The sequence below is a fragment of the Schistocerca americana genome, chromosome 10 (genome assembly GCF_021461395.2).
Source record: "Schistocerca americana isolate TAMUIC-IGC-003095 chromosome 10, iqSchAmer2.1, whole genome shotgun sequence".
Taxonomy (NCBI): Eukaryota; Metazoa; Arthropoda; class Insecta; order Orthoptera; family Acrididae; genus Schistocerca; species Schistocerca americana.
In genome coordinates, this window is record NC_060128.1 from 49813679 (window position 1) to 49953388 (window position 139710).

General features: G+C 40.8%; 1 protein-coding gene and 2 long non-coding RNA genes across 4 annotated transcripts; 2 read left to right on the top strand and 1 right to left on the bottom strand.

Annotated features, from left to right (window-relative positions):
• Positions 1–33578: 33578 nt before the first annotated feature.
• On the bottom strand, positions 33579–115395 carry LOC124552739 (methylthioribose-1-phosphate isomerase). Of its 2 annotated transcripts, none has more exons than XM_047127084.1 (6): positions 115152–115395; positions 97664–97899; positions 91710–91924; positions 83035–83243; positions 73148–73304; positions 33579–39240 (listed from the first exon to the last, which is right to left on the bottom strand). In XM_047127084.1, exons 1-6 carry the CDS (start codon positions 115281–115283, stop codon positions 39083–39085), a joined length of 1107 nt encoding a protein of 368 aa, XP_046983040.1. In that variant the 5' UTR covers positions 115284–115395; the 3' UTR covers positions 33579–39082. The 2 variants fall into 2 exon arrangements, with proteins under 2 accessions (XP_046983040.1, XP_046983041.1); XM_047127085.1 differs by having other exon boundaries at positions 39112–39240; positions 73142–73304; positions 115152–115394.
• On the top strand, positions 96418–99573 carry LOC124552740. The gene is made up of 3 exons (XR_006967974.1): positions 96418–96462; positions 97683–97934; positions 99294–99573. It is a non-coding gene; the product is annotated as an uncharacterized LOC124552740 (long non-coding RNA).
• Positions 115337–115885, top strand: LOC124552741. The gene is made up of 2 exons (XR_006967975.1): positions 115337–115702; positions 115802–115885. It is a non-coding gene; the product is annotated as an uncharacterized LOC124552741 (long non-coding RNA).
• Positions 115886–139710: the final 23825 nt, after the last annotated feature.

Consider the following 139710-nt stretch of genomic DNA (forward strand, 5'->3'; position numbering starts at 1 on the left):
GTGACCACCAGCGAACTCAGTTCGTTACTGGATTTATCGTAGGCGAAGCTGCCTTATGGGGAACCGAAATGGTCGATTCTTGTAAAATTACAAAGTTTGAACAGATGTTTTTAGCTAAACTCTGGAGTTCTGGCGTGCAGTAGCGCCTGAGAAAAGAGGTTTACAACGCCGAAGTGTTTAACAGTAAGCGCGTGCGGCGCGGGACGATTCTTTTTTACCGCCCTGCCAGTGTCCAGCAATTTTCATCTGTCTAGCTAAAAGCTGTAGTAGAAAATACTAGACCACTACTGTCTACTGCAGGTCGCAACATATATAGAATTGTCCGGCAAACGGGATGTGGCCAGCCCTTTTTTACCGCCCTGCCAGTGTCCAGCAATTTTCATCTGTCTAGCTAAAAGCTGTAGTAGAAAATACTAGACCACTACTGTCTACTGCAGGTCGCAACATATATAGAATTGTCCGGCAAACGGGATGTGGCCAGCTACTGAAATAAAAGTTTTAACTTGGCAATGTAAATTTTCAGGTGTATTTTTACGATAAAGATCACAGTTAATACTGCCAAGTCCGTACTAAGTGGCTACACAATGTAAAGTTCACACGCACACCACAATCACACACGTAGCCAGTTTAAGGTATTTACACCCATTACCGAAGTTAAGAGTTCACCGGATCGTTTAGTTATGAAAATGCTCGCTCAAAAGTTGCGCACTCTGCTCTACACGTAATACCTTTTCCAGTCATCGATTGCACAACACGCCACGCGTTTTTAACTAACAATCATAACTATAATTTTGATATTCCGTCCAAAATTCCACACGACTTCCACTATACCGTTCACTTAAATACACTTTGTACTACTTCGCGAACTCGTAATTAGTATTTTTCCGCGATTATTTAGTACTTTCCTCGGAGCTGCTTTCAATGACATGTTACTAGTTTGAACCCTCAGCCCCGACTTCCCTAGATCACACCAAAGGCTTTGTTCCCAGCATAGATTGGCGCGATCCTGCATTTTTCTGATTGGCTGATATCACAAACAGCAAATCAGGTTGCAGTATTATCCCGCGCTAACCCGCGATTTACTTCAATGACCAATCATAGTAAAACATTTCTTTCTATGGCAATTGCTAAATAAATAAATTTAGAAAAGTATCAAATATAAAATTACTCCTTCCGAAATTACCGATTAATTTGTGTTCTACTCACGATTTATTAGTACCATAAACTGACTGCACATTTAATTATAGTAAATCCCCTGTATAGTTTAACTGGTACTTTGTGAATAAACAAAACAATTTTAATTTACTTCTCATCTTCTTCACTCATACAACACTCACATTGTTAATTACTACACATATAAAACAATTATAATTATGCAAATACATTAAATATTAATCAAACATAACTTTACAACATTATTTCGACTACGACTGCTAGCACTGCCCGTCAACTGCTGACCTCTGCCGCCTACTAGTACAACTACGTGCAGCTCTGTAACTCAGGTCCATGTCGGCTGGTGACATCTGTCGGTGACTCATTCCTATAACGATATCGTCCTTCCAAGTGACAGGAGCGATGCGAAGGCGCTACGCCACACGCGGTAGTCTGAGGAGATATTTTGAAAAGTGTTTAGCGAAAATCAAGTTCTGGGAATTGCCGATCACCGCCAAAGACGTTGTGATTATTCTAAAAACAAAGCTACCGATTGCGATCAGAGAAAAATTAGTAAACGTGTCTGAGGACGATACGGACACCTTCCTATCTGTGTTAGACTCATTAGATCTGATTTACGAGGACGCTAGAGTTGATGTTGGCAACGCCCACTTCAGTGCAGGCGGCCAGCACAATACAGAATACGCAGGCAACAATGGTGGCCGAGCGAAAGCGCGTCACAGCGACGGCCAGTACCAACTCCACAAGGGTTTCAAAAATAAACACACTACGTACTTAGTGTGACCATATGTCCCGATTAATAGGGATTGTCCCGTTTTTTGAGGCTCAAAAATCTGTCCCGACTTTTTTTTAAAAAACAAGCAATTTGTCCCGATTTTCAAGGATGATTTTCAGTTATTTAACAAGTGGTTAAAATATTTTCTGAGTGTCGATTTTATAAACTATCAATTGAAATTGCCATTCCGTACATTGGTACCCCCTAATAATGTACAGCTTAAGCACTATAATTGTTGCGTACTCTTATTGTCTTTGCTTTTGTTTGCCATTGTTGTCAGCACGCAGTATTAGAGTTGGGCAACAAGATTCTTTTTCCCGATTCTATTCCCACGATTCCATCTCACATTGCGAATCGATTGCTACGATTCGTTCACGATTCTTTCACGATTCATTCTAGTCTACGATGGCACGTTTCTTACGGAATGCAAAAAGTTGTACATCTTACTCACAGATGGCAGGACATGTCTGAAATTGTCAATGGGGTGAGAATCGAACTGTGTCATGATAAGATATGCCAGAAGTAGTTTTACGAGATGGCGTTATAAAAAATGTGAAATAGCGCTTTTATAATATAAAATTACGTTTTTACGAATGGAACTATGAAATATATATATATATTGTAAAACTGACATTTTACGAAAGAATGGAAGTATGTAGGTGAACTCAAAAGGCAAAAACCAGTGTAAATACAAAATTTCATCCAAATCGTTGGGGCCGATTTCGAGATACGCTAAATATAATACATAATTCAAGTGCTATTGCTCGTGTGTAAAGAAGGTGTGTGTGTTTTGCATTGCATCTGCAACAAATAAGAGGTACGTATTTATTCATCGTACTTGGATTTCTTAATTTTAATCGTGTGTATTGGGAGCTGTGTACTCGCGGTATATCGTTTGTGTCATCACTAGTTCGTGCATTACTAGCGCAAACTAAGCTGACGTCGGCGCGGTGGCTGATGGTAGCGATAGTAAATGGGAGATGCCTTTACGCCCGTTCCCGTCAGCCACCGCCAAGTGTCAGCTTGGTTTTGACGAGTGTCGAGTAATATTACGGCCCACGAACTTCGTTTGTTCGTTCCGAGCTTCCTTTGTTAACACGCATCCTCCACTTGACTGCCATCTGGCGGTCGTAATCATTCGGCACGACTCGCCATGATTCGGAAGTTGCCTTCGAAGAATAGCGTAAAAAGAATCGATGAATCGTTGGAACTTGAAATCGTCACGACTCGGAGACACGCAATCGTTCTTACGATTCTTTTGAACGACGATACGTCCGTATCGTGATTCGATTATTACGATTCTTCATTTAGAGTCGTTCAAATGAACGACTCATTCACGAATCGCCACAACTCTACTCAGTATCAGTTTCGTGAAAGGCTAGCACGTCGTGGCGATGCCGAAACGAAAGTCAAAGTTTGCGGAAGAGCTTCACAGGAAATTTCCTTGCTTCACTGCTACACGCAATGACTGTTCAGCAAAATGTAACGTATGTAACTGTGCTGTATCCGTGTCTCATGGTGGTGCTGCAGATCTCAAGCATCATATGGAATCAGGGAATCACAGGAAGAATCTTAGATCGGTAAGTTCCTCGCAAAAAATGACGAGATATTTTGTAACTTCAAATACACAGGAACAGAAAACTGTAGCTGCAGCAGAAGGAACCCTGTCATTCCATGTTGTTAAACACCACCAAAGGTATCCTTCGAATGACTGCAGTGTTCAACTAAACAAAAAAAAAATTTCCTGATTCTAAGATTGCAGAAAATGTTTCGTGTGGAAGAACAAAGTGTGAAGCAATTATCAACAATGTTATAGCTCTGCATTCCCAGAAACAGGTAATAGCTGCTGTAAACAGTGCAGAATACATTCCAATATCTACTGATGCTAAGGTGCGCGTCATATATCTTGGCGGCCGAGTTTAGGTTCGTTCTGCGCATTTGACGTCACAAATCACAGTCAGCCAATGAACAGAGGACGACGTTGTCAGATCTCGACTGCAGTGCAGAGCACGGACGAGTGTCTTCAATTTTAGAAACGTTCAGTCATAAATGAAGTAATTGAACAAAAGCAATGTCTTGATAGCAGACTTTCTTTTATAGAAAGTTTGGAAAAAGCATTCTTTACACCAATTGCTTCATATTCTATTAATTAATTAAACCAAACAAACAATAAGCCTCCTAATTCAGGCGATAGCAAGGAAAGGTGTTTGTATCAGTCTCACGAACCGCTTTTTCGCAATAAAGAACAGCGGTAATTGTTTATTTCCTATTGTACTTCGACGCAACGTGAGTAATTCATAGTCATCCCGTCAGTGTTTGTCGGTATTTTGCAAACTCTTAGAGTGCTCCAGGAGATAACAGAAATGAGTAGCTGCGTTGGCGTAATGATTAAGGTGTTGGGCTGCTAATCGGAAGATTATGAGTTCAAGGCTTGTTGCATACTAAATATTTTATTTATTTAAAAACAATAGCGAAGTGTCGTACTTAATGAATTTTATTCGTTTGAATGTAATGTTTTGAAATTTCCTGTGCTTCATTATAATCATAATAAGTTTTCAGTTTTCGTAATTTTCTCCTCCAATATTTCTTTTCACAGCAATTAAAAACAACGAAAAGGCACACATACAATATTCATGTTATCCGTTTTGTTTGTATATCGCCTCTTCCGCAGTCGCTGTTTTACTATTCATATTGAGATATATTCTTTTGTGGCAGTATTAAAAGTATTATTTAGAGCAGAATTTCGGCTCGTACGTTGCCGAGCTATTTGATTGTCTGACGGAATTCTTTGCTTCGCTGCTTTGGCAACATCATATTCAATGGTTTCGTCGACTGATCTATGTTTTGGCAAGTATTTGCTGTCCATTGTGACAAAAACAAAATGTTTGCGCACTGTGCCTCACTGGCAATATATTTTGGTTTTATGTTTTATTACGTCCAAAATTCAGTTTTGTGTACTTCGCCAACTTCGTTTTAATCAGAACGTTTTAGAAAAAAGCGAAATGACTCTGGTATAAAGAAAGTTTTGTTACAGTTGCTAAAGATAGAATATTTCCCAATTTATAAACACTGTTTATGTTATAAAGGGTGTTCATTTTATGGGGACATTGAAATCTCTTGAAAACGACACACAGAGCCAAAAGAAATCCTAATGAAAATTAGTTCCTCCCGGAAGGGGACATCCAATTATAACAAATTTGACTACAAATTCGTCGAATTTCGTATCATTGGATGTCTCCCTCTGAGACAAAAAAAAATTAGTTATAAATTTGTTTGATCCGATGTGTAGATTTGTGGATATTTCAATGTCTCCAATTAAAATGAACACTCTGTATAGTTGGAACCATGAACGACTGCGGTCGATTTAAGGCTCGTTCTACGCACCTGACGTCACGCATCCGCTGACAGCCAATGAGTGTTCAGTAGTTTTCTGAACGGTCTGCTGGGAATGTCTTGGCGAGTGCGAGTGTTAAATGTGATTGTAGTTACTCTTTGGTGAATTTTTATCGCATTTGTTGCAAGTTGTCATGGCTGATAATGGTGGTAAGCGACAAACTCTCCATAAACAGGCGAGGGACATAATTTACCGGATTCACGCTTTTTTCAAGCGCGAAGCAGAAAACGGTGGACCTATCACAGATGTCGCCAGATCTCAGGAACGCACTGCAGAAGCGACAGGCGTTAGCTTGAGAACCGTTCAGCGGATTGCCAATGAAGGAAAGTTATCTATGGAGACCTGTGGAAGCCCACTTTTCAGATCGCCAGGGAAATATCGCACTCGTGAGAGGACTGTAACTAATTTAGATAATTTCGGCAAAGATGTTCTAAGACGAGAAGTGCTCAACATGTACAACACAGGCGAATTTCCTACTGTAAAAAAAATCACTGTGAAAATGCGTGAAACCATAAATTTTAAAGGTAGCATGACTTCAATGAATAGAATACTTAAAAACATTGGATTCAAATATGTACATACAAATGACGGAAGAAAGTTTTTAATGGAACGTAGTGATATCACTGCTTCAAGGGCACAGTTTTTAAGACGTATTATTGAAGTAAGAAAATCTGGGAATAAGAACATTTTTTTCTTGGACGAAACATGGGTGAACCAAAATCACACAAGGAAAGCGTGTTGGAAAATGAGTGATGGTTCGGGTGGGTTTAAAGTACCAGTTGGTAAAGGTGGACGAATAATTGTGCTTCACGCTGGTTCTGCTTCTGGATTCATTCCAGAAAGCAAATTAGTGTTCCGGGCAAAAAAGAGAAATTCAGGGGATTATCATTCCGAAATGAACTCTGAGACATTTAAATTGTGGTTTAGGAATCAGTTTCTCCCTTACTTGCCTGCAAACTCGGTGATTGTAATGGACAATGCGAGTTATCACTCTGTTGTTGTTGACAAGACACCCACAACAAGTACAAAAAAAGCCGATATCATGTTATGGCTTGCAAGTAAAAATATTCCACATACTGCCAACCAAACTCGTGCTGAAATGTTGAATCTTGTAGTGCTTCATAAGCCTCGCACAAAAGTTTATGAAATCGATTGTATTGCACAGGAACATGGACACACAGTTTTGCGTTTGCCACCGTACCATTGCCAATACAATCCGATAGAGTTAATTTGGGCACAAGTGAAAGGGTATGTCGCAGAACGAAACGTGACATTTAAAATTGCCGATACAGAAAGGCTTCTGCACGAAGCACTTGACAGAATTACTTCTTCAGCATGGGCTGAATGTGTTCGGCATGCACAAAGGTTACAGGAGGAGGACATGGACAGGGAAATTGTAACTGACAATCTGCTTGAACCCATCGTCATAACTCTAAGACCTGATGATTCGGACTGCGACACTGACTACAGCGATGCAGAAGACTATCACAGCGATTGACAACAATGAAGGTTAAGGCACATACACAATAATACTCATGTTCTCTTTCTTGTTTTTGTTCCACAGTTGCAATTTTACCAATGGTATTGAAATATATTCCTCTTCTGCAACTGTAATAAGCGTCTTATTTAGACCAGACGCGTTTTTCTCTTTTGAAGCATCTTCATTGGACAGCATTTTGTCTCCTCCATTGCCAAGTCACCTTTCGTAGTTTTGTGCTGAGGTAACACAATATTCAACGTTTGTGTCGGCCGATCAGTGTTTTAGCAAATAAATGCTTTTTGTGTGTGCCACACACAAAAATTATATTTGACATAGCTCAGAGCACTGATACACAGTATATTCAAGTCCTAATGTTTTTGTAAGTCCACAGTTTTGTTTAACGTATTTTGTGTACTTCCTTTTGATTGATTGAAGTGCTTTAAAATAAAGTCAAACGCGCCCGGTGTAAATAAAACTTTTATTACAGTCGCGAAAGACGGAATATTTCTCAATATTACATATGACACCAATCTGGTACTTAAATTAAATGAGATGTTGTTATACAGTAAATTTTATATGAAATTTAGGTATCTTGTCCACATTTCATTCTCAACATTGTGGTAACTACAATCGAACATACGGAAAGTATACGCTATGAACTTTACCTCTGCAAACTCTTCAAAATTTCGTGCAATGGTTTACTACATTTAATGCTGCAATATAACTGCGTTGAAAATCGAAACAAAATTAAGTCATTTATGGGGGGAAGGTATCAGTCAAGAAGATGTGTCAAAATCAAATTTTTGGGCCAAATAGTTTTTGTGAAATCGAATGATAAGTGTGTCAAAGCAGTCGGAACACTATGTGTCTGCACAGGCGAGCAGTGCAGTGGTTACAAAATCGCGCACGGCGTGGAATGCGGGGGAGCACGTCTCTGTAGCAGCGAAAGGTTTAATGCGGCCGTGGTGGCTTTACTTCATAAACTGCGCGCTCCCCCCTAAACGTGAGTTTGAGAACTACACTGCTACGGCGCTGCTTCTCTTGGCGCGCACAACTGGCAACGCTGCAATCTCCCGCGTCTGGGCGGGCATGCGCGAGCCGCCAAGATAAATGAATTGAACTATAGCAACCATGGGCATCAGAAAATTTTTCCTGTGATAATTCAGTATTTTTCTGTAAGTGAGGGTGGACTGCAGACGAAACTGCTTGATCTTGATGAATTGCAGAACGAAAAGTCCGAAACAATTTCCAATTATCTTTCTCATGATGTACAGTCATTCAGTATCATCTCAAAGTGTGTTGCATTTGGTGCAGACAATACTAACTGTAATTTGGGGGGGGGGAGTTAATGAAGAAAGAGGGTAATAAAGTTTTCACACATCTGAAAGACAAATTAAAAAACTCTAACATTGTTGGCATAGGTTGTCCAGCACATGTTGTTCATAACGCACTTCAAAGTTCTTGTGATGTTTTACCTGTTGACATTGACTGCATTGTCATGAAGTTCTACAACCATTTTCATATTTTTTTCTATTCGTGTTGCAGAACTAACTGAATTCTGTGAATTTGTTGGTGTCACTTAAAAAAATTTACTTTCCTTTTCCAAAACAAGGTGGCTTTTATTGTTGCCAGCCATAGAAAGGATCTTGAAAATGTATGAGCCTTTGAAATCTTACTTTTTGTCACAGTCTAACTCAAAGTGCCCTGCAATCTTAAAGAGTTTTTTCAGTGATCCTATAAATGAATGTTATTCACTTTTTGTACATTCACAAATGAGCGTTTCCAACAATCCATTCTGAGCATTGAGAAACAGCATAATTCCATATGTGAAGTATTAGCAGTCTTAAATAAAGCTTTGACAAGTCTAAACTCAAGGAAACATGAACATTTTGTACCACTAAGTGTAAAGAAACTGCTGAATGATTGTGATGACCAGTCTGTTAAGAAATTTGACATAGCAGTATAAACGTTTTATGATGCTTCAGTAGACTATTTATCCTCATGGTTACACGGAATAGCTAAGTTTTCTGTATTGCTAAGCTTTCTGTATTGCTAAGTTTTCTGTATTCACATGGATGATGCTCACAGAACCACCAGAATTGTCAGTAGTTGAAAAGACTTTAATGTGGCTAAATTAAAAGGGCATTCTAATAAATGACAGCCTCTTATTTGATGAAATAGTTCTTATACAGTCATTTGTAAAACAACAAGTTGTAATGGTACTTGAATTACGTAACCATTATGGCACCTCACCTCAACCTCTCAATACCAGCAATATTCTACTGTGTTTCTGTAAAATAGTTAACATATTTATGTGACAACATTTAGATTTGATTTCATTAATGTAGAGGTACTTCGATACATCGATATGTATATATTGCAATGATATTATTCTTATGTGTATTTTTTCTTTTGTCACTATGATCTTTGACGTACTTGTAACTCTGATGTTTGGGCGCGTAAGCAGTCATTAGAGAGTCAAGTTTTGGTCGTCGTGTTAAAAAGACGCAAATTGTAGTCAGTTATGAAATGTGAACTTTAACAGCGAGGAAGGTATTTTCAAGTATGTTTTATATTGTGAAGTGATGTTTTGGAACGAGTTACGTGATATTGCAACAAAAGTAATAAAAAAGAAGTGTAACCTAAATTTGGAGTGGTGATTAGTTTTTTACATCACTATTGTGATGTATCTTCAAGAATGGTTTATGAAAAACATCTATAAAACTTTAGAATATTGCAGAATAACACCTAGGCCTCTTTGCATCCGAGCTTGGAATAATCACTACCTAGATTTTCGACGATTGAGCCATGAGTTCACAACGAGACCATCATGGGAAACACGAAAAGATGAGTGCCTAGTTTATTCATCATTTCAAGTAATGACTTTATTAACTGTGCTCTAATGACACCTGCCACATAATATAACTTTGTTGTTGCCCGAAAATGCAATATTTAGCAATGTGAGCAACACTACAATCATAATTAATTTTTGACCTTTGTTATGTAGGGTTGTTAGAAAGTGGAAACAGGCAGTAAACAATGGAATCAGTTGATGGCACATGAAAAATGGTGTAGGTTTTTCAGATCTTGCCAGTGTAATGAACAGTTCAGAGAATCGCTTAATATAGCGCAGTACTTCTTTTCACTCCCTGCCCACAATGCAAATGTTGAAAGAGTTTTCAGCTTACTATCCTCACAGTGGACTGATGAAAGGAATAGATTTATGGTGAGGAGCGTTAAGTGTATTTTACTGACCCGTTTAAACTTCAGTAAATACAGTTGCACTGACTTCCATTCGTACCTATTAGGAAAACCTGAGTTGCTGAATGAAATTTCATCTTCGAAGAAATATGATTGCAGTGTGGAACCTACAAAACCATAAATTCTCTGTGCTCACTAAGAACTTTTTTTGTAGTGATTGTTACTGTATGTCTTTCTACATTCTGTGTTATAAATGTTACATTTCTTAATAAGTAAATTTCTGAAAACTTGAAATGTACTTCTTTCCAGTCTTTCCATTCTTTGTTTGGTTTTGTACACACACACACACACACACACACACACACACACACACACACACACACACATACATACATACACAAATATCAGTGAAGGCTATATTTGCAGAGGAAGAAAAAATGTTAGCATTAAAAGTGATATTTAACGAGACATAAAAATTTTCCCACTTTTTGGCCAAGAAAATATATGAAAGTCCCACTTTTGTCCGAAGAAAATATGGTCACCCTATACGTACTCCAACAGTAAATACAAAAATAAGTACAATAACGGCCATAGACACAATCCAATATACAATTCGTCACCACATCAGTACAGAAATGCACATTATAATACACAGCCCCAGAAATATGGAAACACGCAACCGACCAACGATAATCATCAAAACGACAAGTCTTACGGTTCAAATCGTCAGTGGAAAGGAAATAAATGGCATAATCAAGGTGGAGACAACCGTACACCTTTCAAAAGCGGTTATAATCTCAAAAATTTTCGAAAAAGTAATGTACAGTCGTCTTTATAACCATCTTATCTCAAATAACATACTGTCAAAGTCACAGTTTGGATTTCTAAAAGGTTCTGATATTGAGAAGGCTATCTACACTTACAGTGAAAATGTACTTAATTCATTAGACAAAAAATTGCAGGCAACTGGTATATTTTGTGATCTGTCAAAGGCATTTGACTGTGTAAATCACAATATCCTTTTAAGTAAACTAGAATATTATAGTGTAACAGGAAATGCTGCAAAATGGTTCAAATCTTATATCTCTGGCAGGAAACAAAGGGTGTTATTAGGAAAGAGACATGTATCAAGCTATCAGGCATCATCCAACTGGGAACTAATTACATGTGGGGTCCCACAAGGTTCCATTTTGGGGCCCTTACTTTTTCTTGTGTATATCAATGACCTTTCATCAGTAACATTACCAGATGCCAAGTTTGTTTTGTTTGCTGATGATACAAACATTGCAATAAATAGCAAATCAAGTGTAGTCTTAGAAAGATCAGCCAATAAAATATTTGTAGACATTAATCACTGGTTCCTAGCCAATTCTTTGTCACTAAACTTTGAAAAAACACACTACATGCAGTTCAGAACTTGTAAGGGGTGTCCCAAGAGTATATGTCTAACATATGATGACAAGAAGATAGAAGAAGTGGACGGTGTTAAATTCTTGGGATTACAGCTTGATAATAAATTCAACTGGGAGGAGCACACCACAGAACTGCTGAAGCGTCTTAACAAATCTCTGTTTGCAATGCGAATTTTGTCAGACATAGGGGATATAAAAATGAAAAAGCTGGCATACTATGCTTACTTTCATTCCATAATGTCATATGGGATTATTTTCTGGGGTAATTCATCAAGCCAAGCTAAAGTTTTCCGGGCACAAAAACGTGCAGTAAGAATTATATGTGGTGTGAACTCAAGAACATCCTGCAGAAGCCTGTTTAGGGAACTAGGGATACTAACTACAGCTTCCCAATATATTTATTCCTTAATGAAATTTGTCATTAAAAATATATCACTTTTTCAAACCAACAGCTCAATTCATGGAATCAATACTAGAAATAAGAATAATCTTCACAAGGATTTAAAGTCACTTAGTCTTGTACAAAAAGGTGTGCATTATTCAGGAACACACATTTTCAATAACTTGCCAGCAGCCATAAAAAGCTTAACAACCAATGAAATTCAGTTTAAGAGAAGCCTAAAGGATTTATTGGTGGCCAACTCCTTCTACTCCATTGATGAATTTCTGAGGAAAACCAACTGATTTGTATATAAGTACAACATAACTTCTGCACAATTTCAGTGCAGTAATGTGTTCACTGAAAATTTGTGTGTGTGTGTGTGTGTGTGTGTGTGTGTGTGTGTGTGTGTGTGTGTGTGTGTAAGTATAATCTAACTTCTGCACCATTTCAGTGCAGTAATGTGTTCATTGTAAATAAGTATTACAGTAGTTGTATTACATGTTTCTTACCTTATAAATAAATATAAAACTTTTTTATTTTAAATTCAGTGCAATAGTATTTGTAAAATGACTCTTAGTGTTCATTAAAAAATGACGATCATTCCACTTGGGACCTGTGGAATGGTACATTAGCTTATTTGTTTTAGTTTAAATATTTGTCATGTATTGTTGTTTTTCTGACATGTTCCACATCCTGGAGGACCTCCTCACTACGGATCAATTGGAATGAAAGTAAATCTAATCTAATCTAAAAACAAGCCACAGCTAAATCCTTTTACGCCACAAAATATAGGCTTCACGCAGCAAACGAACTCTGAAGCCTAAACGCCCACATAATACGCAAATTTACGCGCAAGCAAATTCGCCAGGACAACAAGATCCATTTCCACCCGAGTTCGTAACACAAAACCAACACCAGTTCGAGACGGAAGAATCTTTAAGAAATATAAATCAGCAGGAAAGTAAGCGTCGAGCGGAAAATTAAAAGCAGCACCTTTGAGCCTCCTAGAGGATGCTGCAGGTATGAATGGAGGCACCCGGTCCATTACTCCACACTAAATTAAAGCAATTAGGTATGACAAAGAGACAAACTTACGGGATGATCTAGTAGCAGACATTGAGACGAAAGACAATGATGACGCATGGGACGAACAAGTTCAAGCTTCCATAAGAGTATCAATTGCCAACATACCAGTAACAGCCATCGTAGATACAGTAGCTAATATAAACGTCCTATCTTTATGTTTATTTAAGTAAATATCCTCTCTATGCAAAGTTTTATCACGCCCAATTCAAGGTTGCACCGTTTCGGGAGCAATTGGTCCACTAACACAATGTGTAAGTATTCCGACTCAGCTTCAAATCCAGATAGTCTATTTCAGTAGCATGCATTTTTATTATTGTTAAAAACCTATCAGTGCCATGTATCCTGAGCATGGAATTCTTGAGACAGACGAAAGTTAAAATTGACATCGAGTGTGGAATCTTTAATCTAATAGCAGGTCAGAAACAAGTAACAGTAAATTTGTTAAGAAGTAAGGTGAAGACAAGCTTTGGTGTGGTTCAAATAGCAGTACGACCATGGACTAAAAGACAACAGTACAGTCAGACAGGAGACATGACAGATCTTGAAAGTATTATTAACGATGAGTATAAAGACCTAATTCCTGGTCAGAATGAATTATACGTTAAAGCTAGTGAGTCCACTGAATTATCCAAACAACAGAAGACTGAGCTTTACAATTTGTTAACAGATTACGTTCAAGTATTTTCTAAGAAACCTGGACTAATAAAAGGCATTGAATATCGAATGGGTGTCCTCCCCCATTCAACCTACTGTAGAACAAGCTATTCCATTCCATATGGGGGACGCGAAGCTGTCAAGTGCGAGATCAGGAAAATGTTACGCTGGAATGTGATAGAAGCATCTCATTCACCTTATTCGAGTCCTTTATTGTCTGTACTAAAATCAGATGGTAGCGTACGGCTAGTTTTGGATGCAAGATTAATCAATAAAATTATAGTACCCATAAGAACGAGACCTGAGGCTCTTGGAGAGCATCTGCAGAAGTTTCATGGAGTTAAGTATTAGAAAAGCAGTTACTGGCAAGTGAAACTTGTCCAGGAGTCTAGGGAGTACACTGCGTTTAAATTTGCAGGTAGATCTTACCATTTCAAAGTTGTACCGTTTGGAACAAATGTGAGTTCCGGAATTTTTATTTCAGCCCTTGACTATGTGCTAGGTCCTGAACTTTTAGATGAGGTAACGGTCTATGTGGATGACGTTCTTGTAGCATCGAAAAATTGGGAAGATCATGTGGCCCTTCTGCAAAAGGTATGTCAACGATTCAGAGAGTATGGTGTTACAGCAAATCTTAAGAAATCCACGCCTGGAAAAAGTGAAATTAAATTTTTAGGACACATCATCACCCCTGAAGGAATTAAACCTGACCCGAAGAAATTGTCTGGTATAAAGAAACTTTCCAACCTCTGTTACAAAAAGGCAACTGAGAGGATTTATCAGTCTTACGTCATTCTTCAGACGTTTTGTTTTCAATCAAGTACTGAACAATTCCGCTCTTCACAACCTTTTGAAAAAGAATTCACATTCGAACTGGACGCTGGAATGCCAAGACGGATTTTAGAAAATTAAAGACAGTTTGGTTAACAGTAACATTCTCCATCATCCTCAGATGGATAAGGAATTTTGCATTAATGCAGACGCTTCCTTTGTCGGTATCGCAGCTTGTCTTTTCCAAATTCAATTAGTAGGTGGACACGAGCAAATCCAAGTGATTAGTTTTGCGAGTCGAGTGTTATCTGAGTGTGAAAAGTCTTATTCGGTTACGGAGTTAGAGGCACTCGCCGTTGTATGGACTTTTAGGCGATTTAACTATTATATCTATGGAAGAAAATTAAAGTCTATTCAGGCCATCAAGCCTTATCATTTCTCCTTTCATGTCAGTTGCAACATCCCAATCTTACTCGATGGTGCCTTTTCCTACAGGAATATGACTTTGACATTGTATATATAAAAGGTAAAGATAATCTTAAAGCAAACGCACTTTCTCGCTCACCTGAGGGCTTACCAGAAACCAGCGAATTGATGGAACAAATATCTAATTATACAATTTTGTTAATGAATGATCCAATTCACAGAAAGTATTTTATTCAGCTGTGTAGGCAGATTCATATTCTTCAAAATACAAATACAAAATGGGAAAATGTTCAACAAATTCTTCACGAAAATCCAGTCCACAGGTTGTCAAAGTTTTATAAAGTTCATAACCAAGAGCTATTTCATGAGATGTCAGAGTCATCAGAGAGGTGGTGTGTTTGCATCCCTCGAAATTTCATTGAACATCTTCTGTGGTACACTCACATTTCATGGGGTCACCACGGACCAGAGAAATGTAAAAGGAAAATATCGACTTACTGTTATGTTCCGAATATACATCAGAGAATCCATAAATTATTGAGAAACTGTGTCATCTGTCGAAAGGCAAAATCCTTAAATATTTCCACTTCAATCCCACTAAATCCAATAATTGCTGAACGGCCAAACCAGCTTCTTAGTATTGATTTGGCAGGTCCAGTACCCATCGGTAGGGGAGGCACTAAATACTGAGTAGCAATCCTGGACAATTTTTCTAAGCATATAAGACTGTACGAAGTGCAATCTTCTTGTGTAAATCCGATAATTCGTCGCATTGAAAATGATTATTTCCCACGATTTGGGGTTCCTGAGTCAATATTGTTCGATAATGCTTCAAATTTCACATCAGGCCCGTGGCGTGCATTTCTTGCTCGCCGTGGAATCAAACAAATTTTAATATCCCGGTTTCGGCTGCAATCGAATCCGACAGATTTATAAGGGTGTACATTCCGAACAAGCAATCTAAGTGGGTGGACTTCGTAACACCTTTCGAACAGATTCTAAACCACCTTCCTCATCTGTTGACCGGATTCACGCCACATGAGTCAATGTCAAGATCAAATGAAAGGAATGAGTGAATAGACCCCCTTCCAAAGTTACAAGACAACGAATTGGACCTAGACGCAAAAATCAGGCAAGCTCTCATATCATTGACAATGTATGCTAACCTCCAAAAAAAGGCCTTTGATAATAAGGTAAACAGAGTTATCGATTTCAAAGGGGGAGAAAAGGTATTAGTCAGGACTCACTTTAAACCATCTCTGTTATTAAAGAAGAATCGTAAGTGGCAACGCATTTATGAAGGTCCCTTTTGATAATGAGGAAACCACACATTGGTACCTATTTGTTATCTGCCCCTGCCACGAATAAAATCAAAGGATTGTTTCGCCATCATGATTTAAGGAAATTTTATAACGCCAGGAATTAAGTTAATTTAAGCTGTAAGAATTTTCTAGATCAGGATTAACCAGTGAGTGCCAACAATTGAACTGAACTGACTACGGATGTTAAGTGGTGCTAAAAGGAAAACTAATGTATTAAAACAATGTGCCTGGAAAATAAAATACAGAATAAGTTGTAGACAAGTATTTATATGAATAATCTTTATGTGAACACGAGGGCATGTCCTAGAGGCGATTTCTAATTTCAGTTATAAGTTAGTATGTAAGAAAAATGATGTAATCGAGAGGTATTAATTAGCCCCGAGGTACTAAAATGAGGAAAGAGGAAGGAGCGAATAATGCACATCTCTCATTACATAGTAAATATAAAAATGACAATTATATGCTCTTAGTATTAGTAACTGAAATTTAATCGAGGACAGATTAATGACCTGTTTTGAAAGAAAATACTTAACGTCCAGACAAAGGAGGAAAGTAATGTGAAAAGATTCGATTCCATGAGGTTATTCCCTAATTTCAAATGTGAAGTGAATAAGGCACCACCAGTTAGCGCAAAGCAGTCGGCAGATTTAACTTGTAAGTTCCAGCACAGTGCTGTGCCAGCGATAAAATAACATCTCTTTGAAGTAAACAGACACCTAGGGTTAAGCATGAACAGACTGATAACGCAGCGCAATTGCTCTAAAAAGACAGACGTTAACTATAAGTAAAAGTGTGATGGTTTAAAAAGGAAGTTAATTATATAACGCAAATTGAGTCCAGACTGTAAACAAGCTGAGTAACATGGTTTATTATGGCAACTTCACGGTACCATAGAGCATTAGCGATACTGCAAACTCACAAGCTAGCAGCAAATAGAATACGAATCTCGCCCAAGCTTCACAAATCGCCACAGCAGCAAACAACGCTTTTATACCCAATGCGTAATGCATAAACTTGACTTAGTCTAATAAATAAACAAAGAGCAGTAAGCAAGCTGCAGCAGGTTACGTATTAGATACACGTGCTTGAAGTGATAGATTTTAAGTGCGCACTGCAATATTTGTTTTCTCTGTGATTATGCGAATATTGAGTCCCTTTCCTAAGTGCAAATCCTTTAAGATCCTTGATCCTATCCACTCCCCAGGATCAACTTGCAAAGATGCACGTGTGCTTGGGAAGTGAGGCACTACGTATAAAAATGAGTAGGTTCGCGACGCGCTAATTGCTTTTGTACTAGGCAATGTAAATTAAACTTTCGACCTCGTTGAGGAGTAATTTAAATTCTGTCGACGATCAGTGAGTAGGCCCCCTTTGCCCACTATTCTTTTTCAACTGTATGTATTTCTACACGAAATCCAGAGCGGATTAGCTATTTTCAAAGCTGTTCTCGAATATTCCTTAAGGACAAGCACATATGAGAGAAAGTTTGACATAAATGAAGCGGCATACAAAATGAATAAGCAAGCGTGATAAAGATCACTATGAATGAAATTAATTTGTAAAGGAGATTGTGTAACACCTACAACGCCCCTCGGTGTTAATAAACCAAAATAGCTCACAAATTAGCTCCCATACCCTCGAAATATAAATTCAGAAAATGTCCCAAGCCCCTCCACAAGTAGTAATTTACGAAATAGAAATAAGAGACAAATAGAGGGAAATCTATAGTAGAAAAAAAATAGAAAAAGAAAAGAACTTTAATCATAAATTTTGGAAGCATTGGAGGGGGGAAAACCGATAGAAATGGTTAAATTATTAGTTATTCTTATATATGAGAAAATCAATATTATAGTCACAGAACGTAGGTCTTGAACATCAAAGATAGCGTTTACTAAAGTATAAATAGACACACAATTCAATTGTGGTACTCCAGTTCTATTCTCTAGTCTGTTCGAAGTCAGTTAGGACGTACAGCTTTAGGAAGCAACAATAGGAGCTTTATTAAACCAGGGCGCAAGATTAAATCGCAACGAGATTGTTTTTTGGGAAGCATTAATCTCAGATCAGAATTAGAACTTTTATCATATTAGAGGAACGGGGAGGTGATCAATAATCTCTCTGACTTTGACGTCACTTCGTGTGAAGATTTAAATATTTTACGTATTTAACGATTTTTGGACAGATTCGGACTTTGTACTGTGATAGTGGAAAAGCTTTACTGCACGCGTCTAGTAATCATAGTTCGTGACAGTTTATGGATATTAAACGGGAACAATATTTTTATCGAAAGTGACAGAACATTGTTTAGTATCTCTGACATTGACGGGATTCCAGATTAGATGCTTATTCAAGGAACCCCTTTGAATGCGATCGTGTGAATGAACTGATTTATTAATAATTGTTGTTAAATAAAATAACGTGTTAATTTGAAACTGACTATTCGTTTTGAACTTTACTTCGATTTAGGTTCATAAATAATTAGGTTACATGATTTTCACCAAGAATAAACTGCAGACTAGTAAACGAAACAAGTGAACGAGAATCTATTGAAAAAACTAGTAATAATTTACTTATGGTTTTTCCTTCAAAACTGGGAAGACAATACGTGTAGTGACTCACTGGGGTTAATTTAAGAACTAGCCGGGATAAAAGAAAACCCCTCAATACCAGTCAATGTATAGATAAATTAACATTCCTACTTTCATGCAAGATACGGAAGTCGGGATAGAAAAAAGGGGCGCTACAATTGGAATGAATTTAGTCAAAGAAAAAGGACTTTTAATAGCTTACATTTGACTGTAGGCATAAGTGGTAAAAGAAAAGGCTAATTAAGAAACAATTATTTTGATTCAAAGTGGTCAATTAGATTATTTCTCGATTTAAATGAACTCTTGTAAATATTAGTACGTAAATCAACTTGTAAACACAGTGTGATGTTATGAAGTGACAATTTCATCGAATACAATGTTCACGTAGACGCTCACCACAGTGCAAGTGAAGTTGTAAAGTTCGACGATTTTCAGTGACAGTATTCTTCTGCACCATATGTGTTGTGGCGTAGCAAGACAGCCACGCCACGGAAGTAGCCGAAAGGCACGCGTTTAGTTCACGCAGGCAAGAGAGATGTCTGTAACAGGATACGTAATGAATGCTATAAAGAAAAGTACGTAGCTTCTGGAATACTTAACTTTAATCCATCCTTGGTACATCGCTATTGACGATACAAGTGAGACTCCATAGATATATGCTATGTTACTAATGGCGCCTTGCTAGGTCGTAGCCATTGACTTAGCTGAAGGCTATTCTAACTATCTGCTCTGCAAATAAGCGAGGCTTCGTCAGTGTGCACCGCTAGCTACGTCGTCCGTACAACTGGGGCGAGTGCTAGTCCGTCTCTCGAGACCTGCCTTGTGGTGGCGCTCGGTCTGCGATCACTGACAGTGGCGACACGCGGGTCCGACATGTACTAATGGACCGCGGCCGATTTAAAACTACCACCTAGCAAGTGTGGTGGCTGGCGGTGACACCACAATATGTGTGAAAAATTCATTGATGTGTGCTCAGAAGACTTATTCTTCAAGCTTGCAGTGAAATTACGGAAGACACGTGCCATAGGGTAATCACTAACTTCAGTGTTCGTTTGAAGGAAGTTAGGAAACGAAATTGTGGACACATTGAGCATGTGCTGAGTTAGAACGAATCTCCATGGACGGCTCTTCATTGTAGTATATGTTCCTTTCAGTTTGTATGACAATAAAGTTTATATTCAAAAACAAAATGGTAACACATTTCGTGCGCCACCCTGTATGAAATGAGACGCTCCCTCTGGTCCTAATTCAAACACTGTTTTCTAACACGCTTTTGTACACTGCCACACATTTCCATTTCTGCCACGACTTCGAGGTCTGTGTCATATTCTAAACTGACATTAAGACGCTCTGATGAACGACCTCTCACAAAAAACTAGACATGACACAGCGTAAATCATATTCTTACAGTGGATAGCATAACACTAGATGATTTTCAAATAAAACACACTTACAACATAAGGAAACTAGAAGAGTTTGGCAGCGTTGTGGAGAGTTTCCAAACTACCGTCCGAAAGTGACTGATGACATCTACATTTAAACTCATATGTCACTGACGGAATAGATGATGGCTCCGCATTCCATTTAGAGATGTTCCTAATTTTGCACTCATGTACGCAATCGCTATTTGGCTGCTAGCAACCCCAAACGTTGTCAGCCATCCACAAAACTTCTTCCCCAACTCAAACACGCCATGTCACTCAATCATTACGTGGTAACTAGTGCACAGATGTGATGCAAAAGACAACGCGAATGTATTGTAATATTGTTGTGTACATAGTTCCGCGTAGTCAGCACGTACACAACTTTCCCACTAGAGCGCGCCCCACTAAGCACAACAGCGCAGGCACAGCGCTCGTCCGTCTCTGCACTACGAGATGGCGCTGCCTTAGAGATGCACCAAATTCTGCTTCCGCCGATCCGCGTATTAATATGTAACGCAGCCAATGAGATCGGTGCTAACGTAGAACCTTTTCTCCTCGTGGATCACACTCGCGCAGTGATACCTGAACCTTCGAGGTATTATAACGAGTGTACAGACCTCCGATTAGTCAGTCTGCATTAGTCAGTACAAGTCTGCAGTTGTCTGTAGTCAAGTTTCAGTCTGCGCCTAATAAGATTACCATATTCCTGTACATAGCCATGAAGATATATGAATAGACACTGTAGCATTGCTCTTGGGGGACGAAAATAAAAAGAATTGTTACTTTTTTTTTTAACGTTGACCATTAAATACCTGAATAAGAGCAGCATACTGATATATATAGTTGAGATCGTTTGGAAGAAACATTATCATTTTGTGCATTTTTATAGTCACGATGTAGTCATACCCGGATCAACACTAAGGGACCAGAAGATTTATAGACTTTAAAAGAAATGCAACACTACACAAAAAAGTTGGTTCAGAAATAATAGGAAAGCGATAATGTTCCTTCTGCCTCATGCTGCGTTCGGCCCATCAGCGTGATCGTAACTTCTGGTGATGAGGTAACACAAAAATAATTATCATTCATGTAAATAAGGAGATGGAATCATCAAGGTTAATTTACGAAAATAAGCACACTTATCTTTAACACACGTTTTTTTTAATGCTACGTACCTTTTCATATTAAATTACAATAGATGACCATTGTGGTTAAATACTTTATACATAACAGTCAAAATGTCCTCTTGATGCTGTCTGTTCGTAATCAGTTACAAGAAACTACATGTTTTTCCGATTCAAAAAATTAACATTTAGCATATTCACTCAATATTTTCACATAGAATATAAAATACAGTTGCGGAACGCAGCAAGCCCGCGTCCGCCTCTCATGGAATACAAACAGTAAAAGATGAGGCGCCAAAAGCCTCATTTGTCTTGAAACAACAGAATTCTTTTTTATACCATTAATCGATACATGTACATAGAGATTTACTGGCACCGCGCAAGAACGGCAAAGATAAAGAATAATACAGGGTGATTCAAAAAGAATACCACAACTTTAGGAATTTAAAACTCTGCAACGACAAAAGGCAGAGCTAAGCACTATCTGTCGGCGAATTAAGGGAGCTATAAAGTTTCATTTAGTTGTACATTTGTTCGCTTGAGGCGCTGTTGACTAGGCGTCAGCGTCAGTTGATGCTAAGATGGCGACCACTCAACAGAAAGCTTTTTGTGTTATTGAGTACGGCAGAAGTGAATCGACGACAGTTGTTCAGCGTGCATTTTGAACGAAGTATGGTGTTAAACCTCCTGATAGGTGGTGTATTAAATGTTGGTATAAACAGTTTACAGAGAATGGGTGTTTGTGCAAAGGGAAAAGTTCTGGACGGCCGAGAAGAAGCCCTGATATTGCCCCTGCGATTTTTTCTTATGGGGGTATGTTAAGGATATGGTGTTTCGGCCACCTCTCCCAGCCACCATTGATGATTTGAAACGAGAAATAACAGCAGCTATCCAAACTGTTACACCTGATATGCTACAGAGAGTGTGGAACGAGTTGGAGTATCGGGTTGATATTGCTCGTGTGTCTGGAGGGGGCCATATTGAACATCTATGAACTTGTTTTTGAGTGAAAAAAAAACCTTTTTAAATACTCTTTGTAATGATGTATAACAGAAGGTTATATTATGTTTCTTTCATTAAATACACATTTTTAAAGTTGTGGTATTCTTTCAGTCGTATCGATGGTTTCCACGGGATACAAATTCCAACTAGTCGCTCTATGTTCAAAATTATCTCGTAAGAACATCATAGCCTCGAAATACGGCCACTGTACTGGAGCCGTGTGAGCAGCACCGCCTGAGGCGTGTCTAGGAAGCGTGTTCAGCCTTTCTTTGAACTGCTGTCGAAGACTTTTCCATTTTTTCTTAACATCGCATACTGCTGAAATGTTGCTGTTGTTGTTGTGGTCTTCAGTCCTGAGACTGGTTTGATGCAGCCCTCCATGCTACTCTATACTGTGCAAGCTTCTTCATCTCCCAGTACCTACTGCAACCTACATCCTTCTGAATCTGCTTAGTGTATTCATCTCTTGGTCTCTCTATACGATTTTTACCCTCCACGCTGCCCTCCAATACTAAATTGGTGACCCCTCGATGCCTCAGAACATGTCCTACCAACCGGTCCCTTCTTCTAGTCAAGTTGTGCCACAAACTTCTCTTCTCCCCAATCCTATTCAGTACTTCCTCATTAGTTATGTGATCTACCCATTTAATCTTCAGCATTCTTCTGTAGCACCACATGTCGAAAGCTTCTATTCTCTTCTTGTCCAAACTATTTATCGTCCATGTTTCACTTCCATACATGGCTACACTCCATACTAATACTTTCAGAAACGACTTCCTGACACTTAAATCTATACTCCATGTTAACAAATTTCTCTTCTTCAGAAATGCTTTCCTTGCCATACTGTTGAAATAAGAGGGAAATTATCTTTGCAGAAACATTAAGGAATAACCAATTTCATTGAGTACACAATGTAGTTACATAATACTTTCCTGACGAAGCAACCGTTGATTGCGAAAGCTTGAAATTTTGTGTGTGTGTTTTTTTATTGTACCTATCTACCAGCGCTTTCCCGTTTGGTAAGTCATGGAATCTTTGTTTTTAATATATTTTTCCCATGTGGAATGTTTGTTTCTATTTTATTTATACCTATGTTTACTGCATCACAACTTTGACATTCAAGTTTATATATTCCTGATTGCAGGAATTTGTCCCTCGTGCTACTTGGTGGGCTTAGGTGTGATTGGAGGGTTTGCCCAGTCCTATATACTATTTGGAAGCCCTGTCTCTTTAGGATGTTTGCAACTCTGTGTGTTAATTTATGTGTGTAAGTCATGGTGTACAACCTGGTACTTGTCTGTGTGGTGTTGTCATTTTGTGTGTGGTGTTGTCATTTTATGTGTGATGTTGAGTGTGTGTGTAAGTTTGCTGCTTGTGAGTACTCTTGTATTTGGAAATGTTGTGTTTGTTTTGTATTTATGTTTTTTATTGAGCCTGTGTACTACACGTGTGTCATACCATTGTTCCTAGCTATTTGTATGATTGTATTCATTTCTTTTTCATAGTTTCTCTTGTTGAGTGGCATTCTGTTTAATGTATGTCACATATGTCTTTGTGCTGCAAGTTTCTGGTTGTGGGGATGGTTTGTTGTATTAGGTTTCCTGTGTTTATCACTGTTCTGTTGTTCTCCACTCTACAGCATTTTGTAATTAACTTTTGGAGGTGTTTCGCTATGTGGTATGTTGGGGCTTTCTTACAGTTGTTAACAGTTCTCATTGGCATTCCATCTTTATGTACCTTTGGTTGACTGAGGAGTGTTGGTGCTTGGGTTTTTTTCTGTGTTACGTAGTATTTCTGTTTGTTTGTGAGTGTGTGTTCAATGTTTTTCAGTGTTTGTTTCAGGTTTGCCTGGAATCATGTAATTGGATCTGACTTCAGTTTTTGTGTGGTGTTGGTATTTATATATTCCTTGGTTTTTGTGGTGTATTGCTCTTCACGTGAAGAAAAACAACACAATTGTGAAATAAAGATAAAACTGACATGAGAACTAGTAAAAATAAAAAAGAAATAAAAGAAATAAAAGGCATAATAAAACAAACACAGCAGACACACAATAAGAACAACCAAAAAAAAAAAATTGTTCAAATGGCTCTGAGCACTATGGGACTCAACTGCTGTGGTCATAAGTCCCCTAGAACTTAGAACTACTTAAACCTAACTAACCTAAGGACATCACACACATCCATGCCCGAGGCAGGATTCGAACCTGCGACCGTAGCGGTCGTGCGGTTCCAGACTGTAGCGCCTTTAACCGCTCGGCCACTCCGGCCGGCCAACAACCAAACAGAAGCAGCCACCATGAAAAGATTAAAACAAAAGTTAACTAACAACAAAATATTAATAACAAGAGCAGACATGGGGAAATTTAACAGTACTCATGGACAAAGAGCAAGACATCACAAAAACCAAGGAACACATAAATTCCAATAACAAACAAAAACTGAAATCAGATCCAACTACACGATTTCAGGCCGACATGAAACAAACACTGAAAAACATTGAACACACACTCAGAGACAAACAAAAATACTACATAACACAGAAAATTCCACAAGCACCAACACTCTGCAATCAACCAAAGGTACATAAAGATAGAATGTCAATGAGAGCTGTTAACGACTTCAAGAAAGCCCCAGCATACTGCGGTGGCCCGGTGTAAAGTTAAGCTCTCTCTATACAGCTTAAGCGTTTTTGTGGACTTACTTCAAGAATGCTGGTTCTGCTTTCTTGCAGCGCCAATGTCTTCTGCTAGCACTGGATGCTTCTCCGAAGGTTTCACTGCTAGGAAGGGGAAATTTTCACTCTCTCGCTCTCTCTCTTCTTATTTAAAAAATACGTTACTCTTGGAATATCATTCAACGCACCAGAACATATTTATTTCCACTTTGTACAAAAAAAAAACAACAACTAAACTTTATGATGAACCCCCCACATTACCGGGCACCCAGAATCAGTTAATTACACATTTTTCAACACAATTAATACATAAGATTTTATCGTGGCTGACTATCCATGTCCAAACCACGTACTCTCAACAGCAGCTCAACGTCTAATAAACAGTCACTATTTCGAGTCTCTCCATTTGTTTTTTAACAATACAATGCTACATTACTCTTTGGAGGCGGCCGTGGAGCTTCTGGGCCGTATTTGTTTGTTCTTGGCAGGTCGCACTGAACACTTGCCAGCGCCGACGAATTATCTCCCTTCCAGTTTCGCCTGCACAAACAATAAATGGGCGCAGTACCCCATGCTTATCCTTACGCCCTGCTTTAAAATAACGTGTGTTCAAAATGGCTGCAACAAAGTGTCTCCAAACTTTTGTAAAATTCTGGGGGCACTACATATCCCTCCCCTTAGCTCACTCACTCGTTATTTTGCACACGACATATATTTTAATAATTTTTTTCCTTAACACTTATCTTGTTACTTTGTACTACATAAAAACATTAGGTACAAAAACTCTCTTCAATCTCCGGTATTTCATTAAGCTGTTGGTAATATCTTTCATAGACATAGTAGTATGATAAACTAATAGTACAACAAGCATTAGCTATTTTCAATAGATTTATCTACTCTTACTTCCAGGATTGAGCCAAAACAAATCCCTCCCCTTAGCCAGTTTCAAAGTTCAGGGGTTATTCTGAGTAGAGTCTTTAATTTTTGTTTAACAATCTGTTGCAATGATAACCATCGGTTTTCCGGGTCTGAAAAAAAAAATTTGTTGTGCTGGGGGTTTTCTCTTTTTTCTATCTCCTTGCATAGGACTCGTCTTTTCTCATCATCATCATCATTTAAGACTAATTATGCCTTTCAGCGTTCAGTCTGGAGCATAGTCTCCCTTATAAAATTCCTCCATGATCCGCTATTCAGTACTAACATTGGTGCCTCTTCTGATGTTAAGCCTATTACTTCAAAATCATTCTTAACCGAATCCAGGTACCTTCTCCTTGGTCTGCCCCGACTCCTCCTACCCTCTACTGCTGAACCCATGAGTCTCTTGGGTAACCTTGCTTCTCCCATGCGTGTAACATGGCCCCACCATCTAAGCCTGTTCGCCCTGACTGCTACATCTATAGAGTTCATTCCCAGTTTTTCTTTGATTTCCTCGTTGTGGACACCCTCCTGCCATTGTTCCCATCTACTAGTACCTGCAATCATCCTAGCTACTTTCATATCCGTAACCTCAACCTTGTTGATAAGGTAACCTGAATCCACCCAGCTTTCGCTCCCATACAACAAAGTCGGTCGAAAGATTGAACGGTGCACAGATAACTTAGTCTTGGTACTGACTTCCTTCTTGAAGAGGAGGGTAGATCGTAGCTGAGCGCTCACTGCATTAGCTTCGCTACACCTCGCTTCCAGTTCTTTCACTATGTTGCCATCCTGTGAGAATATGCATCCTAAGTACTTGAAACCATCCACCTGTTCTAACTTTGTTCCTCCTATTTGGCACTCAGTCCATTTATATCTCTTTCCCACTGACATTACTTTCGTTTTGGAGATGCTAATCTTCATACCATAGTCCTTACATTTCTGATCTAGCTCTGAAATATTACTTTGCAAACTTTCAATCGAATCTGCCATCACAACTAAGTCATCCGCATATGCAAGAATGCTTTTTTGTGTTCACATATCTTAATCTCACCCAGCCAGTCTATCGTTTTCAATGTATGATCCATAAATAATATGAACAACAGTGGAGACAGGTTGCAGCCTTGTCTTACCCCTGAAAATACTCTGAACCATGAACTCAACTTACCGTCAACTCTAACTGCTGCCTGACTATCCATGTAAAGACCTTTAATTGCTTGCAAAAGTTTGCCTCCTATTCCATAATCTCGTAGAACAGACAATAACTTCCTCCTAGGAACCCGGTCACATGCCTTTTCTAGATCTATAAAGCATAGATACAATTCCCTGTTCCACTTATAACACTTCTCCATTATTTGCCGTAAGCTAAAGATCTGGTCCTGACAGCCTCTAAGAGTCCTAAACCCACACTGATCTTCATCCAATTGGTCCTCAACTAATACTTGCACTTTCCTGTCAACAATACCTGAGAAGATTTTACCCACAACGCTGATTAAAGAGATACCTCAGTAGTTGTTACAATCTTTTCTGTTTCCATGTTTAAAGATTGGGGTGATTACTGCTTTTGGCCAGTCGATGGAACCTGTCCCGACTCCCAGGCCATTTCAATTATCCTGTGTAGCCATTTAAGACCTGACATTCCACTGTATTTGATGAGTTCCGATTTAATTTCATCCACCCCAGCTGCTTTATTGCACTGCAATCTATTGACCATTTTCTCCACTTCCTCAAATGTGATCCTATTTCCATCATCACTCCTATCCCATTGTACCTCGAAATCTGAAACATTACTGATCGTATTTTCACCTACATTGAGCAACTCTTCAAAATATTCCGTCCATCTGACCAAGGAATCCACAGGATTCACCAGCAGTTTTCCTGACTTGTCCAAAATACTTGTCATTTCCTTCTTACTTCCCTTTCGAAGACTGGTAATTACACTCCAGAATGGTTTTCCAGCAGCTTGACCCAAAGTCTCCAACCTGTTTCCAAAGTCTTCCCAAGATTTCTTCTTGGATGCTGCAATTATCTGTTTGGCTTTGTTTCTTTCTTCAGCATAACTTTCTCTGTCTACCTGAGTTCTAGTATGTAGCCATTTTTGATACGCCTTCTTTTTCCTTTTACAGGCTGCCTTGACTGTGTCATTCCACCAAGCTGTTTGCTTCATCCTACCTTTAGACACTACTGTTCCAATACATTCTTTAGCCACTTCTAGTACTGTGTCCCTGTACCTTGTCCATTCCTTTTCCAATGACTGTAATTGACTACATTCAACTAACTGGTACCTTTCTGAGATCGCTGTTATGTACTTTTCTATTTAAAACATTTTAGAATTCAAATTTACCAGGAGAAACTTTCCACTACAATCTCAAGCCACTATACCACCCTTTCCCTTTGGGTTCCAATCTACGTAACAGTTGATACTATGAAAACATCATCTTCCTCATCCTTGGGTAGGTACGCCCCTTCCATTTATACTAAACTATGGTACAGGTCAATCCCCTTTTTGGTGACCCTGCCCGCTCAGTATAGGTCAGCCTCCTCTGGGTCTGCCTACCTGCCTCTCCTTTCCTCCTCCTGAGTCCTTCAGCCTACCTGCTTAAATTCTTCGCTTGTTCATTGCTTACAGCTCACTTATATAGCCCTAATAAAAAAAAAAAAAATGGTTCAAATGGCTCTGAGCACTATGGGATTTAACATCTGAGGTCATCAGTCCCCTACAACTTAGAACTAACTAACCTAAGGACATGACACACATCCACGCCCGAACCAGGATTCGAACCTGCGACCATACCGGTCACGCGGTTCAAGACTTTAGCGTCTAGAACCGCTAGGCCACCCTGGCCGGCTATAGCCTTAATAGCTAAATATGTTTCGTCCATGGCTGTAACTTCATTTCTTCGTGCTATTCAGTCTGCACAATCCTATTATTCATCAGAAACTTATTTGACTCGATACCTCTGGCTTAATATCTATTTCTTTTTATCTCCATTCATATTACTTTGTACTACTATAGCTATGAACAGAGGTGGATTTACACTTCGTCCCCCCTTGTCCCTTTAGCTTAAGCTTACCATACCATTTCACTTGAGATGTACAACCGTCATTACTTAGCACATGTACTTGAGCCCTTCCTGAGCACTACTTCCCCCCTTATCTGTGACAGTTGTTACATGTCCCTGTGTATTTCTTGTCTGCGTCTTTGTATTTAATTGTTCGAGTGTGGAAGTGTCATCGTGCATCCTGATTCTTTGGCCCACTAAGGGTCTTAGTTGAAGATTTATAGAAATAACGGAAAAGAGAAGGACTTCAGCAATAGAAGTATATGAATGTGGGCAGAGGGAAAGATAGATTGTTACTCTTAAGAGAAGTAAGAAAGGAAATAAAGGAATTGGTTGCTAAGATCGAAGAAAGAAAGAAGACAGCCCTAGAGACAGAAAACCCTTCCCATCCCCCTTCCCCAGTATTCCCACTTCGCTGGTACTTAAGTGAGAAGCCAGAGGAGTTATGATGTTCGGCATCTCCTGCAGAATGGACATTCTCACCGTCACCTTTGAACTCCCCGAAGAAAACATCTTAGCAACTCCTACGGAACGGCAAATGATGATGAACCAGTCACACTTGTTTGCGAGGGTTATATGAAGGGGGCGGTGTGTAGGTCGTGTCTGTGCCTTTGCTACCCACCCCTTTCAAAATTAGATATAAACCCTCCCCGATCACATCACACTTTACAAAAAATATAAAACACTCTATAAAAATAGAAATTATGTACACTATAATCAAATAGTTATTCAGTTAGTCACTTCATTCTATATTTCATACACATGTTCAGTTTATGTCATCTAGGTAACATTCTTCCTAAACAGTACCATCATATTATATCTCCTGTTAGAATGTTACCCTGTTAGTTTTATCTCATGCGTAGAGGTTACTGTTTATTGTGACTCCTTAAATTAGTCATAATTGTGAAGTCATAATTAGTCTCTTGTAATACTAATATGATAGGATAGATTGTTGTTGTTGTGGTCTTCAGTCTTGAGACTGGTTTGATACAGCTCTCCATCCTAATCTATCCTGTACAAGCTTTTTCATCTCCCAGTACCTACTGCAGCCTATATCCTTCTGAATCTGCTTAGTGTATTCATCTCTTGGTCTCCCTCTACGATTTTTACCCTCCACATTGCCCCCCAATGCTAAATTTGTGATCCATTGATGCCTCAGGACATGTCCTACCAACTGATCCCTTCTTCTAGTCAAGTTGTGCCACAAACTTCACTTCTCCCCAATCCTATTCAATACCTCATTAGTTACGTGATCTACCCACCTAATCTTCAACATTCTTCTGCAGCACCACATTTCAAAAGCTTCTATTCTCTTCTTGTCCAAACTATTTATTGTCCACGTTTCACTTCCATACGTGGTTACACTCCATACAAATACTTTCACAAACGACTTCCTCACACTTTCATCTATATTCGATGTTAACAAATTTCTCTTCTTCAGAAATGCTTTCCTTACCATTGCCAGTCTACATTTTATATCCTCTCTACTTCGACCATCATCAGTTATTTTGCTCCCCAAATAGCAAAACTCCTTTACTACCTTAAGTGTCTCATTTCCTAATCTAATTCCCTCAGCATCACCCGACTTAATTAGACTACATTCCATTATCCTTGTTTTGCTTTTGTTGATGTTCATCTTATATCCTCCTTTCAAGACACTGTCCCTTCCGTTCAACTGCTCTTCCAAGTCCTTTGCTGTCTATGACAGAATTACAATGTCATCGGCGAACCTCAAAGTTTTTATTTCTTCTCCCTCGATTTTAATACCTACTCCGAATTTTTCTTTTGTTTCCTTTACCGCTTGCTCAATATACAGATTGAATAACATCGGGGAGAGGCTACAACCCTGTCTCACTCCCTTCCCAACCACTGCTTCCCTTTCATGCCCCTCGACTCTTATAACTGCCATCTGGTTTCTGCACAAATTGTAAATAGCCTTTCGCTCCCTGTATTTCACCCCCGCCACCTTTAGAATTTGAAAGAGAGTATTCCAGTCAACATTGTCAAAAGCTTTTTCTAAGTCCACAAATGCTAGAAATGTAGGTTTGCCTTTCCTTGATCTATTTTCTAAGATACGTCTTAGGGTCAGTATTGCCTCACGTGTTCCAACATTTCTACGGAATTCAAACTGATCTTCCCCGAGGTTGGCTTCTACCAGTTTTTCCATTCGTCTGTAAATAATTCGCGTTAGTATTTTGCAGCTGTGACTTATTAAACTGATAGTTCGGTAATTTTCACATCTGTCAACACCTGCTTTCTTTGGGATTGGAATTATTATATTCTTCTTGAAGTCTGAGGGTATTTTGCCTGTCTCGTACATCTTGCTCACCAGATGGAAGACTTTTGTCAGGACTGGCTCTCCCAAGGCCGTCAGTAGTTCTAATGGAATGTTGTCTACTCCTGGGGCCTTGTTTCAACTCAGGTCTTTCAATGCTCTGTCAAACTCTTCACGCAGTATCGTATCTCCCATTTCATCTTCATCTACATCCTCTTCCATTTCCATAATATTGTCCTCAAGTACATCGCCCTTGTATAGACCCTCTATATACTCCTTCCACCTTTCTGCTTTCCCTTCTTTGCTTAGAACTGGGTTTCCATCTGAGCTCTTGATATTCATGCAAGTGGCTCTCTTTTCTCCAAAGGTCTCTTTAATTTTCCTGTAGGCTGTATCTATCTTACTCCTAGTGAGATAAGGCTCTACATCCTTACATTTGTCCTCTAGCCATCCCTGCTTAGCCATTTTGCACTTCCTGTCGATCTCATTTTTGAGACGTTTGTATTCCTTTTTGCCTGCTTCATTTACTGCATTTTTATATTTTCTCCTTTCATGAATTAAATTCAATATTTCTTCTGTTACCCAAGGATTTCTACTAGCCCTTGTCTTTTTACCTACTTGATCCTCTGCTGCCTTCACTACTTCATCCCTCACAGCTACCTATTCTTCTTCTACTGTATTTCTTTCCCCCAATCTTGTCAATTGTTCCCTTATGCTCTCCCTGAAACTCTGTACAACCTCTGGTTCTTTCAGTTTATCCAGGTCCCATCTCCTTAAATTCCTACCTTTTTGCAGTTTCTTCAGTTTTAATCTACAGTTCATAACCAATAGATTGTGGTCAGAGTCCACATCTGCCCCTGGAAATGTTCTACAATTTAAAACCTGGTTCCTAAATCTCTGTCTTACCATTATATAATCTATCTGATACCTTTTAGTATCTCCAGGATTCTTCCACGTATACAACCTTCTTTTATGATTCTTGAACCAAGTGTTAGCTATGATTAAGTTATGCTCTGTGCAAAATTCTACCAGACGGCTTCCTCTTTCATTTCTTAGCCCCAATCCATATTCACCTACTATGTTTCCTTCTCTCCCTTTTCCTACTCTCGAATTCCAGTCACCCATGACTATTAAATTTTCGTCTCCCTTCACTACCTGAATAATTTCTTTTATCTCATCATACATAGGATAGATTAAGGGCTATAAATTGATTACAGGATAGTCGAAGATTTGATGGGAGTTCAGTGTAGGAAAACTAATGTGGAAGTAACGCCGAACCCAACTCGGGAACTGGCGGACATCACTCCGCCCGTTGACACAGAACGTCAACATCCCTGGGGGTTTTGTACATATTGTTTTATACCCTTAACATTATACATTCCCTTTTCCTCTCCCGTCACTGGATCTACTAAATATAGGGTTTCTTGGTGTACTATTGCTTGAAGACGATAAGGTCCTACGTATTTCAGAAAAGATGTGTGTTTCTTTTTGGGAAACTGTGCCTTTCTCTAGTTTCTTCTGCATAAGCTTGAATTCTTTCCTCTAAGTTTCTAAGTCTTTCTTGGTGTTATCTAAATCTGAAGTTACTCTAGGCGAAGAGATATCAACACTTAGTTTCTCTTCAACCTTTTGTCCTATTAATTCTTCTACTTGTTCTTCTAAGCCATTCAAATTTATAAGCTCTGCAGTCATTAACTTTTCTTTGACGTTCTGTTCTACGGTTTGCACCCATGATTTGACCCTCGAAATTTGCGCCTGTACTAGGGGGAGCAACTTATCTTGTTTCTGGACATTGGTTTTTAGCGTAGTTAATTCTCATTCGACCACATCAAATGTAACATTACAAACATTTTTCAAAGAGTCGTATTTTTCGTTAAATTGTGTTTCCAAATTACTACATTTCCAGTGTACATCATATTCTAATTTTTGAACTAACCCTTTTAGATGAGCTTCATTTCTTTGTTCTAAATCCTTAAATAAAATAATTGTCTGTTCACTCAGGGAATCGGACAATTCTTATTTCCATTCTTGCATCTAATTAAGTTAGATTTGCAAAACACAAAACTAGAGGCTCAAGTTAATATTCTAAGTAGAGTTTAATTCTGCCTTCAGTTCGTCCTGTTTTGTGTTCTGCGATTCAAACTGCTCTTTGATAAACCTCATTAATTCGCCTAACTCTGGCCCCTGTTTTTCAATCCCCATCGCCCCAACAGGTTCTACTGATTGATGTTCTTTTTCCATTGTGTTTTGTCTCACCTTTGATCTCGCTTATTCACTCCTCCCCCCCCCCCCCCCCCCCCCCCCGCTTGCAGTGCAGATATTCACAATTTACAAAACCTAGGGCAATGCGATGCACACTGTGAGACATCCTACAGCAACCAGGTTTTAAACTTCTGGAATGAAATATGGATAAGGAAAAATAAACACAACAAATCATTAACTGGAGTCTAACTTTTAATAAAATAATTCGGTATATACAATGCCCAAAATAAGGTACATATCAAAATTTATGACCTTGCACTGCAACATTAGCTACCATACAAAGTAGATAGAACTGAGGAGGACAAATTATTTGTGCACACTGCATTTTCATTCCAGTTAAAATTAATAAATATGTATATATTTACATCCTATGAAATGTACCAGAATGGAACTTTGTCATATTCTGTCCTCTACTACTGCCCAAGACAGTCTCTCTTTCTTTTCCTCTGTAACTCAATTTGAGTCACAAATCACATTATGTACACATTAAGTCTCTAAATACGAAGTAACCTAGATACCACAACATGTTAATATCCCTTTTCTGGCTCCTTAATTACCATTTAGAGGTGGTCATTTACAACTACAACCAAATTAATACATAGAACTAAACATACCACACACAATATGTAAGAATAACCAAATAATTTCAGTATTGTATTTTCAGTAATAGGTATCAATTACAACTAATCACCTATGCAGACACATGTGTAATAAAATATCACTTTCTATACTAATATTTGAGAGAGAGAGAGAGAGAGAGAGAGAGAGAGAGAGAGAGAGAGAGAGAGAGAGAAAGAGGGTGGGGGTGGGGGGTGAGAGGTGGGAGAGAGGAGGCACGGAAGAAGGGGATAAGGAGAGAAAATGTAAAAAAACAAACACCTCTTAAAAATAATGGACATATGTTTATGCTCTCTCTCTCTCTCTCTCTCTCTCTCTCTCTCTCTCTCTCTCTCTTTCTCATATAGATCACTCTTTCTCCATCCAAAATGTAACAAGTTATTATTATATTTCTTGTCTGCATAGGTATGGATACAAAGCATAGTGCAAACAATATTTCAGGAACTATGCATTAACAAAACTAAAACCATGTATAATGCAAGAGCTATGATCAGAAAAACTAACGTTATTTTCTTTAAGTCACATTTTTCACAGATACCTACAGCAGAAACCCTGAGCTTGCTGCAGCACAAACAGCAAACCAAGTAGTGGAAAATTGAAGTATCAGTATCACCCACATAACACCAACAGAGAACAGAACTACAAATAGTTCATCGTCTTGCTTTAGATATTAATTTGCTAATTTACTTACTCCTAAGTAGTACTGGAGATACAAAAATTTTAAAAAGAAAACCCTCTTGTAATAATAATACAAATACTTTCTTCTTCTGATATACACTACATGAAATGGAAGAACTGAGTCCACATTTTAGAAATATTTATCAGCATGGTGATTACATTTATGAACAAGTCTCCTGTGAAAGAATTTACACCAAAAATCTCAGTCAGTCAGTCTTTTATTCAATACCACATCTTACTATCATTGAAGTATTTCTCCCTCCCAGTCATTAAATGAAGAGTGTATACAAGGTGACTAGCTTTATAAAGGAAAAATCACATCTGGAAGATGGCAATTGCAATGAAAGGTGTAATGGCAGTGGTAGTACAACCAACACATGAAGAGGATTGGGGGGAAGAAGAGCCACAATAAAGTAAAAAGGGCAGAGAGAAACACCACATAACACACGCTCCAAGTTTTCTGCAGACTTGTTATCTCCACATGTATCTGCAGGAACAGTACAATTAGCACAACCCTGCCCAAATGTGTAAACTTACACTTTCTCAACATGTATACATTCTGTGTCTTAGTATACAGCTATAAAATTGAATAATGGTTTAACTTACTGTGTGCTGCGATCAACATCTCATGAAGACAAAAATGGGATCTGAATATGGGACTAATTAAATAACTGGGATACACGTGTTTTAAAAAAATGGGAGACTGCCCCCTATGCAGTCAGAGAACAGAAAAATGTTTAATAGTTCCCTAATTTCACCCAGTGCCTTTTTACTCCTTGTGGCTGTTTCACACATTCCAAATGTCAGACGAAGTTTACTCAGTTATTTGTTCACAGAATGAAAATTATATAATGGCAGATATTGTCATCGAGCTTCAAAAACTGACCCAATTTTGTTATATATTATTGAAAGTATTATCAAAGGACATACATTAACAGCATGAACACAGACTGGAAAGTAAGTTTACATGGTCAAACATTGACAATGTCCGGAAACTGGGCTTTTTAAGGGACAATATGGCTTAATACAATTTACATACTTACTCTATTATACGTGTGGCTAAGCTAAAATGTAGCAAGGAAAGTGCCTACGACATAACAAAAAAATAGCTGAAGAAACGAATTTTTAAAAAGAAACACTTGTCCTCAAGCATTTGAAACATAGAACCACCTTCTAAATGATGTACTTGAAATAACCAAATAACATAAAATAATAGGGGATGAGGGGGGAGGGGGGGGGGGGGATGGGAGTGTGTTGGTGAGGGATGAAGACATTATACATTAAAATGGGTGATTACTTGCATCATAGCACTCCTGCTACATTTGATGGAATGATGCCATGATCTGGCCACAACCTCTGCTTAGCTTACATACAGACCCTTCATAAACCAGCTCTACAGTGGGTACTGCAGAGAACTGTATTTCTTGTAGCAAGCTGTTAGTTTCTTATTGCAATGCTCTCTAAATGCATCTGCTATACTATGACCTAATGTTTTGCTGGAAGCAGCCAGTCAACTGTGCCATTTTTCCATGAGTTTATCTTCTTCACATGTCTAGTAATTGTCTTTCTAATAATACAAATGTTCAATTTTTCAAAATAAAAAATAACAATGTACTAAGTGCTTCGTATACTCTTGAGATTTCACAAAGCCAGAAACTAGCCTCTGACAAGCTGCTCTGTCTACACAGCTCACGGCTGAGTTGTATGCCAGTGCTTAACTGCAGCATAAACTACTTATTGCTTAGAAATAAGGCACAGAACAAATCTCCAAACATTCTAAACTTCAATCATACAATATGTAACATGAGCTAGTTCACAATTAACCATCAATGAACCATGTAAACAATAAAGTATTTGCTGCCTACAAGAAAATATGTTTATTTTTAAAATCTCTTAGACACACAGTTTTAATAGGCAAGCCTTTTTTTTATTGCTTTTAATACCCCTACTTTGCAAACATATTTGTAAATCTGCCATAAAAAATACAAACACACAACTGACTCTGAGATGGCGTTTGTTACAGAAAAAGCACAGAAGGGCAAACCACAACTCATCCTCCAAAAAAGTAAAATGTTTTCTATATGGAATTATTTAGAAACTTCTATCATGCTCACAGAATCAATATGCCATCACACTATTCTTGGAAAGGCAGGATGCTATTTGTATTTCAAGAATAGTCATAAACAATACTCGAAATACGCTACACAAAGCTAACCATTGAAAAAAAAGAAAAAGCAGAAGGAAAGGGAAAAGGTCAGAAAGAAGCAATAAACTGTCCAAATGTGATTGCTGATGCCAAACACTCAAAGTGATATTACACAGTTATTCTACTTATGACCCGCTAAAAATCATCTACAAATGTTCTATACTGATGCAAGTATTACCATTAACTGTTAGCTCTTACTTTTATCACATAATGCGTACATTGCAGCATCAACATTCCAGCCAGAGGAATGAATTGTGCAAGGACAAAAATTATGCATAGTGACACTCATTTCATAAACATTATTTTACGACTGCTTGCTTACGAGGGGGGAGGGGCAATACATCACTTATACTACTGCTAAACATAAGTTGTTTAAATTCCACAAAATTTTTTTGATATTAGGACACACATCAACTTGCCCAGAAACTGATTTCTATCACAGGAGCAAGCACGTATGTATGTAATTAAGCATGCATGCATGCACTAGATACCATATACAATTGAAGCAATTTGTCTTCTCCGGTTGGTTGTTTAAACTACAAGTTTTTGAGATGAATGTATTTATTTACTTTACATTACATTTTATATATTCCCTTATTCAATACTCGCAGTGGACACAACTTTAGTCTGAAGAGTCCCTTCTCACGATTTTCTAAAGCCAAAAGTAAAATTCCATTAAAGTCAAATCCATTATTCATTTTTATGTATCACACACTACACACTCAGTAAGGATACGCTGCTTTCCAAAATTTGTTTGGCAGGGAGCAATTTTAATTCTGCAGGTTTCGTTCTTCTGTCATTTCTAAAACCTGGCACGTCTTCTGTTTTCTCCCTGTTCTCCTCTTGCCTCTTACAAATTCCTATGAACTGCAACCTCTTCCCCACCTCATTTCATTCGAACTGATTGTTACTCAGGTAGAGGGCACTTTCTATACTTTTTTACTTACCACTTCTGTGATGACCCAACGACCTCTCCCGAGGACACCGCATCTAAAATAGTTGACTTGTCAATTGCCACCTTCAATCTATCCCACTCCCAGCACATGAAGATGAGACTGCTCAGGATTTTCTATTTCTAAGTATTTGAGTTCACACAACCAAGATGAGTATAATCAAATTTAACAGTCCTTGTTCATGCTTAATCACTGCAGCTTGTGCTTTATTTCCTTTGAGTATACGGAATAGTATGTGACTATGTGACTAGACACGTAAATTTCACTTGTCTTTTGCAGCATTTTGTTCTGTTTTTAAAAAGTACAGATATTTCAGGGTTTCCATAAGAAGGCACTTTGTGTAGTTTTTCTTAATTAATAAACCTGACATATTATCGCTACAAGACAAAGTGTGTGCGAATCAGATAATTATGTTTTCACCAAATGAGAGGAGAAAGTTTCAGATAGAGAACAAAGTTAGACAATTTTAAAATCTCAAGAATCATCTCCCAAAAATTTAGTTACTGTAGTATGACAGACACACGCATCGCATCACATCACATCACAGTTCCTAAACTGCAAAGTGCTGTCAATATCTACAGAAACCTTGCTTCAAAAACTACTTGTTCCTAAAAATGTGTTAAACTCCATATATACATATCAATAAACTGTGTTAATAGCTATGCGGAAGAACCCTACTGGCACTTACATATGAGACTTTGGGTTCCCAGTACGATAACTCGACTCAATTCAACTGCGAATCATCCATTACCCATCAGTCACCATATCAAGATGAACTATATCAACACCTGAAACACATCTTTATGAACAAATAAGATCTTTGAAATATATTTTTTCATTGTGACCACAAATTAGCACAGCGAAAGTTGAATGCTCTCCCTTTTTTACACCATTCGACAAATGTCTACTTACTATACGATAAGGATCACCCTGGAAAAATTCTGCACCTAATACTGAATCAACAATCCATCAATCCCAGCTTAGCAACAGTAGTGTGCTGAGAAACTACAATAATATGGTTGTAAAAATAACAGAAAATAAAGGTAAGAGATAAAGGTAAAAGCATCTGAGCTGTGGTTTACAGCACTGCTTACAAAATGTGTTCACAATTTCATAAAATTGACATAACAAGGGTCCTCAGCAGAACAAGTAAATCGAGTACGGCAGACGAGCTGCGCCGACGAGTGTCCCACCCGGCGAGACCGCGGCAGGACCGAGCGGCGCTAGGACGGGATGTCACCGACGAGCATTCCGTTGGGCTGCCGATCCTCCACCAGCAGTTTCCGCAGCTGACCCGGCTCGACAACCCCGCGCTCCGTCACTATCGCAGTTACGAGTTCCGCAGGGGTCACATCGAATGCCGGATTCCAGCAAGCTATACCTGCCGACAGAAAACGGCTATGCATCTACTTCTGTTATGAATGGTACAGGAAGATTTTTAATAAAACTAGGTGAAATATTGTGGCAGCAATCAGTGACTTAATTTATTTAAAGCCCAGAATTTCTGTCACGGATTAGCACCGCCATTTGCGTAAGCATCTGTGATGCTCAGTTAACAGCTAGAAGTTGTGTAAGAACTATGCAGATGACAAGGAAGACCAACATATCTACATTAAAAGCAAAACGTGTTTGGAAATAATTAATGTGGTTGACAACACTGTGCAAGAACATACAGCACCCTCTGTGGGTGGCAGTTAGGTCATACTGTGCCATTAAATCGGTACCAGTTTGACCTCCCTGCAGTGCTAATACAAGTGTTGAGAGCATCTGAGTGAGATGCGCTGTCATCAAATTTTGCACAAAGCTCGGCAAAACCACTACCGTGATGTAATAAATGTCAGAAGGGACTTACTATAGAACAGTCACTATCCAGAGCACAAGTGCTCAGAGGATACAAGTCCTTTTTAGCAAGTAGTAGAAACCAAAGCTTGTGTGGGAAGACTTTCCACCTTGAGGACAGGTGACAATGTGGAAAGAGTTAAGTGTCACATGAGGTCAGATTGTTGAATGGCAACAACAGTTATTAGCAGCAGCAGCAGCAAAGGATGTAGTGAAACTGTTTCACTCCATGTTTATGTTGTAGGTGCCCCTTTGCAACTGGTTCATGGGTGTCATCTCAGCATACTGCACAAGAATTGTTTGTCATTGCAGATAGACTGTCCATGTCTGACCAGACTGTCTGAGGGGCAGGGAGCAGAGGGCAGGGGGCACGGACCCAGATGATCACTCCTGGTTGCTGGGCCATACGGTGGGTGACTAAGTCTCACTGCCGACGGGGGCATCACCTGATACGCCTTTTCTGGTCACTGTGTCATTCAAAGTGAGACCCATCACTGAAGACAACTCTACTCCAGTCAACGAGTTTCCGACGTGAAGACAAGTGACAGCATATCGGACTGCATATGTGCCAATCTAAACAGGTAACCTACATAAATTAGTATGTTATAAGCCCTAAATTAGTATGTTAGGAGCCCTCAATGATCATATACAGGACACTTGCTGACTGAAGTATAATTGTCTTCGGTGATGAGGCTTGCTTCAAACTGAGTCCCACTGACGAGTGAAGACCTGCCTGGGGATGACCAAAAGAGCAGTGGAATACCAACCTAGCTGTCACCCACCATACACCCTGACAACCAGAAGCGACGGTCTGGGCCCCTTCGGTCGTCATCCACGGCACCCTAATGGCATGGCATTAGGTCGACAACATTCTACACCCAATTTTGTTGCCCTTCATGGCAAGCCATTCTGAGCTTACATTTCAGCAGGATAATGCCTCCCTATATGTTGTGAGAATTTCTACTGCTTGTCTTCGTGCTTGCCAAATCCTATCTCGGTCAGCACGGTCCCATCTCTCTTCCCAATTCAGAATGTCTGGAGCGTTAATGGCAGGGTCCTCCAACCATCTCACGATTTTGACGATCTAATGTGCCAATTACACAGAATTTGGCACTAAATCCTAGAGGACAACATCCGACAAAACTATCAATCGGTGCCGAGCCGTATAACTCCTTGCATAAGGTCAAAGGTGGGCCAATACATTACTGGATTGCTCAATTTAAGAAACACTCTCTCTCTTGAATAAATCATCCAATTTTTCTGAAACTGTAATAATTTGTATTTTGTAACACGTACAGCACATCTACCTATTTCTGACCCATTTGGATAATTCCTTCACAATGTGTCTTTTTTGTCTTATGAGTGTATTCTCTTTGAAAGGTCTGGCAGTTACTATAACACAGGTGTTGTGTTTGTAAGTAGCATTGGAAATGTGGAGGTCAATATCCAGGAAGGTTGCATGCTGGGCTACAGAGGAGCCGCGGCAGTAGATGACAGGCCAGGTATTGAGGTCATGCTGAAATGAGGGTGGAGTGTCTTCATCCTCGGTCCATATCATTAAATGAAGGGGCTCAGGAACCAGACAAGGGTTTTGGAATATTGGGTGACTAGGAAGGGTTCCTCTAGACAGCCCAATAACAAGTTGGTGCCCAAGGTCATGCTGCAGATTCGTTCTCAAAACTTCAACAAAAGCCCGCACTGAGCATCTCTCCTGCAGAGTCTTCCACTGGAGTTTATCTATCATCTCCGTAACGCTTTCGCGATTGCTAAATGATCCTGTAACGAAGCGTGCTGTTCTCCGTTGGATCTTCTCTATCTCCTCCATCAACCCCATCTGGTACGGATCCCACACTGCTGAGCAGTATTCAAGCAGTGGGTGAACAAGTGCACTGTAACCTACTTCCTTTGTTTTCGGATTGCATTTCCTTAGGATTCTTCCAATGAATCTCAGTCTGGCATCTGCTTTACCGACGATCAACTTTATATGATCATTCCATTTTAAATCACTCCTAATGCGTACTCCCAGATAATTTATGGAATTAACTGCTTCTAGTTGCTGACCTGCTATATTGTAGCTAAATGATAAGGGATCTTTCTTTCTATGTATTCGCAGCACATTACACTTGTCTACATTGAGATTCAATTGCCATTCCCTGCACCGTGCGTCAATTCACTGCAGATCCTCCTGCATTTCAGTACAATTTTCCACTGTTACAACCTCTCGATGTACCACAGCATCATCCGCAAAAAGCCTCAGTGAACTTCCGATGTCATCCACAAGGACATTTATGTATATTGTGAATCCCTGCCTCTTCTCCTTCCCACCTGTCAACTGATCTTCCCAAGCACTACCTCCCACTCACTGCAACTTCCTTCCCCTCTCATGCCATCCAACACCACCCGTTGTCCCAGTTGAGCTGTAATGTCAGAGTGATATGTCTGTGTGGGTGTCTATGTATTTTATAGCTCTGAAGAAGGATTCACTCGAAAACTACCCACAATCTCAGTCTCGATCGTGTGTCTAATGACGACTCGGTGCCTCAACTGTATGGCAAGTTACCTTTAGTCCTTCAGTTTTTTTTTTTTTTGCCCAAAATTTTTATTACAGAACCTTTCAAACATACAAGAAAAGGCTGCCAAATGTTCTATCAGATAATGCATGCACTTTGATACTGTATCTTAACAGTCCACCACGTCAATTTCGTACATTAAATTATAAGTATCTGGCATTCCTATGATTACTGCAGTGCAGTGGCTGAGGCACTGTAATGACAATCAACAGCACAATCAACTGAGAACGAACTCACAAACTGCAATTATCGTTCCACAACAGGAATAGAATATGTCAGAACAAATTACAAGTTTGTTCTTAATTGAATGCGGATGTTGCTTGTCAACATGCAGTCTCAGACAGTACTCTCCATTATTTCATGCCACAGCAAGGCAACAATGAGAGAAAGCAGTGTCTCACCCCATGTGGGACACACGGTAAGATAATACAAGCACAAGGGAGAATAGACACCAGGGCAAATTGAGATTTGGGTCACTTCTGGCAGTGTGCTCAGATAGCTGAAGTGGTCAAGGCAATTGCTTGCACAAGCAGGAAATCCGTGTTCAAGTCCCGTTCCGGCACAAATTTTCAGTTGTATTGATATATTCTACAAACGATGCAGAACCATAATCGCAATTTGCGAGTTTATTCTTAATTCCTACGATTCTTCAGCGCTCATACTTTCCAAATCTCAGTCTCTGTGAGCTGTTTTTATCTGCTGGTTCAAAAATCATTCTAAGTAGTGTCACTGTACACGAAGCGTTGTGCCTGTTCTTTTGGACATGTAACTGATATGCCTAGATGGGCAATGAATCCACCTCCTTCAGGAATCTCAGAGTTGCGAGCAAAGAGAAATGGAGAGGGACTGCAGACAGGTGGCAGCCAGTGGGAATATCGGTCAGCTGTGAGGCGTACCGAGATAGTGCGTGCAGTTGCGATAACAATGTGTCTCGGATGGCGCAGTAGTTAACACACCCGCCTAGTAAGCGGGCATCTCGGGTTCAAAGCCTGGAGCGGTACCCATTTTCGCCCATTGTCACTGATTCTGCATTACTAATCCCTTTCCCTTCTTTCCTTTTCTAGCCCCTCCACACGTTTGTATATGGTGTAACTCTGCTACTGTGTATAATACCCTGAGTTTAGCCAATGAGCTGAAATGTATTCACACATCAGCAATCCAGAACAGCAACAAAGCCCGGAAACAATGCTTCCTTCACTGCGTAACTGCCAAACGGAATTATTGTAAAGGGGACATCTGTCAAAAATTGTTCTTTATTCTTTTTTCTTGCCTTTATCCTGTATCTTCAAGGGGTTGGCATGTTGAGTTTTGGATTTGGCAAAGTTGGTGCCATCCCTGACACCATGTACTGCTCTGGGGACAGAATGTGTGTACCTCAACTGTCTGTGACTAGTGTTATCCCACTTTACAATGTGCAAATGTTTTCTAAATGTTTGTAAACCGTGTAACTGAGGCCCAGGGCAATGAGGGAAATCACCTAAGGGTCAGATCTGTCCTGGCCGTAATACAGGCTGTCATCATTAATCCGCCGGGTGGATTCAATCTGGGGGCCAATGTGTCTCCTCAAATCCCAGAAGCAGCGTGCTAACATGCACGACAATCTGAGCAGGTACCAAAAGTAACTCATTACTTTTCTGCAACACATCTCACGTAAACTACTGTAGAGAGCATGGCCAAGTGTTTGTTGACCTTTACTACGAAGGACACAAACCTGGTCTGGACGGGATAGATTTAGAATTGAGATCACACATTTTTCACAAAGGACACTGATTTCTTCAAGATAATGTCATAGGAAGATGCTTTTAAATGGTACTGTCCATGCTTATATGGCACATTCCACAAGGGAACAGACCAACAAGTATGAGTGACATTTGGTAATTTACATATCTCCAGATCTGACTCCTTCCAACCACCAGTCACTTTTGTTTTATCAAGCTTAGGATGTGAGGGAAGAGAAAGACAACATAAATAGAAATTACAAAAAACACTAAGAAACACACACACACAAGTTTTTTTTAGGCACAATAGGCACAACAAGCCCTTGCATCATTATTAATCAGCATAGTAGTGTGTGGAACTAGTGATGTGGAATTCTGAGGACAGTGAAGCAGATGTAGGAACCTGGAAAATGAGCACCACCTTTCTTTAACATCTCTACACATTATCAATCTCTTCCTGTGAAGAGATCTGAAGATTCACTTATGCTGATGGCAGTGTTATCACAGGGCAAGAAGTTTCAGATAGGTGAAAAGCAACGGAAGACTTGAAATAAAAAAGGCTGTACGTGCCACGATAAGGAATTTTGAGATTTTTTGTGAAATAGGATCTACATACCGAGCCCAATAACATATAAAAGGCTCAAACTGCCACAAACAAAAATGTAATCAAGAGATGGAGTGTGGTTTAACAGCTACTGATGTTTACATATGGAAGGCTATGTTCCGTGTCCTTACTCCTTAGTGTTAGATAAAATAACAGAGGCAGCAGATGCTCGTAACAGTTTGGGTGGAAGGAAATGACAAATTAAAGGAGACGATACTGTAACAGCAATGAGGACAAAATCTGAAAATGGAGAGAATGAATATGTAAGTTCAAGTAATAAATATATTCCAGCAAAAGCTTGTCCAGCACAGGTTTCATCACTGAATGCTAACCTACGCTATAACTGTATTGAATATTCATTCCTGAATTACCAAATGTATTGTTCTAGAATTTGTAAAGGGCATGATATCGCAATCAAGGCAAATAAACCCACTTATCATCAGTAACGTAAATGCATCTGACTTCTTAAATGTTCAGCACAGCAGTGATTGTAATATACATACAGCAAATCTAAGCATTTCCAAAATACAGTGGCTACGGTTGAACAAACATACGTTCATGCGGTTAACACCATGAGAAGCTTAAATGGAACCCAGACCTGAGAAGGTATCCCTATTCTGAGAAAAGGCGCAAAGGTGCAACTACCTGCCCTGGACATTACAAGCAACATATTTGAAGAAGAGAAGATAAGATTTGATTGAAATGATACAGTACTGTCAAATAATGACCCCACACAGTTTTACACAAGCAGCATGAACTTTTACTATCTTTTTGCTGATAATTGAACCACAGTCACTCAAGCTTTTCACTGCTGCTTCTACTACACTTAACTTACAAATAAAACACATTAATAGTGCAATTATGACCATTAATTTACCTAGTATACTCAAAATTCATTTTCCCCAAACTCACGATTTTGGCACTTGGAGCCTTTTTTCCTTCAAGTCTTTGACTGTACACAGGCTCCAACTCCCTCTCTCTACATACTTATACATACATGTGGCTTTTATCTGAGAAAGAGATGCACAAATGAGACCTAACATCTGCCTGACCAAAAAACACTGCACAATTTTGAAGTACCTAAAACTTACACTATACTGCACGTTGACTTTTAAGCAGCACAATCTGAACATCCTCTTGAAGGTGAGTGCCAGAAAATAATAATGTGCATAAACTGACAGGAACAACTGGAGGAGACCAACCACAAAATGTAAGAACACGTGTACTCACTCTGTTCAGCACTACCGCTGAACCCACGTCTTGTTCAATACACATCCCACCATACCAACACAACAGTTCTGTGGTAGCTATCGACTAGATGTTGCATCGTTACATTGCAGTCTACAGACCACAAAATCTCCTGAGAAGCAATGCAGTCTCATTGGGTTCCCTACTCCTGATATACAGAATAACGAGTCAGTGACTATGAAGCCAACTGAATCTGTTCTACTACTACTAGTAGTATATGTGTATGTAGTAGTAGTAGTAGTAGTAGCAGCAGCTTTATTCATCCGTAGATCTCTTTTTACAAGGATATAGGACATACCAAAGTATTTACAAATTTAGATCAATTTAAAATAAGCTAATTCATATACACATATATTTACAGACTTCTAGTTAGAGACAATCATTAGATTTACTCCTGGTATACAATACTTTGTTTACAAATAACTTATTAAATAATGTAATACCACACTGTTCACTCATATCTCACTATCAGTCACTGCACACACTATACACACTGTTTCGTAACACACACACACACACACACACACACACACACACACACACACACACACACACACACACACGCTGGTGATCTATGGGCTATTTTTTGTACCGCATGTTCCCATTTGCTATCCTGCAAAATTGACTCAGCATCCCTCCACAATGAGTGAGGTGTTGAGCTCAGAAAGAGGAAGACGTGTTAGTATTGTGCTATGCATAGCTTGGAGGTAAGTATTTCTAGAAAGGAAAAAAGAAGGAAGAAAACAAAGTGAAGGTGTTATGTGGAATGCTGTATATTTTATAATCATCATCATCATCATCATCATCATTATAATAATTTTCAATTTTTCCAATTTAAAGAGAGAGTTTGCACTTTAATTCCTTTATGATGATTGTTTGTTTGTTTATGTTTTTTCTGAGCCCAAATTTTCTTCATGTGTTCACGGTGTTGTTTCTTTCGCTCCGCTGTCCATTTACAACCTGGTATCTTCTGTGTTGTGGTGTCAAATTTATGTTTTTTGATGATGTTCCTGAATTCAGTTCTATTTTCTGCATCGTTTACTGTTGTGTGTGCTTTTCTGAGGCCCTCTTCAACTTCTTTTACCCATTTTGTTTTTCCCCTTCCTGAGTTGATGACTTTAAGAATTCACTTTGAAATTCTGTTTTCATTCATCCTGTGGATATGTCCGTAGAACTGCATTCTTCTTTTCCTTATTGTATCCGTAATCTTGTCTGTGTATTTATATAATTCTGATGTTGGTCTCTTCTTCCAGATTCCTTGCTCTTGTCATTATTATTATTATTATTATTATTTATTTGTATAACATTTTTTATCAAATCCCTACTCTGTTTTAGCTAAGTAATCCTTCAATGTATAAAATGTATTGCATAACAGATAGTTTTTAGCTGCCTTTTTAAATAAGTGTATTTTGGCAATTTCTTTAATCTCTTTTGGTAATTTATTGTACAGTTTTATTCCTTGGTAGGAAATGCTGCTTTGAGTTTTATGTTTATTTTTTCTTGGTAAATGTAAGTTGAGTCTATCTCTTGTTGCATGGTCATGGACAGAGCTGTTGGTGCAGTAATTGCCAATGTTATTTTTGATGTGCGCAACTGACTGGCAAATGTATTCACTTGGAGCAGTTAAAATCCCCAGTGTTCTATCAGACCTTTACAATGAGCTCGATTAGTGTTTTTGGTTATTATTCTTATGGCTCTTTTCTGGAGTTTGAAAATTATATACACACACACACACACACACAAAAGATAATTGCTTTATGATAACAAAGAAACCCTCCATTTGGACTTACCTGCCAAAGTTCTTTCATTATTACTATTTCTTTACTTTCTCAGACGTTAAGTCTGGTTAAAAATGGAAAGTGACGCGGACCTTGATCAAGCATCACTTCCTTTTAACTGTATGGTATGTGTTATATTGCATTTAGGAACTTTCGGGTAACTGAACATGTATCAATAATTACAGATTTCTGTAGTTGTATATATAAGTTTGGATGTAGCTGTATTGCATTGATGTACTGGTGGATATTGTGTGGTATGACTCCTGTAGTTGATAGTATAATTGGTATAATGTCAACTTTATCCTGATGCCACATGTCCTTGACTTCCTCAGCCAGTTGGATGTATCTTTCAATTTTTTCTCCTGTTTTCTTCTGTATATTTGTTGTATTGGGTATGGATATTTCGATTAGTTGTGTTAATTTCTTCTTTTTATTGGTGAGTGTGATGTCAGGTTTGTTATGTGGTGGTGTTTTATCTGTTATAATGGTTCCGTTCCAGTATAATTTGAATTCATCATTCTCCAGTACACTTTGTGGTGCATACTTGTATGTGGGAACGTGTTGTTTTATAAGTTTATGTTGTAAGGCAAGCTGTTGATGTAATATTTTTGCTACACTGTCATGTCTTCTGGGGTATTCTGTATTTGCTAGTATTGTACATCTGCTTGTGATGTGATCTACTGTTTCTATTTGTTGTTTGCAAAGTCTGCATTTATCTGTTGTGGTATTGGTATCTTTAATAATATGCTTGCTGTAATATCTGGTGTTTATTGTTTGACCCTGTATTGCAATCATGAATCCTTCTTACTTTATTATTTGCTTTTACAGCCTTACTGGACCACTTTAGTCCATCATTTCCTGGTCCTCTTCTTCAGTAAGCACATGTTTTGTTCTTTCTTAACTGCCCAGTATCTTTTCACTCATTCTGATCTTTCTTGCCTTTCCTCATCTGTAAATATCCTTTTCAATATGAGTTGTTTGTCTACTTTTAGTTTAACCCTTTAATTGCTCTGGACGTGTTGACGCACACCTTTGTACCTGCCCGTGTGCTCTGAATGTGTTTATGCGCGCCACAAGTCCTCCTACCTGGTACTCTGAACGTGTGTACGCCTTAGTGACTCCTCTGTCCTCCTGACATGTTGAGACACGCTGCCGCTTCTTCCCCTGTGGCCTCTGTATGTTCGTGCCGAGTGCCTAGTAGCTGTTCAGCATTCCGCCGGCACAGTTGAAGCCTCGTGAATGTTTGCTGTTGTGTTCTTGTGTTGCAGTTTTCGTCTGTGGTTTTACTGACTGTTGACACCGTTAACGTTTTAAAAATAAAATGACACGCCATCATGGTTGTACAGACGAAGAAATCGTTTTAATTTTCACTAGAAGCGACAGTGAGAATAAAATTTTTGACAGTGATGGTAGCGATTATTCTTCAAATGAATCTTGAAGTAACAGTCGTGTGTTGTTTAGGGCAAGATGCAAGTGTTTTGTCATATTTCCTGATATTTTTAACGGAAGAGCTGATGAAATTTGTAGCAAATGAAACCAACAGATTTTTTTTTTCTAAACAAAGATGATGTGACTTACCAAACGAAAGCGCTGGCAGGTTGACAGACACACAAACACAAACATACACACTGGTTGTGTTTGTTTGTGTGTCTATCAACCTGCCAGCACTTTCGTTTGGCAAGTCACATCATCTTTCTTTTGAAACATTCCACGTGGGAAAAATATATCTAAAAACAAAGATGATGAGACTTACCAAACAAAAGCTCTGGCAGGTCGATAGACACACAAACAAACACACAAAATACACACAAAATTCAAGCTTTCCCAACAAACGGTTGCTTCATCAGGAAGTTTCTTTGCCTTTACAAATGTCTGCTTGTGTGTGTGTGTGTGTGTGTGTGTGTGTGTGTGTGTGTGTGTGTGTGTGTGTGTGTGCGCGCGCGCGCGAGCGCGAGCGCGAGCGCGAGTGTATACCCGTCCTTTTTTCCCCCCTAAGGTACGTCTTTCCGCTCCCGGGATTGGAATGACTCCTTACCCTCTCCCTTAAAACCCACATCCTTTCGTCTTTCCCTCTTTCCTGATGAAGCAACCGTTTGTTGCAAAAGCTTGAATTTTGTGTGTATGTTTGTGTTTGTTTGTGTATCAATCGACCTGCCACAGCTTTTGTTTGGTAAGTCTCATCATCTTTGTTTTTATATGAGAAAGAAAATATGCCAGGATCAGAGCATTCTCGTTTGTCCAGATGGAAAGAAACAGGTTTTGAGGAACTGTATTCCTCCGTCACTGTTTGTATGCTAATGGCTCGTGATTTTTGAATTTAGTGAGCAGCCCCTTCTGTTTAGCATGTCGTCTGTCTGCAAGTGCGGCCCACTTCAAACTTTCTATGATATTTGTAACGCTCTTGCTATTTGCTGCAGATGTAGAGCATATATCATTACCACCAACTTTCAAATCGCACAATGATCACCTTCCAGCTTTGTGACACGAGCCATGGCTAAATGCACCAGTCACGAATCTAAAGACAACGTATTTGTATACATGTAGCTGGTAGTTTTTTTGAAGTTTTCACCTCACTTATGAAACTGAAAACGACAGAAAAGATGGCCAGCTATACACGTGCAAAGACGCCGTATTTAGATGTCAACCTCCGCTAATGAAGAGAGGGAAAGCAGTGGTTTGCAAAGAATGTAAACATGAAGCAGGAGAACCTGTGAACAAAAGAGATGCTTTGTAGCCACGTACGGCCAATGTGGAACCGGCAGAGGACAACTGACTCCCTGCGAGAGGCCTGCACAGAAGACTTCCACACATTCATAGTCTCCTTGATGATGTGCAGTTTGTTGTGCGTGCTGTTATGCCATTCCGTCTCCCAAAGCCGGAAAACCCTGCGATGTAAGACAGAACACAGGTCAGCTTCGGAGATGCCTATCTCCGCACGCGGTTTCCACATCGCCTGTTTGGCCAGCCTGTCGGCAAGTTCGTTGCCAGGGATTCCGACGTGTCCTGGGGTCCACACAAACACCAAGGAATGGCAGGACTGTTCCACGGCACAGATGGACTCCTGAATGGACCCTACCAGAGGGTGGCATGGGTAGCACTGGTCGATAGCTTGCAGGCTGCTCAGTGAGTTAGTACACAGGAGAAATGACTCGCCAGCACATGAGTGGATGTACTCGAGAGCACGAGATATGGCCGCCAGCTCCGCAGTGAAAACACTGCAGCCAACTGGCAAAGAGTTCTGCTCAATACGTCCTCTGTGAACATATGCAAAGCCTACATGACCATCAGCCATTGAGCCGTCGGTGTAAATCGCTTCAGACCCCCGGAGCACGTCGAGAATCGAGAGGAAGCGACAGCGGGGAGCAGCGGGGTTAACAGAGTCCTTAGGGCCGTGCAAAAGGTCCAGACAAAGCTGCGGCCAAGGTGTACACTGTGGAGGTGTATGTGAACAGACCACAAATAGAGGTGGTAAAGGGAAGGACTCCAGTTCGGGGAGAAGAGACCGCACGCAAACCGCAATCTTTAGCCTCAACTTGAGATGCCGATGCGGGAGATGGACTGACGCGGGCGGGAAAAGGAGACGGTAATTCAGATGCTCAGGGGAACTATGAATGTGTGCTGCGTAACTGGCAAGCAGTCACGCACATCTGATCTGCAGTGGAGGGACACCAGCCTCCACCAGTACGCTGGTCACCAGACTCGTCCTAAAAGCTCCTGTCGCTCATCAAACCCCACAGTGCTGGACAGGGAAGAGTAAATGCAACGCTGAAGGCGCTGCCGAACCATAAACCACACTCCCATAGTCAATTTGGGATTGGACAAGGGCTCTGCAGCAGCGTACAGCGATCTGCACACCAACTGGTTGCTGCTCAGGCAACAGAGGGCATTGAGGTGCTGCCAGCACTACTGCTTAAGCTGACAAAGATGAGGGAGCCAAGTCAATCAAGCGTCGAATACCAGTCCTAGGAATTGATATGTCTCCACTACAGTGAGTGGATCGTCATTAAGGTAGAGTGCGGGTTCTGGTTGAACAGTACGCCGCCGACAGAAGTGCACGACACACGACTTTGCTGCTGAAAACTGGAAGCCGTGGGCTAGAGCCCGTGACTGCGCCTTGTGGATGGCTCCCTGGAGGCTCCGCTCAGCTACAACAGTACTGGAGCAGGAGTACGAAATGCAGAAGTCGTCTGTATACAGAGAAGGTGAGACGGATGACCCGACAACTGCTGCTAGACCGTTAATGACCACTAAAAATAGAGACACTCAATACAGAGCCCTGCGAGACTCCATTCTCCTAGATATGGATGGACCTATGGGCGCCACTAACTTAGACACGGACGGTACGGAGTGACAGGAAGTTTTGGATTTTTTAAAGAAAAAAAAAAAAAAAAAAAAAAAAAAAAAAAAAAAAAAAAAAAAAAAAAAAAAAAAATCGGGAGTGGTCCCCAGAGACCCCAATCATACAATGTGGCAAAAATATGATGTCACCAAAGTCATGTCATATGCTTTACGTAAGTCCAAGGAGTCGGCAATCAGGTGTTGCCGTCTGGGAAAGGATGTTCGGATCAGTGGTAGAGCGACCCTGACAGAAGCCGCCCTGACACGGAGTCAGCAAGCCACGTGACTCCAGGACCCAACCCAACTGCCGACATACCATTTGTTCCAGCAGCTTACAAAGAATGTTGGTGAGGCTGAAGGGGTGATAGCTATCCACATCAAGCGGGCTGTTACCGGGTTTGAGCACCGCAATGATGGTGCTCTCCTGCCACTGCGATGGAAAGACGCCATCACTCCAGAGCCGGTTGAAGATGACAAGAAGATGTCAATTGTAGTCAGACAAGAGATGTTTAAACATCTGGCTGTGGATGATATCAGGTCCAGGAGCTGTGTCAGGGCAACGTGCAAGGAAACTGAGGAGCTCCCACTCTGTAAACAGGGCGTTATAGGATTCACTGCAGCATGTAGTGAATGAGAGGACATTACCTTCCAGCTGCCGTTCGTGTGTGTGAAAGGCTGGGGGATAGTTCTCAGAAATAGAGGCTCGAGCAAAGTGCTCGGCAATCGCGTTTGCGTCGGTATGTAACTCGGCATTTACGGTAACACCGGGGACAGTTGTTCTCGCCTGGTACCCGAAAAGACGTTAAGACATTTGATCTTTGCCCAGACTTGGGAAGGTGGCATGTGGCACTCAATCTCCCAACACTCCTCCTTCCGTTGTTTGATAAGGTAGCGAACACGGGCACGGAGCTGTTTAAAGGCTGTGAGGTGCTCCAGGCAAGGGCGCCACTTATGCCGTTGCTTCGGCAACTTCCGGCGACCACCGAGGGACTGCCTTATGCCACGGGCACCCTAAAGAGTGAGGTATTGCTTTTTCTGCCACAGAAGCAATTGTGCTAGTCACCTGCGCAATCATCACATCGACGTTACAGTGTGAGGGAGATGCAGCAGTGACAGCAGAGGTGAAAGTTCCCCAGTCCACCTTGTTCAAAGCCCATCTGGGCAGGCGTCCGTGCGCCTGACGCTGGGGCAGTGACAGGAAGACGGGGAAGTGGTCGCTACCGCACAGGTCGTCATGTGCTCTTCAGTGGATAGATGGGAGAAGTCCTGGGCTGCAAATTGATAAATCAATGGCCGAGTAACTGCCACGAGCCACACTGAAATGTGTGTCGGTCCCAGTACTTAAGAGGCAGAGGTCGAATTGCAACAGTAAAGTTTTGACATCTCTGGCTTTGTCCGTAAGCATGGTGCCACCCCACAAAGGGTTATGGGCATTAAACTCTCCCAGAAGTAGGAAAGGTTTAGGGAGTTGATCAATCAGCACATCTAATACATTCAGGGGTACTGCACCATCTGGAGGGAGATATACTTTGCAGACAGTTATTTCCTGTGTCGTCCTTATTCTGACAGCCACAGCTTCAAGAGGGGTTTGAAGGGCACATGTTCACTACAGACTGAGTTTAGGACATCAACGCAAACTCCACCTCACACACCATTATAGTCACTATGGTTCCTGTAATATCCCTCATAGCTGCGGAGGGCAGGGGTCTGCATTGCTGGGAACCATGTTTCCTGGAGGGCAATGCAGATAGCAGGTGTAAAGCTCAACAGCTGCAATAGCTCAGCCAGGTGGTGGGAAAAGCCACCGCGATTCCACTTGAGAATGACATAGTGAGACTGGGAAGGCATGGAACATTCAATGAGGCAATTTACATCTCAGAATCACCTGCTGCCACCGATTTATTGCCTGAGCAGTCTATATGCATTGTGTCTGGGGGTCTGGCGAGATTTAGATCCTCAGTGGACGACAAAATCTCCACTCCATCCTCAGCCGAAGAGCTTGTAGGTAACAGTGGTGTGGGTGCCACTGCAATTTCCTTCGTCTTAGAGGTTTTCTTTTTGGATTTCTCTCACTGCTCCTTGGGTTTCCCTGGCTTGGAGGACTTCAGTGGCTCAGTCTCTGGGACTGAAGATGAGCATGAACCCCTAGGACCAGCTGCTTTCGGGCTCTTCAGTCACTGGCGGGTGTCATCTTTCCCACTGGAAGAAACCTGGGAAGGGAGTGACCCAAGAGACCTCTTCGTAGCGAGTGAAGCCAAAGAAGACTTACGCCTCTCCGGCTTAGGACTGGGGACGGACGTTTCCGATGGTTGGGGGGTGTTGCCCCCAAAGTAGGTGGTGCAGGAGCAACAGACAGCAAAGTGCCCCCCCCCCCCCCCTACCACCATCAAGGGGGCAGGTGTAGTCTTCCGGCCCTGAGAGGTGACCTGGGTTGGCAGAGCTGATGGTGCCAGAACTGTTGTAGTGGCGGCGTAAGACGATGTCATACACACAGGATGCAGGTTTTTCCTTTCTTTCTGGAGAATCCTGCGGTCAGGCGAGCAAGGCGAATGGTGCTTCCCGCAGTTGACACAGATGGGAGGCGGGGCACATGGAGTATTGGGACGCGATGGGCGTTGGCAATCTCAGCAAGTGACGCTGGAAGTACAGCGGGAAGACATATGGCTGAACTTCCAGCACTTAAAGCACCGCATTGGGGGAGGGATATAGGGCTTTACATCACACTGGTAGACCATCACCTTGACCTTCTCGGGCAATGTATCATCTTCAAATGCCAAGATGAAGGCACCGGTGGCAACCTGATTATCCTTCAGACACCAGCGGACACGCCGGACAAAATGTACACCTCGCCGCTCTGAATTAGCGCACAGTTCATCGTCGGGCTGCAAAAGAAGGTCTCTGTGAAATTGATACCATGGACCATATTTAAGCTCTTATGCGGCGTGATGGTTACAGAGAGATCTCCCAGCTCGTCAACAGCGAGTAACTCACGTGACTGAGCAGAGAATGCTGTTTTGATCAAGACTGACCCAGATCTCACTTTTGACAAGCCCTCCATCTCCCCGAACTTGTCCTCTAAATGCTCAACAAAAAACTGAGACTCCATCGTCGTAACAGATTCCCCATCAGCTCTCTAACATACAAGATACCGGGACAAATAATGTCCACTGCCATCCTTAGCCTGACATTCCTCCCATGGTGTAGCCACGGAGAGGAACGATTTGGAGTCGTACTTATGTGCGTTGAATTGAGCTCGTGATCTCTTAAGAGACTGCTGGTGTATCACCAACTGCAAGAGACCAAGGGCCCTCCCCAAGGGCGCCACCCAGACGCAGCAAAGGCCATCTGGCAGGATGGCCAGTGGCGCGACTCCCAATGCCCCAGGAGGATGGGCATCTACCACTTGGCATACGTTGGGAGTTAACGGTGCAGGCATCAGCACAGTGATCCCTGTGTGATCAGGGGGCTACAACCAACAGTGTTCATGGTGGCCCCACCACAACAGACTGGCTACCATGCTGGATATCAGGTGCAAAGAAGTCATCAGTCATCGTCGACACAGAAATCGACACTGCATAGTGCATGGTGGAAAACGCACCCAGGAAGGTATCCTCGCCCAAGAGATGGAGAATGGGCAGGACTGCAATGCAACAACAAGAAAGTGGGTTAAAGATCTCAATGCACCATGGACACGATGCACATCGTAAGGCGCCCTTCCCCAATTGGCTCGCTCTTCGGGAAAATTTTGAAGAATGGAGGTGAAACCCTACAGGGGACCATCACATAAATGCCGAAATGTGTGAAACTCCTTTTAGTCACCTCGTACGACAGGCAGGAATACCTTAGGCCTATTCTAACCCCCAGACCCGCAGGGGGGAAGGGCTGGGGATTTATAAGATTTCACAACTCTTGTAAAATCCTCAGCTATATTTGGTCTGGAAAGATTGTTTTGTAGTGTGGTGCTTCAGCAGGCCTCCTACAACATTACAAGGCCCCTTCCCCTGACCAGTAGCTCTGTATACCGAGTCAGTTGGCACAAGCGACTTACTCAATTCAACAGCTGGTAACAGTTTTTAAAATGACTAGGAGCACCATCAGAAATAATAATGATCTTCTCTGCCCCCGTTTGCAGTTGAAGAATTTTTCACATTGCTAGCAAAGCATGTGCTGATTCATGTCCTGTGTCATCACTTATAACTGCGACACTTGTGGTCTTGTTTTGGAAATATGTCACTCCAGTAAAAAATTCAAACCTGGCCATTACTCCAATGATGCCCTTGTACTTCTTGTAGGAGAATTACAGACCAGTTCTCATCAAAATCACAGTGAAGCACTAAACATAGTTTTTCAGCCTGTACACGCCCTTTCACTTCTACAATGTGGTTGTGTTGCAATTTCTTAAATGCTGCTTTCACTGACCATTTACCCAGTTGATCAATGAATCTGTCAAAGGCAGCAGTTTTCTTGATTAGTTTATTTTCCTCCCATGTCACATATGTAATTTGTGCAGAGTTATCTGCTACATCTTCCAGGCAAAGTGTCTTTACAGGCAGTCCTCCCTTTCCAGGGCAGTCACCACATTCTTGAAACAAACAAATCTCTCGCTTTACGGCACAGACTACTAATGACTTCAAACGCCCAACCGAGGTGTCATATGTCACGTGCTCCAGTAAGTTATTCAAAGTTAACGCACAAAGTTCAAAATTCGCACAGTACACACAAACAGACATCTCTAGGTGGTTGTGGAACTACCCACTTAGGTCATAGTGCATAAAATTTTGATCTTCCAATATGTGAAGTTGTATAGTTGCTCTTATAAATTGCAAAGGTTTCTTTAATACTGCCAGTCATGTGCCTCTTCACTTTCACAACTTTTTGACCTTCAACTGTTATAGTTAAAGTGTCTTTTTTGTTGGCACTCTGGCAAGAACAGTTCAATTTCCCTTCCAGATAAAATGACTGCACTATTTGAAGTTGAGCTGCTTCTACAGAATGACCATAATAGGGGTCTGGTCTTCCAAAGACTCCTTTTACAGACCTCATATTTCTTGTTTGTTTACCATGTGCTTTGATACTGATGGAACATGGTTCAAAATTGTTACCTTTGAAAATATTTCTGGAATAATAGTTAAAACTTGCACCTTTTCACTGTAGGATGCACAATATTCAACAGCTTACATGATAATTGTGAAAAATTCTTGGCAAGAGATGAAAGAGTGCTTTGGTTCATTTTCTTCTGAAGATGGAATTTCTACTTTGAAGAGTGTGGTCGGTTTTGCTGTAGTGTATTCATCCATAGCTTTAGTATTTTCTCTGCACTTTCTTGATGCACGAGAAGAAATGATTTGCATTAATTTGCCAGCCATTTTCTTTCCTATGTGCTCCACTTACTAATTCTGTCATCTGTGGTATTGCTATTTTTAATCATCATCGTAATAGAACAGCTGAGAAATTTTAGTCTTTGTTGTCACAAATATTTGGCCATTTCTTCGAAATATGTTGTGATTTCTGAGGTTGTGGTTATCATAGGACTTGAAAACGCAACTGTTTTTATTTGAATACATATCAGATTTCACTTCTATACTGACGTAAGAATGTTACAACGTCTCTTGCTTACAAAGACACTGTGTGCCTGCTGCTCTTTCATTGGTTGCGTAGCACCCTTTCACTCGGGTCACGTGTCACAGAGAGCGCCAACAACTCTGCAGCACGAAACGTGTAAGTGAGCCACTGGGTCCATATCGAGACATTTAGAGTCTTCTGCAGACATGACTACTATTGTTGAGTATTTGTCCAATTTTAAAGTCAATTCAGCTACTACTACAGGCAATCTGCAGTTTACATGTGGCAGATGTTCCTATAAAGCCAAAATATACAGTATAGATTCCAAACACTGGAAATATGACGATTTTTTGTCCACTTGCTACTCTCCACCTCCCACTCATAGTAGTTCTAAGCCAAGCTGGTGTCACTGTTCCCCCTCCAAACCTTCGGCAGTGCTGTGCCTGAGCAGCCTTGAAACAAAAATTTTAATATTCTAGTGTGCAAGCCACCTGTAGCAACAGCAACTAACGCATAAATAAAAAGTCACCAGTTTTCACTCGTTCTGTGAACTTGTGATGTCTGTTGATACTATCTCCACGACAGGTCTCAGTGCTGTAATTTATTCTCATGACAAGTAGTTTAATATGAGTTATCTCATTTCTTAGACATTTCGTTCTGTATTAATTTTCCTTATTGTTTCATCTGAGCGTCACCATCATGTTTATTATTCTGAATCCAGAATCAACTAATATTTTTTGCATGACAACATTCCTGCTTTGGAATGTTACCTTTACTAAAAAAGCAGCATTAATGTTTGTGCACTTTTATTGCAAATCTGTTCAAATACAACAAGAGTTTGTAAATGACAGAATTTAGTGCTATTTACTCCTGTGTTTCACAAAATGTCAATGGTTAAGCAGAGCAACAGATTGTTACAGAGGCTAGTTCACAATTTCTCACACATCCCTCACATTAGTGCTGCGCGAGTCATATGTCAAGTGAGCATTCAAGCAATGTCGATACTACTACTGAGCGCTTCAGGAAATCTTCAGCCTGTAAGAATGAGAGTGTCATTTGCCCAACACTGACCTTCGATTCTTCAAAATTAATCCTCATGTGACCTCATTGACAAAGTTTCATCTGTAAGACAACCCCTACACACTCTATTAGGCAACATAAAACTGTTAACTTCAGCAGCAACAGTTTAATCTGTGAATAGATGATGACCCTGTGTTTTCTGAACGACGAATTTGGAAAAAACCTCATCTCACAATTAGGTAAATACCGTATTAACTCGAATCTAAGCCACACTTTTTTTCCAGTTTTTGTAATCCAAAAAACCGCCTGCAGCTTAGAATCGAGTGCAAAGTAGGCGGAAGTTCTGAAAAATGTTGGTAGGTGCCGCCCCAACTAACTTCTGCCGTCTAATATATGTAGCGCTACACAGGCACGCTTTGCAGCCATAAAGATAAATACTAGCACCAAAACCTCTGCGTCAGTATAAAAAAAAAAAAAAAAAAAAAAAAAAAAAAAAAAAAAAAAAAAAAAAAAAAAAAAAAAAAAAAAAAAAAAGAGAAGAAGAAGAAGAAGAAGAAGAAGAAAGAAAGAAAGAAAGGTGGAAAACAAGCTTTTTTTTCTCTGCCCCGAGTTTTGACCACTGCATTTTCATACATTATACAACCAAGTAAATACGAATTCCGTATTGTTCATCTTCGAATGTAGCAGCGTCTCAATGTACTATGAAAATCCGACTGGCAAGACTGTTTGGGATGTTTGTCAATATGGCCAACTCTACGTTCTGAACTTTTCCCCTATCTGTGAGAAGACTTGGTTGTTAATAGGAACTTTTATGAATTGTGAATCACATGCAGTATTCTCTTCACCATAAGAGTACCGGTAATACGAATATACACATTTTGCTATGTATTCTTTCGTGTTTTTTGCTATCTCACTTAAATCCTGTCTGCCTAATAAACTACGAAACTAGTTGAGACAACACCAAACGCGGAACAATATACATATCATGTCATGTTTATATTCGTATTATTCTTATGCCTAATAGTGATACAGTCAGAAATGAAGCACGACAATTGACTAGATTTTTAAATCTAAGGTGACTAATTTCTGTGCAGAATGTAATGTACTAAAGAGGCGTCTGCAAAGATTTTCAAATGGAGAAAAATTTTTGCCAAACTCTCGTTCAGAACATCTATCATACGCAGTTTATTATTTGGTTCTTGTTGATCATGATCAAAGAAAGCAGCAGTGTAAGTAACAACAAATAGCAGTCTCTTGCCATTGTTTCGCTAATGAGACGATTCCTCTCTTGTTTTTTTATTAATTGTAAGCGCGGTAGGGTGCACAAAAGCAAGCCATGCCGCGAGCAGTGACAGGCCATAAACACGCACTATCACAATGCGACAAACAATGCATGACACAGTACAATAATGCATTTTCAGCTTAGAGTGTCGTAAACACATATAACAAAGAGAACGGCACTTATCAGATCAAAGAAAAGATCATAGCAATATAAGCAATGAATTCAAACCAGACGAAGCACGTGAAAAAGGAAGGGTACCCGTATAAATAAGGACGGAGCGCCTGACGTGTAGCAATGGCTACCTGGTAAAGCTTAACTGCTAAGCTTACGATTCGAACCAAACAACTGTAGCTGTATCAGCATTCATCCGACCTAAATTGTCTCATATTACAATGGACCAACTTTGTTTCAATTTGGAGGTGCGGCCTAAAACTTTTCTCTCCCCTTGAATTTAGAGTCTCAAATTTCAGGTGCGGCTTAGATTCGGGAAAATTTTTTTTCCTTGATTTCGAGTCTCATTTTTCAGGTGCGGCTTAGATTCGAGTGCGGCTCAGATTCGAGTAAATACGGTATGGTAGTTTTGCTGTATGAGGTGTAAAACACTGACAAGCAGGGCAACAGATATTTCCCCAATGATATTTATGTAAAAGAACTTGCATTTACACATTGTACGCACGAGTTGACATGAGATTCCCTACGCTCCCAAGCACCACCAAAGAAGTGCATCTGATCTAGAAAAAATCCCAAGCAATTCTAATCTTAAAACTAGGTAAAAAGGAGACAATCCTAAAAGCTATATCACTACTGTGACACTTATGCAAAGTTCTTGAAATAACGCTGCTACTCCTCAATCTTACAGAGATAATCTAGCCATCTCTGAACCGACAACAGGCCAGCTTGACGTACAATGAAAGTATTGAAATTAATGTGGCACATCGAGGATTGTTTCGAAAACTGACAACTCACAGGGGTCACCTTTCTCGACCTTTCAGCGGTAAAATACAGTCAACTACTAACTACTGTTACAAGGGGACAGTGCCTACACCTCGTCACCAATTTATCTACAATTTATGGTGCATGCACGGCTTGGCCACAGATGAGAATGATAACAATGGAAGCTCCCGACACTAAGCGTTTAGACAAAAAAAAATCATTTTCGGCGTGGGTCAGGCGAGGGATGAATGGAAAGTGTAATGAATGATAATCAGATGGTTGTGGCTTAAAGAGTCCCTATGGAGTAACTTTCTTTCCTTGTTTTATTTCCAATTTTATGTTACTTCCACTGCAAATAAATCAAAATAATGCTCAGTATATTGTATTTACAAGAGTTTCATGGAAGGCATGAAAAGGAAAAGCAAGGGAAAATTTGCAAACAGATTTTTAGGGAGGGATTGCAAGGTGTACAGGAGAACTTACGTACTTTCTTTACAAGAGCTGGGGTGATATTCACTGTAAAACAAGGGCACTGTAGCGAAGACGCAAAGATCTACCTATTGACTTTCGTGATCATTCAGTTCACAACATGTTGTGAGAATGAGACATTCAAAACAATAACATTCATGGTATACTTTCATAACATATACGTTACGATATGCATGCAGACACGGAAAGAATTAATTTCAAAAATTACCACACTGAAAATGTATTGTTTTTTTTTTGTGTGGTTTTCGGGCGCACAACTTCAATGGTCATTAGCGCCCTGACTACTCTAAGAATGCACCGCGAGGCACAAGTTGACAACAACAACTAAAAGGGAAAACACAATAAAAGACAGACTGACAGGCATAGGATTAAAAAACATCAAATGTCCTTAGCGAGGTGTGTCAAATTGATAAAACAAAGAACACGAGCAGCTGCTCGTGGGTCATCCGCTAAAATGGCATCGAAAGGACATTAAAATGTGTCTAACCGTCAGCAAGTGCCCACATGGGCAGAACGGCGCCGGCGCAGCCGTCAGCAGATGGCGATGGCTGAACCGGCAGTGTCCAATTCTTAACCTTGCTAAAACGACCTCCTCCCGCCGAGAAGGGCGTGAGGAGGACGTCCAAGCCACGGGAAGAGGTTTTAAGGCCCGAAGCTTGTTGTCGGTAAGTGCAGCCCAATCGGCATGCCACAGCGACACAACGCGCTGACAAATGACCCTGCTAAAATCGGACGAAGGGACACAACAAGAAGCTGTCCGAGGCTGGAGGACCGCAGCCTTGGCCGCGGCATCTGCAGCTTCGTTCCCAGGGATACCGACATGGCCAGGAACCCACATAAAGCTAACCGGCGTACCGACGTCCACCAGCTGCTGAAGAGAGCGTTGGATCCGGTGTACGAAAGGGTGAACCGGGTACGGATCACTGAGGCTCTGGATGGCGCTCAGGGAATCTGAGCAGATGACATAAGCAGAATGTCGGTGGCGGCAGATGTAAAGAACAGCCTGGTAGAGGGCAAAGAGCTCAGCTGTGAAGACCGAACAATGGCCATGGAGCCGGTATTGGAAACTTTGTGCCCCGACAATAAAGGAACACCCGACCCCGTCATTGGTCTTAGAGCCATCTGTATAAATGAAAGTCATGTTGTTGAACTTCGAACGAAGTTCCAAAAAACGGGAGTGGTAGACCGAACCGGGGGTGACCTCTTTTGGGAGCGAGCTGAGGTCGAGGTGAACGCGGACCTGAGCCTGGAGCCAAGGTGGCGTGCGGCTCTCGCCCACTCGAAAGGTTGCAGGGAGTGAAAAATGAAGGTGTTGAAGGAGGCGACGAAAACGAACTCCAGGGGGTAGCAAGGCAGAGACATACAACCCGTATTGAAGGTCAAGAGAGTCGTCAAAAAAGGAACGATAAGACGGATGGTCGGGCATTGACAGTAGCCGACAGGCATACCGACAAAGCAGTATATCGCGCCGGTAGGTGAGTGGCAATTCGCCAGCGTCAGCATGAAGACTCTCTACGGGACTGGTATAAAATGCTCCGATCGCAAGTCGTAAACCCCGATGTTGTATGGAGTTGAGGCGGCGTAAGATGGATGGCCGTGCAGAGGAGTATACGAAGCTCCCATAATCCAGCTTGGAGCGGACGATCGACCGATATAGACGAAGTAGGACGGTTCGATCCGCTCCCCACGACATACCACTGAGAACACGGAGGACATTTAAAGAACGGGTACAACGGGCGGCCAAATATGACACATGTGGAGACCAGCTAAGTTTCCTGTCAAAGGTAAGGCCTAAAAATTTGATTGTCTCCACGAGTGGGAGAGCAACGGGACCGAGTCGTAAGGACGGTGGGAGAAACTCTTTGTAGCGCCAGAAGTTAATACAGACCGTCTTCTCGGCAGAAAAACGGAAGCCATTGGCGACACTCCAGGAGTAAAGACGGTCAAGAGAACGCTGAAGACAGCGCTCCAGGACACGTGCACACTGCGCGCTGCAATAGATGGTAAAATCGTCCACGAAAAGGGAGCCTGATACATCAGCTGGGAGGCAATCCATTATTGGATTGATCGCGATGGCGAAGAGAGCGACGCTCAAAACTGAGCCCTGTGGCACCCCATTCTCCTGGCGAAAGGTGTCGGACAGGACAGAACCCACACGTACCCGAAACTGTCGATCCATTAAAAAGGAATGAATAAAAAGAGGGAGGCGACCGCGAAAGCCCCATGTATGCATGGTGCGGAGAATGCCCGCCCTCCAACAGGTGTCGTAAGCCTTCTCCAAATCAAAGAACACAGCCGCGGTCGGGCGCTTCCGCAAGAAGTTATTCATAATGAAGGTCGACAAGGTAACCAGATGGTCAACAGCAGAGCGGCGCCTTCGAAATCCACATTGTACATTGGTAAGTAGGCGTCGAGACTCGAGCAGCCAAACCAATCGAGAGTTAACCATTCGCTCCATCACTTTACAGACACAGCTGGTAAGCGAGATAGGTCGATAACTGGAAGGCAAGTGCTTGTCCTTCCCCGGCTTAGGAATCGGGACAACAATAGACTCGCGCCAGCATGCGGGAACATGTCCCTCAATCCAGATGCGATTGTATGTACGAAGAAGAAAACCTTTACCCGCAGGAGAAAGGTTCTTCAGCATCTGAATATGAATAGAATCAGGCCCTGGAGCGGAGGACCGTGATCGGCCAAGTGCGGTTTCGAGTTCCCGCATGGTGAATGGGGCATTATAACTTTCACAATTCGAGGAGCGGAAGTCAGGTGGCCTAGCCTCCTCTGCCTGTTTGCGGGGGAGGAAGGCAGGGTGGTAATGAGCGGAGCTCGAAACCTCGGCGAAAAAGCGGCCGAAGGCATTGGAGACAGCCTCAGGGGCCACAAGGACTTCATTCGCGACCTTCAAGCCAGAAACTGGGGAGTGGACCTTAGTGCCAGATAGCCGGCGCAGGCTACCCCAGACAACAGAAGAAGGGGTAGAACTGTTGAAGGTGCTTGTGAAAGCAGCCCAGCTGGCTTTCTTGCTTTCTTTAATAATACGACGACACTGAGCACGTAATCGTTTATAATTAATACAATTCGCCACTGTAGGGTGGCGCTTAAAGGTGCGTAAAGCACGTCGACGAGCACGTAAAGCATCTCTACATGCTGCGGTCCACCAGGGGACCGGTACGCGACGTGGAGAAGAAGTAGGGTGAGGGATGGAATATTCAGCAGCAGCGAGAATGACTTCCGTGAGGTGTGCGACCTGACGATCGCAGCTTGTGAAGGTTTGATCCTGAAAGGTAGCCCTGGAAGAGAAGAGCTCCCAGTCTGCCTTGGAGATGGTCCAACGAGAGGAGCACGGAGAGGGAGTATGCTGCAGGAGATGGATAACACACGGGAAATGGTCGCTCGAATATGTATCAGAAAGTGCATACCACTCAAACCGGCGTGCAAGTTGGGGAGTACATATAGAGAGGTCTAAATGGGAATAGGTGTGAGATGTGTCCGAAAGAAAAGTAGGGGCGCCAGTATTGAGGCAGACAAGATCGAGCTGGTTGAAAAGGTCTGCTAACAAGGAGCCCCTCGGGCAGGATGCTGGAGAGCCCCAAAGGGGATGGTGGGCATTGAAGTCTCCAGTTAACAAAAATGGTGCAGGTAGCTGAGCAATAAGTTGCATCACGTCTGCCCTGGTAACGGCAGATGACGATGGAGTGTAAACGGTACAAAAGGAAAACGTAAAAGTGGGGAGAGTAATGCGGATGGCAACTGCCTGCAGGCCGGTGTGCAACGTGATGGGATCGTAGTAAATATCATCCCGGACCAGCAACATAACCCCTCCATGAGCTGGGATACCTACCACAGGGGGTAGGTCAAAACGCACAGAGGTGTAGTGTGCCAAGGCAATTTGATCGCATGGGCGTAGCTTCGTTTCCTGGAGGGCTACGACAAGCGGACGGTGCAAGCGGAGCAGCAACTTCAAGTCCTCTCGGTTGGAGCGAATGCTGCGAATATTCCAGTGAATAAGTGCCATCGTAAGAAAAGAAAGATGAGAGAAGTGGTCACCTCGAAGGCCGCTTAGGGCCTGGCTTCGAGCGAGCACTGCCGCCGCTATCAGTAGGCGGACAGTCATCGTCCATTGGGTCTATAGGGTCATCGGCCATCTCGGGAGGATGGCCGGGAGGGGGAGCTTCCTCCGCCAGTGAACGGCCAGATGTACGGCGACCAGCGGTGCGGCCAGGCGAAACGGATGACGGCCTGGGGCGGCAGCCGCTGGGTGGCGCAAGAGAAGAAATGCGCCGTGGCGGGGAAGGAGAACTGTGCTTCCTATGCGCCTTTTTGGAAGGACGTGTAGTGGAAGTACCGGTCGAAGGCTGTGAGGTCGAGGTACGGAGGAAGTCTGCACGGGATGGTTCCTTCTTGAAGGCCCGTGCATCTGACTTCGGTGTCTTCGTTTTAGCAGAAGCTGAAGAAGGTGCTCGTGTCTGTGGGGTGATGGGAGGAAGAGGAGACGTCGACCGCGCGATCTTAGCACTGGCCGAACGGACGACCGTGGTGCTGAAGGTCAGATCGCATGTCTGGGTTGCTACCTCCCGGGTAGTCCGAGGAGAGGCGAGGACAGTACTGTATTTCCCCGCTGGGAGCAGCGTGGGCTTCCTACTAGCCAATAGCTTGCGAGCAGCCGAGGTGGACACTTTCTCTTTGACCCGAATTTCCTGGATACAGCGTTCTTCCTTATAGACAGGACAGTCGCGGGAGGATGCTGCATGGTCACCCTGACAGTTCACACAACGAGGAGATGGAGGTGGACAGTCACCCTCATGGGCATCCCTGCCACAGGTGACACATTTAGCCGCATTGGAACAAGACTGTCGAGTGTGATTGAAACGCTGACACTGGTAGCAGCGCGTAGGTGTCGGGATATAGGGGCGAACAGAAATAACCTCGTAGCCCGCCTTGATGCGCGATGGCAGCTTAACACTATCGAAGGTCAAGAAAATTGTCCGGGTCGGTACAAGGTCATTGTTGACCTTTTTCATGACCCTATGGACAGCCGTCACGCCCTGCTCAGCGAGGAATGATTGAAGCTCCTCGTCAGTCAATCCGTCGAGGGAGTCAGTATAGACCACACCACGAGACGAATTCAAAGTTCGGTGGGCCTCCACCCGGACAGGGAACGTGTACAGGAGGGTGGCCCGAAGCAGTTTTTGTGCCTGAAAGGCATTCTCAGTTTCCAGTAATAAGGTGCCGTTACGCAACCTGGTACAGGATTTGACAGATCCGGCTATGGCATCTACGCCCTTCTGAATAACGAAAGGGTTGACAGAGGAAAAATCCTTTCCGTCCTCAGTTCGAGAAACTACGAGGAACTGTGGGGCAGGCGGTAGTACTTTTGTCACTGTTGGCTGGTCACGTTTCCGTTTTTGGGTCGAAGTCGAAAGAGATGGAGTAGAATCCATTGCGGAGGAATCCCCCATGATTGCCAGCGTCTCCGATGGCGCGCTCCTTCCTTGTGGGGACCCTCTCAGAGGGCACTCCCGCCTTAGGTGAATGTTTACACCTCAGGTCACACCTCCCGAGAAACAGACGGAGGGACCAATCGGCATGGTCAGAAGGTATCAGCTCAGGCAATCACCCCTCCCCGGGCCTGGCCTTTACCAGGGGGTACGCGCGTGCCTTACATGTCTACCCAGGGCGGGGACTTACGCGTTACCCCGTCACCGGCTACGCGTGCGAACGCGTGGGTCGGCCTTCAGACACGCACAGGGAGGAAGGAAGAAGAGGAAAAAGAAGAGAGAGAGGGAGAAAGAGGACAGACTGTCTCAAACGCCGAGGCGGAGACCAGAGAAGGCAAGGAGAAGAAGGCAATGAGAAAGCAAGGGGAAGAAGGCAATAAGAAGGCAAGGAGAAGAAGGCAATGAGAAGGCAAGGAGAAAAAGGCAATGAGAAGGCAAGGAGAAAAAGGCAATGAGAAGGCAAGGAGAAAAAGGCAATGAGAAGGCAAGGAGAAAAAGGCAATGAGAAGGCAAGGAGAAAAAGGCAATGAGAAGGCAAGGAGAAAAAGGCAATGAGAAGGCAAGGAGAAGGCAAGGGAAAGAGTAAGGAAGACAGTGAGGTGGAGAAGAGCAAAGAAAGGAACCAACAAAAGGAAGGAAGAAACGAGAAGTGAAAAAACCAAAAGGACCACGATGATAGGTCGTGGAACCGTCCGTCTCCGGACGCAGGCGCGAACTACCCCCGTGAGGGGGATGGACTCCTTTTAGTCGCCTCTTACGACAGGCAGGAATACCGCGGGCCTATTCTAATCCCCGGACCCGCAGGGGGCTGAAAATGTATTGGTACGCCTTCACCCACCCCGAAAGTAAGACGTCCGAAAGATTGTCAAGCAAGAAACAAGCTGGAGCCAGTCAGTAATGAATCCAATAACTTATATATTCACTGGTGTTCATTAAGAAGTTTCAGCATCATAAGTTTATTTTTAGAATCTCTCACAATTAGTTGCAAGAGATGATCATAACTAGTGACCGTGGACAGTCATTCTAGTGAACAATCTAAAGCAGTAGCTCATAGAACTTATGTCCCATGAATAAACGTTGTTTCAAAACACCACCACACTGAGGGCTTCTTGAAATGCATCGGTATTGGCAGAATTTGTTGTAATAAAATGACAAAAATGTCATATTGGTGGTTGAAAATGCTCTTCAATTGAAGACCTTGTTGGTAAAAGAAGCGTCCCAAAAGAATTACCTCATAAATTTGCTTTTATATTTTATAGATGACAGAGATAAAGTTACCTTTCTTTCTTTGCAAATGTGTCAGTCTTTTATTCTAGTGGTAGTTTGTGTTACCAGATGATCAATGTGTCTTGAATATTCAGTCCAATTCATGTCTGTTAGAGAGAGAGAGAGAGAGAGAGAGAGAGAGAGAGATTTCTTATATGTACATAACATTGAATATCACACTTCCATTAAATTAATACAAGAGATAAAGCAAATGGATATAGCAAGACATGAAGCAGCTACTTCACACTTTTTAATTATACACTTTTAACCACTAGACCATGCTGAACTTTTGAAACTTTTGACTGTATCCTGTAACTTCGAAGTAACGTAGGCTTTAGCTGCCAATATTTCATTAATCTACTTTTATTATAAGAAATCATACCAAGAAAAGATTTTTGTAAATTTCCAATGTGTCTTTGCCTCAAAATGGTATACTTTCATAACATATACATTACGATACGCATGCAGACACGAAAGTTCTTTTAGTGACCAATATGGCATTGTTCATTATCTTATTATAACAAATTTTACCAACACAGATGTGTTATTAAGAGATACTACTCTAAGTGTTCTGAATCAGCATTTACACATAGGACTTAAGTTATTAAATAAACCCACCAAATAAAGGCTTCAACTAAACAGGACGAAATCCAATGTGACGTCTTCCTACCTCCGAACAATCACGAAAGTCAACAAACAGCTTCTGCCGTTTTTTATACAGCGTGTGGTGTCAACACGACATCTCATTACCTTCAGATGCTGCGAGTTTGTGTTACCCACACTCCTGGACGAACAGAAAGTGAAAAACTGCCGACACCTGCAGACTACCACCCTACTCTCGCTGTGTGAGCTGTGTCCAAACACCTACATAACGGAGGCCAGCACAAGCACATTACAGATAGCCAGATTTTGTTCCGAGATAATATGATTTAAAATAATGTACGGTTTTTAAATAAACCAACTAAGCTGCACAAAGAAGTTATTTTCATCAAACTCTAGTAACTATTAACAATGGTTTATTTAGTATCCCCACCGACAGAATCACAGCAGAGGCAGAGGAGCTGGGACTGGAGGCCCAGCAGGCAGAGCAGAAGCCCGTCACAGATGACACGCTGTACAGGCAGACCTGCTGGCGGAGGTGTTTACCTGCGGGTGTTAGTAGGCCAGGCAGGCCATTGCTCACTCAGAGAGAGTTTGGCTACTGCGGGCCTAACTTAGTGTACGTGCCGAGTGCTCAGTCATTAGCCGTCCGTGCCAGTCATGTGGGGGACTGATGACCTCAGAAGTTAAGTCTCGTAGTGCTCAGAGCCAGTCGTGCGCCGAGTTCTTCCAGTGCTCGTCTATATGTAGTTTGGACGCTCTCCTTCCCGTACGTTGACTCGCACAGAGAGTTCGCTCCCCCCCCCCCCCCCCCCCCCCTCACGGGGCTCTGATCTGTGGCTATTATTGAGCCACTATCAGCCCGTGTAAGTATCTGTGTCAACTGTGTAGTGAAGTGGCACTCACTTTTCAGGAGGTACAAAAAAACATTGCATTTCTTAAAATAATACTGAAATTCTGTTTTTCGCCAGTTTCCATTATGATAAATGCAGAGAAAAGAATGCCAAAGTACTGTAGACAATCGTGATATGTTTTCTTGATGTTGGCCAACTGTATCTGCTATATAGTACACATTCTGAAAGATTTCTTCTCATGGTAGGAGCGGTAGAAAACACCTTAGGCCATGCATTTTCGTATCACTTACAGACGTGTCGATTATTTTCTCTGTTTAAAACATCACTAACAACATAAAATGTTAAAAAAGCCCATATCTTTTGTACATGTGGGAGTTTCTCTGATACAATGGCTGCATAACGACACTGAAAATGCCAGAACATGTAGAGTTTCTCTATATGATAGGCCTACGCAATTTCATCTCAAATCGTACAGGTCATGTCAACTTGTGGTCATGAATTTCTCTGGAAGTAATGTATATTAGACTCCTATATCATAAGTGTTAAGAAATAAAGTATTGTCATTTTATCTTAATTTTTTAAAGTGGTAAGGCCCTATGAAAAATATATATTTTCGTGAATAGTTCTTAAACAGTAGAGAACAAAAAAAAATATATCTAATAAACCAAAAGTACTGGAGACTTGGCAGACGTCTTGCATTAAAGCTCCCTCTTAATGTGTTGAGGTAAAATCAGCCACATCAGAGAATATTGACACATTAACTCTTCACATCAACTTTGCTAAGAACTGGTCTGTTGCTTTGCAGAACAAAATTCAAAGTTACCTTTGGCACAAATCAAAGGTACTCAATATTCAATGAGTTGCTCACTTCCTTGGAACATCACACTGTTCTGCTAATGCCAGTGATGATCTCATTCACGACAGTGCACATGTGTGCTCTGTTATCAGCATGATAATTGGTAACATAGCATCTAGAGGCCATGCATTTCCTGAACATGTGTATGTAACTGATGGTGCAATATCTCATTTTAAAAACCTCTTTCAGCTTTATGAGCTTGGTCAACTCTGTAGTACAGGAATTAAGACAAAAAAATTTGCCATAAGGCCTGTGGTAGGAATTCAATCAAGTCATTACTGGGTTGCATCCCGGTGTGGCACATACATTGCAAGAATGAAATGCAGCCTGTTACTGTGTGTGAAATGCAGAGACCACGGCATACATTACAAGACTTTGTAGTGAGCCACTTCATTTCTTGTGTGTATGACGATCAGTGGTGGGTAGAACAGATACCGGTAATAAGGGTCTCTCATGAGCTGCAAGATGTAACTGTCTCCTTTATTACTCCTCATAATCCTACTAACACTTTCAAATGGCCCTCATCAAAAATCAGTGTGCAGTTCCCATTTCCCAAGAACTGCTCTTGTTGGATCATCCTCGTCCGTGTGCAAATTCAGCTCGGCTTCAATGAGAAGCAGATGAAAAAACCAAAATAACTCTTTTCAATAGTGCAGTGTTGACTGTTACATTTTAGGCAATTTTAATTCATGGAAAGTCTTGAAGGAGTAAAATCACGACAAAAGACAATAATAATTTGTGACTACCACCATAAAAAGAAAAATAGGTATAAATATTCTATATTTCATTTCTGTTATAAAATGTTTTTGAACAAAATTATGAATTTTCCCAATCACTTATAATGTTGTGAAGTAATTATTCTGATTCAGAAATACCAGTTTTGCATGACATTTACTTAAAATCAGTGATCAATTTAAATATTTAAGTGTCCATGATTTTCTGACCTTTCAACCTTGAAGGTATACCTAGGTCTACCTTAAAAGTTTCTCACATTTTGTTGAGACAAGTATTGCCCACTCTGATTGCACATTCCCTAAGCACAATGACCAACTACCACATCATGAAATTTTTAAACATTTAGGATGGGGGTTTGGAGAAAATAATTTCTAAATAACCAAAAAATTTCAGATTTTTTCATCTGTATGTACAAATATTTTTACAGTTTAAGAATTTTATGCATTAATGTCGTAACTGACAGTTAGCAGTTCTTCCACTTTGTCATTTCTCAGAACAGTTAAAATACTGTGACTGTTCATATTTTCGAGACAATTTTGAAATCCACAAAAAAGCTACAAATTTAAAAAAAAGAAAAAAAAAAGCTATGAAGGGGGTATGTATTAATCATGTTTCATAATATTGGGAACAAAGCATTCATTGAAAATAAATTGAGATCTCTACCACTTTTGGTTTCTTTATTACAATTTTTCCTTTCGTTACGACATTTTCACACACACACTCATTTAGAGAGGTCTGTAGCATTTTAACAAATCATCAGAAAATCTAAATATTGTAGTTCTGGAGAGCCATCTTGTGGAACTTCAAGATATATCTTTTTCAGCAAACTTTGAAATAGTGATGTGACACATTCACTCTTGACCTGTGTGATCCGAGATTGCCCAAAATGTTTTAAAAAAATCATAGGTAACGCAATTTCATCAAAAAAAGGGACATGCGGAGGTTTCTCAATATTCCCATTCATTTGTGGGGAGTACAGCTATGTAAACAACTACTCTGTGTACTCCATCATGAGGGAGAGGCTTCAGGGATGCGAAAGACAGGTTGTACACTACCTGGAAAAACTGCTTCTTGCAGGCTACTTTTCTAAAGTATGCTAAACAACAAATTGTGACTAGTGCTAATCTACTCACATTAATAATTATATGTATTTGTAAGAAAGCATTTACTTTGAAAATGAAACACCACTTCAAACGCTACTACACTAATCAACTTTTATCTGTATGTAACTTTCAGCAGATCACTATTTGCTGTCTGTACAGACTAACTGACAATTGTAGGTACAAACAAAAGGAAGGAGTGGAGAACAATGAAACAACTAAATAATCCTAATAAACTTGGGTCCAGAAACAAAATGCTACACATGGCCATCATTGGTGTGAAGGTAGGCTCTACTACACATCTGCACTAATGTCATGTGAAGTTAGACTTCAGCACACATCTGCATTGGTGTGTGTACATATTCAGAAATTCCAGGTGCATTCTGAATGCACCGACAGCATGCACAATGTGTTTCTGGATTTCATCGACACTATCAACTGGTCTGAAAAATACCAAGGATCTCAAATATCCCCACCACCCTCCACACACTTGTGCGCAAACACACACACACACACACACACACACACACAAACACACACACACACACACACATTCCAGTGGGTTCAAATAATTGGACACAGGAGGTAAGGTATTCATGAGTCACTGACGAACACGCTTCTTGTCAAAGATTAGTGCTACATATTCCCCAACAGCATCATGAAAGTGTCCCACGACACACGCATTCTTTCACCACAACTATCATCATCCAAATAGCCCATTAGTTTGTGTTGTAGGAAAGAGATATACATGTGACTACTAAGTCAGCCAAGAAGGAGATGTAGCCGTATCCAGGAAACTGTCACAGTTTCCGGACTTAAGCTTATTAGGATTATTTCCCATTTTCACTGTCATCAACTCATCTCTTTCACTTGTACCTATAATAGTCAAACCCATATATACCCAGACTCAAAATCTGTTCGATACTAAAACTAGAAGTAAAACCCAATAACTGCTCGAGATTGAAATATACAAAATACTTAAATATACTCACACTAACCTTGTGCCGCTATGCGAACATCTCCCATGTGTGTCATCTCCTTCTCTGGTCTTTCCTCTATAACAATTCGCTCACCACTAGGGATGCTGAAGTCGATGGACGTAAGAGGCGCTGCTACGAAAAACGGCACGCCGTGGTACTTTGCTACCACAGCTATCTGAAACAGTTTTGCAATGACCGTAGTGCTAAATAGTGCTGTAAAATATTATGCTTGTATTTTATACGTGGGAAATGGGATAGGGTGATAACGAAGAATAATTTACAAAAATGGCACAAAGGATTTAAGATTCGTATTTCCAGACTGGGTATTTGTTACTTATGGTCTTCAGTCTGAAGACTGGTTTGATGCAGTGCACTCACTCTCTCTCTCTCTCTCTCTCTCTCTCTCTCTCTCTCTCTCTCTCTCTCTCTCTTCCCCCTCCCCCCCCTTTATCTCCTTGTGTCGGCTATAATCTGCAATCAAATGCCAACCAGGACTGCTCATCCGTTGCTAACGTGGTATCCCATGTAGCAGCGAAAGTGTAGTTTCAGGTAACCAATGACAATGAGAGATAACAGTCTGCTTTTACCACTAAAACGCAAACTTTACTGCAGAAGACTGTTATCGAAACAAACATTACGAAATATTGCTAGTAGAGGTTAGCTGTGAACAAAGCGATCGTAATTTTAACAGATTGTCGATCGTCGTCTTCTCGGATACATTACACATCATGGGGATGTGGTTAGGTTAGGACACGACTTTAAATTCAGGGCTACAAGATCCGTTGCCTCCCACAGTTCAGTCACTGGTCAATTAAAATCAGATTGACAAATCATTTTTCATTCCTGTCATACACTGCGGCAACCACTTCCATCATTCTCCCACGTTACACATTAATAGCATTTGTAGCATTCGTACATCACCAATACTTGAGCGGTAGATGGCAGTGGATGTGGCAACGCTGTATCAGCAAGTGACAGACATCAAATATAAAGTAATTTTAATCTGACTATAGACTGACAAATCCCACGAATGTGTCTCGATTTTTCTTAACTGGCCACTATGACATGTGAAATTGCCCTTGCCTGGCTCCATATAGGGCATTTTCTAGATGTGGCGTATCCATACTTCAACACCACATTTTAAATGATTTGAGAGGGGGAGGGGGGGCGCATCTGCTATCTTTTAGAGACGTGTATGGGCTGCATTGAGTCCAGTTTTCTTTATAAACTGGTAGGCAAATAATTTTACAGCAATGGCTCATTCACTTATAGTCCAGTGATAAGCAACAATATACACCGACTTCAGCTGAAACGTTTTAACAACTGATTATCCCATATGACGTGTGTTTTGAAGCTGAATGTTGAAACTTTAGGGTGTACCTCTGTATACGCATTCTGAAAGAATGACTTTATGAAATGAGACAGAGAGAGTGATCTAGGTTTGTCATTTGGACAGCAAAATAAATGACAATGTCTGAAGTAAAGCATATAAAGTCTGTACAGTCAATAATAAAAGCATTTCTGAGAAAGTGAAATTTATTCAAAACAAATTCACTGAATATCTCGGCATCATCGGCTGTGTTAGGTACAGCTATACTGCCTACTAGTGACATCACAATTTGTGCCAGACTAGGACTCCGACCCAGATTTCCCACTTACCATGAACGGTCACCTCAACCACTTCGGTTATCGGTGCACGCCTCCTGGACAGACTCAAACTTCCACATGTCACACTGTCTAAATCCTTATACCATAGCCTCCTACATTTATCATTTAATGCTCACAGTTTTACTCTGCATTCCCGTACCAGTCAAAACGAGACTACGAGGAATTGTAAGGGGTTTGATTATCTGTTATCTGAAATTAGAGACACTGTACCCGAGATCATTCCCAACCCTACTTAAGTGTCGGCGAGTAATCCGACCGACCATCACAACATCCTTGTCCCTCCCTGTATCACTTCCAATCCCTACGGAAGACTCAGGTGCAAAACGTGCCCAATCCACCACGTCGCAGTTCCTATTCCAGTCCCGTCTCAGGCTCGCCCTACCCCATCAGATGCCGGGCCACCTGCGAAAGCAGCCATATCGAGTACCGGCTCTGCTGCAACCGTCGCTCAGCTTTCTGTATCGGTATGACTACCGACCGGCTGTCCGCCAGTACGGACAACCGCCGCCAAACGGTGGCGGAGAGCAAAGTGGACCACCCTGTGGCACAACACGAAGCCGTACGTAATGTGCTCGATATCAGTGGCTGCCTCACAGCCTGGGGCATCTGGAGCCTCCCCTCCACCACCAGCTTTTCTGAACTGTGCAATGGGAGTTCACATTCTCCGCTTCCAAAGTCATCCTGGCCTCAACTGACAGTAACCTACTGTCCCCACAGTTGTCACTGCCTCTGTCCCGTCACCACCTCCCTATTCACATCCTCACCCCCACTGTGTGCCACTCTCCTGTCTTTCCCCTTCCCTGCTCCTATCTCCTCTCCTTTCCTTTATGCCCCCCCGCCAATGCCTGCTTTCCCGCCCCAACAGCCTCCCGATGCTGCACAAGCCGTGTCCTGCCACCTCTAGTCCCTGCAGGCACCACCTTGCAGTGCCAATTCTTCTTCCCCCATCCGTATCCTGCTATCCCCTCCCCTTCCCCACTACACTCCAGATTGCTGCTCCCATTTGACGTGTTTCTGTAGAAGCCCGATCGGAGTGGCCGGAGATGGATGGCTCTGAGCACTATGGAACTTGACATCTATGGTCATCAGTCCCCTAGAACTTAGAACTACTTAAACCTAACTAACCTCAGGACAGCACACAACACCCAGTCATCACGAGGCAGAGAAAATCCCTGACCCCGCCGGGAATCGAACCCGGGAACCCGGGCGCGGGAAGCGAGAACGCTAATGCACGACCGCGCACTGCGGACATTCGGAGACGGAGATCCTGTGTGTGAAGCGTGCTTGCTCGTGTCAATGTGTGTGCATTTTTCTTTTCTGAAGGAAGCATTTCCCGTCTGCAACGCGTCTCTTTACGTTGAGCAGCAATCTGACCTTTTCGTAATACTGTCGATATTCCGACCTAGACTTTCCACTGTTTGTATAAAAACTTAAATCAGTTAAAATAAAACGTGGTGCCGAAGTACGCATACGCCACATCAGAAAAATGCCCTATGTAGAGCTGGGCATGTGAAATTTTTCATATCTTAATAAACACTTACGAAAAATCAATACACATTTAGAGGATTTGGCAAACTAGAATAAGCATCTGACAATGTAAAATGGAGCAAGATGTTCAAAATTCTCGGGAAAATAGGTTTAAGCCACAGGCAAAGACTTATAATATAGAGTACATACAAGAACCGAGAGAGGAAAAATAAGAATGGAACACCGTGAATGAAGTGCTTGGATTACAAAAAGTGTAAGAAATGAGTGTAGTCTTCCACCTTTACTGTGTTTGAGATGTGGTGCTATAGAAGGATGTTCTGAATTATGTGACCTCCCAAGATGAGAAACAAAATAGTTCTCCACAGAATTGGCACGCAGAGGAACATGTGGAAATCACTAACAAGAAGAAGGGATGGATGATAAGACATATATTAAGACACTAAGGCGTAACTTCAATAGTACTAGAGGGAGTTGCAGAGGATAAAAGATATAGAGGGTAAAAACAGTTGAGACAGACGGAGACCTGGATATATCCAATGTTGAGTGCAAGTGCTACTCCGGTTTGAGAAGTTTTGCACGGGAGAGGAATTCTTGGTGGGCCACACATGAAATTCATCAGAGCACTGCTGTTGGGTTTTTCTTTTTTTATTGGTGTCAGAGGAGGGAGAAGAAGGAAAGAAAGAAAGAAAAAGGCCAGGTGTAAGAAGGCCACAGCTGGGCAATGGATTCGCTGTGTCTTGTTGTCCTGCAATCTGGGGTATACTTCCCCACCCATATTCCCTGGATCTTTCTTATGGGTGAAAGAAACTGGAGCGGGGGTAGGGGGGAGGGGGGGGGGGGGTTGAACAGAAATACTGATAAACTGAAGTTGTGTGGGCAAGTAATGAACTGCATTTAGGCAACTTTAAAAAAAAAAAAAAAAATAGATAAAATAAATAAATAAATTCGTCGCCAAAGGATAGTATTCAAATTACAATCTATGAGTGTTTTCAAGTTACTCAAGCCTTTAAACTGTGCTCATTTTCTGTGATAAAAAGAAACTACATTGATATCAGTTAACGATTTCTCAGTACAAAAATACATAGTTTTCGTTTTCTGATCAAACTGTGCACTGTATCACCTACACCTGAAGAACAGATGGGATTAACCTCATTCTGATCATAGCTAAGGAGCTATTCTCATGCTGGAGAACCTCTGCGATACTGGTGCAAGTTTGGATAGGGAACAGCAGTGGGCTGAGGTGTGAGCTGGAATTTATATCAGTGATGGAGATTTACTAACTAGGGTATTCTGTGCAGCTGTGGTTGCCGCAGTACCAGTGCGGTGAAGCGGATGGATTATTTACCTAGTAAGCAGAAGATCCAGTTTTGAATCCCGCTGCTGGTTATAAATTTTAATTCACTGCTTCTGCCTACATCATTATTGTAAATCTATAAAAGTCTAGACATTTTTTTTTCCTTTTTTTTTTTTCTTCTTTTGATACAACAGCGAAGGAAGAAAATTCAGGAAACTTGATCAGATTTTTGATTACTATTAGGAGAACAAGGGCATAAGGGATAGAAAGAAGTGAGAGTACTAAGAGTGCATGAAACGTAAGTTTTCAAAATTCTGGATTAAGCAGAGACATAGTGTCATCTCCTCTCCCCCCATTGTAAGTAAATTTGCTGCCTCATTAGGGATTTCATTTCTGTTTATGTCTCTTGTGTTATCTGATTTTAACAGCCTTATTTTGCCACTTGCTTACCAACACAATGGGACTTCAGATACATGACTGTTGTAGTAATCATATAAAAGACTGTTTTAGCGTTTCAAAATTTGAGCTAGTTTTAGGTATGCTTATTATCACATAAAACTGGTGTGACAGTTTCACATGTTGAAGAAGTGACATTTTCAAATTTTGAAGAGCCCCTCTCAAACCAGCACATATCAGTGGCTGCTTATTGCAATTATTGATCTCTATCTCTCTCCCGCTGAAGACGCTTTTAAAAATTCAGCGAACTATAGAATCTACCTAATGGGGTTCTATTTCAGATTAGAAATTGTTAAACTCCAGCATTACGGAAGTTTTGTGCTACGATCTGTATTTACTCAATTATAAGATGAGGTTTGTTCCCAAATTCGTCATTAAAAAATACAGGGTCATCTTACATTTGCAGATTAAACTTTTAGTGCAGAGGTTAACATTTTTACATATAGTGGTCATATTACATTTACAAATGGAGTTTTGCCTCTTGAGGTCAGGTGCTGACTTATTTTGAAGAATTCGGAAAGGCAGGACTAGACAAATAAAACTCACGTTCGAAGAGGGTCAAGATTTCTCAAAATGTCGATCTGCTCGATACAACATCGATGTTGCACGAACAAACGTGATATTCGACTCGTGTGGTGCTAGTGCAAGATATACGTGAGAAACTATGAACTAGCAACAACAACAATCTATTGCTCTGCATAAAAAATGCACAAATTTGTGAAACACGGGAGGAAATAGCACTGTAGAAACTGTGGGAGGTCACGATCAGCTCGCACCTGACAGCTAGCGATCAGCTGATTGTGAAACGTCAGCTGGACAAGAAGCACTGGGCAATTATTTGCTATTTGCTGAGATGCAGACAATTCGTGCAATGAATTTTTCTTAGCTTCTTAGTTTTACTCTGTTGTTGACAGAGACTGTACGGTTAATACTGACTGCTTAATTGAATAATATTTTTTTTCCTTTTACTATGTCATATATACGCCACACTACAGGTCATCAGAAACAGTATCGAATTTAATTGTGCGCGCAGTCTTCTTCCATACACGGACACTATATCGGTTCGCTAGTGCGTCAGTTCAAACGTACGCAAGTGACACCGAATTTGCGCCGTTACACGGGCAGTCGACTCGATACAAATGGCCAAAGGCCAAGAATCCGACACCGAGCTTCGTGATTGTCCGGGTGATGCTGCATCATACTTACAGCTCAAGCACGAACTTCCAGCCTCAGATTTTTATCGTGACGTATCTCGGGGCAAAACCAGCCCGTTTGTGCCAGCATCGCTCCACAGACAAGTATTTGAAACTATGCATAGCCTGTGCCACCCTGGAGTTAAGGTGAAGGTGAAATCAGTCTGCAGCCTTTACATCTAACCTGGAGAGGAGATGAAATTCCGACAGTTGGTCCGCATGTGTACAGTGTCAGCGTATGCACACTCACCAGTACGCAGCTTCCCCAACACAACAGTAAGATTTACACACACACACACACACACACACACACACACACACACACACACACACTCACTCTCCCTCTGACACGGTCAGACCATTCCCCCCCCCCCCCCTCCCCCCCCCCCCCCCCCCTGAAGGGCAATGTTACTTACTAACAGTCGTGGACAGATTTACACATTGGCCAGAGGTGATTCCAGTTGATAAAATCTCCATCGTAACTCTAGTGGCCCTATCTATGTCACAGTGGGTTGAATGTTTTGGATGCTGCTCCACATAAATATGTACAATGGGCAACAAATCAAATCCCAAAATGAGCAACTTCTACGGGGCAGTTCATCATTCTATTGCGACTACCATCCTCCCAGTAATAGCAGGGTTGCACTGTTACATAAGGTGGCTGTAATCTGCCACGAACCCAACTGGACATCAGCCTCGATACTACTTCTGCCGGAGCTTCGGACAAAGTGCAAGCCAGACCTGAACACGTCACCGGCTCGTGCAGTGTACGGTGAAACCTTACGGCTACCGGGCGAGTTTGTCGATTCAAGTGCCGTACCAAAAGATAGAACAGACTCACTGCATTTCACTCGCAACCTAAGAGAGAGAATCCCACAAAGCCACCCAGGGGCAGCATCCCCACATAAGGAATTAAGCAGATGTACACATGTGGTGCTACGCAGGGACAGAGTGCAGCCAATATTAACACCTCTGTACGCAGGCCCACATCAAGTTGTCACCAGAGGTTAAAAAACATTCGAGATCACGGCCAGTGGGATATGAAACGCCGTCTCTACGAACCGTGTCGAGCCAGAACAACTTGCCGGTATCCACCCCTGCCCTACCGAGCTCCGTCCCTCGACTGTTGCAGTGCGGCCACCTACAGAGCCCCCGGTGACAACGCCTGCTCGGGAAACGCGTTCTGGTTGCAGTGGAGCACTTTCCAGTGAAGTATACGGACGACACAGAAGATGGTGCCCCATTCTCCAGTGGGTGGCTGCGTAGAGACTGCAGGAGGTCACAATCGGCTCACTCCTAACAGCTAGCCAATTGGAAAAAAATCAGATGCGAGGAGCACTGCCCGTTGACTGTTCTTTGCTGAGGTGCAGATGTTCTGCGAAGAGAACTTTTCTTCACTTCGTACTTTTTTAATTTTGCTCGGTTGTTGATAGAGACTGTTTGCTTAATACGGATTGTGCTTAATTGAAGATTCTTTTTCCCCCCCTTTCTTTCACTGTGTTGAATGTACGCCAATGTGTCTTTAGAAATAAAGTGTCGAGTTTAATTGTGCATGCAGTATTCTTCCATATATAGACACAATATCGATTCACTGGTCTCTCACTTCAAATTGACTCCAGTGACAGCACTAAATTCTATCATCTTACACACTCTTGTTATATTTGAACACTTTCGCAATAAAAGTTTTCATACATGTGTGGATATCGTGAACAAACATTAATGCTGCCAATTAAGTAAAGGTAACATTCAAATGTGGAAATGTTGTCCTTCAAAAAACACTATTTGATTCTGAACTCAGATTGATATTTTATTTGATTACGAGAAACTGGAAAGACTGTAATGAATTACTAAATGGATTGCAAACAAGAAATTCAATTGCTGTTTATGTATTAGAATACAGGGTAAAAATCTTACCAGTGTTTAATAAGCTCGAGAACAGGACGGTGACACTCAGATGAAACAAGAAGTAAAATTAATCCACACTGAAATGTCTAACAAATGATATAAACTGACTGTAACTGTTTTCACGAGAATAAATTACAGCGACAAGATCCGTTGTGGTAACAGTACCAATACATGTCACTAATCGCGGGATGGAGCAGAAATTCAAGAATTGCACTGAATCGTGATGCAAGCTTTTATTTATGGATTAAGTGCTGTTATTACATAGGACTTGCACCCTTAAAGACACTGCAGTCAGCGTTTCAAAGCTGCTTAGGCACAGAACTACAAGAAGTTTAGCTGAGAACTATAGTCTGATCTACAGACAATGGCGGTTCGCCTGTGTCGAGGCACGGATGGGGACTGCACTGTGATAATACCGAGCGACAGCTGCGGTAAGCGCATGCGCAAGCTTTCTGCTCGAAGAAAGCGTACATCCTGCACATTATGTCTCTCGCTCGCCTTTGAAGAACGGATCACTTAACACAACTCGCAACCAGTGGAATCGAAAGTCACTAAACAATTCGCTACGACCACATTTAATGCTCGCATTAGCTATACCATTCACAGCACAGCACTCAGAACATACTGAAAGCTCGTCAGCTGTCGGAGCATACGTGACGTAGGTGCGTAGAGCAAGCCTAAATTCGACTAACGTCGTTCGTGAGTCCAACTATACGATGAGTGCGGGGAAGGAAGTAGTGAGTGGACAGCAAATTACATACTACCAACCGTGGGAATCTATACTGCATACTTTGGCTTTTTAGGAACATCAAACCATGTTTAAAATGCAGTTTGTAGGAATCCATTCATTGTAGAAATAACACTAAAATTGGACAAATACTCAATAATAATATTCATTTCTGCAGGAGACTGTAAAAGTCTCAATACGGCCCAGTGGCGTACCTACGTGGTTAGTGCTGCACTGTCGTTCACACTCATCGCGACGTATGAAGAATGAAAGGAGGTGTGTCAGCTGCTGGCTCTAAGGTGCCAATGAGAGAGTGGCGGGGCAGATGGTATGTTCGGAAACAAGACACACTGTAGTATTCTCGCATCAGTAGAATGTAATCAGATACGCATTTCGATAAAAACAGTTGTGTTCTCTCGTCTCACGGTATCCGTAACCCCAGAAATGGCAACATATTCAAAAGAAACGATGCAAGATAGGAATGGATGGTGTTGTTCACGAGCCAACTGACGATGAGTAAGCGGAGACATATACATGGCTACATGCTTATTTTTGTGATTTTTGGCTTAAAGCATGCTGTACCCGTAAACCAGATTTTTGAACCTTCCCCACTCCCTGTAAATGTCACATAATGGTAGAGTGATCACAGTCGACCACATTTGCCAGTTCTAAAATACACTGCCGCGTATCACAGTGGATTAACGCATTTAAACTATCTCCATCAAATCTCGAAGGTCTTCCTGAACGTGGAGAGTCACTAAGGTTAAAACAATCATCCTTAAAATGAGAAAACCATTTTCTTGCCATGCTCTGTGCAACGGCATTATCCCCATACAATGATTCTGGCTGTCTCCACTGCTGTCACCCCTCTATTGAGCTCAAACAGAAGAATACGTAGGAATGTTCTGATTTCTAGTGTTCACAGTTCCACTACTATCTATCACCAAATGATAGAATGGCTATATGTAAACTCAAATAGCAATAGTCAATTACAAATAAAAAATGACAATCGATAAATAGGCCCATACCAACTGAGATACCAACACACAAAACACAAAACAAAACCATACAAACTAATGTACCAGCCTAATACTTGGTGCATTCAGTGAGTAACTTTTTTGTTGCTTGAACTGCCAATGAACACACAGTCCCCATAACCCACACTATCTCTCACCTGGTATGTACCAATTTTGTTGGCAGTGTCACCGTTGGCAGCCACACGGTCGGCGCCCACGACGACAGCCGAGATGGAACGCACCTTCATCAGAGCGGCAACCATGCTGTCACACACCAACGTCGCCGGGATCTGCTCATGTACGAGTTCATATGCGGTGAGGCGGGCACCCTGGTTGTATGGGCGAGTTTCGGTGCAGTATACGTGGTCTGTTGGGGAAACAAGAGAAACAATGTAAAATATATCCTCAGTCGATGTAGATCAACTGCATTTCTTGTTAGCCAACTCAGCTGACTGTTGAATATGATAAGCAGTTATTCAAAACTTGTATCTAAATTATGCTTTATACATATGGTTATAATAGAGGGAAACATTCCACGTAGGCAATATATATCTAAAAACAAAGACGATGTGACTTACCAAATGAAAGTGCTGGCAGGTCGACAGACACACACAAACACAAACATACACACAAAATTCAAGCTTTCGCAACAAACTGTTGCCTCATCAGGAAAGAGGGAAGGAGAGGGAAAGACGAAAGGATGTGGGTTTTAAGGGAGAGGGTAAGGAGTCATTCCAATACCGGGAGCGGAAAGACTTACCTTAGGGGGAAAAAAGGACGGGTATACACTCGCGCACACACACATATCCATCCACACATATACAGACACAAGCAGACATATTTAAATATGTCTGCACAAGCAGACATATTTAAATATGTCTGCTTGTGTCTGTATATGTGTGGATGGATATGTGTGTGTGCGCGAGTGTATACCCGTCCTTTTTTCCCCCTAAGGTAAGTCTTTCCACTCCCGGGATTGGAATGACTCCTTACCCTCTCCCTTAAAACCCACATCCTTTCGTCTTTCCCTCTCCTTCCCTCTTTCCTGATGAGGCAACAGTTTGTTGCGAAAGCTTGAATTTTGTGTGTATGTTTGTGTTTGTTTGTGTGTCTGTCGACCTGCCAGCACTTTCATTCGGTAAGTCATATCATCTTTGTTTTTAGATATTTATGCTTTACACATACGCCCATGTAACATTATTTTTGTTTTACATCCAACTATATAGTATTATTTTCTTTTTGCATCCAAGTGGGACTTTTAAGTTGAAGTTACACCGAACTGTGGGACAATCAAACCTCTCCTGATAACCCTAAAAATACAAGACACATACAGCACACTATTTTTCTGTCAATTTTCAAGTCTTCATAAACACATTTGAATGATAAATTAATAGCCCAACTGCCTTTCACGTAACTTATTCCTAGGCAATGTAGTCAATGAGATACAATATAATCTGAGCATAACTGTAATTTTAGCATAAAGTGCTGCAATTTCTATACATTTATTAAATGCTTCAAGCTGATGAAAGAACAGAGCACCACAATCTAGTGACTCCAACCAAACATTTTAATCTAGAAAACAGAGTACTGCACAAATAAACTTTGAATTACATTCCTTTCACCATAATTTTTGTATTCTAGTTATTCTTTATGCCATATCTTTATTTCCATACCTATTTATTTCTCAGATATCATGGAACTATATGACAATTACTCAGTTATGAAATGGGTCACTATCTGTAGCAGGACATAGATTACAAATCATAGAAAAAAAAAAAAAAAAATCAGAACTACAATGCAGCATCATGTCCTGAACTAAATAACTAGGAAGAACTGTTTTACAGAATCAGAGTAAAAAGTATGCCACATGTACACATTTTCAAACTTTGATCTGAAAATTTGTTATTTACTGCCCAGATTCTTCCATGACTTGGATTTGAAGCTTATTGAAAATGGAACCTGCAGAATAATATAAATGCACACCTTTTTATACAACAGTTAAGCAAGAGTTACCCAAGTACAAACCGTTTTTGTCATGTGTTCATCTCTTTAGGTGCTGCATGTAGTGAGAGGGTTAAGTTAGCAATTAGAGGGACTTTAAAATAGGTCCAGGTTAAGTTTGTGAACTGCCATTGCAAATATTTCTGAGTTGTCTAGCTAAGAATGTTTTTATGGAATACCATAACACCTCTGAAGAGGATAACACATACTCTCTTATCCTCACATTTTGCCTCCTCTTAGAGTGTCGTTACAATACCAAGGAGAAAAATTGCTTAAGAAGCCTATAAAATTATGAGACAAATTGGCTGACCAAGTGTACTTCGAAGGGAGAAATTATTAGTACTGCCAAGAGACACACAAAAAATTGTAAATATGTCATCTTATTGATTAATTATTCGACAAAAGCTACTTTATAGTAGTATTTCATTCCACCAGACTAGTTTCATGCATTGCACATCATAAGCAATATCTGTATTACACAAAACACACATACTTCTAACATTAAGTTGCTTACAGTGCATTTTGTTGTATTTTATGCACGTATGGTTTTTCAGATCTTTTTACAGGTGACGATATCTGGCATATCCCGATGACAATATTTTGTAACGTTCATGTAATCACATGATTACATGATTTACATATACATATATGTAACCAGCATATGGATTTTCTTTTTGTAAAATAGATGCAGTTGTCATTGCCAATTGGTGTACATGCAAAGATTACTTTCGGTACACATCATAGAATATATACAGTATAATGCTGCTTCTAACGTGTATTCTCTCTGTTAGCAGAAAAAAGAAATGTGTTTTCACTTAAGTATACTAGCAAAATGTTCAATTTTTTTTAAGTGAGCAGTTAGTTTTAATAATATCAGCATGGATGAAGATTTCTTGGGTCTCCAGCCAGGTGGTAGCATTGATATCTTCCCGAAACATCGCGAAAAGATATCAATGCTACCACCCGGGCGAAGATGGGTAGTATGACACTTCCCAAAACGTCGCGAGATATCAGCGCTACCACCCGGATAGAGACCCGAGAAATTTTCATCAATAGTTTACGCCGGGAAAGCCTACAGGCACATATGATGTCGGCATGTTTCGTTGTATATGCGAAAAATTTCTTTCTTTCTTCCAAAATATTTAGTGAGCTATCTTTTTTCAGCAATATGTAGGACTGACAGGCATTGTATTGTGTCAGTGGTTGGGTGGTTTGTTGTTCTAAGTGTGTACTGAACAAAGAGAGGTTCATGCCACTTACACAGATATGTTCTTCAAATTGTGATTTGAAATTTCATTCAGTTTTTCCTGTGTAAATTTTTACAGTTACTTATATGTTAAAATGCGATAACTGTGGGAAAATGTTCATAGGACAAAATTTCAAGACAAGATTTATAGAACATCTGGATGTAACTGACACGAGACTGTCTTCATTTAGTACAACTTCAAAATAACAAAATCATGCAACCAGTGCCAACACAGTGACTACCAGTCTTACATATTGCTGAAAAAGGCAACTTACTCAATATCTTGAAAGAAATAAAAATTTTCAAATATATAACGAAACATGCTGACATTATTATAAATGAACTGAAAAATCTAAAAATTCATCAAAAATTTTTCTAGTACACCTCAGCAAAAACACATTTCTTTTTTCTGCTAACAGAGACAATACATATCAGACCTAGTATTATATATGTTCTATGAAGTATACTGAAAGCAATCTTTGCATGTACACCAACTGGCAATGACAACTGCATATATTTCGTAAGAAATTCCATATTGTGATTACATAGGTCTATATACAGTCAAAGTAACAATATTATGAAAAGGATAGTTGCTTCTTACCATATAGCAGAGATAATGAGTTGCAGATAGGCGTAACAAAAAGACTGTCAGAAAGTGGGCTTTTGGCCAATAAGGCCTTTGATGAAAATAAACACCAAACACCTCGCACACACACACACACACACACACACACACACACACACACAAAACCACAGTCTCTGGCCACTTGGCCAGACTGGCTTCAGCAGCTAGAGACTGTGTGTGTGTGTGTGTGTGTGTTTTCGATGAAGGCCTTGTTGGCCAAAAGCTCACACTCTGACAATATTTTTGCTGTGCCTACGTGCGACTCAGCGTCTCCACTATGTGGTGAATGGCAACTACCCTTCTCGTAATATTGTTACGTTCCGCCCTGGATTTTCCATTGTTATATACAACCAAGTACCAGTATGATTACATGAACATCACGAAGGGGAATGAAATGAGCATATGGCATCATCGGCTGGGAGGCCTCATCCAGGGAAGTTCGACCACCAAGTACAAGTCACATTTCAGTTTACGCCACACTGGGCGACTGGCGCGCTGGTGGTGACGATGAAATGCTGACGAGAGCAACACAACACCCAGTCCCCGAGACAAGAAAATCTCCAACAAGGTCAGGAATCGAACCCGGGCCCGCTTGCACGGGAGGCAAGCACGTTACCACCCTGCTAAGCAGGTGGACATCATGAAGGAGAATATCACATATAAGGCAAATTTAATAACAAAGAACTTAAAAATGATATGCATAAATCACTAAAATCTGCACTGTAAGTACCTTGTAAGAAGTAAGACTGTATTGCCTTTGTGTAATACAGATAGTACTGATGATGGGCAATGTCCAAACGTAGTCCTGTGAAATAAAATACAATGGAGATTTTGTTGGACAGTTATATCTTATAATATGCCATTCTTACAATTTCTACAAGCTGTGGAGCTCCACATGCACAAGCCATATAGAATTACAAAAATTGTCTTAATTTTTGGGGCTGTTAGTTCCTTCCTCTGGGAAGAAAAAGAGGAACAGAATGGGGAAATAAACCAATTGAGAGTCAAAGATAAAGTAACCAGTGGAACAATGCTCCTATTGTAGCACAAAAGAGGCAAATATGCTCCTGTTTAAAAGACTGACTGGAAAGTGGGGTACCAGCTGCCTCTTTCTACATTCCTCCGAGCCCTTAAAATTTTTCCCAAATATCTTGGCGTGCGAACATATTTGTGCTCTTTCTAACATGCAACTCACTTCTCACTCACATGAGCTAAACTCCCCTAACCGTAACTCACTCACAACCACTAGTCCATTGTCTAAGTCGCTCATAACCATTCACTTCCACTCGCCCATTCTCTCTCAGTCAGTCAGCCGAACGCATTGTCACTACAACTTTGTGGCTCTCCAACTATCATTGTCACAGTCTCCTTCGTTCTGTTCTACTAGTACCGTTTCCTCTCACTGCCACTGACTCCCTTTTCCTTGTCATCATTCTCATATTCTCTGTCTCTCATTACCACTGGCTGTCACATGCTTCCACTTTCTCTGTCCCTTTATTCCTCTCCCACTGGCACTGTCTACCTCACTCTTTTCCTAACGCTGTCAGCTATGTTCCACTGCCACTGTTTCTCTTTCTTTCTCTCATACTGCCACTGCCTCCTTCGCTCTTTCTATACCACAACCACTGTCTACTACCTTCTGGTATTTGTTACTTTTTGATCTCTTTCCCACTGCCACTGTCTCCACCTCTTTGAGCATAAGAAGCACACACGTTTGCATGCCACAAGTTGGGAGAAATTTTTTTAGAGGTGCCGAGGAAGGTAGAATGAGGCAGCTGGTATCTCTTTTTCAGGCAGAGTCTTTTAAACAGGAGCATATTTGCCTTTTTGGTGCTCAGATAGGGGCACTTTTATGCTATCCCTTCTTTTCCCTGACACAGAAGCACATGTCACTCATATCTAAAGAACTTTATGGATCAGTAAAATTTTGATATTTTACCTACGTGAAATTCAAATAACACAGAACTAATTTTACACATCTGACCAGCAGACTTTACGTGCACAGAAGTTTTACATGTGCTTCAGTACAACAACATGGGGTTCCCAGAACCCTTATGATAACAACAGAGACATTTTACAAGATATTTATCCGATCTATATTACTTTATAAACTACATTTTTAGCCTAACGCCTTATTTTACATGTACAAGTAGGGTAACTTCGAGCTGCTTTATCTTGGAAACAGGAAGAGATACCAAGAAAATTTCTAAGATTGTTCAACGTTGGGCTCTTAGGAATATATTGCAAGGATTTTACTCATTTCCTGCGCATAGCTCTCTCGAAATCAGTGATCTGTTTTGGTACAAAAAAATAGTAACAAAAATTATTTTTTTGAGGGTTTCTAAGGAGCCGTTTGTGAGCTAATGGTGCCTCCTTAAGACCCTTAGACGCCAACTGCAGGCCACGTGGAAAAAGAACCAACTTTGACTTTTACTGTAGAATAGTGACACAAAGAGGATCCTTCTGCTGCACATACAAATGGTCTCTTGCCCAAGGGGTATCAAAAACACTTGATCCCCACCTTTCCATCAGCAACAGAACCCAAAGTACGAGCCCCAGATCTCCCCATTTTCATGTGCCGTTTTGGAACAATTTAGGTAGTACATCCTGTTGCATGCATATCAGTAATAATATGAAAATGAGAGATTTTCTGCTCTCCACAGGGGAGGAACACGTTGCAGACATGCACATTGAAAATAAGCCATCAGACCAAGTACATCAGAGCCCTGTCATATCTGGATGCTACGGCCTGGCTACCACCGTGCCTGAGGTGAGCAGAAATGTCACTGAGGTGGATAGTGGGGATATGGAAGAGGGATGGGGAGAGGGGAGTGACAGCACGATAGGAATGTGCGGAAATGCTAGTGCTGCCAGTGGGAATGGGGAGAGATGTGGTAGGTACCGGAAAGGCTACTGTGTGTGTGTGTGTGTGTGTGTGTGTGTGTGTGTGTGTGTGTGTGTGTGTGTGGCAGGGGGGGGGGGGGGGGGGGGAGGAGAGAAACAGTGGTAACAGAAAAGTGATAGACAGACGGATGATAGAGACTAGCTGAGACTGAGGTCAGGGGGGTTACAAGAACAAGGATACATTATTGCAGGGGAGTCCCAATCTACGCATTTCAGAAAAGCTCGGGTAAGTTGAAGAATCCAGATGGCATAGGCCCTACTAAAGTGAAGCACATCATAATGGGATGGCACACTCGGTAATTGGGAGGTCCAGTTGTCTCTTGCCCCTGCCACATCCTTGCACAATCCTACATGCAGTACTACCATCTTCCCCCACCCCTACCCCACTAACTCTCCCCCTTCTCAAGTTTCACCTCCTCTGTTTCCCCACTACCCACAACAGCACAGTTCACTGCCCCCCTCAGATGCAGTCGCATACGAGGCCCTGTGCCTGGAGATGATAGTGACTGTGTTTCTGCAAGTTGTACTCGTGTGAATGTGCGCAAGTTTTCTTCTTGTGATGAAGGACTTAAAATGAAAGCTGAATATTTTAGCAGCTTTTTCATTGCACCTGTGTGTGACTCAATAGTTCCTCTATGTGGTGAGCAGAAATCTGCTCTTCCCATATTACAGGCTGAGGAAAATTAGAAATTAAGTTCAGGGCATTCAAACCCACAGATGAAATAGGACAACCTGTTGAGTTGCTTATTCTTACCATGTTTTCATTTTACTAACAAGGGAACCTCCCCATCGCACCCCCCTCAGATTTAGTTATAAGTTGGCACAGTGGATAGGCCTTGATAAACTGAACACAGATCAATTGAAAAAACAGGAAGAAGTTGTGTGGAACTGTGAAAAAATAAGCAAAATATACAAACTGAGTAGTCCATGGGCCACATAAGCAACATCATGGAAAAAGTGTGCTTAGAAGCGCCGTGGTCCCCCGGTAGCGTGAGCAGCTGCTGCACGAGAGATCCTTGGTTCAAGTGTTCCCTCAACTGAAAATTTTACTTACTTTATTTTTGCATAGTTATTATCTGTCCGTTCGTTCATTGACATCTCTGTTCACTGTAATAAGTTTAGTGTCTGTGTTTTGCGACCGCACTGCAAAACCGTGCGATTAGTAGATGAAAGGACGTGCCTCTCCAATGGGAACAGAAAACATTTGATCGTAAGGTCATAGGTCAACCGATTCCTCCACAGGAAAACACATCTGATATATTCTATACGACACTGGTGACGGCATGTGCGTCACATGACAGGAATATGTTGTCGACCCACCTAACTTGTACACTTGGCGAATGGGTAAAAAGATTCTTCTACCTTGCCCGACTTAGGTTTTCTTGTGGATGTGATAATCACTCCCAAAAAAGTGATGAAAACATAAGAGTTTGTCACATAAACTGAAAATAAAAAATTAAAATTTACACTCGATGGAAGATTTTAATCTAGGACCTTTCACTCCACAGCTGCTCACGTTACCACGAGACCACGGCGCTCCTGCGTTCCTATTGTCCTTATTGTTGCTTATCTTCCTTTGAACTACTCAGTTTGTATATTTTGCTTATTTTTTCACAGTTCTACACAACTTCTTCCTGTTTTCTAAATTGATCTGTGTTCAGTTTTTCAAGGCCTATCCACTGTGCCAACTTATAACTAAATCTGAGGGGGGTGCGATGGGGAGGTTCCCTTGTAAGGACACATCTTCAAATCATTTCCATGAAGTTAAAAGAAATAGGACACTCAGAAATCAAAGAGAATGGTGTAGTGTTCAATTTATCAAAAAAATTTGGACTGGAAACACTACATATGTTGTGTTCAAGAGATCATTTCTTTTTATATTTGTATCTCATCCAGTGAACGAGTGCTCTAGTTGTGCCGCATCTCGTACACGCGAATACTATAGCAATCGTGCACTCAGTTTAAGAAAAAGAGCACAAATATAATGAAAGTGATTGTACGAACTATTCCACATCCTTCACAAATTCACACTTCTACTGGAGAGAGAGCTACCCTACCGAGCTTGCCTATGGCGTGCAGCGCCCGGATGATGCCAAGGGCCGTGCCGTAGCCCGCAGTGGCCAGCGAACCCGTGTTGCAGTGCGTCAGCACCCGCAGCTTGTCCGAGCTCCCGCACACCTGTGCCGAAACCACCGCCTGTGCTCCCAGCTCGCCGATGCGTCGGTTGTCCGAGATGTCGCGAGCCAGCATCGCCTCGATAGCGTCGACAAACCTGCAGTGGTTCACCCAAACCACTTTAAAAAGGAAAATACGGTTGCACAGCATAGTTAAAAATAATTGAGTCCACTGTCTCAATTTACAAATGGTGAAACTAAAGCCGCAAACAAACAAAACTAATAATTTTACGCACATTCTGCTCACTGTTGCCACAGTTGCCAACAGTTTAAGGTGTACACAAGTCGTCACCTCGGCTGCCGTTAGTGGTGCGTATGCGAGGAGGGGCGAAGAGCAGTCGTCAGGAGTGGAGTATTGCGTGATACTCCAACCGACGGTGTCATTCAACTGCGTCAGTCTGTATCTCGCTAGTTGGGGTGCGCATACAAAATTTAATGTCAATTTTGTGTTATTTTAGCTACAGTGAGGATACTTAGCTACGGTAGCACTCAGTACGGGTGACACAATATAAACATTATAAGTGTTACATTAAGAAGTGACAGCGACAGTACCGAGAATATAAACTTTTCTATGGAGAGTCAGAAGAAGAAACACTGGCCCCGTGTGGTGTTTAATGCAGCATTGCCATTACGACAATCGGCAGCAGTCCGAGTGTGTGGTACAGGACAGAGGCAGAGGCAGAGAGCACTGTAGTGATGGCACATAGTACTCAAAAATCCCTCTCCCCGCATCACACAGCCATCTTCTTAGTTGCACACCACTGTAACAGCAGTTGAGGTGGTGATTTTCATGTATCTTAAAAATAATAAACTTCTTACTACTATCCAAAACACACACACACACACACACACACACACCAGAATATGTAATTGTGGGTTACAAACCTGATACCTGGTTTCAAATGAAAAGGCGAGCAGCACGCAGGAAGAAATAGCATCATCCATCCGCTGTAGCTTAGGAACAGAAATTTATGATGCTACAAAGAGCATGCACAGATTTATGTATGAAGGTGATGCACAAGGTCACAGTGTTATTGTTTTGCATATTGGTGTTCTGGCTGCTGTAGGTTTATTTGTCGATTGTCGTTATTTATTTTTAGTTCACTATTGCTATTCAGAGTTTCCATATTGTCATTTGGAGATAGTGAGCGGAACAGTGGACACCAGAAAATGGAGTGCCAAGTGGAGAAACCTTAACATTTTTGACACAGTCTTCTGTTTTGAGTTCAACAAAGGGGTGACAGATGTGGAGGCAGCCAACAAAATTTGCATCTCATATGGAGATAATGCAACTGGACAGCACACAGCAAGAAAATGGTTTCCTCATTTTAAGGAGAATTATTTTGATGTTAGTGACTCTCCACATTCAGGAAGACCTTCACGGTTTGATAAAGATCGTTTAAACACATCAATCTGCAATGACCCACATCAGTGTATTCGAGAACTGGCAAATGTGGCGAACTGTAATCATTCCACCACAGTGTGACATTTGTGTGCAGTGGGGAAGGATAAAAAATTGGGGTGCTCTACGCGAAATCACAAAAATCAGCACGTGACCGTACATGGATCTCTGCTTGCTCATCATTAATTGGCTCGTGAACAATACTGACCCTTCCTATCTCGTATTGTTACTGGCGATGAGAAATGGTCCGTTTATGTCAATATAAGGAAAGGGGAAAGGAAAGGAATGGCTGATCCCAAACAAAGCAGCAACTCCCCTTATAAGGAACTAGGTGCATCCACAAAAGATAATGTTTGCATCTGGTGGAACAGTGACAGTGTGGTGTACTACGAAGTGTTTCCCAAGGTGTAACCATTATTGCTGAAATTTATTGTTAACACCTGCGATGTCTTGCAGATGCAGTCCGAGGACAAAGACCGGGAAGCCCGTGCGAAGTGGCGCTATTCCGCAGTAACACCACACTCGCTTTCTGATAGACTGACAAAACACATTATAAAGGAGTCGGGCCGGGAAGTCATTGCGCACCCACTTTACTCCCTGACCTCACGCCCTCATAATTTCATCTTCTCTGCTCTCTATTAAACAACCTGCGAGGAACTTCCTTTCCGCACGAAAATGCTCTCCAAACACGGCTCGATGAGTTCTTCGACTCGAAACCACTCGATTTCTACAATCGCTCAATCAAAAAGTTACCCCAGCGTTGGGATATTATTGATAAATAAAGTCTCTGTTATGTGCATCTGGCGTTTTAATTAAACTTACAGCAAAATGCTATAAACTTATGCACCTAACCCACATACATGTGGGACAAACTGGGTGAGAATTATCCACAGTTTTATAGTAAGTACTGAATGACGAATTTTTAGTAGGATACGGAATGAATGCTATAAAGAAAAGTACGTAGCTGCTGGAATACTTAACTTTAATCCATCATTTGTATACATCGTTCTTGACAGTACGGTATAAAAAATATCAACTGTTAATGGCGCCTTGCTAGGTAGTAGCCATTGACTTAGCTGAAGGCTATTCTAACTATCTTCTCTGCAAATAAGCTAGGCTTCGTCAGTGTTGCATCGCTAGCTAAGTCGTCCGTACAACTGGGGCGAGTGCTAGTAAGTCTCTCTAGACCTGCCGTGTGGCGGCGCTCGGTCTGCTATCACTGATAGTGGCGACACGCGGGTCTGACGTATACTAGCGGATCGCGGCCGATTTAAAAGCTACCACCTAGCAAGTGTGGTGTCTGGCGGTGACACCACACAGAGACCCCGCCGTACATCTTGAGGACGACACGGCGGTCGATCGAGCTGGTGTAACGGTACTTAGACTATCGCGTCTCCGCCAATACAAAGATATGATTTACGATCGCGCATCCACAAGAGCGCTGCACTAGCGACCGATTTTTTCAATAATTTTTGTTGTTTTTTTTTTTTACTTTTGCGTAGGTGTTTGTTTTTAACAACTAACTGATTACTCTCTCTCCCTTGTCTTCATACGAAAGACGTGTATTTTTCGGCGCTGTGTTAAATATGTTTTTTAAGTGGAAATTAAAACTATATTATGAAACCAAGTTATTTCAATAGTGATTCGAAATAGTTATCGCCAAATTTATAAATTAATCCTGACAGTGACAACTTAAAGAAATTTTCAACAGACGGAGAACAATGAAAACAGGTCACCCTACAAGAAAATTAAGAAGACAGCCACGAAGACTATATTATAATTAATACTACGTTTCTAACAAAATTATAAGGTAAATTTCAATAAATTTCTGATGCTATTTCCGTACAGTCGCTTTTTGTAGTGTTGCCGACCCGGTCTGCCATGCACAGTCAAATTACAGCACTATCTCAATTAGTAATACGAAGCCCGCCTTATCCGTAACGTATTCCATCAAAATTCAAAACCCAATCAGATTTTCTATTATATATTTTCACGGCAGAACCCCGAGAGGGGGGGAAAAAAAAAAAATACGCTACACTGGAAAGGCCCGTCGGCAGCTAGAACAGTGCTTTCTCTTTCTTTTTTCTCTAGATAGGAAGCACTACAAATAACCGAGCATAAAAGACACAATTTTTTTTTTTTTTTTTTTTTTTTTAAAAAATTGAACCTTCCAGAGAATGTGGACTCTGGTACCCCAAGTTGCACACATATTCAACAATGCTTTGCATTTTTAGTGTGAAACACTGCACTATCCTGCAAAAATGGGAGGGAGGCTGGAGTCCCCAGGAACGTTCAACAAGGGAAAACTTCTTAGCCTTTTAATTAGCAACAGGCACTGAACTAGTAACAAAATTCTCGTGTGTGTGTGTGTGTGTGTGTGTGTGTGTGTGTGTGTGTGTGTGTGAGAGAGAGAGAGGGAGAGAGAGAGAGAGAGAGAGAGAGAGAGAGAGAGAGACCTACTAACCATTTAACTAAAATATCAAAAACTGTTCAAAGTATTCAAAATTGTCTAATGTGGCACAAGAATGAACAGAGAGATTTAAAGTAGCATTCGCCTAAAATATGTGAGGTTTCTTATTTTCTCAATTGTGAGCATGGAGGAAAATGTACACTTTTTTCAAGAAATGTTATCAATTTCATTCAAGATAACACCTGCTGCGGTTATCAGTAAGAGGATTATACTACATCAAGGTAACTCACCACGATAAAAGAAATGGACGTCGGGAGGACAACGTATTACGTGACGACAAAATTTTTGCACGACACTGTACGATGCAACAACTACCTGTCTAGTAGGACAGTTAAAAGCATTGTGTTCTGCTGCTGCCTTTACTTAATAATTGCTGATTACATCTTATAAAGCCAGCTGAACATCTGCACTGACACTCAAAATTCTCTTGGCTAATCAGGTGTGCAGTACACTAAAAATGTTGAAATAGATATTGCACACACTGCACCCTGTCTATTAACAAGTCATTCAGTTGCATACAAGCTCAATGAGAAACTCTAATTTTGTAAAAAAAACTTTACTTTTTCATATTGCAACTTAATGGTGGCCGTAATGAGGGGGCTAATCGTGGTGCACCGGAAGCAGAATAGGGCAGCCATGAAATCTTTCATTTGTGTGGACAACTGACTGCTCTTTGGCACAAGTCCCACAAGGTGCCATATGCCAACCAAAACTTTCTACTTTAAGATCAGTAGTGTATCACATGACAGACAACATGTAAAAAGGTAAAGTAAGGCACTGAACATTTTTGTTCCAAGAACATAGTTACCCATTATGTAGCAATAACCCACACAATTTTTAATGCCTCAGTAGAGGAACTCAACACTGAAATAATCTATGTCAAATGCATACTTATTTACCTGAACATTGACATTTAAACAAAAGAGAACCATTACCTGCCACAACAGAAGCTCTTTTCATGCGCAAAAAGATACTTTCCTTTATGAATCAGGCCCTTACCTTCTTTGAAAAAAATCTAAGATGAAAACAGGCCTTATCATAATCATGACTTCTGTTTTACATGTGAATCACATTTAATTTTTGTTCATCACATCTCAAACCACAGATGTCTTCTCTCCCTCTTTTTCCCAGTAACTACACGAACGCCAATGAGGTGGTGGGGCAAACTGTATGCAGCAGCACGGAACTCATACCATCTGCTGCTTTGAATTCTTTACACGTATTTTCATACAGCAAAACAAATGATCTGACCAATACTTTGAAGAAAGAAAGTGTGCAGGTAAAGGGGGGGGGGGATTAAGGATGTGGGAAGGAAAGATATGTATAAAGACATCATGAGGAAAAGGAAACTTTAATACATCTTGTGATTAGGTATCTTTATAAGTAAAGCTTCTAAGAGGAAACAATTCACAGTCAGATATTCTGCAGACTTTCAATATGACTAATTCAAATTCAGAAACATAAAAAGCCATTTCAATGGCAATGGACAAATTTGAGTACAGGCCAACAGATTTTTCTCCGAGTGGTTTTAAAATTTCAATATTCGATTTTCCTCAACTCATAAATTAAACCAGTGATCTGGCTTCTTTTAATAAAGAGGACGGAGGAAACACTGATGATACATTATTATCTTCAATTATTCAATTACAGATACACCAGTGATATAGACCAAGCATTAGGTTTCCTTGTAGCAGCCTATTCTTCAACAGTTCACTTCACAATCGGGTTTACTTTACAAAATTAGCACCAGCACAGCCCAATGACTAGAGTGTCAAGTGCTACACTGGTGGTGATGTTGAGGGGTAGCGAGACAAAGGAAGAAACTGCTAAAGTTATACTCAGTGACCATCTGTATCGAACTTACAGAACATTAGAATTTCTGAACCACCAGCACATACAATAAACAACAACAGACACACTACAGCTGCAGCAGCACGCCTACTGCGTGACTTTTCACTAGAGTACCTCGCTTTCATCTCCTCAGGCCCGATGCTGTCGTCTGCACCCAGGCTGTTTATGAGCGCTATTAGCTCCTCGGCAGCGAGCTTCATGTTGACGGCCGTGGGCCGCGCCGAGACCAAGTAGTTGAGCTTCCCCTCCACTTCCTGACGAAGAACCTTCTTGTCGTCGAAGGTCTCACCCAGCAGCTCGACGGCCAGGCTGAGGCAGCCCACGATCGCTATAGCCGGTGCTCCCCGCACCTACACCCACACCATTTATGTTCAGACCACACGAGGTAGAGAGAGACACTGTGTGTGTGTGTGTGTGTGTGTGTGTGTGTGTGTGTGTGTGCGCACATGTTAACAGTACATGTAAGAGGCACCAACCATATAAAAAAGGAGAAAGAAAGAAAGGTAAGGTTAAATTCAATACATCCCACCATCCGTTTCTTACATCAATATTCCTCCCTAAGGGTAAGACTGACTTTTTGAAACCGCCTAAACAGTTGTTTAAGATAGGGTGCCAGGTATGAAACCTCCTCCTACATCTTTTGTGCACAGTGCGAGAAGAATTTATGCTTTAAATATTTGTACAACTATCATTACCCAATGACTGTATCTAAATATAATTTTTTACACCATGGCTTAGCCAATAAAAACAGATATCATCATCTTTTCTTTTTATAATCACTGTATTAATATTTTTAAGATTTAAGTATTAAAATAGATAAATAAAAATAATTAAAATTGCATGGATGAACATTAAAAATAAGAAGAAGAAGAAGAAGAAGAAAGAGAGGAAGTACAGAAAAAATGAAAACAAATTTAAAAAGTTAATAGAATGATTAAAATGATAGAAATAAATAAAATTATATTTAATTAACTGAACAAAAATAATGATCAGTTATTTTCATCAGGGTAAAAAATACAAACATGTAATACCACATCAATACAATGCACAAAAGCATATTTTCAACCCGACCATCTCAGATTTCTTTCCTATTAGTGCATTCAATGATCAACTTAAGAGACAGAAAACTACTAATTAGCAGAGGCACACGACACTTGTGAAGAAAAGGTAAGAGATGGGAAACTACTAATTTTTAGAGATGTATGACAATTATGAAGAAAGTTACAAGTCTTTAAATTTACATACATCTGTCTCAACATAAAGGACAATTATTCTGGTTCTAATTGAGGTACAACAATGAAATTTGTATCACTGAAAAGAGTAAAGGTTTACACTAATGTCCAACATGTCGAGTTTCTATGAATTTTTATAATGAATGCTTGACCTTGAATTTCTCAAATCACTCCATGTTCAATTTGTGTTGCCCAATGTAGTGTTATCAACATGGTATATAGCAAGATGGTACACTAACAGTTTCATGCCAAAAAATTTACTTTATCAGTATTAGTACATTATCAAAATTCAAAGGTAGTACATAAACATGAAAAGCAAATTTTTAAAAAGTGTAGCCTAGTCCGTAAGTAACGTCGTAGAAAAATACAGTTTATATTATTTAGTAGTATTATGAGCCATTTACAATGCAGCTTGTATGAAAAGGTAATAAAATGTTGTAAAATCTTGTCTCGCAAGTCTCCAGCTTACTAAACAAGCAGAATATGTCTTTTTTATATACCTTTGTTCTTAGGTATTATACAATGGAGCTTCTGTGTACCTGGAATTGTTCTTGTATTCCTGAAACATTGCTTCAGTTTGACAATGATGGGAAGCCAATGCATTGTTGAAGACACATGAAGGAACATTTTCTTTGCACCAATGACATTTTAAGAAATTGATGAAACTGCACTGGAAAGAATCCGCACACACTGTATGATCCAGAAGGCATTCAGATATTTTCGCGCAGGACCGATGGTGTATTTCAATAGAATTTGTGTCTCTGTAGTAAGCAATAAATGCATTAATTGTAACCTGTGAATTATTCTGACAAAATCCTCGTACTTCATCCTGAATTGTGAAGGAATAATTCTCCGCAAAATCAAAACAACAATCCTTATCCTTTTGTGATTTTCAGGAACTGTGACTGCTGCTTGGTGATAAACCAGTGTGATAAGAGCTGTTTTAAGCTTTATGGAAACACCTCAATGATATCATCTATTGATTTTGTTACAGTCTTTAGAACTATCCTGTCTGTTATTAACAAACACTTATATGTAATTTCTTCAAAGCGATTCGAACCATACAGTCAAACAGATTATCAGTCTTTTAAGACTTTGTGGGTGTGCACCTAAGAAACAAGCTGGAAGTGGAGGATTGCATGTAACAAACGCTACACTGTGTTTCAATATTATGAGAAGGAAAGTTGCTACTCAACATATAGCAGAGATGCTGAGTCGCAGAGAGGCACAACAAAAAGATTTTCGCACTTAAAGCTTTTGGCCAATGGCCTTTGTCAACAATCCATCTTGGATTTTCCATTGTTCGATTTTTGTTTGTATGATAGTAAAGTGTGTGCTTCACACTAGTTCTTTCAGTTTACACCCTCCAAATATTAACTTAAAGTTCTGGTGTGAAACACAAAAACAGCATGAGTCCCGCTGACATCGGCAAGAATACAGTGCTTTGGTCACAACTCACAAAATTTTGAGAATCCAATATTTACACCTGAGTCTGTCATTTTAGAAATAGTGTAACACCACAAATGCATGTTTTTCAAGAAGAAAAACAACTATTTTTAAAAGATGTTCAGCACACCTCAGAAGTTGCTTCACCCTTTTTAACGAGTATAGTTAGGTGAGTAATTTAACACACAATATAATCTCCAGATCCTATCAAACCAAGTCAAAACAGTGATCAATGTGATTCGGAGTGCCTGTGAAAATTTATCATTGAAACATGCTATTGTAATCAACTTATTAATAATCTTACTTTCAAAAGTTATGAAATACAGACACACTGATTTACACAGAAAACTTACGCATATCTACTCACCAAGCGGCAGCAGAACACATACATAAAACAAGGTTGTAATCTCGTCTGATACAGTCCCCAAGAACCAGTGTTCCTTTTCCTTCATCCCTCTTCTTCCCTTTCAACCCTTCTGCTGAAGAAGGAGCCACTGGCCGTGAAAGTTTGTCTAATTACAACCTTCCTTTACATGTGTGTTCTGCCACCGCTTAGTAAATAGGTTTTTTTATCTAACTAATTAAATTATTTTGTTGAAAATTGATTGTTTTCGTTGTTATAAACTTAGAGAACTGTATGATATTAGTAATACATTGCTTTAACATAAGCATTACTCTGAGGCATCTAATTTTTTTTTAATTATGCAAGAAAAAAAATTTGTAATGTTATGACCTGGCAACGGAAATGTAAGGCTGGAAACAATTACTTCAAATTATCAATGATTGTTCAAAATTTCAAGGTAAAATTGTTGATATTTTACAGGAAAATACTGCAAGATGATCTTCATGACAGCACGTTTTGCTTCAGAGGTTGACAGCTCTCTGTTGTATGCCCTTATTTGCAGTAAATACACATTTCGCTTCCAAGTACACCACAGGATGACTGTATGTTCCACAACTCTGTTGATGAATGGTGACGCAACTAATGCCTTTGGATGCCGAGATGAGTACTTGAAATGCTTATTTGTAACAATACGAGAGAAAGAAAGTTGCTACTCACCATATAGCGGAGATACTAAGCCGCGATAGGCACAATAAAAAGATTCACACGCTCATATCTTTCGGCCATTAAGCCTTTGTCAGCAGCAGACACACACACACACACACACACACACACACACACACACACACACACACACACACACTCTCACGCAAACTCAACTTGCACACTCGTCTGCAGTCTCAGAGAGCTGAAACTACACTGCGAGCAGCAGCACCAGTGCATGATGGGAGTGGTGACTGGGTGGGGATACGGAGGAGGCTGGGGTGGGGAGGGGGAGGGGTAGTATGGTGGGAGTGGTGAACAGTGAAGTGTTGCAGTTTAGACGGAGGGCAGGAGAGAAGGTGTGGAGGGGGGACGGGGTAAGTTGCGGAAAGGAGAGAAATAAAACGAAATTAGAAGACTGGGTGTGGTGGTGAAATGGCGGCTGTATAGTGCTGGAATGGGAACAGGTAGGGGGCTGGATGTGTGAGGACAGTGACTTGTACAAAAACAAATCTCCCGTGCCTTAGCTTTCCAGTCTCCCATCACCTCCCATAGTCCAACAGTCCGGCCACAGAGGAGCATTATCCTCGTAACTCAGTACCATCCAGGAATGGAGCAACTGAACTACATTCTCCGCCAGGGTCACAATTACCTCTCGTCGTGCCCTGAAATGAGAAATGTCCTGCCCACTATCCTTCCCATCCCTCCTACCGTGGTATTCCGTCGTCCACCGAATCTAGACAGTATACTTGTCCATCCTTACACAACCCCTGCTCCCAATCCCTTACCTCATGGCTCATACCCCTGTAATAGACCTAGATGCAAGACCTGTCCCATACATCGTCCGACCACCACCTACTCCAGTCTTGTCACTAGTGTCACCTATCCCATCAAAGGCAGGGCCACCTGTGAAACCAGTCATGTGATTTACAAGCTATGCTGCAAACACTGTTCTGCAGTCTATGTAAGCATGACAACCAACAAGCTGTCTGTTCGCACGAACAGCCACCGACAAACTGTGGCCGAGAAACGAGTGGACCACCCTGTTGCTGAACACGCTGCCAAACGTGATATCCCTCATCTCAGTGACTGCTTCACAGCCTGTGCCATACGGATCCTTCCCACCGACAGCAGCTTTTCTGAATTGCACATGTGGGGACTTTCCCTGCAATACGTCCTACGTTCCCTTAATCCTCCTGGCCTCAACCTTCGTTAGTCACTGTCCTCTCACATCCAGCCCCCTCCCTGTTCCCATCCCAGCACTACACAGCCGTCATTTCACCACCACACCCAGTCTTTTAATTTCGTTTTATTTCTCTCCTATCTGCTACTTACTCCCTCCCCCCTCTGCACCTTCTATCCTGCCCTCCATCTAAACTGCAACACTTCACTGTTCACCACCCCCACCATACTACCCCTCCCTGCCCTCCTTACCCCCACCCAATCGCCACTCCCATCATACACTGGTGCTGCTGTTCGCAGTGTAGTTTCAGCTCTCTGAGACTGCAGATGTGTGTGCAAGTTGCGTTTGCGCGAGTGTGTGTGTGTGTGTGTGTGTGTGTGTGTGTGTGTGTGTGTGTGTGTGTGTTTGTGTGTCTACTCCTGACAAAGGCTTAATGGCTGAAAGCTATGAGTGTGTGAATCTTCTTATTGTGCCTATCACGACTCAGCTTCTCTGCTATATGGTGAGTAGCAACTCTGCTTCTCTTGTATTCTTACATTCCATCCTGGATTCTCCATTGTTTGAAATGCTTATTTGTCTTTCAAAAGATGTTCACTTTCCAGTGAATTTACTACTTTCTGATATATAGAGGAGGCCACCAGTCCTTGGAGTCAGTTACACTTTCAAAGACCAAAGACCACCTTAGTAACCATGAACTTCCCAGGGAGCCTTCACTTTACTATTTTGCCATGAACTTCTTTTGAAAAATAAATTTGATCATGCTTTGACAAAAGCCCCTTCATCACACCAAAATTATGGACACTGGGGAGAGCAAAATATGCACTCCGGGAGTAGAAGTGCTGAATCTTATCAAAACCTCTGTTTTTACAAGGGCCATTAAAAACCTTATTATGGTGTGATTTTGGTTTGACCACTAAAGCGGTGTAGTTCCTTTACATCCTTCAGACTGCAGGTTCTTTATTACACTGGGTTTCATCATAGAGGTAAAAATAACCACCTGATTTTTCATCATGAATTTCAAAAACATCAACGGTCAACTGATACAGATAAAAACAACAACTGCACCACAATATTAAGCAGTGAAATATTGTGTGTGTTATAACAATCCGATTCTCCCTTTCTTTGCACAGATTCATTGAAGCTTGAAGAGTACTGTCAACATTTTTAGCTCTTCTTTTGTGGATCATTAATTCTGCTTCAGCAACATCTTTGCTTCTCATTACGAAATTGGGACTTCAATTTCTATTCTAAAACTTCACATGTACAGTAGGTGTCTACTTGAGCCCTCCCAAAATTGAAAATTGAAGTGAAAATGTTTTTTGAAGTATTTAGCATAGTACTCATACGTAATGTCTACATCAGGTTCCTCCCCCCCCCCCCCCCCCCCCCCCCTCTTAACATCTGAAACATGATTTCCACATTTAACTTTGCAACAAGGCAATGTTTCACCCTGGAAGAATAATAAGCCAGTTTTCCTGGAAAATACTCAATGTGTTGATGAATGAGCATCCCACTTTCGGCTGGCTTTGAATTTGCTGTGGTTTTCTTCCCCCTCTTAAATCTACTGGAGACTTACTGGCTATCAACAATTCTCTTAGACGATGGAGTCTACTGACGTCCTTAAGACTGTGGAAAGCTATAAACGAATTCTGCAGACCACTTTCCTTTTATCACTGTGTATAATGAAATACTTAAAGCTGTGACTACGCTTAATGGATAACAAAACAATTTTTAGATCGACGAGGTCTTGGTACATTGTTACAGTTGATGAAACCTTGTAATTATACATATCTTGTTCCTCGAGACCTTGTAAGTATATATCTTGTTCTTCCTTGATCTTGAAATTATTAAATCTAACATGTGTCTGCTGGTGATATATCAACATTAGCAAAACATGCTTTCTTACAATTACATTTCTCACCTGTTTTTCTTTCCGGAACTGTTTTTTCTGCATTAGTTTCTGTATTCACTTCTTTGAACAACTGCATCTTAATTACAGCACTCTTATATTCAGCTTTATTCCTCACACCTCTCTTACGTTTTGTAGAATTTTCCATTACCAAAGAACTTTAAAATAAAACTGCTATCAACTTGCACCTTATAATCACACGAGATAACCAAGACCAAGAATGTTCTCTCCCATATAAAAGATAACCAACTCTTTAACAATGACAAATCTTCTTATACTAGAATAAAACGATCATACACTGCTGCCAACAGAATCAACAGTGCTGCCACATTATGATTAGAAACACCAGAACTCCAGGAGTTACATTGTTTCTAAAACTAACACAGACTTACCAGACACAAAAATATACACAGAAGCAACGTTGGTTCTACATCTACATCTACATACATACTCCGCAATCCACCATACAGTGCGTGGAGGAGGATACCTCGTACCACAGCTAGCATCTTCTTTCCCTGTTCCACTCCCAAACAGAATGAGGGAAAAATGACTGCCTATATGCCTCTGTACGAGCCCTAATCTCTCTTATCTTCACGGTCTTTCCACAAAACATAAGTTGGCGGCAGTAAAATTGTTCTCCAGACAGCCTCAAATGCTGGTTCTCTAAATTTCCTCAGTAGCGATTCACGAAAAGGACATCTCCTTTCCTCCAGAGACTCCCACCCGAGTTCCTGAAGCATTTCCGTAACACTCGCATGATGATCAAACCTACCAGTAACAAATCTAGCAGCCCGCCTCTGAATTGCTTCTATGTCCTCCCTCAATCCGACCTGATAGGGATCCCAAACGTTTGAGCAGTACTCAAGAATAGGTCGTATTAGTGTTTTATAAGCGGTCTCCTTTACAGATGAACCACATCTTCCCAAAATTCTACCAATGAACCGAAGATGACTATTACATATTTGTAAAAATGAAGTCCTAACAAAATGTGTTTAATTTTCAGAAAGGCTTCTCAACAGAAAATGCCAAAGATGCCTTCATTGATCAAGTATTAAATGTTCTGAGTAACCGAACGTCAACCACTTGGATATTTTGTGATCTCACAAAAGGCTTTTGCCTGTGTGAATCATGAAATTCTTCTAGATAAGATTAAGTATTGTGGTGCGAGTGGGGAAGTACACAAATGATTTAATTCATAGCTACCTGGAAGAATGCAGAGGGTTGAAATTCACCATTAAGAGAAAAAGTATTCACTGCACAAATCCGAATAATAGCTGGCGCTCACCCAAGATCACCCTGCAGACATTTGTTTAACGAACTCGGGATATTCACAACACTTTCACAGTACATATATCCACTTATGACATTTGTTATTAAAAACCCATCCCAGTTCAAAAATAATAGTGAAGTGCATAGCGACAACACTAAAAGAAAGCTTGATCTTCACTACTCCGGGTCAAATATTACTTTGGCACAGAAAAGGGTGAATTATGGAGCCACAAAAATATCTGATCATTTGCCAAATAGCATTAAAAGTCTGACAGACAGCCAACCAACTTTTAAAAACAAATTCAAAGAATTTCTGAATGACTGTTCCTTCTAGTCAACAGATGAATTTTTAGATATGAAGTAGTAACTAAAAATAAATAAATAAATACAAAATTAATTAACTATATTGTGTAAAGAAAACTCATGTTACACTGGCACATACCACATCATTATGAAATGTCATATTCATGATCTATGGAACAATTATTAATATAATGTAACAAGCCCCTACACGAAGGAGGCCCAACCACGGCCTTTCAAGCTACAGTGGTCGAATATCCCATTTCTAGAGGATTTGCACACAGTCACTATCCTCCACACCTGGTCTGCGTACGCGTGCGCCCCCCCCCCCCCCCCCCGCACACACACACACACACACACACACACACACACACACACACACACACACACACACACACACAAGTCATATCCTGTCATATCCTCTCAGCCACAACCAATCCACAAGGAAAAAGAAAAAAAATCAAACTCTGCCTCTGCTAAAGATTTCACTACTTTCTATCAAATCCTACCACGACAAATATTCTTCTCCAAATGAATGGATAAGTGGGAAAACTATTCTTGTGAAGATGGTTCACACTTTTCTTCATATTAATCTGTGGTTTAGATTTTCCACAATTTTTCTTCTCTGAGCATTCAGACTTTCTCTCTACACCTTTTCTGCATGCCATCCACTTACAAACGGCACTCTAGCTGCTGTAACAGATGGAATAGTTTGGGTTGTCATATGACATATGTCTTCCTACCTTGAAGAGCTTGTTTAATGTCACAGTCAAATACAGAATGTCAAAACACATTTAACAGCACAGTTCCATTCCTCCTGAAATGTGTTAGGTATGAGCGACACACTCGTACTTCGTGGTGCTCACGTGGTCTCCTAGGGCATCTGACACCAATCCTATTGATCACTTCTGGGTCCTGACAAATGAAAAGTGTCCGTGGGCAGCAGCTGGGGCAGCCATGGGCAAGGCAAGGCCGGCTCATTATCCTTTCGATATCTCATCAGGTCTGCACATGGAAGTATCACTGCCATCATCCAGATTAAAGGGAATGTTATACACTGCTATGTACACTTCAGCATCCCTCTACACTTTGTACAATTGGGGAAACAAATAGTTGCCTTACAGTATAGCTGCTCTTGAGCTGACAAAAAGCAGTGTTGTCAATATTGCACTGCATTTGTTCAGCTGTAAAGGGGACAACGTTACACACCAGAGTGATTAGTGGCACATGTCCACATACAGGAAGGTAATAGCAGATATAGTGATTTCATTCAGAGATCACTTTGGTAAAGCCCCACCTCATTATAGCACAGCTCCTTGATAGGGAATAAAGCACATTTCTTTCAGGCAGGGTGAATGACAGAATGCATACTGGATGGAAGAAAATTTATAAAGAAACACGTGGTACCATCACTTTGACTGAGCTGCCATGAAATTCATTCATAAAAGAGCAGATGAACTTTAAGCACTGCAGCCAACAATGCATAAATACACCAAAGAAAGATTTTAAAATGAAAGGAGTTGGACTGATATTTGTGAATGAATTATCTGACAGTGAAACAGAGCATTAAGTTGCAGCCTGCATTGGTTTCTTGGCACAATTTCCAAATGGTGTGTCTCACTCTTGGGTGTTATTTTATGACGAATGTATGAAATATTGCTGTTGACATAGAAATGTTGGTTTCTGGTCAAAGTAAAAAACCTTATGTGCAAACAGCTGGAAAGGAACCAACTGTAAATTACGATATAGGCTAGGCGGTCAGCAGAATACCTCTTTTGACTGTATTTTTTTAAGGGTGTGCACAAAGAAATTCTTAACTGGGCACGCTGCAAACATGGTTAATACCCCAGCCTGAAGGCAAGGGAGTTGTGGATCATGTGGGGTTAGAGCTGAGTGAGTCTCCAGCACACTTTGATATTCTCGACGAGTAATATTGAGGCGGTTGAACTACTACGGTTCAGCAACATCTCCAGTCATAATGAAATGGGCACAACAAAAGCTGGACCGCATTATGGGTAATAATCAAGTCCCATATGGCTCAATGTCAATTCAAGATTAATAACAAAGTGCGCCAACACTGAATACTTTATACATAGGGTGACAACTATTGATCTGTATGGGGAAAAAAGAACGTAAATTAGTTACTATCAGTTTAATAAGTCACGGATGCAAAATAATAACGTAAATTCTTACAGACGAATGGAAAAACTGGTAGAAGCCGACCTTGGGGAAGATCAGTTTGGATTCCGTAGAAATATTGGAACACGTGAGGCCATACTGACCCTACAGCTTATCTTAGATGCTAGATTAAGGAAGGCAAACCTACGTTTCTAGCATTTGTAGACTTAGAGAAAGCTTTTGACAATGTTGGCTGGAATACTCTCTTTGATACTCTGAAGGTGGCAGGGGTAAAATACAGGGAGCGAAAGGCTATTTACAATTTGTACAGAAACCAGATGGCAGTTATAAGAGTCGAGGGGCACGAAGGGAAGCAGTGGTTGGGAAGGGAGTGAGACAGGGTTGTAGCCTCTCCCCCGATGTTATTCCAATCTGTATATTGAGCAAGCAGTGAAGGAAACAAAAAGAAAAGTTCGGAGTAGGTATTAAAATCCATGGAGAAGAAATAACAACTTTGAGATTCGCCGATGACATTGTAATTCTGTCAGAGACAGCAAAGGACTTGGAAGAGCAGTTCAAAGGAATGGACAGTGTCTTGAAAGGAGGATATCAGATGAACATCGACAAAAGCAAAACGAGGATAATGGAATGTAGTCTAATTAAGTCGGGTGATGCTGAGGGAATCAGATTAGGAAATGACACACTTAAAGTAGTAAAGGAGTCTTGCTATTTGGGGAGCAAAATAACTGATGATGGTCGAAGTAGAGAGGATATAAAATGTAGACTGGCAGTGGCAAGGAAAGCGTTTCTGAAGAAGAGTAATGTGTTAACATCGAGTATTGATTTAAGAGTCAGGAAGTCATTTCTGAAAGGATTGTTACGGAGTGTAGCTATGTATGGAAGTGAAACATGGACAATAACTAGTTTGGACAAGAAGAGAATAGAAGCTTTCGAAATGTGGTGTTACAGAAGAATGCTGAAGATTAGATGGGGGGTAGATCATATAACTAGGGAGAAGAGAAGTTTGTGGCACAACTTGACCAGAAGAAGGGGTCGGTTGGTAGGACATGTTCTGAGGCATGAACGGATCACCAATTTAGTACTGGAGGGCAGCATGGAGGGTAAAAATCGTAGAGGGAGGCCAAGAGATGAATACACTAAACAGATTCAGTTTGATGAAGGTTGCAGTAGGTACTGGGAGATGAAGAAGCTTGCACAGGATAGAGTAGCATGGAGAGCTGCATCAAACCAGTCTCTGGACTGAAGACCACAACAACAACAAATTAGTTACAACTACAGCATGCACACACTTCATTCAACACATGATCATCACTACAGATATTCAGATTTAGGTTATGACATGTTCGATATGCCTACCGTCACTGGTGATGACGTGGCACAGATGAATAGCAAAATTCTGCACAACCGTCTACGTATCTGAACACTGCTGCTGTCGATGACCTCCTGAGTGGCTGTTTTTCAGCTCAGCTATTGTTTTGGGGTTATTGCTGTACACCTTGTGTTTAATACAGCCCCACAAAAAGGAATCGCATGTGTTCAGATCCGAAGAATATGTCAGCCAATCGAGGCCCACGCCACTGACCTCCCAGTATCCCAGAGCCACGATGCTCCTCCGTGGCATCAAACACTCTCCTGCTTCGATGTGGTCAAGCTCTGCCTTGCACGATCCACATCTTGGCAAAATCAGGGTCAATTTGGATAATGAGGATGAAATCATCTTCCAAAGCCATTCCGTAGTCACCATACCGATGAGGAATACTGCACCGATTATTTCGTAATTGGACATTGCACACCACACAGTCACCTGCTGAAGGTGAAGAGACTATTTCATCGTGAAATGCGGATTCTCAGTCCCCAAAATGGGAAATACGGAAGCGTCCGATCCCACCCATATGCTTTGACCCATGACGTCACAAATATGGCGGAAACGACCATAAACCACGATTCCAATATGGCGCATATAAAGTCGTTATGTACACATTATGAGGACGAAAATACATCGAAAAACAAACACACACACACACACACACACACACACACACACACACACACACACACACACACGTTCCACAAAAAGCCTAATGACACTAACGGGACAAGTGCAGGAAATAGGGTGTTTTTAGGTGGGGACAAACTAAATATAAACAAATGATATGAATATAATAGAGGGAAACATTCCACACGGGAAAAATATATCTAAAAACACAGATGATGTGACCTACCAAACGAAAGTGCTGGCAGGTCGATAGACACACAAACAAACACAAACACACACACAAAATTCAAGCTTTCGCAACATACGGTTGCTTCATCAGGAAAGAGGGAAGGAGAGGGAAAGACGAAAGGATGTGGGTTTTAAGGGAGAGGGTAAGGAGTCATTCCAATCCCGGGAGCAGAAAGACTTACTTTAGAGGGAAAAAAGGACGGGTATACACTCGCGCACACACACACACATATATCCATCCGCACATATACAGACACAAGCAGACATTTTCTGCTTGTGTCTGTGTATGTGCGCGAGTGTATACCCTTTTTTCCCCCTAAGGTAAGTCTTTCCGCTCCCGGGATTGGAATGACTCCTAACCCTCTCCCTTAAAACCCACATCCTTTCGTCTTTCCCTCTCCTTCCTTCTTTCCTGATGAGGCAACAGTTTGTTGCGAAAGCTTGAATTTCATGTGTATGCTTGTGTTTGTTTGTGTGTCTATCGACCTGCCAGCACTTTCGTTCGGTAAGTCACATCATCTGTGTTTTTAGATATAAATATGAAACAAATTTAGACACCCACCCCCATACAAAACCACGCAAAACGACAAAAAAACTGACATCACAAAACTCCCCAAATACCACTAAACACAATATCATCTGGAATCGGACACTTCCCTTGACCTATATAGCTCAACAGCAGCTCCCGATCCCATAAATTAGGACCTAACACTTCCCTTGTCCTATATAGCTCAAAAACATCTCCGATGCCAATACCAACATTCAGAGCCACACATTGGGATCGAACACTTCCCTTGACCTGTCATCCTTACGACATCTCCACATACAGCCGTCCATGGTCCGAGACGCCGGAACTTTAAGTAAGCCTCATTTCTTCACGACATACTGAACACTTCACGACTTCATCCAAAACTTCGAATAGTTGAAGAAATTTTATTAGAGACAATGCACTGTCCCCCATCATAGCCGACAACCGAAAACTGTTGACACTGCCAGTCATAGCCATACCTACCAAAGACATAAAAGAAAAGCAATTTACCAAATTTCACACACGACGCCACACTCGCAAAATAAACCAAAAACATGACCTAGCACACCATCAGAGAGCACCACCAATCGCATCAAAACGACACCTACAAACACGCCACTCTCACAAACTAAATTCCGCGCCGTCGTGATGTCACACACCACGACAGCCTTAAGTCATGGGTCAAAGCCGACGGGTGGGATCGGACGCTTTGGTCGACCCCCAAAATGTGGCAATTTTGCTTATTGATGAACCCATCCAAATGAAAGTGGGCTTCATTGCTAAACCAAGCAGCAATGCGCATACTAATTCCCATCGTGCCCTGCGGCCAACTGTGCAGTTTGAACACCCTGACAAAAACCGTTCAGAAGTTAGATGATTTTATTTCATACAGTTCAATAATTGTCACGCTGTATAAAAAACTGTATATTTAATGGATCTGTATGTACACAATCATACATTACACAGAGCTCTATTAGACATGTCTCCATGTCCTTGACATCTTGTGGAGCATGTCAAAAGTTATGCTTCAAACACACATTCAACCCTCAAACTGCCATTCACAGGCCTATCTGGGTGTACATAAGTTTCAGTTGCACTCCCGTAAGTATATGATAAATGAATTATGTCCCTTTGCTATGCTAGGGTATGTGTGAGTATGTGAACAGTTCACAATTGACATTATCTTTCGCTGAACAACAATTTCACCCTATGAATAACTGTGTGTTAAAACATTTATCTATCACTGAAATGCAGCCTTGTTTCCACCGAGTACTAGTTCATGCTGGGCTGTTAGGATATGAGACCACCTCATCCCAAAGTAAGAGTCCAGTATTGTATACCCTGTGCACCAAGCCCAGAGAGTATGAAAATAATTGATGATGTCACCAGTGCAGTCTTGTTTCTCAAGTCGTCCAAGCATTTACCTGAAAATTCTTTTGTGGTGGTGGTGGTGTGGGGGAAAGAGGGGGGGGGGGGGGGAGGGGAACTTAAATGAGGCTGTATAGCTTGAGGTCTTAACACCATTCCCCACTTCACAATTCTGGCAGTCAAATTATACTCAAATAGACCCGAAGTTCTAAATGAGCACTATTTGAATTGAAGATTGTGGCCATTTATATGTACCCCTTCACAGCCACTAATTCCAGAAAATTTTGGATACACTAATTTAAACAAGAATATCCATCAGTAACTTCATGTGTATCCTCATTGAGCAACCAAATTATTACATTATACAAACAATATATGTGCTCAGGCAACACATACGGAAAATTGTCTCTGCCGATTCTGTGCAAAAGACATTGAGACAAACACTAAAATAGTTTCTATACACAAAGTGGGAGCATTAGGCGATGGTTGACTAGAACAGTGGAAATGAATACAGTACAAGATGAATGGGTGGCTTTAAGACATAACACAGTGAATGCAGCTGAGGATGAAACAGGTAAAAAGACAAGGGCTAGTGGAAATCCTTGGATAACCCAAGGGGTATTGAATTTAACTGATGAAAGGAGGAAAATTAAAAATGCAGCAAATGAAGCAGGTGAAAGCGAATACAAATGTTTAAAAAATGAGGTAGGCAGGAAGTGTGGAATGCTAAACAGGAATGGCTAGAGAGGAAAAATGTGAGGCTTTAAGGGGAAAGATTGATACCACCTACAGCAAAATTCAATAGGTCTTTTGGGGAGAGAAGTAGCTGTATGAATGTCAAGAGCTCGGATGGTAAACCAATCTCAAGCAAAGAAGGGAAAGCTGAAAAGTAGATGGAGTATACTGAGTGCATATACAAGGGAGATGAACTCAAAATCTGTGTTACAGAAAGGGAAGTGGACATGATGACAATCAGATGGGGCATAAGATATTGCAAGAGATTCTGATGAAGCTTTGAAAGGTCTTAAGACAAAAAAAGACCTGCCCCGGGAGTAGACCATATTCTGAGAGAATTACTTATTACCTTGGGAGATCCAGCCATCCATCTGGTGTGCATGATGTACAAGACAGGCAAAATACCCTCAGACTTCACAAAGAATGTAGCAACTCCATTTCCAAAGAAATCAGTTGACGACAGGTGTGAAAATTACCAAACTATCAGTTTCATAAGCCACGACTGCAAAATACTGACACAGATTCTTTACAGGAGAATGGGAAAACTGGTAGAAGCTGACCTCAGGGAAGATCAGTTTGGATTCCAAAGAAATGTAGGAACACACGAGGTAATATTAAGCTTTCCACTTATCATAGAAGATAGGTCAAGGAAAGGCCAACACATATATTTATAGTATTTGTAGACTTAGAGAAAACTTTCCACAATGTTGACTGGAATACTCTCTTTGAAATTCTGAAGGTAGCATGGGTAAAATACAGGGAGTGAAGGGCTATTTACAACTTGTAGAGACACCAGACGACAGTTATAACAGTTGAGAAGCATGAAAGACAAGCAGTAGTTGAAAAGGTAGTGACATATGGTTATAGCCTATACCCCATGTTACTCATTATGTACATTGAACAAGCAGTACAGGAAACCAAAGAAAAATTTGGAGGAGTTACATCTCAGGGAGAAGAAATAAAAACATTTAGGTTTGCCAATGACATTGCAGAAGAGAAGTTGAACAGAATGGAAACTGTCTTGAAAGGAGGGCGTAAGACGAACAACAACAAAAGCAAAACAAGGATAACGGATTGTAGTCGAATTCAATGAGGTGATGCTAAGAGAATCAGGTTAGACAATGGAGCACATAAAGTAGCAAATGAGTTTTGCTATGTGGGCAGGAAAATAACTGATGACGGCCGAAGTAGAGAGGATACAAAATATAGAAAGAAATTTACTAACATCAAATGTAGATTTAAGTGTTAGGAAGTCTTTTCTGAAGGTATTTATCTGAAATGTAGCTATGTGTGGAAGTGAAACACAGACAATAAACAGTTTCGATAAAAGAGAATAGAAGCTTACGAAATGTGGTGCTACAGAAGAATGCCACAGATCAGATGGGACAATCACGTAACCAATGTGGAAGTAAACAGAACTGGGGAGACAAGATATTTGTGACGTAACTTGACCAAAAGAAGGGACTTGTTGATAGAACACGTTCTGGGACATCCGTAGCTCACCAACTTAGTACTCGAGAGAGAGAGAGAGAGAGAGAGAGAGAGAGAGAGAGAGAGAGAGAGAGGGGGGGGGGGGGGGGGGAGGTTAATATCGTAGAGGCAGACCAAGAGATGAATACCGCAAGCAGAATCAGAAAGCTGTAGGCTGCAGTAATGATTCGGAAATGAAGAGGCTCGCACAGGATAGTGTAGCATGGAGATCTGCATCAGACCGGTCCTCGGACTGAAGGCCATAAAAACAACAAAACAAAAATATTACAGATATCGTTATTATTATTAAAAATATTGTTTTGTGAACATTGACTTCGCATAGAACATCGTATGCTATTTCTTTAAATTATGAAGGCTGAAGCTATCATATCGCCATCGCTCATTATCGTTAACTGAAGCAATGACAACACCTAAAAAATTAAGCTGTTTAGACAGCTATGGCGTACAAATGATGTGCGAGTCTACTAAATCGTGAGTAAATGCATGGAACACTTCCCGGCATCATTCAACTCGCGTCTAAATCTCAAATTTAGACTGCCTGTACCCTACAGTTATTTAATGAAGTCAGTCATTTTAATGTTGCAAAAACTGCAGTGACGTCTATAAAACTACTTTTGAAGCGAATTTTCACCCTGCAATTATATAGAAAGCACTGTCATCAATTCTTACTCTACCTTATCTGACGATGGTTCAGTTTACTAATCTCGCCTTACCGGGCTGAGACAACTTTACCTGCATCTTATTGATCGCCCGCCAACCATCTTCCACACCACAGAGCATCACATATTTGGATTCCCGTGGTAGCAACAACTGATCGAGTATTTCCAGTTTTCCCGCATTATATCGTATAGATTCTAACGCCATTTCCACCCTCCCCAATAACAGAAGTAATACTGACAAAACAGTTAAATACGGCACTGATTCGAAGAAAGGAATTAGTACCGCGTGTTGTACAATGCTGCCAACAGGTATTCAAAAATAGACGATCGACGTGTATCCGCAAGTACCGTTGTATCTCCAATACAGCAACCGCACCTTTATTTTTAAATACCCTTGATATTTAAATCGAAAATATAAGCTAATTCGAAAAAGCCACAGCCCAACTGATAAAAATCTATTCTAGACGTGTGACTTATCAGATGGGTGGAGTCGTTTTGTAAGTACGGGACAAGTCAACTGTGAGTACGCTAAGTTCATAATTTCCGAGAAAAAGAAGATACTACTGAGGGCGTTGTGGAACTGCTGTTTATGTTTCTTAGAATAGTTAGACCATACGTATACACGTAAGTTCTAGATAATTCTGCGACACGTTAGATAAACCAGTATTCGTTCTGAAAGATCTGCTGTTTGTTACCTACTACCAATTTGATACTGTGTTTTAGGATAACTGTTTATGGGACTGAGACCCAATGAGAAAACAATGTTTGTAAATATGCAGCGGGAATAAAAGTAATTTACACCATCGATCTGTTAGTATTATTTTTATACAACAAGAAAATAAAATTTTTAAGACCTTTGAATTATGTCGTCATTCATCTCTCGGTTATACTGGCAAAAGTTGTATGTGGTAACATTATTCCGTGTCTATCAATGTAACAGATGCTGTTTGTTATTGCAGGCAAATTGAAATGACAACTGTATTTCCTTAATTTACAATCTAAATATCTTGTGAATATAATAAATAAATCATTGCATTATTTGACATACTGAATTTGTCTGGGTCTATATATCATATGGCTTATTTTGACTGTAGTTGGATGTCAACAACTGTGCAGTACTGGTACATTACAGGGATGTGTAACAGACTGAAAATAAGAGGGCACTTATAACTAATGTTCAGTACGGCTGCTGATGTATGTTGTATTTATACTTCAGGTTTTATTTTGACCTGATGTTCTGGCTGAACATGTTTTATGGAAGAATACACATTGCCATTCAAACAAATTCTGAGTTAAATTTAAATATCTTAAGCATGAATAGAATCAAACAGTAAAGAGATAATTTGTTATAATACAAGTTAGGTTTCTCTTATTTCGTTGTCTTCTTTTTAATGTACACCCTGACTTGTTCCATTCCCAGAAGATTCTTCTTGATGGAAGCTACGGGACATAATGGATGGATAAAGTGCCAACATTGACTGTCAGTTTCTGTTAGGATCTTCTTTCTTATGTAGCGAGTCTTGGTCTTATGCACTTCTGCTTCAGACGTGTTGGTTAATTCTTGAACTTTAAAGCTTCAGCAAGGCCCATATGTTCAGAAAATGTCTTCTTCAGTTTTATACACCACCTACTAAAGGTGACAAATAACAGCTATTTTGCGTGTGTGTGTGTGTGTGTGTGTGTGTGTGTGTGTGTGTGTGTGTGTGTGTGTTTGAGAGAGAGAGAGAGAGAGAGAGAGAGAGAGAGAGAGAGAGAGAGAGGGGGGGGGGGGGGGCTGGGGGAGAGATTATGTCAGTACATAATAGTACTAAACTGTTCTTATTACTCTGCATCTGCATACACAACTCCACAAGCCACCATAAGCGACATTTCAGCGGGTACCCTGTACTACTACAAGTCATTTTCTTACTTGTTCAACTTGCAAGTGAAGTGAGAGGAAAGTTAGGTCTATAAGCCTTAATCTCTCTTTATTATTTTGGTCCCTACACAGTATGTACATAAGCAGCAGTAGAATCTTACTGCAGTCAGCCACAAATGATGGTCCTCTAAACTTTCTCTGCAGGGTTTCACAAAAAGCATGTCTACTTCTCTCCAGGAATTCCATTTTCAGTTCACAGACCATTAATGTCTTGTGACTTAAAATATGAAATGGATGTTTGTGTTTATCTCTAATAGGTCACAATGGCAAAATGAACATTGGAATCTAAATCTAAACTGCTTGATTTTCAAGTGCACAGCATAAATATCTGTTCAATGCATCATTAAAACTCTGAATTCTCCTCCATAAGCATTGGCGGTTGAGAGATAGCAATCGATTGTTACAGTCACAAATAAAATTTATGCACTCACAACTTAGATCATACGACTCATTAAAAATATATATTTGTGATTATATATCAACACAAATATTCATATAAACAAAGCAAATTAATTTTTGGTAACAAAAAGTGGATCTGAAATTGGCCTCTAATTTTTCTTCACCACTGTTGTTAAAATAGAGTTAATTTCCATTTCAAGCTTATCACAATTTGTGCTATTTTTTTTCCTCCTTCGTAAGTATACCTTTAGTGGGCTCAGTATCAGCTATGAGAGCAAGGGACAGATACAGTTCATATTATGAATCTTCTGCATAAGGTGTAGAATAATCTTCAAATGCAGCAACTCTAAGTGATTTTTTTTTCTGTCATTTTGTTCTACAGCCTGTTATCTACAGATCTTACACTTTTCTGTTCCTAAGGTTAATCATACAGTAACAAAATGGTTAAAAAATGTGCTGACTGCATTCAGTTTCACAGCCATGTGTCCTTTAAAAAGTCATCCATTCAGTCAGTCATTATGTTCTATGAACTCAACAAAGGAGAACCTTGAGGAATGTGAAATGAGTGGAATATGCATTAATGAAAACTGTGCAAATCAAAGAAACTGAATATTTACATGCCATTACAAATACGCCCTCACTGTAGTGCTTGATGCTATCTGTGCATACACCAGATAAATATAACTTAGTAGATTAAATAGAAAGCTGATGCTTTAAAGAAGAAGGAAAAAGCTACTTTTTCATTATATTAAATAGCTGCTGTTTTATCTTCTACTAAATGGTTGCTATTATTTACTTGATTACAATGTTTTTTTTATGGATATATTATCTCCAAGTGAAAATTCAGAGTCAAGTTTACAACACAACTCGTGGCTCCACAGTGAACCCTTAATGTGAAACACAGCTATCACAGATTTTCAGTCTTCAAATCTTGATGGATAATTTGTAGGAGGAGAGGCAAATGAAATATGTTTTTCATTTCTTTTGAATTGGTAGAAGTTTCTAATGGTTTAGATGTACATTACGTGGGAGCTAGTTGGGGTGGGGTTGGGTTGTTTGGGGGAGGAGACCAGACAGCGAGGTCATTGGTCTCATCGGATTAGGGAAGGACGGGGAAGGAAGTCGGCCATGCCCTTTCAAAGGAACCATCCCGGCATTTGCCTGGAGCAATTTAGGGAAATCACGGAAAACCTAAATCAGGATGGCCAGACCTGGGACTGGTCCTCCCGAATGAGAGTCCAGTGTGGAGCTTGTTGAATACACTTGCAGCATAGCACCATAACTACCCTCAACCTTAGAAACCACATATACAAAACGCATAAAACAGAAACTTGTGTGGGGCAGAGTTCCATCGACATGATAACTTCGTGAAGGATCACAAAGTTGTGTTTTTTCCACATATAATAAAAAAAAAAAGGTTCCCTACAACTTCAAATAAAATATCAGTATTAAAGTGGTTGATGCTAGTCAGACTGGAGATTGGTAATTGTCTGTGCTGAACCAGTATCTATTGGAAGATTAAGGCAAGATATAGCATTACTCCAATGTAGCGAATACAGATAACTACGAGTGCATGTCTTATTTGTAAGCTGCTAAAGGAACTTTAAAAATAAAATAAAAAGTTTTTTATAAAAATAAAATAAAAAGTTTTTTATATGATAAATGAAAATCAGAGGGCTTAGTGGTTGGATATCTTGTCTTGCAATCCATAGATGTCGACCTTATAATAAGCTAGTGCATTTAGCTTTAATCAGCTTCTTTCTATGGCTTTTAAAGTTATTCGAAATACAGTTGAATCAGATTCACCTTTGAAGTTCTTTTACTGTACACTAAAATGGGTATGTTATTGTTACTCTCTCTCTCTCTCTCTCTCTCTCTCTCTCTCTCTCTACACACACGCACACAAATTAATACTCACTCAAATACTTATTTGCATCCAACATTTTTATCAAAACTCTTAGCAGAACAGGAAACTACCTGTGGTTTGCATTGAGAAACCACTGGAGCTATTCAGGTTCTAAGCCCAACTACACAAGACACCTCAATACCTACAAGCATCTGGCATGAAAATAATGCAGTGCTCAGGTTATTATTATCACGTAAATGGTTAAACACTGCCAAGTCCCTAAATAGACCAACACAAGAAGGGGTCCAGATTTGGCCATACTGTGCTAGCACTTCTGGGCACAAAGTGATGCACTGTAAAACTAAACCAGGAAACAGATTACAATGTAAGCCACAAATTCATATAAAAATATACTTTAGAAAAAAACACCTATAAAATAGAATTCAACTGGTAACATCAAAAACCATATGCAATGCACAACTGGCATTGAATTAAGAAAATAACAACATTCAATGACTCAGAGCCACTATTGGAGCAGTGTAAACTTACCAGCTCAGTTACTCAATATTCAAAACTTGCTTACTATAAGCATATACCTCTGAATAGTATTCACTGTTACTATGTAACCATTTCATTGTCCTTGTAGGCCACCTTTGGTGTGCCTGGAATTTTATTTTATACAGTTTTTATTATTCTACTCATCAAATTCTGTTTTTGACTTCATCGTGTCGTACCAAAACAATACAAGTGAGGTTTTGCAATATGAGTATTCCAGTGGATAAGTAGCAGTATGCTGCCAGATATGTTTGAAGTGTTCATATATGCACTTATTGATGATATCAAGCTGATCCTATACAGAAAGAAGAATACCAGACAGTTTTTCTCAAGGAGGATAGTTTATCGGTGGTACATACCAATTGGCCACGAGGAGAACTTCTGTTGCTTTATTGTAGTGAAATGATTCCAAGAGATTCGGAGAAGTAATTTCAGTCGAGAGAGATTTCTGAGCACAGATTATCCTCGAACATTAATTGGCTCTGAGCACTATGGGACTTAACATCTGAGTTCATCAGTCCCCTAGAACTTAGAACTACTTAAACCTAACTAACCTAAGGATATCACACACATCCATGCCCGAGGCAGGATTAGAACCTGCGGCCGTAGCAGTCCCACGGTTCCGGACTGCAGCGCCTAGAACCGCAAGACCATCGCGGCCAGCGAACATTAATTACTGAAGAGAATGTTGCTACAGCATGAAGGCTAATAGTGTCATACTGCAAGACAGAGGAATCTTACTGCAAGACAGAGGAATGTTACTGCATTACATTCTCATAAAATGAGAAAAGCTTCTGTGTGATACAGGAGGAAATGATACTTAATGTATTGTAGTGCAAAGAAATGACAAAAACACTGAGATACGTATTTCACTTCATGAACACCACTTTTACAACTGACAAAAATTAGCTAGAGCCACTTGGAAAGCTCTAGTCTAGATGACTAGAAAATTTTAAGAAAAGTGAACAGTAGTGTCATCTCACCTTATTTACTGTCACCATAGTGCACATCAGAAGACAGCACAATTTTCAGACATATTCCTCTCCTAGCTGCCAGCAACCTGTTAGATTTAATCTTCCTCCCAACACCTTGCAATGAGTGATACCCTCTACCTCAAACTGTGACATGGTCACACTTCAGTAGTGATGCAATTTTATTCATTGTTGCTGTAACCACACTTTGTAATGTTTGATAACATGGAAGCTATCTGCCATCATGCGTAAACAAGTTCCCAGAGCAATTGCAATTGGCAGTCTCCTTCCACTGGTTCAATGAAATCGGGCAAATTTTCTTTACGATAAAAGTCAGTACAGACACCTAACGTTAGAAAAATGAGTTTCGTACTAAGAAAGCAGCTGAACCACCTGGCAAACCTACCAACACTGTCCGTATATACTGGAAAGGACTACATAATTGTAATTTTGGAGGCCGTGATTGATGTAATTTTTTCTTCTATTACCTAATGAAAATCCCATGCTTCACTTATACTATTACTGGTTTCTCTTGTAATCAACAGTCACCCTCAGACCTAGTGTTACCAAGCTTCTTAAGCACTCCATTGGCTATTAAGATGACTTGATTACAGCTGAAACTGCTAATAGAATGGCTGAACCTTTAATCAATATGTGGTTATATAAAGGATTTGCACACAAGTCTTCACATTGGGGAGCTTTGCAGTCAGTTGATGGCATGCAATCTATCACAAGAATGGAAGACTTCCAGGTTAGTACTATGTCAATGGAGACTCGGTGTTGGTAGTTATGTTGCTCAGTCATGAGCATCCACATAGTAAGCAGGTGAAAAACAAGCAAAAAAACTCTATAGCACCTTATTACAGTGTAACTGGAAATCGTTCATTTTTTAAATACCCAGGGTAACACTACTATGTGATACAAAATGGAACAAGACTGTGAAACTAGTAGTACGGTAAATAGAGAACTTAGATTTGTTGTGAGGATTCTGAGTAACTGCAGTGCATCTGTTAATGAAACAACACACAATACTGTTCTAGTATATGGCTTTAGTATCCGAGATCTTTATCAATGGGCCAAACAGAAGATGTTGAGGGAATTCAGACATGCCCTTCTAGGATTGTAGCACATCGTACAAATATGTAACAGAAATGAGAGTAATTGGAATGTAGGCAATACTGTAGTTGCAAAACAATGAGAACCTGTATTTGAAGTAGACAGTGTAACCATTCAACTGCCTGTCATGTAGCTCACACATACTCCCTGTATGAATGGAACAGGACAAAGCACACACTAGCATGCACTGTACAGTAGTTGGAGAGTGTCAGTGGTACACGTATCTGTGAACAAGCATGACTGTACCAGTTTGATGGAGGCAGACAGCACATTTATCTTCCTCAGTGAAGATGCAGATGAGTATGGCCGAAACAAATGTCTACTCTTTCTCATCTGCAAGTGGGCGCTTAACATCAACAATGTTGGACTGGACGTTAACTTGGCCAGAAATTTTTTATGAGAATCTAGAACAAATGGTGAACATTATTTTGTCAATCCATAGTGACAATGTGTCCATTCACATGGTGGAAATAATGCAAGAATTTCTTGAGGAATTCACCTTTCAACCCAGAAACTGTTTTATCAAATTTTCTTCCCTGCTAAAATTTGGAGTTACACACGTTTATTTTTTACAAACCAATAAAATACTTTTCTAGTTGGCAAGTCGGGGAATGCTTATCAGCAGCCCCTGGCTACTGAAGGCTAGGAGGGAAATAAATCACTCCCACAGACCAAAAAAGCCAGAGAGGAAACTTGCACAGTAAATCTAGCTGTGATCGGTCTGCCATTATATGGTTGGAAGCATGGAACAAGCTTTGGAAGTAATGGGAAACAACCCTTCTATTCCAAAGGGCTAAGATTTGGTACACTGAATATATAGACACTGACAGGGAAGACGTAGCAAGTGGTGGACATGATGAATACATCTACATGTATACTCCACAAGCCACATCGTTGTGTGTGGCAGAGAATACTTTGTGTACCATGCCGTTTTTATATAGGAGAAAACAATATATTGGTTGCCTCTTCCAGGAATGTATGCTTTCTGGACTTCTAACGGTAAACCATACCGTGATGCAAAATGCATCTCTTGCAGCATCTTCCACTGCAGTTGACTGAGCATCTCCATGACACTTTTGCACTTACTAAATGGACTTTTAACAAAATGTCCTACTTTTCGTGGGATCTCCTATCATTCAGATCTGTTAGAGATCGCAGACTGACTGGCAATATTCGAGTGTTGGTCGAACTAGTGTTTCGGAAGCTACCTCCTTTGTTAAGGTACTACATTTGCTGAAGAGACTGGATATTCTAGGATTGTCAGAAACCTGATGGAAAGGTTAGAGGCCAAAAATGAGTTCCATTCATCTGTAAAGAATTCGCGTTAGTATTTTGCAGCTGTGACTTATTAAACTGATAGTTTGGTATTTTTCACATCTGTCAACACTTGCTTTCTTTGGGATTGGAATTATTAAATTCTTCTTGAAGTCTGGGTATTTTGCCTGTCTCATACATCTTGCTCACCAGATGGTAGAGTTTTGTCATGACTGGCTCTCCCAAAGCCGTCAGTAGTTCTAATGGAATATTGTCTACTCCTGGGGCCTTGTTTCTACTCAGGTCTTTCGGTACTCTGTCAAACTCTTCATGCAGTATCGTATCTCCAATTTCATCTTCATCTACATCCTCTTCCATTTCCATAATATTGTCCTCAAGTACATTGCCCTTGTATAGACCCTCTACATACTCCTTCCACCTTTCTGCTTTCCCTTCTTTGCTTAGAACTGGGTTTCCACCTGAGCTCTTGATATTCATACAAGTGGTTCTCTTTTCTCCAAAGGTTTCTTTAATTTTCCTGTAGGCAGTTCAACCTGGTTATTGCTACAGTTTACCGATCACCATCCGGGAATTTTGAACTTTTCTTAAACAAAATGGAGTTATTGCTAAATAAAGTAAATAAAATGGATTGTGATTTTTTTAATCTGTGGTGACTTCAATATGATTTCCTCACAAATAGTGGAAATAGGGAGACCATTTTCAACCTTGCAACATCCGACAATTTAAAGGCTGAAGTAAAAGCAGCTACCCGAGTAACAGAAACTTGCCAAACAGCTCTTGATCAGTTTCTAGTCAAGAAGAGTTTACACAACACCTCACTAAAAATTTTCAATGCAGGTTTTAGTGACCATCTTGCTCAAATATTAAGCATAAAAGTACAAGGCAGTATTATTAACAACATGTCTTTCAGAACAGCATATCGAAGTTATAATCAGCATAATGTAAACTACTTCAACAACTTATTACTGAAAGAAAAATGGCCAGGAGTGTAGAAAATGAACGATATGAATGAAAAATTCAACACTTTCATTGATACATTAACCCATTTCTTTGAACTTGCATTTCCACTGAAAACATTAACCATACGGGGGAATTCAAGAACAAACAGCTGGATCACAAAGGGAATAAGGGTTTCATGCCAGAAGAAAAGACGGTTTCATGAAATATGTAACTCAAAAAATTCCTCACCTGAAGTATGTGCATACTATAAAAAATACTCCAAAATATTAAGAAAAGTAATAAAAGCAGCAAAAATAATGCATAATGATGAAATCATTTATAATTCAGCTAACAAATCAAAGGCTGTCTGGAGCGTTATAAAAAAAGAATGTGGAGAATACAGACAATCTTGCAAAAATATAACACTATCACATAAAAATAAAAAAGTAACAAACCCCTTAGAAGTAGCCAACACATTTAACACCTTTTTCACAGGTGTTGCTAATAATATGTTACAATCAAAATTTAAGAGCACCCAGGCAAACGAGTATAAAATAAGTGTATGTAGAGGATCAATGTACATCAGTTCTGTTTCACAAGATGAAGTAGCTAAAGCAATAAAAGGACTAAAAAATTCCAAATCGGCAGGTATTGATGGTATACCTGCAACAATGTTAAAGAAGAGCGCATCAAACCTAACTGAAGTACTCACACACTTATGTGACTGCTCACTTCAGGCAGGCACTTTCCCAGATGTGTTGAAAACATCAAAAGTTATCCCTGTATATAAAAAGGGGGATAAAGACAATGTAACTAACTACAGACCCATCACAATTTCCTCCAGCATCTCTAAAGTACTGGAAAAAGTTATATATGACAAACTTATGAAATTTATAAATAAAAACAGCATCCTATGTAATGAATAACGTGGATTCAGAAATAAGAGGTCAACGACAACTGCATCAATTCCATCCTAAACCTGATGGACAAAAAACAGGAAACAATGGGAGTATTTATTGACTTGTCAAAAGCTTTTGACATGGTGGACCATAAAATTCTGCTATCAAAGCTTGAAAGATATGGTATTCGAGGTCTGTCCAATAAGTGGATCAGTTCCTTCCTGACTAATCGTAAGCAGGCAGTGCGCATCAAGCACACAAATATCGAACTAAAAAATGTATCTAATCACTTATCTGACTATAAACAAATTAAACGCGGTGTACCCCAATGATCAGTAATGGGGTTCCTTCTGTACATAAATGATCTAAGCTTAAATGTTGATGCACACAAAATAATCATATTTGCAGATGACACCATGATTCTACTAAAAGGTGACGACGATGAACAGTTACAGCAGACAGTAAACACGGTCACGAAACAACTTAGCAGCTAGGCACAGAGTAATCAGCTTGTAATGAACAGTAAGAAAACCATTGCTCGAAAATTCCACAATGTTCCTAACGAGGACACGTTTATCCCATCAGTCTCTATCAATGACGGACCTGTTGGTAACAATACTGAAACCAAATTCTTAGTACTTTGGCTTCAGAGTAACATCAGATGGAATAAGCATATTGAATATCTCAATGCAGAACTTAGCAAAACATGTTACCTTCTTTGTTCATTAAAAATGTAGTGAGAAAACAGTATTGAATGCATATCATGCGTACTTTCATTCTCGTCTTAGATATGGGGTCACCTTCTGGGGAAACTCTAAAACAGCTAATAGCACTTTTAAACTACAAAAAAGGGCCATTAGAATCTTGTTTGGGTGCAACCCTAGAGACTCTTGTAAACCCCTGTTTAAGAAATCTGCTATTACCATGTGTATACATTATGGAAACCCTTCTGTTCTTTAAATTAAATGTAATAGGTAAGGAATGGATACTGCAAAAAAAAAAAAAAAAACTGTGATGTACATGATCACTTTACCAGACAAAACAGAACCTTACATACAACTCACATCAGCACAGCACTGTGCCAAAAAGGTACTTTTCACATGGGAGTTACGCTTTATAACAAACTTCCTGAAAACATGAAAGCTATCACAAAGGTCAACACATTTGGAAAATCTCTAAAGTCATATTTACAGCATCACTGCTTTTACTCCATTGGAGAATATTTAAATTTATGAAATGTGTTATATAAATACTTACGTGTAAAGCGTATTATTGTAACCTTAAATATGTATGCCTTGAAATGACTTTCAGCCTGTATATTTATAACTTGACTTGTCCAATGTCTTATGCATAAGCTGCTATGTAGACAACAGGACCAATAAAAAATACAATACAATGCCCCTAGTGGGATAAGCTTCTACATCCTTACATTTGGCCTCTAGCCATCCCTGCTTAGCCATTTTGCACTTCCTGTCGATCTCATTTTTGAGACGTTTGTATTCCTTTTTGCCTGCTTCGTTTACTGCATTTTTATATTTTCTCCTTTCATCAATTAAATTCAATATTTCTTCTGTTACCCAAGGATTTCTACTAGCCCTCATCTTTTTACCTACTTGATCCTCTGCTGCCTTCACTACTTCATCCCTCAAAGCCACCCATTCTTCTTCTACTGTATTTCTTTCCCCCATTCCTGTCAATTGTTCCCTTGTGCTCTCCCTGAAACTCTGTACAACCTCCGGTTTAGTCAGTTTATCCAGCTCCAATCTCCTTAAATTCCCACCTTTTTGCAGTTTCTTCAGTTTTTTGTTTTTCCTGCCACTGAACTTCACTAATTCACACTATATGTAACTTTAACCTATCCATTTCCCTTTTTAAATTTTCCAACCTACCTGCCCGATTAAGGGATCTGACAATTCACACTCCGATCTGTAGAACGCCAGTTTTCTTCCTCCTGATAACGACGTCCTCTTGAGTAGTCCCACCCGGAGATCCGAATGGGGAACTATACTCCTGGAAATTGAAATAAGAACACCGTGAATTCATTGTCCCAGGAAGGGGAAACTTTATTGACACATTCCTGGGGCCAGATACATCACATGATCACACTGACAGAACCACAGGCACATAGACACAGGCAACAGAGCATGCACAATGTCGGCACTAGTACAGTGTATATCCACCTTTCGCAGCAATGCAGGCTGCTATTCTCCCATGGAGACGACCGTAGAGATGCTGGATGTAGAACTGTGGAACGGCTTGCCATGCCATTTCCACCTGGCGCCTCAGTTGGACCAGCGTTCGTGCTGGACGTGCAGACCGCGTGAGACGACGCTTCATCCAGTCCCAAACATGCTCAATGGGGGACAGATCCGGAGATCTTGCTGGCCAGGGTAGTTGACTTACACCTTCTAGAGCACGTTGGGTGGCACGGGATACATGCGGACGTGCATTGTCCTGTTGGAACAGCAAGTTCCCTTGCCGGTCTAGGAATGGTAGAAATGGGTTCGATGACGGTTTGGGTGTACCATGCACTATTCAGTGTCCCCTCGACGATCACCAGTGGTGTACGGCCAGTGTAGGAGATCGCTCCCCACACCATGATGCCGGGTGTTGGCCCTGTGTGCCTCGGTCGTATGCAGTCCTGATTGTGGCGCTCACCTGCACAGCGCCAAACACGCATACGACCATCATTGGCACCAAGGCAGAAGCGGCTCTCATCGCTGAAGACGACACGTCTCCATTCGTCCCTCCATTCACGCCTGTCGTGACACCACTGGAGGCGGGCTGCACGATGTTGGGGCGTGAGCGGAAGACGGCCTAACGGTGTGCGGGACCGTAGCCCAGCTTCATGGAGACGGTTGCGAATGGTCCTCGCCGATACCCCAGGAGCAACAGTGTCCCTAATTTGCTGGGAAGTGGCGGTGCGGTCCCCTACGGCACTGCGTAGGATCCTACGGTCTTGGCGTGCATCCGTGCGTCGCTGCGGTCCGGTCCCAGGTCGACGGGCACGGGCACCTTCCGCCGACCACTGGCGACAACATCGATGTACTGTGGAGACCTCACGCCCCACGTGTTGAGCAATTCGGCGGTACGTCCACCCGGCCTCCCACATGCCCACTATATGCCCTCGCTCAAAGTCCGTCAACTGCACATACGGTTCACGTCCACGCTGTCGCGGCATGCTACCAGTGTTAAAGACTGCGATGGAGCTCCGTATGCCACGGCAAACTGGCTGACACTGACGGCGGCGGTGCACAAATGCTGCGCAGCTAGCGCCATTCGACGGCCAACACCGGGGTTCCTGGTGTGTCCGCTGTGCCGTGGGTGTGATCATTGCTTGTACAGCCCTCTCGCAGTGTCCGGAGCAAGTATGGTGGGTCTGACACACCGGTGTCAATGTGTTCTTTTTTCCATTTCCAGGAGTGTATTTTACCTCTGGAATATTTTATCCAAGAGGACGCCATCATCATTTAACCATACAGTGAAGCTGCATGCCCTCGGGAAAAATTACGGCTGCAGTTTCCCCTTGCTTTCAGCCGTTCGCAGTACCAGCACAGCAAGGCCGTTGTGGTTAGTGTTACAAGGCCAGATGAGTCAATCATCCAGACTGTTGCCCCTGCAACTACTGAAAAGGCTGGTGCCCCTCTTCAGGAACCACACGTTTGTCTGGCCTCTCAACAGATACCCCTCCGTTGTGGCTACCTGTAGTGCTGAGGCACACAAGCCTCCCCACCAACGGCAAGGTCCATGGATGGTTCATGGGAGGATTAAATTTATAACAGTCTTTAAAAAAGTTACAGAAATAAAGTATGAGCTACACAACTCGCTTTTAGCCTATAAAAATAAGTTACCATGACCAGAACACCACACACACAGTGTGCTATTTGGTCGCATTATGATAACAGTGACATTGCTCTGTGCCCAGTTTTCATATGACACAGCACATGTTTTTCCTCAGTGTAGGTGAAATAAAGAAGACTACAACAGCTTAGTTTGCATTGGACAAAATTTGTACATTTTCGTCTGAGGTATAGATTAAAGTGTGGAACTTATTGGGAACGGGATGAGGAGTTCCGCCTTATGCAACACACCTTTTTTCTTTTGTTTCACCCATACATGTTTCAGCACTTTTGTGCTATCATCAGTGGGTTCTATTTTTATTTTTAACTTACATTATATTATTGTCCTCTTGTTTTGGTAGCTGTTATGCTACACAATATACAACATGTCATAGTTTTGAAGTTGTGGTACGTTTTCCTGTTTTGTTGGCAAAGTAAATGGGCTTACTTCTTTGCCTGTGTTCGTGTGGTAATGCAGTTTTTCGATTACTCAAAACTCCGCCTACGTTTTGAGTAATCAAAAAACACGTAATGGCAGAGAAAACTACGCCTACGTTTTGAGTAATCAAAAAACTGCATTACCACACGAACACAGGCAAAGAAGTAAGCCCATTTACTTTGCCAACAAAACAGGAAAACGTACCACAACTTCAAAACTATGACATGTTGTATATTGTGTAGCATAACAGCTACCAAAACAAGAGGACAATAATATAATGTAAGTTAAAAATAAAAATAGAACCCACTGATGATAGCACAAAAGTGCTGAAACATGTATGGGTGAAACAAAAGAAAAAAGGTGTCTTGCATAAGGCGGAACTCCTCATCCCATTTTCTTAGCAAGCACGGAGACAAGAAGAAGAACTGCACCACAAGATGATTATTGTGGAACTTATTTATGACATCACTCTTCCTCCAATGAATACATTCACAATTGTTACACTTCTTTGTATAATTTTTGTTCTGCAGCCTCCACTTTCTCACAAAACACAGCTTCGTTGAAGGCTATCTGATCCCAAAAATGTATCATTTTTGCCCTGTGAGTACTACTGTAAAACACTCAACTTCTGTACTAAGTCACGACTAGCCTTGCACTCCTGCATACTTCAGTAAGAGAGAACAAGTAGCAAGCAACTGCAGCCACCATTCACAAACTCATCATAGTGGCAGTACTGCAGCAGGAAGGAAGGAAGGACATATACGAGGTGCGGCTAGAAAAAAACCGGACTGATGCTGGAAAAAACATTTATTTACAATTATTTACAATTTCATGTTATCTCCTTCAATGTATTCTCCCCCTCGGTCTCTACACCGCTCCATACGAATTTTCCACTGTTCATAGCAATGCTGCAGATCATTTTCGGTAAGTCCATACATTACTTCCGTCGCTTTTTCTTTTACTGCTTCAACAGTCTCAAATCTAGTTCCTTTCAAAGCTGACTTGACTTTAGGGAAAAGAAAAAAGCCACAGGGGGCCAAATCAGGTGAGTAGGGTGGATGATCTAAAATGGGAATGTTGTGTTTTGCCAAAAACGTCTTCACTGACAACGCACTGTGAGCTGGGGCATTGTCTTGGTGAAGGATCCATGACTTTTTTCTCCACAAATCGTTCCGTTTTCTCCGTACTCGCTCACGTAGGGTAGCCAGGACGCTAATGTAGTAATGCTGATTCACTGTTTGCCCCTCTGGTACCCAATCAATGTGCACAATCCCTTTGATGTCAAAAAAACAATCATCATTGCCTTGAATTTCGATTTTGACATTCGTGCTTTTTTTTTTTGTCGTGGAGAACCAGGAGTTTTTCAATGCATCGATTGGCGTTTAGTTTCGGGATCGTAAGTAAAAAAAACCATGATTCATCGCAAGTAATAACATTTTGTAAGAAGGTGGGATCACTTTCAATGTTTTCCAGGATGTCAGAACAAATCATTCTTCGACGTTCCTTCAGTTCAATTGTGAGACACTTTGGAACCATTTTTGAACACACTTTGTTCATGTTGAAACTTTCATGAAGAATCTGCCTAACACTTTCCTTGTCAACTCCTGTTAACTCAGACACTGCTCTGATTGTTAAACGGCGATCTTGTCGAACAAGTTTACCGATTTTTTCAATGTTTGCATCAGTTTTTGCTGACAATGGTCTGCCAGTGCGAGTGTCATCACTGGTGTCTTCGCGGCCATCTTTAAATCGTTTAAACCACTCAAACACTTGTGTTCGCGATAAACAATCATCGCCGTACACTTGTTGTAACATTAGAAACGTTTCACTTGCAGATTTTCCTAGTTTGAAACAAAATTTGATGTTAACACGCTGTTCTTTCTGTACACTCAACATTTTCCGACGCACAGACAAAATGTCAACTACTTAAAACAGACGCCACGGGCAGACTGAGTGCAGGAGGCAGATGAATCTCGAGCAGTAGGCGGAGCGAGAGCCACGTGACAGGCCATGCGACTTTCAGCCTTATTGCATTCGTTGTATTGTTTCACCAGTACTAGTCCGGTTTTTTTCTAGCCACACCTCGTATGATGTGACAGTGGTGACTCAATTTGTTAAGTATGCAACCTGCAACATTAGACTCATACTTGCTCTGTTTCTGATCTCTAGGAAGGAGGGAAATTGAGGAGTGGATATAGACTGTACTGGAGTGGGAATGAGGAGGAAAAAAAACATCTAGGAGGAGGGTTGAAAGAGTTGTTGAAGGCAGTAAGTGACAGAAAGATTATCATCAAGAGTGAAACTGAAAGGGTAGGATCTGGAAATTATGCGCATATATACATTACAGGTTGTATGTTCTGTTAAAGAGGGAGGAGGACTTTAAAAAAGAAATACAGAGACACTTAACTGAACAGAAGATTATGACAATGGAAGAACTAAATGCATACACGAGCATGGAAAAAGAATTGTATAGGGAAATAGAAGAGAGAAAATTGTTAGACTTTTTACAATGAATGGCTTAGCAGTCACCAACATTTGGTTTAAGAAGAAAGAAAGTCCTGCTGATTTTTTGTGAAAGGCAGAATTTGAGCAGGTATACTTTTACATCTACATCTGTACTCCACAAACCACCGTGAGATGCATGGCAAAGGATACGTCCCATTGTACCAGTTACTATGGTTTCTTCCTGTTCCATTCATGTATGGACTGTGGGAAGAATGAATGCCTCTATGTGTGCAGTAATTATTCTAATCTTATACTCATGATCAGTGTATGAGCAATATGTAGAGGGTTGTAGTATATGCCTAGAGCAATCATATTAAGCCAGTTCTTGAAACTTTGTTAATACACTTTCTTGAGCTAGTGTACGTCTGTCTTCGAGAGAGTGCCAGTTCAGTTTCTCCAGTATCTCTGTGACATTATCCCACGGAGTATTTTCAAAATCCCCTTTTAGTACTATCAAGTACTGGTCCCACACACTTGAGCAATATTCTACAATACACCAAAGTCTATCACCTGCTTTACAGACAAATGAACCTATCTTATCATTCCATCCAATGACATACAGACCATGTACACCTTCATACCCTCTGCAGACACAATGAAACTAATTGATGAAAACTAACTAAAATACAATGAACTACCTGTGGACAATATCAATACAATAACTAAAACCCTCTAAGGAATAACATTCCAAAATTACTTCAAATTTGCAAAGGAATTTTACTCACAAGAAGACAGGCTTCCAATGAAATCCCCAATTTCAGGAACACTTATAAAAATACTCATCAACCACATACAAAACACAATCTTTGATGCAATTATCACAAAGAAAGAATACAAAATTGTGTACTGGTACAGATATGTGGACAGTATAATCTATATGGTAGATGAATCAACAGAGAAAATTGGTAAACTTCATACAGATAAAAACAACATACATAAAAGTATTCAGTTCACAGTGGGAAAAGAAAGACACAACAGCATAAAACATTTCTTGAATATAACAATAAACACACATTTGACATCTTCAGAAAGCCAACAGCCACACACATAATCATACAAGCATCATCCAATGTTGTTGTTGTTGTTGTGGTCTTCAGTCCTGGGACTGGTTTGATGCAGCTCTCCATGCTACTCTATCCTGTGCAAGCTTCTTCATCTCCCAGTACCTACTGCAGCCTACATCCTTCTGAATATGCTTAGAGTATTCATCCCTTGGTCTCCCTCTGCGATTTTTACCCTCCACGCTGCCCTCCAGTACCAAATTGGTGATCCCTTGATGCCTCAGAACATGTCCTACCAACCAATCCCTTCTTCCAGTCAAGTTGTGCCACAAACTCCTCTTCTCCCCAATTCTATTCAATACCTCCCCATTAGTTATGTGATCTACCCATCTAATCTTCAGCATTCTTCTGTAGCACCACATTTCGAAAGCTTCTATTCTCTTCTTGTCCCAACTAGTTATCGTCCATGTTTCACTTCCATACATGGCTACACTCCATACAAATACTTTCAGAAACGACTTCCTGCCACTTAAATCAATGCTCGATGTTAACAAATTTCTCTTCTTCAGAAACTCTTTCCTTGCCATTGCCAGTCTACATTTTATACCCTCTCTACTTCGACCATCATCAGTTATTTTGCTCCCCAAATAGTCAAACTCCTTTACTACTTTAAGTGTCTCATTTCCTAATCTAATTCTCTCAGCATCACCCGACTTAATTAGACTACATTCCATTATCCTCGTTTTGCTTTTGTTGATGTTCATCTTATATCCTCCTTTCAAGACACTATCCATTCCGTTCAACTGCTCCTCCAAGTCCTTTGCTGTCTCTGACAGAATTACAATGTCATCGGCGAACCTCAAAGTTTTTATTTCTTCTCCACGGATTTTAATACCTACTCTGAATTTTTCTTTTGTTCCCTTTACTGCTTGCTCAATATACAGATTGAACAGCATCGGGGAGAGGCTACAACCCTGTCTCACTCCCTTCCCAACCACTGCTTCCCTTTCATGTGCCTCGACTCTTATAACCGCCATCTGGTTTCTGCACAAATTGTAAATAGCCTTTCGCTCCCTGTATTTTACCTCTGCCACCTTCAGAGTTTGAAAGAGGGTATTCCAGTCAACATTGTCAAAAGCTTTCTCTAAGTCTACAAATGCTAGAAACATAGGTTTGCCTTTCCTTGATCTTTCTTCTAAGATAAGTCGTAGGGTCAGTATTGCCTCACATGTTCCAACATTTCTACGGAATACAAACTGATCTTCCCCGAGGTCAGCTTCTACCAGTTTTTCCATTCATCTGTAAAGAAGTCGCGTTAGTATTTTGCAGCTGTGACTTATTAAACTGATAGTTCGTTAATTTTCACATCTGTCAATACCTGCTTTGTTTGGGATTGGAATTACTATATTCTTCTTGAAGTCTGAGGGAATTTCGCCTGTCTCATACATCTTGCTCGCCAGATGGTGGGAGTTTTGTTAGGCCTGGCTCTCCCACGGCTGTCGGTAGTTCTAATGGAATGTTGCCTACTCCCGGGGCCTTGTTTCGACTTAGGTCTTTCAGTGCTCTGTCAAACTCTTCGCGCAGTATCATATCTCCCATTTCATCTTCATCTGCCTCCTCTTACATTTCCATAATATTGTCCTCAAGAACATCGCCCCTGTATAGACCCTCTATATACTCCTTCCACCTTTCTGCTTTCCCTTCTTTGCTTAGAACTGGGTTTCCATCTGAACTCTTGATATTCATACAAGGGGCTCTCTTTTCTCCAAAGGTCTCTTTAAGTTTCCTGTAGGCAATAGGCAGTTATAAGAGTCGAGAGGCATGAAAGGGAAGCAGTGGTTGGGAAGGGAGTAAGACAGGGTTGTAGCCTCTCCCCGATGTTGTTCAATCTGTATATTGAGCAAGCAGTAAAGGAAACAAAAGAAAAATTCGCAGTAGGTATTAAAATTCATGGAGAAGAAATAAAAACTTTGAGGTTCGCCGATGACATTGTAATTCTGTCAGAGACAGCAAAGGACTTGGAAGAGCAGTTGAATGGAATGGACAGTGTCTTGAAAGGAGGATATAAGATGAACATCAACAAAAGCAAAACAAGGATAATGGAATGTAGTCTGATTAAGTCGGGTGATGCTGAGGGAATTAGATTAAGAAATGAGGCACTTAAAGTAGTAAAGGAGTTTTGCTATTTGGGGAGCAAAATAACTGATGATGGTCGAAGTAGAGAGGGTATAAAATGTAGGCTGGCAATGGCAAGGAAAGCGTTTCTGAAGAAGAGAAATTTGTTAACATCCAGTATTGATTTAAGTGTCAGGAAGTCATTTCTGAAAGTATTCGTATGGAGTGTAGCCATGTATGGAAGTGAAACATGGACGATAAATAGTTTGGACAAGAAGAGAATAGAAGCTTTCGAAATGTGGTGCTACAGAAGAATGCTGAAGATTAGATGGGTAGATCATATAACTAATGATGAAGTATTGAATAGGATTGGGGAGAAGAGAAGTTTGTGGCACAACTTGACCAGAAGAAGGGATCGGTTGGTAGGACATGTTCTGAGGCATCAAGGGATCACCAATTTAGTATTGGAGGGCAGCGTGGAGGGTAAATATCGTAGAGGGAGACCAAGAGATGAATACACTAAGTAGATTCAGAAGGATGTAGGTTGCAATAGGTACTGGGAGATGAAAAAGCTTGCACAGGATAGAGTAGCATGGAGAGCTGCATCAAACCAGTTTCAGGACTGAAGACCACAACAACAACAGGCAATATCTATCTTACCCCTCATGAGATATGCCTCAACATCCTTACATTTGTCCTCTAGCCATCCCTGCTTAGCCATTTTGCACTTCCTGTCGATCTCATTTTTGAGACGTTTGTATTCCTTTTTGCCTGCTTCACTTACTGCATTTTTGTATTTTCTCCTTTCATCAATTAAATTCAGTATCTCTTCCGTTACCCAAGGATTTCTACTAGCCTTCGTCTTTTTACCTACTTGATCCTCTGCTGTCTTCACTATTTCATTCCTCAAAGCTAACCATTCTTCTTCTACTGTGTTTCTTTCCCCCATTCCTGTCAATTGATCCCTTTTGCTCTCCCTGAAACTCTGTACAACCTCTGGTTCTTTCAGTTTATCCAGGTCCCATCTCCTTAAATTCCCGCCTTTTTGCAGTTTCTTCAGTTTTAATCTACTGTTAGTAACCAATAGATTGTGGTCAAAGTCCACATCTGCCCCTGGAAATGTCTAACAATTTAAAATCTTGTTCCTAAATCTCTGTCTTACCATTATATAATCTATCTGAAACCTTTTAGTATCCCCAGGGTTCTTCCATGTATACAACCTTTTTTCATGATTCTTGAACCAAGTGTTAGCTATGATTAAGTTATGCTCTGTGCAAAATTCTACAAGGTGGCTTCCTCTTTCATTTCTTCCCCCCAATCCATCTTCACCTACTGTGTTTCCTTCTCTTCCTTTTCCTACTGTCGAATTCCAGTCACCCATGACTATTAAATTTTTGTCTCCCTTCACTATCTGACTAATTTCTTTTAACCCATCATACATTTCATCAATTTCTTCATCATCTGCAGAGCTAGTTGGCATATAATCATGTACTACTGTAGTAGGCGTGGGCTTCGTGTCTATCTTGGCCACAATAATGCGTTCACTATGCTGTTTGTAGTAGCTTACCCTCACTCCTATTTTTTTATTCATTATTAAACCTACTCCTGCATTACCCCTATTTGATTTTGCATTTATAACCCTGTATTCACCTGACCAAAAGTCTTGTTCCTTCTGCCACCGAACTTCACTAATTACCACTATATCTAACTTTAACCTATCCATTTCCCTTTTTAAATTTTCTAACCTAACTGCCCGATTAAGGGATCTGACATTCCACACTCCGATCGATAGAACACCAGTTTTCTTTCTCTTGATAACGACGTCCTCTTGAGTAGTCCCCGCAAAATCAAAAATTAGCGGCCCTATGACACATGTTACAGAGACTAAATAACATCCCACTCAGCAAAAAAAACTACAAAACAGAATAACAAATAGTAGAAGTCATAGCGACAAACAATGTATACAACACCCTTATAATACAAAACCTCAACCAAAAAATTGAAACACAACTAAAGAAAAATCAAAACAAGTGGAGAACACAAACACCGAAGAACCGCACAGACATTACAGCACACACAGAAACACACAACACTCATGACATGAATAACAGGAAAAAGGTACAAACACAAAGCAACTCACAAGATAGCAAATATACTAAAGGAACAGCGATTACACTTAGCATACAGAACAAGAAATACACTCCAATCATGTTTACAAACAACAGACAAAGTAGGTAAATACCAAGTAGCATGTATTTACCAGCTAGAGTGCCAAGAATGTAAATCAGTATATCTAGAGATGACAAGCAGGAACTTCAAAACTAGATATAAAGAACATATAAGAAGTTGGAACTATGAAAATAGCCATTCTACGTTCACCGAAAACGTGATAAAACATGAATGTGACACGACTGTTATCAGATTGAATAATCACAATGAAAAGCTCCTGACATAGCAAGAAAACTTTCACATACAAAGACCCATTGCAATGGAAAAGAAGGTACTCAATGGCCAAATCAATATAAGCAATAACTCTCTGGTCATGCTAGCCATCAAAACAATAACAAACAGAAATATACCCAGGATAAATAATTAATGAATCTCCTTCTCTCCTCCCCTCCCCCCCCCCCCCCCCCCCACACACACACACACACATTTATATATATTAAAAAACAACAACAACAACACACACACACACACACACACAAAACAAATGAAAAATATCAAACCAGAACACAAACAAAAGACGAACACCACAACAGTTGGCAACACTACACACATGGGGACACACACATGTTGATAACAAAATGGATAGTGTAACTGACATATGCGATGTGACAGATGTGGGTCAAAGAATGCCAGAAATCGGCCAGCTGGAATACGGAAATTAACGAATACATCTCCAGGACCACACGAGTTAACAACGCTGGAAATTGTAACAAACATCGAACAATAAGTTCACATTATGAACTTTGTGCTACGAAAGTTGATTTTAACCTAAAAAAAACAAGAGAAAGACACAACAAAACGTAATATAGCAGCATATTATATCTCCCACATAATACGTTTATTGTATGTATGAAAGGAAACGTGTATTACAGTTCACTGATGATGCTTCCCAAATACATGAAGCAAAACACATATGGCAATAAACAAACTGCCTTCAGTTAGTTGCATAGACAGTACTTACCTCCACGAATTTAAAGCAACTAAAGGAAAGATGGAAAATAGAAAAAAATGACAATTTAGTTGAATATTTGTGCAGCTTCTTTGAGACAGTACTTCATTACAGATAACTCCATCATTTGCAAAAAGGCTGATGTTACTATTAATATTGTGTGCAAGATCATTAATATACAACATCAACAGCTAGGGTCCCAACACACTTCCATGGGGCACACCCAAAGTTACTTCTACATCCGACATTGACTCTCCACCCAGGATAACATGCCGTGCCCTCCCTACCAAAATGTCCTCGATCCAGTCACAAATTTGACTCGATATCTAATACGATCGTACTTTTGACAATAAGCGTAGGTGCAGTACTGCATCGTATGCCTTTTGGAAATCGAGAAACACTGCTTCTACCTAGTTGCCTTCGTCCAAAGCTTTCAGTGCGTCACATGAGAAAAGTGCAAGTTGGGTTTCACAAGATCAATGTTTTCTAAATCCAAACTGGTTGGTATTGAGGAGGTCATTATGTTCAAGATACTGTATTATGTTTGAGCTCAGAATATGTTCCAAGATTCTACAACAAATTGATGTTAGTGATAATGGACGTTTGTTTTGTGGATCACTTCATGTAGACGGGTGTGACTTACGCCTTTTTCCAAGAGCCGGGCAAGGTTTTTTGTTCAAGGGATAGATTATAATTAGAAGAGGGACTAACTTAGCCACAAATTCAGTATAGAATCTGACGGAAATTCCATCAGGGCCCAGGGCCTTTAACTTTGTTCAGTTTTACAAATTTCAGCTGCTTCTCAACACCACTGATAGTAATACTGAGCTCCTGCTCCGTGTGTCTCATTTGGAACTGTATGACAGTTTCATAAGAATTGAGCGAGGGCACGAGTGCAGCTTGCTCTAAATGTGGAAAGATATGATTTAATGCATATGAATAGGAAATAAAAGTTCTGTAATGTTTGAACACAGTTTTAGTGGTGCTATGCTCGACACCATCACAACGTCAAACATCTAGCTGTAATGTTGCAAAGTGAAGGGAAATGCTAGAGAAGACGAAAGGTTGACTCTGGTTTATTGGAAGAACTACTGTAAAGTGTAGCTCATTCTCGAGTACAGCTTTTTGTGTGTGTGTGTGTGTGTGTGTGTGTGTGTGTGTGTGTGTGTGTGTGTTTTGTTTGGGGCTTACAGGCACTCAATTCAATGGTGAGGTTATCAGCATCCTTACACTCATCAAAACAAACTAATGTTGATGAAAATATCAAAAATTGCATACTACACAATCACTCTATCTCACATGCGTTAAAATAAGAGAGAAAGATAAATGTAGCTATACGTGAAATTAAAGACACAAGTATAACAACAAAGGAGCTAAAAGAAAGGCACAAGGAAATGTTACTGGTCGACCACTTACAAGAAAAATGGGTGAGCCAGTCATACTGTTAACACATTAAAACTATCTCCCTGAAATCTTGGGAAAATTTTTGGACAGTTCACAAAACTTTAAACTCGGACCACATTTGTCTGAATGTTACTTAAAATAGAGGGCCGACCCGTCGAAAACTCCACCGCAGCATGCTGGCCAGAAAATATAACACGGTCCAATAAAATGTGGCAAACAGTGGTCTGTACACC

Excerpts from the sequence above, each read along its gene's own strand:
- LOC124552739 (XM_047127084.1), bottom strand. The coding sequence starts at position 115,283 with ATGGCGTTAGAATCTATACGATATAATGCGGGAAAACTGGAAATACTC. Across the intron at positions 83,244-91,709 it reads GCACGCCATAGGCAAGCTCG|ACCACGTATACTGCACCGAA; the intron begins GTAGGGTAGCTC and ends TTTCCCCAACAG. Across the intron at positions 39,241-73,147 it reads TGTTCGCATAGCGGCACAAG|GTATAGCTTGCTGGAATCCG; the intron begins GTTAGTGTGAGT and ends TTCTGTCGGCAG.